At 38.2% G+C, this 124,133-nt stretch overlaps 2 protein-coding genes across 4 annotated transcripts; both read right to left on the bottom strand.

Moving 5' to 3' along the window:
• Window positions 1-19,750: 19,750 nt before the first annotated feature.
• On the bottom strand, window positions 19,751-44,874 carry Poglut3 (protein O-glucosyltransferase 3). Its single transcript, XM_076843798.2, has 8 exons — window positions 44,621-44,874; window positions 35,604-35,801; window positions 31,856-32,142; window positions 29,273-29,489; window positions 26,941-27,137; window positions 24,831-25,025; window positions 22,459-22,563; window positions 19,751-21,692 (listed from the first exon to the last, which is right to left on the bottom strand). The coding sequence occupies exons 1-8, from the start codon at window positions 44,820-44,822 to the stop codon at window positions 21,567-21,569; spliced, it is 1,527 nt and encodes a 508-aa protein (XP_076699913.2). The 5' UTR covers window positions 44,823-44,874; the 3' UTR covers window positions 19,751-21,566.
• A 5,780-nt stretch (window positions 44,875-50,654) lies between these two features.
• Window positions 50,655-123,331, bottom strand: Exph5 (exophilin 5). Of its 3 annotated transcripts, none has more exons than XM_076843796.2 (7): window positions 123,213-123,331; window positions 78,661-78,815; window positions 76,888-77,050; window positions 66,989-67,037; window positions 59,212-59,350; window positions 54,021-55,978; window positions 50,655-53,960 (listed from the first exon to the last, which is right to left on the bottom strand). In XM_076843796.2, exons 1-7 carry the CDS (start codon window positions 123,329-123,331, stop codon window positions 50,655-50,657), a joined length of 5,889 nt encoding a protein of 1,962 aa, XP_076699911.2. The 3 variants fall into 3 exon arrangements, with proteins under 3 accessions (XP_076699911.2, XP_076699912.2, XP_076699910.2); XM_076843797.2 differs by having other exon boundaries at window positions 59,212-59,347; XM_076843795.2 differs by adding an exon at window positions 68,572-68,580 and having other exon boundaries at window positions 50,655-55,978; window positions 59,212-59,347; window positions 76,912-77,050.
• Window positions 123,332-124,133: the final 802 nt, after the last annotated feature.

Below are 124,133 nucleotides of genomic sequence, written 5' to 3'. Positions count from 1 at the left end.
TATGATGACTGAAACACCTGGAAATGACTGGGATGACTCAACTGGGGCCCCAGGTCGGTGACCACAATTCTAGCTGTCAAGTTACTTCTCTTGGTTCTTTGCCAACTTAATTTGCTAAAGATGGAATATCAAAGACTTTTTTCACTTATCTAATAACTGAGCTGAAATAGTTGATACAGCTGGTAATGGCCAATCATTCATCTCTGTAGCCAGCCTTTCTCTGAGAAAGCTTGGGCTCCCCTTCAAGCATGGCAGTTTCTGGTCAGTTGTTTACGTACATTGTCGTCTTTATCCAGATTGAAGATTCAGGACAGAGACATTAACACTGCAATGCTTTTATGAAATAGAGTCAAGAGGTTCACTCAGAAGTCCCAGAACATTGTGTTCTCTTTTATTGGTTTTAGCAATAAAGCAAGTCACTAAAATAATCCAGATTCAGTGGAAAAGATTGTCATTCACCTCTCAATAGGAGAAATAGCAAACAACTGATACACATTTTTAATCAACCAAAACAATTAAAAAGTTGATAGAGAAGAACATAATGGGATATTAAAAATGTTTAATAAAAAGAAAGGCAAAATTAGGAGGGGAACATAGGAAGAACACATCAGACAGGAAAAATAAACAGCAAGGTGGTAGCCAAGTAGTACAGTAATTATAATAAATGTTAATGATCTAAATAAACATACTAGTTGAAAGACAAAATTATTTAGGATTAAACAAAGTTAGTTACAAATATATTTTGTTTAAAATAGTCTTAACATAAGATATAAAAAGCTTGAAAATTAATTGAAAAAGAAACCAGGTAAGCACTAACCAAGAAACCATATAAGTCACTAAGTAAGTGACTACATCAGTACAAAATAAAGTTGTTTTTCTGGCAAGATATGTTGTAAAACATATCTATTGAGATAATCTTTTTTTTTTTTTTGTCCTTCATTCTGTTAATGTGGGCCATTACATTTACTGATTTGAATATATTGAATGACCATTCCACCTGAGGGATAAATTTCATTTGATCATGGTGAATGATTCTTTTCATGTACTGTTGAATATGGTTTGCTAGTATTTTGTTAAGAATTTTTGCATTTATGTTCATCAGTGATATTGGCCTATAGTTTTCTTATAAAACCTTTGTCTGGTTCTGGTATCAGGATAATGCCGGACTTGTAAAGTAAGTGTAGAAGTATTTCTCCCTCCTCAATTTTTTGGAAGAGTTTAACTTGTAGTAGTTTTTTCCTAAATGGGGGGTAGATTTAAGCAGTGAAGCCATGAGATCCTGGGGTTTTCTTAGGTAGGAGATTTTATATTCCTGATTCAACTGTCTTTGACATTATTGGTTTGTTTATAGTTTCTATTTCTTAGTGATTCGGTCTCAGTAGGTTACATGAATCTAGGAATTTCTACTAGTTTATACATTTTGTTGACATAATTTTTCATAGTAGTTTCTTATGATCCTCTGTAATATAAATCATGTTGTCTCCTCTTTCATTTATGAATATATCTTATTTTCTTGATCTAAACATTTGTCACTTTTGTTCATATTTTAAAAAGTCTATTTCATCAATCTTTTCTATTGTCTTATTTGATTTAATTTATTTCTGCTTTGACCTTTACTATTTCCTCCTTCTACTAACTTTAGGATTATTTGTGTTTCTATACCTGGTATCTTACAAATTATAAGAGCTAGAATATTAAGTTGTTTCAGATCTTTTGCCTTTTTTTAGCATAGACATTTATTGCTACAAACTTCCCTCTTTGAACTGATTTTAATGTATCCTGTAAGTTTTAGTGTGTTGTGTTTCCATTTCTGATTGTTGAGATATTTCTTAACTTCATTTATAAATCATATAAATAACCAGCCCACAGCTGGCATTATATTCTACATTGAAAAGGTGAGAGTTTCTCCTCTAAGATCAGAATAAGATAAAGATACTTATTGTCACCACTTGTATTCAATATAGTGCTGAAAGTCTTAGCTAGAGCAATTAGACAAGAGAAATAAAAAATCCAAATTGGATGGGCTGGGGTTGTGGCTCAGCGTCAGAGCACTTGCCTAGCACATGTGAGGCACTGAGTTTGATTCTCAGCACCACAAAAATAAATAAAGGTATTGTGTCCATCCACAACTAAAAATATTTTTTAAAATCCAAATTGGAAATATACAAAGTTAAATTGTCTTAATTTGCAGTTGATATGGTTTTATATGTAGAAAACTCTAAAGATTCCATCAGAAAGCATTAGAATAAATGAATTTATTAATGTTGCAGGATACAAAAAAAATCAACATGCAAAAAATAGTAGTGTCTAAATACTAGCAATAAACTATCAAAAAAAAAAAATTAAGAAACAATACCACTTGTAATAGTTACCAAAAATACTTAGGAATAAATTTAACCAAGGATGTAAAAGACTTGTATGCCAAAAACTATTTTAGAAGAAAGAAATAAATGAAAAGATATCCCAGGTTCACAGGATATCATGTAATATCTATGTTATATGGATATCATGAAAATATCAATATTACTCCAATCCATCATTTAAGTTGCTGATCTAAATTCATATCCTTATTTGGCTTCCATTACAAACCCGTTCCTTCACTGGAACCCCCTTGAAGTGTATCTCGGCAAGTGCTTCTACCCAGCTTCCTCCAACATCATGCTACCTTCTATTTTGGGTTTTTCAGAAGTTAGATAATATTTCTAATCTGCTTATGAAATTCCTTCTGTCTGTTATGAATTAACCTTCTACATACATCATATAAATGGGATTGTGGAAGGATAGAAGGTTAAAAAAAAATGTGTGCACAGAATATCAATCCACACACACTTATTTGTTTTTATACTTGGTTTCTCTGCTGTAGCCCCTTTAAGGCAAGAATGTATTGTGAAATGCCTAGCAGTGACAGGATTACATAATTATTCAAAGTCACATGGCCAGTTGGGTGTGGGAGAAAAAAGTTGCAAACGATAAAGCTTAAGCCTAGATTGTGAGTCTGTTGACAGACACAAAGAAATATTTTAAAAGAAAATTACTGTTTTAGTGTTGGAAGTCAACATAGGTATGCCCCAGTTTAAGTTTTATGGCTTTTTAGAAACAAAAGAGGTAAACAATAGAAGCTATTTTACAACATTTGATTAACTGATACAAAGGTGTTTTTACATGCTAGAACAGAGCCACAAAAAACTTCACATAGAATTGCCAGGAAAGATCAAGTATAGCCGCTATTAGAGAGAAAAAAAGTGAAGTCACTTTAGCTCTTAGCTCTCACCCAATCAGGTAAGCCAACTAGGAATATTCCTCACAACTATGAGACCAACTCTGCCCCAAGGAGGAGTACAATAAGTAACTAACATCTTAATCCAAATGCAATATATTATTAAACTACAGGCTCCTCAAGGGTAAATATGTCACAAATCTAATTCCCTAGTCAAAAAAACAAAAAAACATTTAGAGGTGAAGGTCAAATGAGCCTATTAGTGATACTTTTACTGATAGCAGCCATTATCAAAGTTCCTAGTTCTATTGAGGAACTTAATATTTGTGAAACTAACAAAATAATCGTGTTTTTCTGAAATTTAAAGTCTGCTTTTAAAGTAAAGAGTAAAACACAAAACCTGAAAAACTAAAAAAACTACTGAATTCTACACTTTACACAGGTTAATTTTATGACATATAAATTATAATCTCAATAAAGATGCTAAATAAACTCACAAGAAATTTTTTCCAGGCCCTCTGAATGACTTCTGCAGCCCTTTCTTTCCTTATAGTTTCTATTTCTTTTTTCCCAGGCATTTGAAAGTCCTAAAAGAAAAAAAACAAAGGATTTATTTAAAATCATTTTCTATACTCTACTATGAAACTGACACTAGAATACAGCAGAAATTTAATAGAGTTGTATGAGTGAAAAAATGAAAATGAGATTTGGTATCAAAATATTTATAATAGGGCTGGGGATGTGGCTCAAGTGGTAACACGCTCGCCTGGCATGCTCGGGGCCCTGGGTTCGATCCTCAGCACCACATAAAAAAATAAAGATATTGTGTCCACTGAAAACTGAAAAATAAATACTAAAAAGTTCTCTCTCTCTCTCTCTCTCTCTCTCTCTCTCTCTCTCTCTTTAAAAAATATTTTTAAAAAGTAGTCACTTATTATTGATTATCTAATATGTTCCAATTTATTATTTCTAATCCAAACAAGGACACTAAATAGCAGAGTTTATTAATATGCTTATAGTAGAGATGAGAAGACTGAACTAAAGGCTTAAGATCAAGTAGTAACAAAGCCAGTATTGAAAACTGAACTCCAGTCTGTTGTGGAAGTCCATGGTCTTTACATACTTTGTTTGCTTGAAATAAAGTTCTCTTAATATGCAGAGAAACAGATACATTCCCAAAGTTGGATAGGCTTCTAACCTAGAATTAGAGGTGATAGTAGACTTTTTCAGTATAGCCCTTAACCACATTGACTATTTAATAAATCATACATTATTTTTTAAATGAAGCTTTACTATTAAGGAGCAAAACAAAATCACTATTGCTAATTCACAATTTTTATTCATACCATAAAGAATTAATAATAAAAGTCAGAAAGATATTCTAGTTTTTGACTGTGTTAGTCATATTTTCATCACTGTGACCAAAATACCTGACAAGAACAACTTCAAGGTGTAAAGATTTATTTTAACAAATGGTTTCAGAGGTTTGAGCTTATGATCAGCCACCTCCATTTCTTTGGGCCTGAGGCAAGGTAAAACATCATGGTAGAAGGACATGGTAGAGGAAAGCTCCTTGGCTCATGCCAGTCAGAAAGCAGAGAGGAAGAAGAAAGGAACCTTTCCAAAGTATATCCCCAGTGCCTACTTTCTCCAACTAGATGCCACCTCCCTGTTGTCCATTCAGCCATCAATAGATTAATTCACTGACAAGGATAAAGCACTCATGATCTGATGATCACTTTCCCAAAGCCCCACTTCTGAACACATGAGACCTTAGGGAACATTCTAGATCCAAACTATAACAGACTCCCTTAAGAAATGTCAGTAAGCTAAATTCATATTTGTGCTGTTTAAATATTTATTACCCTAACAAGCACCTCCTTCAAAATTAAATGGTTAGATCGAAAATTAAGACTATTCCAGTATTGCTCCAGTGTAATCAAAAGAGTGAGAGAAAGAAAAGCAAGAATTTTCATTTGTGTAGGTTATATAAATTATGTACAAATTTACTCATTTTTCACTGTATATATTGAGAAGAGGTATGCATAAAATTTACAAGTAACTCATTGCTTTTGGTAGTTTTCTTACACTAAACCATAGAAGGAATGCTGATGAAGTTAGAGACTAAAGATGTGGTTATTTAATGTAACCTTGGACAAACAGCTTAACATCTTTAGGCTTCAGTTTCAACATTTGTAAATGCAATAAATTAATTCCAAAGGCTATTTCAGTTTTACAACTTTATGAATTTACATTATAAAGGGCACAATACTCTAATGGTCAAATATAAAGAAAAAGGGTGCTGCACTGAAGACAGGGAGACATATGAATTTTAAATTCTGCTTAAAATTTTAAAATTTTGAACTGTTGCTTATAAAATGAATAATATGTATTTACAAGTGCCAAAATCCTGATTTAAACATATACACATCTAATATATGCATTGTATTTAGAGGTGCAGAGACCAAACAGTAAAACTATCTAAACATATACCATTTACAGAAAAAAATGAAAGAAAAACCTATTTATATATTTTCTTAGTCTATTATTCTCTCTGATGTTTCAAATTATTTGCGATTTTAAAACTAAAGATATTTTTCTGTGTATATTGTCAATTTTTTATAATTGAATTTTTTTTTAAGAGTAAGAAGAAGGTTCTCCATGAGAAGTAATTTGTCTTTTTTTTCTTTCCGTACAAAGAGTCTTTACAATATAGAAGGCATGAGGAGATAGTTAAGTCTTTGGTCTTTGAAGTAAGTCAGACCAGTGTTTTTTGCTTTTTGAGTTAGGATCTCTCTGTTGCCCACACTGGTCTCAAATTCCTGGGCTTAATCAATTCTCCTGCTTTAGCCTCCTGAAGTGCTGGGATTACAGGCTGTACCACTCCTCCAGGGTTTAAAGTAACAAATTCTACCTCTTACTTAGCTGTGTAATCTTGCACAGTTACTTAATTTATTCAAACTTCAGTTTCCTTATTTATAAAACATGAGGACTCACAGTACTACCGCATTGAATTGTGAAGGTTAAATCAGATAATACAGGTGAAGCATTTAGTACGATTTCTGGCCTACCAAAACCACTCAATAAATCACATCCATTATGACAATACAAATTATTTTCCAAAATAATAACTATTATTTTGTTTATAAAACTAATGTAACTAGAACCAGGTGTGGTGGCACGTGCCTGTAATCCCAGCAACTTGAGAGACTGAGACAGGAAGATTTCAAAGCTTCAAAGCCAGTTCAGCAACTTAAGGAGGGCCTCAGCAATTTAGTGAGGCCCTATTTCAAAATAAAAAATTTAAAAGGGTTGGGGTGTTGCTCAGTGGTTAAGTTCCCCTTGGGGATTCAATCCCTGTATAAAAACACAACCCCAAACCTCACCAATGTAACTAAATATTTCAAGCACACTTACTTTTTTAAATTTACAAATAACTATTAGAACAAATGAGAGTAAAAAATACTATGGGGGTGGTAAAAGATTTGTTAATTTTGATCAAAGAATACTTTTCTGACAAATATACTTTCTAGCCATCAGGTAGAGAAATATAATTTATCTATATATTATATAACACTTCAGGGGGAAAAAAATCAATGTAATTTTTTTTTTTTTTTTGTACCAGGGATTGAACTCAGGGGCACTCAACCACTGAGCCACATCCCAGCCTTATTTTGTATTTTATTTAGAGACAGGGACTCATTGAGTTGCTTTAGCACCTTGCCATTGTTGAGGCTGGCTTTGAACTCACAATTTTCCTGTCAGCCTCCTGAGCTGCTGTGATTACAGGTATGCGCCACCACACCTGGTAGTTTTAATAATTTTTTTAAAATATTTTTTTTTATCTTTGTTTATTCATTTTTATGTGGTGCTGAGGATCAAACCCAGTGCCTCACATGTGCGAGGCAAGCACTCTGCCACTGAGCCACAACACAGCCCCATAATTTTTAAAAATATTGTCACTATATCATTAAAAGAGACAAATACAGAAGACAGCTTTGCCATCTTAGGTTTATCATAAAAAACCCAAAATTTCAAATTTAAAATGTGAGACAAAGAGATAATTATAATGAGTTTTAACACATGGAATTCACCTCATTATTACACCTTAGTTTTCTTGTCCATGTTCTTTTTCAATGGAAAAATGAAAAAATACAGAATACAGTTTATTTATACACAAAAGACCATAGAATAATAACAGTAGCATTCAAGATACTGGTAGATATCTTTCCCTAACATCCCATCAACATTTAAAATACAAAATTATTCATGATACTATATAGATGTTTACTTTAAAAGTTATGATGTAATAATATATAAATTCAAACAATAGAACTATAAAGAAAAAAGCAAAAATCATCCACTCCCTTCTCTTCTTTGAGGAGTACATTCTTCAAAGGTCATATCTGTTGATATGTGATTCTTCCAGACATTTTCTTATATATTTGAAAATACTGGTGTCTCAGTGGTGGAGCGCTTGCCTAGCATGTGTGAGGCACTGGGTTCGATTCTCAGCACCATAAATAAATAAATAAATAAATAAATAAATAAATAAATGTCTATCAACAACTAAAAATTTTTTAAAAATACATGTATGTGCAAACACACTGTGTACACAAGTATGTATTCATATTTTATATATACATCTTATATAGCCACATGTACATGAACACAAACATAGTTTTGTTTGCATTAATGTGATCAAACTATGCATGTTTAAAAAATTATTTTTGTAGTTATAGATGGACAGAATGCCTTTATTTTATTTGTTTATTTTTATGTGGTGCTGAGGATGAAACCCTGTGTCTCATGCATGCTAGGCAGGTACTCTACCACTGAGCTACAGCCCCAGCCCCTAAACTATACATATTTTTTTTAACTTAATCTGTGTTGGAAATTTTTCCATGTTAATGCATATAGATTTTGTAGTTGCATAGTATTCCTGGGTGTGGATATGTTACTCTTTCCTCCATTATTGGACATTTAGGTTTTTTTCTGTTACAATTCCAAAATGAATTATCTATATACGTATACTTGTGTACACATGCAACTATTTTTATTAGCTTTTCAGACTGCTTTGACAAAAGGCATGCACATACATATTTGCACTGACTTTCTTTGGAAGGGAATAAAATAAACTGCTGAGATTGATATTTCGGGGGAGGATCCAGCAGATTATGAAATCTGGGTTCAGGAATAAAACACATTATATTCTGCATACTTTTTGTTTGGTCTTTTCCCACAATGTGCATATAGTTTAGATATATAACTTCATTAAAAAAATAAAAATTTTGACTAAATTTTTGTTAAAAAATCTTGTCCAATTTATACCCAAAAATTTTCTAAAGGATTGCTTAATTCTAGATTTTACAAAAGTAAAAATCTAAACATAAGTAGGGCATTAGGATTACAGTGGGTCTTCTAATAGTCTCTCCAAGAACTAAACTATGTGATTTTTCTCTGTCATTAATGCATAGTGATTGGTTTTGATGCGTAAAGCAACATATGTGCATATATTTGATATCATCTATTAGCATTAGTGCTACTTTAGAAAAAAAAACTTGAGCATTTTCCCAAATATATATATATTTTCCCAAATATATATTCCCAAATTTTGTAGGTAAATTTAACATTCGGTTTAAAAAATTCCTTTTAATTGACTGTGTTACATGTGGGGCACTTTGTTCTAAATAATTTCACCCAGGCTTTCTGCACATACTTCTGTCTTCAGTAATATAGGCTACAGGGTATTTAGAGTTTGCCAAAACAGTAAGTTAATAAGTCCTTTTGGAAGAATTAATGTCCTTATTTACTGAACATGTTTACTATATCAATTTCTAGGTGAAAATTCCCTGAGGAGGAATGAAATTGACTATGCTATGTAATGTATGAATTCCACTTTTGTGTATAATATATCAATTAAAAAAATAGAAGGAAGACCAGTAGAATTGAGGAAGCATATCAGGGGGAGGGAGAGAAAAGAAGTAGCCCTGAGGACTGAAATAGAACAATTATGTTATATGCATTTATAATTATATCAAAATGAATCCCATTATTACATACAACTATAACACATCAATAAAAACAAAAAAGAAATTGAGAGTAGTTACAAACTTTCATAGCAATTTGACAATAAAGTAGTATATAAACACATGATCAGTTGGCTTATAAATTTGCATATCTTTGTGGGTATTTTTTCCCTTTCCTAGTAATTTTCTTTTACAAAAGCAATACTCTAAAAACATAATCTAATTTATTGTTTTAAAGTTTCATTCTGGCCAGGCATGATAGCAACACATGCCTGTATTCCCAGCAACTCAGGAGCTGAGACAGGAGGATCATAAGCCTCATCAATTGAACAAGACCTCCATCTTACGAAATAAATAAAAGAACTGGGATGTAACTCAGTTGTAAAGCACCCCTGGGTTCAATTCTCAGTATCAAAAAAAGAAAAAAAATGTCTCTGAAGGGGTGTAAAAGAAAATGGAAAGAACCAAATTAATTGCCCAGCCATAAATAATGATAATCATAAATTAAACCTATAAAAATTCACCACTTACTAATTTTTTTGCTACAGTTTACTACTACTGTGAACATTTTCCTTGAGGTTATTTATGACTGCTTCAGGGTTTCTTAATGTGTCACTATTGATATTTTGGGGCTGAATTTGCATTTGGTGGGGACTGTTCAGTGTATGGTATCAGTTCACCAGATATACCAGTAGTACAGTTGTGACAACCAAAGATGTCTCCAGACATTGCCACAGTTGAGAACCAGTACTGGATCTACATGGGAGAAATGCTATTTAATGATGCAGTACTGCCCATCTCTTTTCAATTCCTGAGGCCATGTGGTATACTGAAATTGGGCCAGGAGGAGAATATTTATATCATAGAAATTGTTAAATGTCTCAAATCAGTACTTGATTTGTAGTTTTCTTGGTTGCTTAGACTTAAATATGGAGAGCCAGGTGCAGTGGTACACACCTGTGATTCAAGCTATCCAGGATAGCTGAGACAGGATGATTGCAATGTCAAGGTCAGCCTGGGCAACTTACAGAACTCTGTTTCAAAAGAAATTTTCTTTTTTTTTTTTTTTTTAATAAAAGGAAGACCTGGGGATGTAGCTCAGTGGCCCCTGAATTCAATCCAAGCATAAAAAAAAGGGGGGTGGTAGTGGTGGTGGTGGTGGAAAAATGTTAGTAAAGCAGATTAAAAATGTGTTGTATATGTCAACATTATAACAGTATTCAAAATTACTCAGAAATTGTCACATCACTGAGGAAGGATGAAGTTCCACATATTTCAAGAAAGAAAATGCTCATTTGCATCAAATGTTGCTGGGGGGTCAAGTAAATTGAAAATAAACAAGTAATTTGGTCACATAAAGTCACCTGTGGTCATTTTTAGTATGGTTTCAGTGATGTAGCAGGGGAAAAAAGACTGAAGTTGGTTGAGAAAATGGGAAAGTTGAGACAGTAAGTATAATAATGAATGGGCTGGTAGCTGGAAAGGGTAGGAATGGAATCGAGGTTTTTTTTTGTTTTTAATGTAGGTGATATTAAAACAAGTTAAGATGCTGTTATGTGTGATCCAGTAGAGGAGGAGAAATAAAAGGTTCAAGAGTGACAAATTTAAGGTAAAATTCTTTTGAGTAGGTATAAGAGGACACAGTCCAGAACAGAAAGTTGCTGCCCTTAAGTAAAAAATAAGAGCCATTAAAAAAGAAATTTCATACAGTTATTGTGAGGCTCCAAGTAAAGTAACAAGTATGAAAATACTTCACAAATTTTAATATGTTAAAAAAGTAGTGGGGCTGGGGATGTGGGCTGAAGCGGCAACGCGCTCGCCTGGCATGCGTGGGGCGCAACTGCGTTCATCCTCAGCACCACATAAAATAAAGATGTTGTGTCCACCGAAACTGAAAAATATTAAAAAATTATCACTCTCTTAAAAAAAAGTAGTATTAACCCATTACTCAAATAGTGAGTTATTTATTTAAAAATCACTAAAGATTGTAAATGAGGTATTTAAAGATTTTCCAAGTACTTTACCAACTTAGGAGACACTATCCCAAGTCAACAACTTTTATTATAATATATCATGATGCCAATAGATCTGTTTTTAGACTTCGTGAGTAAAAGCCCACAGGATGTTTGGAGTTGCCCTTTATTTTAAAAGCTGTAAAACAATCTTAAAATTTGCTGGGATCAGAATCTATACTTCCTATTTTGTTCTCTCAACTAAATGTTGTTGACTAAACAAATGTTTCATGCTCTTCATCAGTTCTAAAATTTCACTTTTCCTTTTTACCTGTGGTCCTTTATACTAACCTACTCCTTTAAAACGCCTTTCTCCTTTTCCATCTCTAAATATTTCTGTGAAATGGCCTAAAGGTATTTTACGGTTTAAATTAAAAAAAAAAAAAAAAAGTCCAGAAAAAGTGTTTAGCAAATGTTAACAAATATTTCTTCTGCACTCGGCGCCTGGAGCGGGGCTCTGTGGATGCGCAAGGCAGGCAGGGAGGGTTTTTCAACCAGACGACTCAACTTCACCGAGGGCAGGAAAAAGACGCGTCTTGGAAGAGGTTCCCGCAAAGGAGTTGAAGGAAAGAAACCTCCTTAAGGGGATGATATCACAGAGACTCCAAGGGCGCGGGCCTTTTAGGGCCCTGAAACTGGAGAGTCCCAATCCAATTACCTTGGAGAGGGGAAGAGGAGTGGTAATCACGGAGAGGAGGGGACACCATGTCCCTCACGGGCCAATAGCCCCAGTGCGGATTCTCTGCTTCCGTGGCAACCAAGCAGCAGGAAATGATGCAAATCCAGTTCCGTTCTGTCTGGCCCCGCCTACCTCTTTAGTCCCGCCTCCTAGGCCCAACCCCCAGCCTTGGTCATTCCTCCACCCGCCGCCTTTCCAAGTCCCAGGCCAGTTAGGAGCTCTCACCTAGATTGTTGGGGTTTTGAGGCCAGGGATTTGAGAAGGGAAATCAAAAGTGTCTATGAAGTTGGTGTCCATATACTACAAAGCCGGGTCACTCCAACGAAGAATCTTAAAGATGTTGAAGAAATACAGTGGAAACATCTATTTAATTAATTTCTTTGTAAGTAGGAAAATTAATCCTAGCCATTTGACAGGTTTTCTGTGGGGTTAAAAATAAGTCACACACCAGCTGAAGGTATACCTCAATTAGTAGAGAGCTTACCTTGTATGCACACAGCCCTGAGTTCAATCCTCAGTATCACCAAAAAAATGGCAAAGCCTAAAATAGTTTTAAATTGAAAATATGACTTTTTTTAAAAGATGAGTTTTCAAGTAACTTTAAATTATACAAATACTGCATATGTTATGCAAGTTTGATTTGCTTAAATACCTACGAGTTGATACTTTGGTAGTGTTATTAGTGATGAATTACTGTAATGTAAAATAATCTTGTTCAGGACTACCCAGTTCTGCTATTTCCCACCTATGCTTATGCATGTTAATACAACGTGTAAAGAAGATGACCATTTAGGGAGAAAAATTTTCCTATAAAAAACATTTGTACAGAAGAAATAACCTGTAAGCTAACTCAGTAGCTCACTGAGCTTCCAGAATTCTTTAAAAACATTATCATAATCATTATAAGCCAAATGAGCTTTAGTTCCCTTTTATGTAGTTACTTTGCTACAGTCATACAGAGTAATCATAAATAATGTAAAAATATGGTTATGGAAACATTACATGTACTTATAATTTTTTAAAAATAGTGATTTTTTAGCTTTTTTTTTTTTTTTAGGTGGACACAATATCTTTATTTTATTTTTATGTGGTGCTGAGGATCTAACCCAGTGCCTCACGCATGCCAGGTTAGCACACTACCACTTGAGCCACATCCTGAGCCCCTATAATTTTTAATCTAGTAGAAACTGGGTTTAAAATTTAAAAACTGTTAAAACTATACAATAATAAGAATGTACTTAATACCGCTGATCAGTACACTTGAAAGTAGTTAGCATGACAAATTTAGATATGTTTTACAATTTGAAGATTAAACTTTAAAAACTACAAAATTAAAAAAATTGTTCTTTAAAATTACAAAATTAAATTTACTACAAAAGTAAAACATTCAGAACAAGTTTTTCAGTTTAGAGAATGAAATATATGTTTAAGGTTTATCACCTTGTTTATGTATTACTTTAAAATAAGCCTTGCATATTTTAATGAAGTATTTATTGCATTATTTCACATACACATCAGAAACAATAGTTACTGTTGAATACTATGTGTTCTAACATTGCAGAATTCAGTAATTTCTATGTAAAAGGTTCAGATCTTTTTTTTACTGCTCTAATACATGTAAAAATTCTTCAAAAGAAATAGTATCTTTCTTTAAAGTAGACAGATCATTTAAGACACAAAACCTTCAGCTATTCTGTTTATTCATTTATGTGTTCACCAGGAAACAGAGATCAGGAACTTCTGTGTAGTTTCACAGAAATCCTTCCTTCCGTTCCTCTATCCATTCATTCTCTTCCTCTTATTTTTCTTTTCATAAATATGATACTACTTATGGTATACTAATAACATCAATATTCCTGCTTTCTAATTTTGAAGGCAAGGATTCTCTGTATCAGACATGTAAAGACAAAAATAGGAAACAAAATGAATTGGTATGACAGAAGAGAAATATTTGTAATGTAGAGGGAGAGGATAATTAGATGCCATTTCTTTCTGCTCCCACCATGGCACTGGAACAACTCCAACAATGGACAAGACTGCCCCTGAATATGAGCATTTTTATAATTATGGAATATATCTCATGTAGTAGATAAACCACAATGTCACACAGTGACACAAGTTGTGTGGTGTTCCAAGGAAGTCAGAGGAACCTCCAGTCAGGCATCAACTTCCTGTTGAGGTTTAGCAGGTTGAAGGTTGGGGAATGGGAGAAGCACCTTTCACTAATTTTTTATATAGAAATCTATCCTCCTTATCCCCACAACTTTCATTAAAGATTTCCCTTTTGCTTTCTTAAAGGGGGCTTAGCAACCCACAATAATAGTAGCAATGAATGATCTATAAAAATCAAGATCACAGTCCACACCAAGTCTGTTAGAATTTCCCTTATTCCTTTCTCAATATTCTGAACAATATAAGCTTCTCTTTTTTCTGCAGGACAAATTTTTAACAGAGTAACTGTGTAATGTTAGCTGTGATATCCTAGTAAACTGCTCCAAAAAACCCCCAAAAGAATACAATCCCTAATTTGTAGGGTTTGCCAATTACAGATGCTAAAATATCCTCATCACAGGCAATTTTAAGGCACCAATGTGATGTACTGATGTGAAGCTGGAGAGAAAATTCACTGGAGAGTTAGTAGGAGAGGGCTCTAGGACATCACTGAATAAGGCACTTTGTTCTTAGGGGGTTGCTATTTTGCCTACTAGTTCTTTAAAAAAAAATAGTCTTTAATAATGGAAAATGAACCCAGGGGCACTTTACTTTACCACTGAGCTACCTTCCCAGACCTTTTATTAAACTTTTATTTTGAGACAAGTTCTTGCTAAATACTGGGATTACAGGCTGCTGTGTCCAGCTGACAGCTATGCTTGATTGGCTTGTTAAACCATACTACTTATTGAAGGAGTTCGAGAAATATCAAAACATGCCACATTTGTATAGTGATTATTTTAAATTGAAGGCACTTGAAAAACAGGAAAAATGCAAGGCTGACTTCTGCTCCATTTACTTTAAGAAAAATCCTCCAAAATGATTCAGCTGTCATAAATTCTCTGAATATTAATTTTTATCTCAGGCAAAAAGATTTCACCACATTCAAACTCATCTATTCCTTTAAGAATCCATCTTTCTTTCTCCATTTACTCTGAGGTTTCTTTGTAGCCTGTTCTTACTGAGCCCAGTTCAGTTTGTCTGACTATTTATATAGGTGAGACTTTCCTGTATCTGTCAGCACTTGCAAATCCATTCTGGATCAAAAAATTTGCTCCAATAGGCTGTGGTATAGCTCAGTGGTATTTTTTTTTTTTTTTTAAGTATGTGTGAGTCCCTGGGTTTAATCCCCAGCACTGCAACAAACAAACAAAACAATAAACCCAAAAGGTTTGCCCAAAACACAAATCCAAAGAGCTTTAGAACCAGAGAGAAGTAACCTACAATTCCCAGATGCTACAAGAAAACAGTGAACATGACGGGCTCAATGGGAACCTTACCTGAGGCTGCTGGAGGTCACTGGAACTTTGATTTGGATCCCGATGACCAGGCCAAAACTATTAAAAGGAAAATTCCTTAAACTAATATATTTCATGGAGTTTATTTGAGCAAAACAAAGACCATTGGAGAATCAAGCAGTTCCCAGAACCAAAGCAGATTCCAAAAATTTCAATCAACACTGTGGTCCAATGGCATTTATAGGAAAACAGAAATGATGCCTAGACAACAACTTAATTGGCAACCGCCTAGTCAGCCAGTTGGGTATAGTTTACCTAGCTGATTGTTTACAACTCAGTTAGTTGGCTGCAGGGCCTCTAAAACCAGCTGAAACTCAAGTTACTGCTATTGTCTATATGAGTTTGGTGTGTTGGGTGGGGCCTATCGCAGGTCTCTAAATCCAAAGTCTCCCATAAGTTTTATTAACTGAAGGTACAGAAAAACCTTCATTGTGACAACAAGAATAGAACCTTGTTGTAATATTCTTCCCTTTGTAAGTCTCCATGTCAGCCCAAAGAGTTCCAAATAAGGGAGTTACTTGGCCCATTGCCCCAGTGGTGAATGATAAAATCATGGAGCAGAGGACAAACTATTTTCCTTGGAAGATTTATTTTTTTCTCACCTAGGTGGCAGGTGCCTTCCTTTTCTGTTTCATGACTACAGTGCTACTGGTACAAGGAATGCAAGTAGTGGCAACAGTTCTCCTTACTCTTTGGAGATGCTGAAGCAGAGTGGATGGGTGAGCTGTGAAAGAGTTATAGTTTTCATGTTCATTGTCATCTGAAGCTTGGTGCTTCTTGCTGTCCACTAGTAGTGAATAATAACTCTTAGAGTGGGGGTAGATCCTTGGAAACCACGGAAGGAGTCTTATTCTCTGCCTATTTAAAGGATTCCTCTACAAGATCTGAACTACATGAAATGGGATTTGGTTAAAGCATATCTTTACTAAAAGGCTCAGGTATTTGTCCCAAACCTTACAAATTGGGAGTAATATTGCAGCTTCGTACCTGTGGAAGGCTTAGACCCAGAAACAGATTTGGGATGTCAGCAGGTAGAAGATGATGCAAGATGCAGTTGGGATAGTAGATATTGTTTATTCAAAGTTGGCCTATAGCCTCCAGCTTTAGTTTAATTTAGCTCCAACCAGTTCCATTTAGCTCCATTGTGCCATTTGTATGGGTCCTTTCTATATGCAGGCCAAAGAAGGCACATTGCCAACAAGTTACCATAAGTGGATGCACGCTCACAAGCAAATGTTTATGACTTTGAGTACCTACACTGAATCTGGGTGTTGTGTTCATGACCTTGGCTACATACTAAAAACAGCCTGCTGGAAGCCTAACTATAGCCGTTTGGGGCCTGTCCTACAATACCCTTACATGAATCTCACTGGCTTAGGTGGTCCTCAGTTCCCAGGCCCTCAGGGGTGTATGGCATTTAAAGAATATATCTTATCTCTGTTTCTGATTCTCAGCACAGAGCTTCAAAAGCCCTTAGAATTTCCTATGTGATAGAAATATCTTTGTTATAAGTACAAGTGGTAAACCCCTAGATAGCTTCAGAATGAGAGATAGTCAGCAGAAACACCAAGTGCATGATTATAGAGGGTTGGGACTTTGAATAGCCTACACTCCAGAAAGAGGAGAGATGCTAGAGATTAAGTTCAGTCATATGGCCAATGATTTAATCAGTCATGCCTATGTAATGAGAGCCTCCCTCCAACCTGCAAATTGGGATGTCAAAGCTCAGAGGAACTTCCTGGTAACGATATTAATGTACTGGAATTGTAAGAAGTCCTCATTCCCCAAGGAGAGCGTGTGGAGCTCTGTGCTCCAACCAGGCTCCATCCTATATGTTACCTTTATAATAAAAATGTGATTGTTAGGTACAGATGGTCTTCAACTTATGATGGTTTAACTTATACATTTTTTAACTTTAAGATGGTATGAAAACATAATATGCATGCAGTGGAAACTGTTCTTTAAATTTCGATATTTTTCTGGGTCAGCAATATACCCCATAATACTCCCTCCTGATGGGGCAATAGCAGCGAGCCTCAGCCCCCTGTCAGCCACAGGATCATGAGGGGAAACTGATACTCCACAGTGCACTGTGTTGCTAAGCTATGAGGTTCAGTAGGTGAGGTGTATTAAATGCATTTTCATCTTATAATGGGCTTTGTAGGGCACAGTGCCATTGTAAGTTAAGGAGCATTTGTACAGTGCTTTTCTGAGTTTTGAGTTGTTCTAGTGACTCATCAAACCTGAGGGTGGTCATTGGAACCCCTTACCTTTTAGTCAGTTGGTTAGAACTGTAGGTGGTCCGGGGACCTTACTCGCAGCTATAAGGGCAGTCTTGTGGAAGACTGAGTCATTAAACCTATGGTGTTTGATGCTAATGGATGGGTAGCATCAGAATTGTATTAAAGTATATAGGTTGAGCATCCCTAATCCAAAAACCCCAAATCCAAAAGGCTCCAAAATCTGAAACTTTCTGAATGTCAACATAATGCTAAATTTTGAATTTGGGACATTTCAGATCTATTTTCTGATTAGGGATGCCCATCAGGTGAAGCCTATATAAATATCCTCAAATCTGAAATACTTCTTATTCCAAGCATTTTAGATAATGAATACTCAGCTCAGTTTGGGGTGATGAGATGTCTCACAAAAACATTCTTTTTTCTCCTTACTCTTCTTCTCCCCTCACTTCTGGATGTCATGTTTCCTTCTATGTATATCACCTCTGCTACCCCCCTGCCTTCCTGCCCCCTGTCCACTTCCAGGATGTGCTACTTATTCCTATATAATAAAGAAACCCCAGTCTCCTACTTTCCTTGTTTCTAAGAAATATTACAATATAAGGTTGCAGCTTAAAATTAGTGGTTTCCCCACCATTTGACCCAGCTATCCCACTCCTTGGTCTATACCCAAAGGACTTAAAATCAATATACTATAGGGACACAGCCATAGCAATGTTAATGGCAGCACAATTCACAATAGCTAAACTGTGGAGCCAACCTATATGCCCTTCAGTAGATGAATGGATAAAAAAACATGTAGTATATAAAGACAATGGAATATTATCCAGCAATGAAAGAGAATAAAATCATGGCATTTGCAGGTAAATGGACAGTGATGGAGAAGATAATGTTAAGTGAAGTTAGCTAATCCCCAAAAAACAAATGCCGAATGTTTTCTCTGACATAAGAAGGATGATTCATAGTGGGGTAGGGAGAGGAAACATGGGAGGAATAGACAAACTCTAGATAGGGCAGAGGGGTGGGAGGGAAAGGGAGAGGGCATGGGGTTAGAAATGATGGTGTAATATGATGGACATTATTATCCAAAGTACATGTATGAAGACATGAATTGGTGTCAACATACCTTGTATACAACCAGAGATATGAAAAATTATGCTGTATATGTGTAATAAGAATCATAATGCATTCTGCTGTCATTTATTTTTTTAAATCAATAAAAAGAAAAAGAAAAAAATTAGTGGTTCCCTCTTCCACAAAACTCTACAGAGAGGACTTGGCTTGCAGGAGATTTAGCTTTGGTCTCAGTGTCTGGAGTGTTGGAATGCAGTGGGGATGCAGTGGCTGGGAGAGGGGAATCTGTGGCTCTATGCATAAAAGAGGGCCTTTTACTCTTCTGTCTAGCTGATATTCTCTCCAGTTTTTTTGTTTTTGGTTTTTTGGGGGGTCTTTTTTGGTACCAGGGATTGAACTTTGGTGGGGGGGTGTCTATACCACTGACCTGCAACCCCAGCCCCTTGAATTTTCTTTTTCTTTGTTGTTGTTGTTGTTGTTATTTTGAGACAGGGTCTTGCTAAGTTGTTTAGGGCCTTGCTAGGTTGCTGTGGCTGGCCTTGAACTTATGTTCTTCCTGCCTCAGCCCCAGAATCACTGGGATTATAGATGTGTGTCGCTAAGCCTGACATTCCTCAACCCTGTGAAGTTAAACATACCTCATCACAAGGATGATTCCCTTCCTTCCAAACAAGAACTTTTATAGTTCTTCTAACCTTGTTTTTATTATTCAAGGGGACCATTAACTCTCTGCCTATCTTCTTGTATTTTTACTAGCAACTGAAACTAATGTCAAACTCAAATATTTTTTTCTCTGACATTATATTTCTGCCCATTAGGGATGGAATGGTGGTGAAAGAAGTTTGGGTTCATTCATTCACAAAGACATAATTGAATTAAAATTAGACCGATTCAGTTTGAGGTGGTGATAATCTCTTAAAAAACGAAATGTATCTTTTTCAAAATTTTTTATGGAAATTTATTTAAAAAGTATATATAAATATGTCCCATCACATAAAATTCAGACATAGTAGATTTAAAAAATAGCATAATGGAAAATATAAATATGCATTCTATTTTCATATTTAAACCTTATGTGCATTCATTGTCTTTTCCCAGGTTGGCATTTTTAACAATGTGATTCACACTCATAGTAAAAACAACTTAAAGGTATAAAACAAAAATTCCCCTCCCTCTATCCCCTTCTCAGATAGCAAATCTCCCTCAAAACTTTCAGCCATGTTGTCTTTTTTTTTATGGTGCTGGGGATTTAACCCAGGGCCTTGTGCATGCGAGACAAGCACTCTACCAACTGAGCATATTCCCAATCCAACCGTGTTCTCTTTTACATAAATGTCTTCACATTATATACGTTCTATAACTTGCTTTCACTCAGTACTGTTGTGGAAACCTTTTGTGATGATATAAAGCTGCTTCATTCTTTTTTAATAGTTGTACTTGATTCTTTGATATATCAGGCAATTTACTAACGAAGGCTACTTAGGGTGTTTCTGCATTAATGCAGCAATGAATATGTTGATAGCCTATTTAGACAAATTCAGCTATTATATCTGCCAATACATTCTTTCAGTCCTTTGAAAAATCAGATATTTTAAGTGAAAATTGAAATATTAAAAATGACTAATGGATTATGTGGGCAATGTATGAACTGAAAGGGAAAGAATCAGGGATATTAGTAGTCTTGTCTTTACTGAATTATATTCAATTCAACAAGTCAAAAAGCCTGTAAAACTAACTTTTTTAAAGGCTGCGGTCAAATTGATGAGATGGAGGATTATTTAGATTAAGGGTACTCTCTTCCCATAGAATTTCTTGAGGGGCTCCTCTTTATTTCTCAAGCGCATTCTTCCTGTTCCATTCCCTGAAGCTGCCTGATTTGTCTCTACTTTATTTTAACTACCTGGACTGTTTGGCGGTAGGAAAAGTCAATTTTAAAAATTTAAGATGTGTCTAATAATATGCCATTAGCCATTAGGACCTGGGGTTTGGATGGCAGAGAGTTATGAAGGAGGGAGGTAACTTTTCTTTCTAAAATCCCAGTTTGGACAACCCCCAACCCTTGGTACAATATATGTAAGACAAAGATTCATCTTGCTAAGTTGCTTAGGTACTTGCTTATTTGCTAAGGCTGGCTTTGAACTTCCAATCCTCCTTCCTCAGACTCCCAAGCTGCTGGGATTACAGGCATGCACAACAATACCCAGCTACAATTTCTCCTTAGTTTTGTCTCAGGCCTAAAATTTAGCTAAAAAGATAGAGCAGTGCATTAAAAAAATTCCCTCTATACTCTGCATGATACCTTTACTGTCAGAGTCATCTTCCTGTTTTTTAATTATTCTCATCAGACCTTCCAAGGTTGGAAGCAGAAACTGCTAAATGCCAAAAGCACCTTGCAAAAGGAGAAATTATGCAGTGAGGAGGAAACAAAAAACAAAACCCTGCGCAAATATTTTCTCTTCACAAATGGAAGAAGAAGACAGAAAGTGAACAAGAGATATAAATAAGCCACGGGCATGGTGTCAACAGATTCACAGAGGTGATTTGTATTTTGGCAAGCCTCTCAATCTGCTATGATCTGCAAATGTTCTTTTTGGAGAAAACTGTGATGCTGATAACAGCAGTTTTAACCCAAAACAAATTAACATCCAAAGATATTTGGTAATAGTTGCTCAAATACTGCTATATCCATCCACATTACATAAAGCAACCAAGAGAAATGTCTTCTGTACTTTTCTTCACAGCTTGGCATCTAAAGTCTTTCCTAAAGATGTAGCTGGCATACACAGGAGGGTGAATCTGGGCCACCTTAAAGCTCTTCCCTTGAAAGCCTTTTCCTGTGGCACTGACAGATGGATGTGTTATCATCTGGCTGAGGAACAAGTTCCATTCCATCACGGATCTCAGGCTTGCTGGACTGGCGCTCAGCATATTTCTGAAATGTGTTTAAAGGCAACTGAAAGATTAGTCCATACTTCATTCTACTGATACCTGTATCCCTACCCATTATATTTCAGACCAAAACCAAAGATCTGGTTTATTCTGGTCCTAAAGTTACATTTTAACTTAGTTAATCTACCCAAGAACCCTAATTCACAATTTTATGTGTAAGGAGAAATTGCTACAAGAGAGATGCCAAGCCAAATGTCCCTTCTTGAAGTGAACAGCAGTTCTCAGCACTAACCTTCTACTTGTTAATGAAGAATAAACTTGTTGAATATTCAAATCAGCAAACAAAGATGATAAACATCTCAAGAAAAAGTAGGTAGTACATATCCTTTCTGTTAGGTCTGTAATCACATCCATTTTTTAAATGACAACTGTCCTATAAAATGTTCCTCTACTATGGCTACTGACTGAAATATTTCTATAAATTGGATATTTCACTTCAGTGGTTCTTTGTCCATGTAGCTGTATACTCCTGGTACTGAGCCAAACCCAACAAAATGGTGATATAAGTGGGTAAGCCTAATTAAATTTTTAGGGGAAGAAATTCTTACTATTAAAATTAAGCTAGACCAGCAGAGGGGAGAGAACTCACTTAAGGAAGGTATCTACTGCTACTCTTCCTGCAGAAAAATAAATTTATGTTAAAAATAAAAACATAATATCTTATATCTTTTCTTTCTGTCTAGATTTGTGTAGGAAGAAACACATGAGGTCTGAGGAGGGCTGACCCAGCAGGATGACTCTGAACTGACCTGTAGAACGCTGTAATAGTAGCAGTAAAGCCTGTGTGGCTGTAGCAGGTCCCGAGCGGTCAGCTGCCCTTCTTTTGCAATCTTCTTGGCTTCTTCATCATTTTCCTGAAGGTTTTTAAAAAGAATGAAAATTATTCCTATAGCCCACAAAGAAAGCTAGGGACAAGTGTGAGCTGGGAAAGATGTGGGGTTGAATGTGAACAGAATGGGAGAAATGGATGAGGCCATGGAAACAGCGCTTTCCTGACCATCTCTGTTATAGGGAAATGATCAGACAGACACATATGGCCCTGATTCCACAGTCGCCACAGTGCAACACCCACATGTGGCTTCTATCAGGACTACCTTGGCACTTGCTTTCCTAGCTACCCAGGAAGAAAGCTTGGCTTTGGTCAATTGTCCTCCTAGACTCAGCTTCGCTGCTTAAGAGTAATGCAAATGTATTCTCGTGTTATAAGATCTTTTAAAAGCTCCATTTACATATGCAGCCACAGCCATCAAAAAGCTATAGTGGTATAATAAAAATTCAGTTATTATTACCCACAGGCTATTCCTCTAGTACCAGGAATAGTCAGTGTTCCTAATTACACTTTTGAAAATAGTTAATCTTCTACCATACTGCCAACAGGAAAAGCCATTTGCTGGCAACTGTGGCTTTCATAAAGGGTCACAAAAATGATTCTACACAAAAATGATTCTTTCCTTAAGCAAATATTGCTTCTCAGAAACTCAGAATAGACTCATAAAGCAAGGGTGAATTTTTATAATGAAACACAGCAGATTTTCAATATTGTTCCTTTTAAAAAGGGAATTCCTATTTTGTAGGAAATTTGTGATTCTTGGAATGTTATATATAGCATGCATTGGTTAAGAACTTGTGCCTTTTCAGTTTTATTTTTCATTTCTATGTCATAAAATATTTTATCGAATATGTTTTGTAGTGTAGGCATTCTAATTGTGAATTCTTTATAAACTTTTGTTTATTGTGGAAGGTTTTTTTAAAAATTTTTATTGTTGGTTGTTCAAAACATTACATAGTTCTTGACATCATATTTCACACTTTGATTCAAGTGGGTTATGAACTCCCATTTTTACCCTGTATACAGATTGCAGAATCACATCGGTTACACAACCACTGATTTACATATTGCCAAACTAGTGTCTGTTGTATTCTGCTGCCTTTCCTATCCTCTACTATCCCCCCTCCCCTCCCCTCCCCTCCCATCTTCTCTCTCTACCCCATCTACTGTAATTAATTTCTCCCCCTTGTTTTTTTCCCTTTCCCCTCACTTCCTCTTGTATGTAATTTTGTATAACCATTAGGGTCTCCTTCCATTTCCATGCAATAGGTTTTTATTTTATCATCAAACCTGAAGCTTAATTTTGCTGGGTATAGTATTCTCAGCATCCATTTTCTTCCAGAGCTTGTTATATATTATTCATCAATGTTTATAGCAATTCAATTCAGAATAGCTAAGCTATCGAAGTAACCTAGGTGCCCTTCAACAGATGAATGGATAAAGACAATGTTGTACATATACACAATGGAATATTACTCAGCCATAAAAAAGAATGACTTTATGACATTTGCCAGCAAATGGATGGAGCTGGAGACTATCATATAAGTGAAATAAGCCAATCCCCCCCAAAAAAGGTCGAATGTTTTTACATGTGAATGCTAACACACAATAGGTGGGTGGGTGGAATAGATGTTCAGGGATTAGACAAAGGGGAATGGAGGGAGGGGAGTGGGGGAAAGGAATAGGAAAGACAGTGGAATTAATTTGAAATAACTTTCCTATGTACATATATAAATACACCACAGTGAATCTCCCATGTACATGTATGAATAGACATCATGTATAACCATAAGACTGGGATCCTAATTAGAATAAGATATATTTCATGTTTGTATATATATGTCAAAATATACTCTACTGTCATGTATAACTAAAAAGAACAAATAAAAAATAAATCCATTAAGGGGGAAAAAAAACTTGTGCCTTTTTGTCTACATGAAAAAAAGAAGAGTGTCACAATTGCCTTAAATATTTTCTTGTATGTAAAGTCCTTTAACTTTGTTCTTTCAGTCTATAATTTGCATTTTATTTGTTCTTTGGGGGTGTGTGTGTAAGCACAACCAGTGATTCCTTCAAAAAAAATCTGTACTTTAAATCTCAGATACATTGATAGAGAGTACATAAATGATTCTGATGTTGACTTTAGATATTTCAAGAGAACAAAAATTCCAAAGAAATCATATTTCTTTCAATGTCATTATATCAAATTAAACTGCATTGTGATGGAACTCAGGCAACCTATACTGCTGAATGTGTTACTGCCTAAAGAAATAAAAATTGTAGGGAACGTACCTTGGCCCATTTAATTTTCTCTAGTAAATCACTAAGATTTCTTTTGATTGGAACATAATGTTTCCATGGCCTAAGTGCCACATAGAAATGTTCATAATATGGCGAGTCCTGCTTCAGAACCAGGCTGTCTCCCAGCATGAGATATGGATACCTATACGCAGCCACGGTCCCATCAACATTCACCTGATACTTGTACTGAAAGATAAAAATGAAAAACGTAAGCAAAAACTTTTCACAATGATTTGCTTCATTTTTGCCTCTCAATACTGTAATACTAAATACAGGTAGATTATTTTCCATTTTTCAACACTTTTGTTTAGAAATTTTATTTTGTAACTTACATATTCTCTTGATGTTCAAATCATAAGCAGCCTTTAACAGATTTTTTTTGGGGGGGGAAGGAGTACCAGGGATTGAACTCAGGGGCACTCACCAATGAACCACACCCCCAGCCCTATTTTTTGTATTTTATTTGGAGACAGGGTCTCTCTGATTTGCTTATTACCTCACTGAGGCTGGCTTTGAACTTGTGATCTTCTGCCTCAGCCTCCCAAGCTGCTGGGATTAGAGGCATGTGCCACCGCGCCTGGCTAACAGATCAATTTTAAGAAATACAAAACATTTAAGGATAGGTGATAAACAATTTTAGGAAATAGGAATAAATACCTATTTTGATTGTCTATGCAACAGGGGAATTCAGATTTCTATAACTAGGTATTAAAACTATTTTCAAAAAGTTTGTATTTGTTGAAGTTGAATACTAATAAGAATTTATACTCTAATGTTTACATGATTTCACTTGTTTCTATATTCAATCCCTAAAGGAAGAAGGTGTTACCTCTATTTTACAGTTTTTGTGTCAAGGATACAGAAACATGGAGAAGTAGGTGCTCTGGTTGCCTATGTTGGATTAGTAAGTTTTGATTTCCACTTCAAAAGCACTTTTTCAGGGCTGGGGTTGTGACTCAGTGGTGGAGAGCTCGCCTAGCACACGCAAGGCACTGGTTTCGATCCTCAGCGCCACATAAAAATACATAAATAAAATAAAGGTTTTGTTTCCAACTACAACTAAAACGTAAATACTTTTTAAAAATCACTTTTCATAGGCATTAAATCTTATTCAGTTATTATACTATGAAATAGGTACTTTTTTTTTAAGTGAGAAAACTGGTCTTCGGGGAAATATATAAACTTCTATTCTGAGTCCAAATCCCCCATCCTTTTCATGATAGCACCCTGCAGTAAACAGAATACACTCCCTGACCTGGTAATTATTTACTTATTCTTTTGTGGTGCTGAGGCTCAAACCTAAGGTCTTGAGCATTTGAGGCAAGCACTCTACCAATGAGCTACACCCCAACCCCTTAATGGTTTCTTGAAAAACTAGTTCCAAAGAGTTTCCTAGTCAGTCAGATTTTGTCACATAGTTCACACCTGTCTCCTCTGGGCCTCATGATAATGCTCTGAAGGAGCAAGGGAGGCATCACAGGTGTTTGGAGACCAGAAGCAGGAAGAGATGAAGGTCTCACAGTCAGAAGCAAAGGCAGGACGAGAGGTAGAACTGGACCTTTAACTCCAGTTCCATTTAATATACATTAAATGTATGCTCTTTTTATTTATAAAAGATATCAGAAGGCTGGGGTTGTAGCTCAGTGGTAGAGCACTTGCCTCACATGCATGAGGCACTAGGATCCATCCTCAGCACCACATAAAAGTAAAGATATTGGGTCCATCTACAACTAAAAAAAGAAAGAAAGAAAAAAGAAATAAATTAGACATTACTTTGTATAAAAGACATATCCTCAGCTTATTAAGACAAATATAAAAAAGAGTGAGAAATATACCAAAACTCATGTTAACCCTACAATTTGAGCATTACACATAGCTCTGAGCTATTCCATAGACAAGTTAACAGCAACAACAATGACAAAAAGAACTATAATGAACTTTTTAATTCCCCAGGTCTGATAAGAATGAAAGTGAACATCAGTTCACAGAAGAAATTTGCCTAAGCCCACCTATTTGATAGACTTTTAACCCAAGTTTATCATTTCATATCCATACAGGAAGATTCTGTACTTGGAGATCAGAGGTACTAGGTGATACATACCTTAAAGAAATCAAAGAAACCCATCAACTTGGCTTTTCCAAGCTCCTTTTCCTTCTCCTGGAAAAAGAAATATCCTGTAATTCCTGCATCTAGCAGTTGTGGATTTTCTTTGGATAGCTGTACCAACTGCAGCCTCTCCTCACGACTATCTCTACCTCTGAAGAAAGCTTTCTCTGTTTTATTGATCCAGGAAGGCCCTAGAAGTTTGAGGCCATAAAAATAAATTACAATTAAGAATTTGACATTTTTATATGGCAAGCATAATCCTCTTTAAATCCACCATTGTCATTTAAGATGTTAATGCTCTTTTATCAGACTCATAAAGTAGACGCTATTTCCAAAACTTATGGGATCAAGTCTCAATTTTCCAGAGATAATTTTCAAACTTAGACTTTCAAAAACACTCCTTTTATTTGCTGAGTTAAAGAATACTCCAATTCTACCTGCCTTTTAATGAGAATTGATACAAGTACTGGTGTTTTCTGTTGTACAAGACTAGGAAATATCCAAAATCATACTGGATCAAGTTTAAAGAGACAAAGAGATTCAATGACTTGACTCACTTACCAAGCAATAGCTTCTTCCATCTTTTATGTTTCACAGTCAAACATGAGCTAAGCTTTTGTTCACAGGAAGATCATAAAAAACTGCATAACTAAGACAAATCTTTAATCCCCAGGCTATTCAGAATTTGGGGAAGACTTTTTTCTAATAAACCATTAAATGGAAATACATAGCTATATATATGTACATATATGTGTGTGTGTGTGTTTATATATATATATATATATATATATATATATATATATATATATATATATATTTTCTCTTTTTTCAGGGGGGATATTCTGGGAGAATTAATTTAAATTATTATTATTTTTTTTTTGGTACAAGGGATTGAACTCAGGGGTACTTGACTACTGAGTCACATCCCACCCTATTTTGTATTTTATTTAGAGAGAGTCTCACTGAGTTGCTTAGTGCCTCAAAATTGCTGAGGTTGGCTTTGAAATCATGATTCTCCTGTCTCAGCCTCCCAAGCTGCTGGGATTACAGGTGTGTGCCACTGCATCTGGCTAAATTATTATTATTCTAAAGAGAGAAAGCCATTGGTTAACACCTGTCATTGTCTTGAGGGATAAGTCATAAAACACAGAAATAGGCAAGGGTCAATCTTTTTACTATTTTAGCACACCTTTCAGGAATTCATTATCATCAAATTAAAAGTAGGCCAGGGGCTGTAGCTGTAGCTCAGTGGTAGAGTACTTGCCTAGCATGTGTGAGGCACTAAGTTGAATCCTTAGCACCACAAAAATAAATAAATAAAATAAAGGTATTGTGTTCATCTACAACTAAAAAAATTTTTTTTAAATACGCCAGTTTTCACATACTGTTATCTTTACATAGTTTACAACACTCTGATCTTGTGTAAATAATAAGTTCATCGAACTATAATAATCAGAAATACAGGTTATAAAGACAGAGCAAGGGGGCTGGGGATGTGGCTCAAGTGGTAGTGCGCTCGCCTGGCATGTGTGCGGCCCGGGGTTCGATCCTCAGCACCACATGCAAACAAAGATGTTGTGTCTGCCGAAAACTAAAAAATAAATATTAAAAAATTCTCTCTCTCTTTCTCATCTCTCTCTCTCTCTCTTTAAAAAAAATCAGTCCTAATATGGGCTGAGAAAAAAACTATTAAAAAAAAAAAAAAGACAGAGCAAGTTTTTTTTCTCATTTTGGTGAATTTGGTTTAAAAAAAAGTTATGTTGCATAATAAATCCAAGCCCACTAAATAGGAGAAAAGGAATTCAGATGTTAAAGGATGAAGAGGCAGAAAAAGGAGAGGAAAGAATTCCTTACCAAGTGTTGGTAACTATACTATTATCACGGTTCTCTTATATTTGTGTAACAAATATTTCAAAATTATCTCTCATTTCATCCAGAAATATAAAGGCCTTGGACTCAGAATTAAGTGATGACTTTCCCAAATGTATATATACAAAAGATTAAACTCGAAGGAGACTTAGTGAAGGTAGATTTGGGCATTACTAGCCCAAACAATATTTCTTTAATTTTAGGATTAGAAGAATCCTAAACAAATCACTTCAGTGCTTAGAATGCCTTTTTGTGGTTGGTGGTGTTTTTCTGTGGCATTGGGGATAGAAACCAGAGTCTCATACCTGCTAGGCAAGTATTCTACATCCTAGCCCCAAAGGTGCTGTTCTTTTTTCTTGGTAAGAAACTAAGAATGATTATTTAAAGATATAATTTACTTCCTCTGACTAAACATTACCTTCACTATTTTCACTCTTTAGAATCAGCCTTAGTTTACCTGTATTTCCCTGAATAGAGAGGAGATCATTGGTAACACCCCTCATTGCTTCAAGCGTGGAGTGTGTAATGTCGTAGGTTGGAAGGATAACATCTCTTGAATCCAGAGAGCCACACCAGGAAATGATAGGTATAGGGCCAGGGATGTCACTGGCTTTTCGATGCTCCAGGGGCCAATCTCCAAGATTAATGTAAAATTCTAAATCTGGGAGAAGGACCTAAGTAAACAAAAATACAAACATTAGTGCTTGCAAGACTCCAGTCTTTGATACTAACTACTGTATAGTTCCTTGGCTTTCTTAAAAATTTCTGATAGAGATTGACCATTCAAAAATAGTAGGAGAAGAGAAAAGAATGCTTCTTGGTTGTAAGTTGTATCATTAAATCTTGGGTGAGGACAGTACATAGCAAATTCTCTTAGCCAGAAGTCAGCTACCACTATCCAGAGGTGGATTTTATATTTTAGTATTATTCTATATTTTAGTATATTTTATATTTTAGTATAGAAAAGTATGAAATCCTTGAGATCCTTCTCTGCCAGCTGCCCCAGCAAGAACCCATGATGTTAGACCTGAACCCTTGTTTTCCTCCACTATCACACTCTTTACCACACCTACTATGTCTCTGGAGTCGGCTGCCCCATTTCCGTCTCCATAGTCAATGCCTTAGTTGAGGCCCTTGTCACCACCTGCTTAGAATGCTGCAATATCTTCCTTGTTAGGTGTTCTCACTCTTATCTAGTCTCCACTTGGCCAGAATCAAGGTCAATGAAATCTTTAAAACACAAATTAATGTAACTACCAAGATTAAAGAATCTTAAGCCTACAGGATGAGGTCTAATCTGCCTGACTTGCATTCAACATATCACCTACCTTGTTCCAGATTAGCTTTAAGCCTTGTCTTCCATCCCCATGTACTGGTAAACTCTGGGCTACTTTCTGAAAATGCCATCCACTTTAATATGTAATTCATTTCACTTGGAATATTCTCCCACTTTTTCAACTTGGTAGTCTCCTTTCTTGTCCCTCAAACCCAGATCTAACATTTCCTCTTCTATGACTCACCCTCCTTGGGCACTGGAATCCTCAGTATCTATCATGTTGTGGTATATTTATCTGTTTGTATTCATATCGCACTCCTATTTCCAAAGAATACAAACAAGTCCCACAAGAGTGTGCAACTTGAAGACTAGCACTGTCTCGCTTTTTTTTTTTTTTCAGATTTCTTCCCAGCCAGTAGGCAACAATCAGGAATAAAAGGAAAGATAAGGAATGCAAATGTACATGCTCTTGCTTCTCTGTTATTAATTAAAAATTCATCAATAATATTCACATCAGAAATTCTTATTATGGAGCGAGGTTTCTCAATCTTGCACTATTGATATTTTGTGCTGGATAATTCTTTATTGTGGGGGGCTGTCCTGTTCATTGTAGGATATTTACCTATTAGATACGACTAGCAAACCCCACTCTATCCTCTGGATGCTAGTAGCAACCCCAAGGTAAGATCACCAAATATGTCTCCACTTATTGCCCAATGTCCCCATGGGGAGCAGAATCATTCCCAGTTGAAAATTATTGCTGCAGAGACAGCAACACCAGTATAAGATACAGGAAATCAGGCAGGTTGGACAGGCAGAGAGTACTTACTACCCTAGGGTCAGATGCTCATAATGTGCTCATATGCTCACAGGTGGGCTGAGAGAAGGGAGAAAGTCACTGCTGTTTAAAATAAGAACTGATTGCTTTCACACATTCAGCATGCTTGGAAAACTGTACATATCGAGATGGTTGGCTTTTGGTTTACAAAACTACCTAGGTAATTTCTCTGGGCCAGAAAGATAAAAATTTCCCACCTCCATCCTCAAAAAAACTCTGCATGATCAGGCACAAGAACAAAAGTGGTCTGAACTGTTCTGTTTAAAAGGAAGTTAGGGTCCTGAAAATGTGGAAAGAGAGGTCAAATAAGTAAGTAGGATAAGAGATGGTTGTTGGTGGATGTGGACAGGGGGCCCAACCACATTTAGAAAGAGACCAAAATCAAGGATGGTCAGTGAAAAGTTCCCAGAGGCAAGGATGACTGAATTTGATTGGTGTCAGGTTTTTGTCTGTTTTTTAATATGCATGGTGTAAAACAGCCTCTGTTCCCCCCAGCCTTCAACAAAACGAGCCATGTGCATGATCTTTTAAAGGTACTTAGGGTAAAAAAAAAAGGAAAATATGTTCTAAGTTCAAATTCATCTGGAGGGGACAAAAATAGCTGCAGATGGTGAAATCTGAGTGGGAAAAGAATTTGGCAGAAGAGAGAACTTAGTCAGTCACCCAGAGGCTGTAAACATCTGGGAGTTCACAAAAACCTTGGAGTGCCTTTTTTGGCCTACCTACTTAGGATGGGGGCTCAAGCTACCTAATTTAAATCTTATAGGAAAGAGAGATCTTCTCAGGTGACTTATGAACACTTGGATGACACATTTCTGAGCTTGCTATTATAATTCTAAGCATTTAAATGTTGCAAAAAAAATCATTAAACTACACTACTTTTTAAAGTAAATTCATTTGATAAAAGAAAAAGAGCAATGATATACCTTTCTTGCCAGTGACAGCAAAATTTCATCAGAGAACATTTTGAAGTCTGTGTATTTCCCTAAAGATCTCCGGTAAATACGATTATTGAGAATCGTGTAATGTACCACAGCACCCCTCTCATCCCCAAATCTTTTGGGAACTTCCTTTAGCATCTGCTGGAGATTGATGCTGGGGAAGGAAGCAAAATCTTCTTCAATCTGTGGTTCCTGGGTTGGACAAGAAAGAGTTCTCTGCCAGGCCTGAGGATCCTGTTCTGGACACTCACAGTATTCATGGTACACTGGTCCTAGGGAGAGCAAAACACGTACAACGCCATGTTCTATTAGCACGTGCCATGATGCAGGGAGTTGTTGATGACTTTTCGGTGAATTCTAAGATGATCCAGATACAGAAAAACTGCTCTAGACACATCAGTGGTGCAAGTTGCTGTGTCAGTCTCACACCCCTACTTTCTGTCTCCTTTTTGAATCACCTGAACATAGCAAAGCATAGAATATGCTTTCTCCCAGTCTAACCTACTCTCAGTCAACTAGATGATAAATTCATTTGTAGTGAGGGGGAAGGGGCTGATGAACATAAACCAACTTACCTTTTAACAAGGAAGAAAGCATATTAATTTTCAGGCATTAAAATGTAGTAGGGATAGTGAATTTTTTTTTTTTTTTTTTTAAAGACAAAGCTGAGAATCTAGTTCTCTGAGTCCCTAAATCGTCTCCATTCGCTCATCTCAAAGAGGAAATGTGTAACCCAGAGGGGTCTGGCAAGTGTATTTTTAAGTGGTCAGCTATAAGCATAGAACTTCTCTGAAGACTTGTTTTTAAAATAATTTATATAAATATATTAAGATATATCTATATTTATTTTAATATAAAAATTATTAAATTTTCTTTAGGATTTCTACTTCGGACCAAGATAAATAACAGGAATTTACTCTTCCACCTGAAATCACTGAAAAAGACTCCGATAAAATATCTAAAACAAGTTTCTAAGAAACTAGACATCAGGCAATGAAGGACAGTGAGTCTGAGAGGTGGGAAACACATAAGGTGAGTCTCACAAGTCCCTATGTTTACTACTTAAGAAAGTTTCCAGGTGGCAGCACAGGGATAGGGAGGTGGAGAAAGAGAAAGCCCAGCAGTGTCACTGCATTGAGGAGACAAGGCTGAGAGTCCAGGAAACCAGCCAGGATTGGAAGGACAGAGTTATCTGAAAGGAGAAAACTGCACAGAGAACTCGAGAAAGTGAAGTCGTTCCCCTCTTGAGTATTTAGCAGAGCATGTGTGAGGCAGAGGAAGAACCATCCAACACTAGAACACAGGCTTGGCAATAGGGCCTGTTCATATCAGCCAGGCTGGAAAGCATCCTAATTCCTGGGGTTTGGGAAGAATATGTCAAAGATATGCCTCAGTAGTGAGGAATAATTAGTCCTGGATTAAATTGGCTCTAATTTGATCTAACAAATTGTAAAAATATAACTTGAAAGGATTAAACTAATTTCTAAGTAACTCAGCTGCATCCCCCCCACCAAAAAAAAAAAAATCAAGAAGATTAAAAAACAAGAATCAAGAGATGAAAAATCTACTTTATGGGATTAATGACAAAAAGGCATTATAGGAAAAAAAGATTAGTGGATTTAAAGACAGAGAAATGGAAACTAAATAAAATGAAATGGTGAGAAAAAGAGAATTTTTAAAATGCTGAAAATACAGGTAATTAGAATCCCTTGAAGGAATGGAAAAAATGTTTGATGAAATAATGGTCAAAATTTTTCTTAATTTGTTGAAAATTATAAACCAAAGATATTAGAGGCTCTATAAATTGCAAGTGTGTGTACCCCCGATCTCCACCACATGCATTTCTTTCTTTGGAAAGAAAACTACACCAAAAAATATATAACAACCAACTACTCAAAACAACTGATAAAGAGAGGCTAGGGATGTGGCCCAGTGGTACAGCACTTGGCTGGCTTGCGTGAGGTCTTGGGTTTGATCCTCAGCACTAAAAACAAAAACAAATAACAAAAACTGGTAAAGAAAAAAGCCTCAAAAAGCAATCCAGAGAGATAAAGATAATGGTGAGGAAACAGTGGAGAAGCAAATTTAGAGTACTAAAAAGGGAAAAATATCCATTAATTTGCACTTCTATAGCTAAGCAAAAACTTTTTTTTTTTTAATGAAGGTAATGGCAGTGAGAAGCTGAGAAAATTTTCCTTTGTTGTCTACCATATATGCTTTATTCAAATCCTGCAAAGATATAGAACACTCCTTTGGAACTTTCATTTAATCACCACAGTCTACAGGCATATAATATTCATATATTTTATTGAAAAGATAAAAAATATTTCTTAGTCTATACTTTTAAATTGTCCATTAAGAGAGGAGGGAAAGGATAAAAACTGGGGAATGATACTGGCCAAATGATATTGTTAGGTTGTGTTCATGTATGAAGAAATAACAAAAAAAAATTCCACCATTATATATAATAATAATGCACCAATAACAAAAATATGGCAGCAGGGAGAAACACCTAAGTACACTGCCCCATAAGGAATGCTAATTCTCCTAAGGACCCACCACTACCAGTATTTATTTTCTGTAGACTCATAAGAAGAAATTGATTACTACTTGAAATATAAGACTTCCTCCAGGGCATGAAAATATTTATCAGCTCTGTTCTGACAGGAGTCTGAGGAGGATTAATGAATGGATTATAGGAGTGAAGGGACTTTAGACCAAAAATGGGGGAGCTATGACTTTATTAAAAGTTTTTATAAAAACTTATAGCATCTTTATATACAATTTATTGACACAAAAAGAGTTAACTAGGACTGGGGCTGAAGCTTAGTGGTAGAGTGCTTGCCTAGCATGTATGAGGCACTGGGCTTGATCCTTAACACCACATAAAAATAAACAACTAAAATAAAGGCATCCTGTCCATCTACAACTACCAAAAAAAAAAAAAAAAAAGAGTCAACTAGGATTCCTGACTTAAACTTTTGAGAGTTTCATTAATAGATACCTAAGTTAACCAATTTAAGCCTGAACTTCAAGGTGGATGAGATGTCCTCACGGAGAAGAGAAGAAGTTCAGGTGATAAGGACCTTTGAGTACAATTACTTTGGACCTGCTCAGTCACCCACTAACTTTTCCCTCAAGAAAGACTCAGAAGATTCTGTTCTCACCAAGGGCATAAGAAAAAGAAAAAAAGAAAAAGAAATGGAATCTTTGGAAAATTTTATAACTATTCAACTGAATATTCTTAGAATTTATTTCTTTTACAACCTCCCCCCCACCAAAAAAAAAAGAAGTCAAAATAAAAGACTTTTTCAGTAATGTAAAAGCTGGAAGAATTTATCACCAGTATTTTCATTCTAACAAAAATCTTAATGGAAGTTGTTTAAACAGAAGGCAAGTGGTACCAGATAGAATGTGGTACCAAATAGAAATGTGGATTTACAAAAAGGAATAAAGAGTATGATAACTACATGGGTAAATACACAACTTTTTTTTTCTTATAGTTTAAATCTAAATTACTTAATTTACATTCCCTTAAAATTTCAAGTTAAATAGAGCTCTAGGGAGTGTGTGTGAATGTGTGTGTACACACATTTATATATGTAAAAATATTGATTTTAAATATATATAAAATATTGATTTTGTTGAACATGACTTTAAGGTCATTATAACTCATTTGGAAAAGCATGGAACGCATACTAAGGCTAGCTCTGGATTATTAATAACCACTTACCTTTTAAAATATAGGGAGACTGAGCCACGTGTTCATTACCATAAAGGATCTCTATCTTCAACCCTTCATTGACAGTTTCATACATCCTATATCTCACCAAAAATGTTCCATCATTCCTGTCCAAAGGTTTAGGGACATGGATTCGAACTAACTCTTTAGGTGAAAGAGATTTGACTACTACTTTGAATAGTGTTTGACCTGAAAGAAAAAGAAATACGAATAACTTTACCACTTTATGATTATCAAGCCTTAATTATTGGACAAATGTCTCTAGATGTTACTTTGCCTGTAGCATCAATGATAAACATACATCATTTGAGTCTGGAATATTCTAAAGGCCAAGAATTGAGTCTGGCTGATGTTATCAAACCAAAGATCTAAATTATCATTTGATTCATTAGTCATTTAATAAAGATTTACTGAATAAATGAAATCATTAATGTAAAAGCAAGAAATAAGCTATTTTTTTGCCTAAGCCTTAAAGCTTAGGTATTTAAAAAAAAAAATCCATGAACTTTAAGAATGACAGACCTCTACAGTAATTCAGTTTTCTCCGTGTAAAACATACACATTCTTTGTATATCATTTTAACATCTAAAAATGTTCACTTCTGAGAAAACTTTCCCCTTTTTTAAAACCCAAATTGCAAGACTTCTGAGCCACTTTCTTATGTAGAGAGAGATCACAGGTGGTTGCCAGACCACGTGCTTGCACGTGCACGCATGCACACACACACATACAGAGACACACACACAGAGACACACACACACACAGACACACACACACACAGAGACACACACAGAGACACACACACAGACACACACAGAGACACACACATGTTCACCTTTGTAAACGCTAGCATTTACTTCTCTGTTTCCTCAGCTTAAAGTGAAATAGTCGTAATATAATCACCCCTTCCAACTCCAAAATTCTGTGGGATTTCTGTTCTAGGTAAGTACACCTACTAACAAACTCCCTTTTCTATTAGCTTACTTATTTAGACTTTGAAACAACACTGTTGTGACTAATGTTACTGTGGCCTAGGATTAAACATTGGAACCTTCTTCTTCAGGGTATAATTATGTACCATTGAGATTACCTTATCAAAGGAAAAATGTTTTTAAAAAGTGGTATAATCCTCTGAAATCCACAGCCCTTGCTAACAGCAAGTTGTAACCAAAGTTGTTTTTTATCCCATGTCTATCACATTATGAGGTTAAGCATACTTAACATATATAATTTTTAAATTACTGAAAAGGTTTTTTCTCTAAATCTATTGAGTATAAGATTCTACTTTAGGGGATTTGGGCAGAGAGTGGATTTTGGAGAGAGTGGATTTGGGCAGAGAACGTGGATTCCCCCAGAACGTGTTTGTAGACGGCCGGTGTGAGTTCGGGAATAAAGAATTGCTGTTTGAATCTACAAGCTGTGTGGAGACTCGTGATTTGTGCCCAGCCAGAGACTGCGGCATTTGGTGGCTCGTACGCGGAACGCCTAAAGCTTGGGGATGATGCCAACTTCTGTGAATGTATTCGGAGAGGAGAGTCACCTGCTACTTGGATGTCTGCGTGTTGTTCTTGACACTAACATCATACTTGGGAGACAGTGCCCTCAAACAGTTCTGTGCAGCTGGGAATGCAGGCTTCTGCTTCACCTTGAAGGAAGCATTAATGATTCCTTTCCAGAAGACATGAGAAGAGTGAAGTGAGCCTCTGGTATCATGCAGGTTCCTTGCATTGCCCATGGGCTAGAAGAGAGAAGAGTTGCTTCATGAGATTTGATCCCCTTTTTCCTGAAAAGTTCCACACAGAGTAGTCAAGTCCTTGGATCCCCTGCAAGAAAGTCTTCTGGCCTGAAGGTCAGATGTGTCCAGATGTTGACTTGAAGGATATCAGCTCCTAGAAGCCCTCATCCTGGCTGCAGTGTTTCCTCCCCTCAATGCAAAGCAAGAAAGTGCAGTTGGCCCTGAACCCATTCTTTTACATCCATGGTCCCCACCAGCTGGAAATCCAAACTATCAGGAAAGGAGTTGTGTCTCTCTGGACAGATACTTCTCTCCTCCTTGTTTCCTGGATCTTACAGTGTTACAGAGAATGACACCGCCATTTCATTGTATTAGGTGTCAGAAGTCATCTAGAGATAATGGAAGTGCTACAGGAAGAAGATATACAACGTTTAGATGCAAATACTCTGGCATTTCTGTAAGAGACTTGAGCCTGTGTGGATGGTGTTTTTGGAGGAGTTTGAACAAATCTCTCTTGGATTTCCTGTGACATTTCTGGTTTCTGGGCTTGGGAGTGTTCAGGACTTGAGTGTGAGTCACCCCCATGGGGATGAGGTAGGAGGGCAGTCGGAGCTGTTGTGCAGAACCTCAGTGATGGCTTGTAAGGTCACATGCAACACTGCAAGCAGCAGATGAGAAGGGAGCCCTCTCCCCATGTGTTTAGCTTAACTCTTGTCTTATCCAAAATCATGACTTGTGAAATGTTGCAGAAATGGACTCATGCCAAGAAGTTGGGATGTTCTGGGGAGCATGGGCTGTCATTCTATTATTTCTCTGCATTATGATGTGTTAGCGGGTGGGAATTTGAAGATGTGCTTTGGCCCTGGATTCTTCTTTTCTGGGAAGGGGCTTCTCAAAGCAGCCCTTATCCCTGTTTCACCCGCTTCCCCAGGAGGACACAACAAGAACGTTCTTACAAGTTGGACCCCGGTCTTGGTCTTCCAGCCTCCCAAATTTGAGAAATAAAATCTGAGCTATGAATTAAAAAAAAAAAAAGATTCTACTTTATTTTAATCTTCAAGGGTTTTATATTTTTATCAAGAGTCAGGAGAAATGTTTCTCAGTCTCTTCAATTTGGTCTTAGTAATGTATTTGTTTTAGTCAGCTTTTTCACCAATGTGACTAAAAGGTCTGACCACAACAATTTTAGGGGAAGAAAAGTTTATTTGAAGGTTCAAGGTTTCGGAGGTTTCTGTCTTTCAGTCCACAGACAGCTGGCTCCATTCCTGGGGGCTCAAGGTTAGGCTGAACATCATGGCAGAAGGGTGTGGCAGAGGGAAGGGGCTCACATGACAGTCAGGAAGCCGAAGAGACTCCACTTACCAGATACAAAATATATATCCAAAGCCACACCCTCAATGCCCACCTGCTCCAGCCACACCCTATCTACCTTCAGTTACCACTCAGTTAATCTCTACGGGGACTAATTCACTGAATGGGTTAAGACGCTCACAACTCAATCATTTCTCCTCTGAACTTTCTTGCATTATCTCATACGTGAGCTTTTGGGGGACACCTCTCATCCAAACTATAACAGTATCTGACATAATTAGTTAAGTGCAGAACCCATAGGTTATAGGACCCTTGAAACAAGTGTGATAAAATTATGAAAGAAGCCTACTAAGATAAATGGACTCTTGTAAGTAAACAGAGATGTTACAAAAAGGTAATCATTTAATATGCAATTATTAGAAATGTTGGCCAATTACCTGAAACATATAAATGAAACACACAGATTATTGCCTTGTGTTCCTTCCCACTTGGCTTCAGGAAGACAACAAAGTCCAGCAGATTGAAAATTAGGGGAGCAGATACTGGGAATTAGAAAGCTATTTCCATTGATCCCTCCTCCCTTTCCAGATGTAAACATACAAACATTGTCTTCTGATCAAATATTCCTACTTGCCACAGTTCATTATTTCAAACACACAAAACAGAAAAGGAGAAGCATATCATTGATTGTGTGATTTCTTTTTTTTTTTGAAAGTGACTGGTAGAAGAAAATTAACACCAAAACACTTTATTATTTGTAAATAGAGAATATCAACTTGGATCACTATGATCTCTTCCAGTTATATTTAAATAGTACTTAGAAGTGATATTTAAAAATGTACTTATAATGGGAGGGGAGGGGAGGGGGGATAGTAGAGGATAGGAAAGGTAGCAGAATACGACAGTTACTATTATAGTATTATGTAAAAATGTGGATGTGTAACCGATGTAATTCTGCAATATTTGTAATGTTTTGAATAACCAATAAAAAAATGTACTTATAAAACTGTAACACACAGCCATTGGAAATACGTGTTCTAAGTGTTCAGTTCTTTTTATAGTAATCCTCCATTCCCGTTTCATTGATGGCATAAAAATTAATATGAGAATCAATGAAAAATAATATTTATCAGGACTAAAATAGAAATAAATAACTCTAATTTCATAAAGAGAAAATGAGAAGAATGAAATTCCAAATTACTTCAAAAGGGAAGACTGTGAATTTTCATTTGTCCTGGCAGCTTTTCTCATTCATAAATTCAAATGTCTTTAAGACAAACAGCTAATTGGATGAGAATACAGAGACTTTGGAAGGAGATTGGTAGTATCAAAGTCTTACATCATTAGAATCAGAAAGTTTGAACAGTTGATTTAGAAAGAAACCAAAAGCATTTTTAAAAATTTACTTAATCCCTACTGTATTTCAGTCTTTGACCTCATATGTATTTTCTATCCCATTTATTTCCTAGAAGACCTTGTTAAGTAGGTATTTGTGGCCCCTTTTTTATAGAACAAGAAACTGAAGTTCCAAGAAATTAAGTAGCTTGCCCAAAGTCACATACATAATGAATTCCAGTGCCAGTGTTTGAACATAGCTTTTAAACGTTCAAAGTTGGAAGAATAGCTTGGGTATACTTTCAGTACAATGAATTGTCTTCTCTCCTGATGTTTAGGAAGTTTTAGAAAACTCTCTGTAGCTAGAACAAGTGTTGATCCTACGTGGACAAAAAAAAAAGAGTCCCAAAAGACCAAGGTGTTGTGTGCCCTGAGAGTGAAAAACCTGCAAAAATGTGTGACTGCCTGCTAACTATGAACGCTCTTGAGGATCTTACTGAAAACTGATGCATGGCATTCATATTAAGGGCAGTTTGGTAAAATGAAAAGAGCAATGATATATAGCTGTTCTAAGGGCTGAGTATCTGGTCTTGGCTCTGACGCTTACTGGCTGTGGGTTATGGACAAGATATTTTAGCTTCACTGAGCCTCAGTTTATGTGTAAAATGAAGACAATAATATCTCTTCTTCCTACCACATAAGACTACTATGGAGAACAATTAAAATAGGGCAGTTTAAAACACTATATAATTAGTAAGATTATTTTATGAAAATATCATGATTGATGAAGGTAGAGGACTGAAGAGAAAACAAGCATATGCATACTCATCTCGACCTATTCCAACCATCTCTCCTTCTACTTCCTTTCTTTTATTCTATAACACTTACTCATCATCTCTGCAAGGCATTGTGCTCAATTCTGAGAATATAACAGTAGCAACAAATTTTATGTTTATAACTGAAGGAAATGCTCAACTTAAGTCATAGGCTAGTGAAGGTAAAGATAGGCTTTTCCCCCAACCAAAGACTCAGAACTCCCTAAGTTCTGCCCATGTACCCCAGGTTAAGATCCCTGCGTTATATCACTGAAGTTCACATATGTTTGTTATAATCACTTTGTATATATGCAGCATAATAATGGTATTCAGGTAAATGATACACTATTAAATGGAAGTGATAATAATATCTTTGTATCATTTATAATGGGCTACAATTTGAGAAAATTATTCCTCTTTTTCAATTAGATCTTAGAGAAAGATTTCAGGAATTTCAAGTCAATGAAAGTGGCAGATAACATGAGAAGCTGGCTAGGTAAGCTTTCAGAAGAACTGTAGAACAGCTTTTTAACTAAGAAATTTAAGTGACCTGAAAGGAAACAAAGAGAATTCAAGGAATGAAAGTAAGATTGTCTCAAAAGTCTTTGATGACGTGAGCAAAGTCTATATTTTTTTCTTATGATTTTTTTTCTGACTATAAGGATAATATAATCTTTTGGGGAGAATTTTTTGGGAAAATGAAGAGTATAAAAAAGAAAAATCCTTACCCTCTTGTTACAACCACTGATAATACTAATGAGCATAGACACAGGTTCATTTACTTATCACAAAATTGGAATTATATTAAATAACTTTTCTTGTTTATTCCACCCTTACTTAGTCTAATATAAGCATAATTTAGTAATTTTCAAAAATATTTCTTCAAAAATTTTAAACATTTAAAATTGTTGTTAAAAATACAATAAATCTTACCATCCTAATTGGTTTATTTGTTTATGTGTTTATTTATTTTTGCTGTGCTGGGGATCAACCCAGGGCCTTGTGTGTGCTGGCAAGCACCCTACCACTGAGTTACAACCCCAGCCCTATGTAATTTTTAAATGTACAGCTCAGTGTGTTAAGTCTATTCACATTATTGTGCTATTGTGCAATAAATCTACATTTTTTTTTTTAAGTAGTGGGGATTAGACCCAGGGTACTTAACCACTGAGTCACATCCCTAACCCTTTTTATATTTTATTTTGAGAAGACAGGGCGTCACTAAATTGCTTAGGGCCTCACTAAGTTGCTGAGGCTGGCTTTGAATCCTCCCTGAAGGGCTGGGATTTCAGGCTGGATTATAGGTGTGTGCCATCCTGTCCCTAACCCTTTTTTTTTTTTTTTTTTTTTTTAATCTTGCTTTACCCCTTCTTGTGATGATCACTATTCTACTTCTATTTCTGCAAGTCTATGCTGCATATCTCACATAAGTGGAATCTCAAATGTTACTTTTAATGGCTGCCAAACATTTTATTACATGAATGTATCATACTTTAAACAATTATCTTATAGTTTGTTATTTACACTTCTGTAACAAATAATCATAGTACTGCAGGAGTATTCTTTCTCATGATCTTTAACCATATTTGGATTATTTTCCCTGGACAGATACCTGGAAAGTCAGATACCATATAATAGGGCAAGGACTTTCTTTGCAAATGATGTCCTGTTTACTTTTTGGCACTGGGGATTGAACCCAGGGGCTCTTTGCCACTAAGCTACATTCCCAGTCCTTTTTATTTTTTATTTTGAGACTGGGTCTTGCTAAGTTGCTTAGGGACTTGCTAAGTTGCTGAGGCTTGCCTCAAATTTGCCACTCTCCTGTCCTAGCCTCACAAACTCCTGGGATTACAGGTGTGTACCACCACACACAGCAATGATATTCTTTTGTAAAATAACCTTTTCTAACTATTGAAACTTGAATGGCTTTTACATTTTACAAATGGAAAAAATTTAAAAGAAAACCATTTTGTAATGTGAAAAATTATATGAAATTCAAATTTCAGTGTCTGTAGTTTTATTAGAATGCAGACAGACCCTTTTGTTTACATATTGTCTGTGGCTCAAAACAGAGTTGAGTAAATGTAACAAAAACGGTTACATTTACTGACCTACAAAATCTAAATTATTTACTATCAGATTTTTGAAGAAAAAAGTCAGCTGAACCCTGATATACCCTTATTATTCTCTATCAATGGAGTTGAAATTATTCTATCCCAATTCCTATAAAGCATAGAAAACCAGTTGTCTGAAGATTTAGGATCTAACTGATAGATATGTTATCAAAGTGATTATCAAGGATGACTTTAGGAGTGTTCTGAATTAAACATATAGCAACACCCACTGAAGTGGTTAAGGAAGAACAGGTTCTCAGCTCCAAATTCTTCAGTGGCTTTCCTTTATTTCTAAAAATCTCTTGCTTGGCATTCAAAGCCCTTGAAGATTTCAAATTACAACCTGACTTTCTTTTTCTGCTTAGCATCAGGAAATTATTTATTTTCCTGAACTCCACACTGTTAGCCTTTGTGCTTTTGCACATCACAGAGCATCTTTCGGCAGACCTGGCCAGCCACATGCTCATCCTTCAAATCTCTGCTCCTGGAATCTTTCTAGATTTCCCTAGGAAACTGGTAGTGCTTCAGTGTTTTTACTGCACTCTGGATATACCTCCATTGTAATGATTATGTTGTACAGTCATAGGCGATTTGCTTATCTGTTTGCCCAATAGATTGTAAATTCTTTGATAGGCAGGCATTACCTTTTCATCCTTATATCCTCAGCAGGATTACCAATACATACTGGACAGCAAATGAGTATTTGTTTAATGAGTGAAATTAAATATATTCATATGTCTGTCTGTCTATCTATCTCTCTTTATATATGAATTGTTTGGCTCTTAAATTCTTTGCTTAATCAACAGTGCCCCCCATCGCCACCCTGTGCTCCACATCCCACAGTTAAGTTTCCAGCAGAACTGGCAGGGTAAGAGGCACCAATGCATTCCTTGTCTTTGTTGATAAAATAGGGTGCCAGTTGGCTAGAACCCTGATTTAGATATAAATTAGCAAATCCTGACTGGCAACAACTTAAAACCAGCCCGACAAGTTGTAAGAAGTTGCAAAGGTAAGATGTGAAGGAGAACGTGGGAGGTGGGTGGAGCAGGAAAAGATTTTCAGGACAAGATCCACCCACCCTCCGTAGGAATAACCGAATTTCTACTGACTTTCATTAATTTCTGTGAAATATGCTCTCAAGAAGTCAAAACTGCGAAGAAAACGAAAACCTAGGCTGCAGAACTGCCTTCTTTCGGCCTACTGCTCTGATATTCTCCGCTGGGAGCTTTTTCACGGTTTCAAGTCCATCAGGCCTAAACCAAATAATCCAAGACAAAGCAGCCTATCCCTCACGAGGTGCCTCAGCTGGCCTAGGAGGTCTAGGCGTGGTGAGTCCTCCCAGGAAGGCCCTCCCCGCAGGCCGCACAGTTCAGCCCTCCACACCGGGGGCGGAAGGACGGTGCAACAGCGTGCGACTCACAGCGCATCAGTAAACCCCGGCGCTCTCCACTCGGGTCATCGTCCCTGCACATTAAATGTGGGAGGGCTCTTCTTCCGAAAGACTTTTAGGGCTTCTCCCTCCCTCTTTGGTGTCGGGGAGGAAGACGGAAGGGAAAGTGACCAGACTTAAGAAAAGGCGACGCACGCTGGGAGGAGGGGCCGAGTGGATTCCTGGGCGGCGCGGTGGCGGCGGGGCAGCGCAGGGGGTCAGGAGCGGGGCGCGCAGGGAGGCAAGGGAGGCCGGCGGCCTGACGCTACCTGGGGGCGAGCGTGTGAGGTTCTGGCCCTCGGAGTTCACCGCCTGCAGATAGAAATAGCGGACGGGCAGAACGACGGCCGCCTGCAGCCCGGGACCCCACACCAGGCTCCACGGCGCGCTGACTGGGGCCTCAGGGGACCCTGTGGCCAGGAGCAGGGTGAGCTGCAGCGGCAGCAGCGGGACCCGCGCGAGGCGGCGCATGGTCGGCGGGGCAGCTGCGGTCCAGCTCCGCCGAGGCAGGAAGGGGCCCGGCGCGCCGGCAGCCGGGGCAGAGGCCCACCCTGGGGCGGGCCTCTGCGTGGCCGCCCGCCGTCCCGCCCCCGGCCTTCTCAGTGTTGGAATGCGATCCAGAGCGAGATCACCGACCAGTCACAGCGCAGAGGCAATGGGCACCCCCTGACCTCCAGTCTCCAGAGCCCGACGGAGGACAGAGGTGGAAGGACCCACGCAGAGAGACCGAGGGCACGAGTGGGCACTCTACGTTGTCCAGGCCCCTGCATGCCCGGCTCCACCTCTGGCAGCTTGAGTTTGTCACTATTTAGAGAAAACCAGGACGAAGACCCGGTGGTGACTGCTGAAGGATGCTGAGACAAATCGCACAGTCCGCCGCTAAGAAATTTCCTTTCGCCTGAGAATTTCACCGAGTTACCCTGATGCAGCATCCCTGTCAGGCGTCCCTCGCTCCCTCCTTACGCACGGCTTCTCAAGGCCCTCTGTTCGCCCCAGCACTCACCATTGTTCTCCTGTCTTCTGTGGTTTCTTTTCTTCCCAGAAGTCTCCCTCATTAGAGTGTGATTCCCTCTACTCCTCCCCTCTCCCCTTTCCCACCACATTCCCACCTTCATTCCTCTTTTCTGAGCATTCACTGCGTTGGGTTCAAGCCTGGTGGCTGAGCCTCATCTCAAAGCTGGAATCTCTTCTCCCTGGCAATTAATGGAAAATGGCCTTGTTCACCTCCACCACTTCTCAGAAGCTGGAAACTGGGTCCAGGAAGAGACTGGTAGAGGCACCAAGAGTCTAAATCACTCTCCGTCTTCTTTTTTGGCCATTTAATCTACATTTGTTGTTTTTCTTTGTCTTTATCTGTTTATGGCTTCAATCTATTCAAAGGAAATAAAGATTCTGTGAGAGAACTCACACCCGAGAATGAACACAGGGTTCCTGCACCCTCTAGGCAGACCTCAACCCTAACAAGTCAGAACCAGATCCTGGGCAGCCCTCTGTCTTCTCAAGACTTTAACTGGGCTACTTAGCATTTTTGCTATGGCCAGTTGTTTTTTTTTTTTTTTTTTTTTTTTTTTTAGTTGTGTATGGACAGCAAGACTTTATTTTATTTGTTTATTTTTATGTGGTGCTGAAGATCGAACCCAGTGCCTCACACATGCTAGGCAAGTGCTCTGCCACTGAGCTACAGCCCCAGCTCTATGGCCCAGGTTTTATCAAGGAAAAAACTATCCCATATTTTCAACAGTTCTTTTGACTGATTTTAGAAAGCTAAACAGAGATAGATGGTATTCTTTGTACTTTGGAAAGATTATTGAGAGCTGGTAGTAAATCACTAGTAGATTGTAGGGCTAAACTATAGCATTACTTGGTATTACTTTCACTTGTAAGTTTTATTTTCTTGAGTTGTCTGTATGTTTTAAATGGATTCTGCTTTGCTCTGTTCATCAATAAAAATTGTATAGAACACATTTTCTTCACACTCTTCTAAATGCAGACTTAAAAACCCTCCCCCCCCAGAGCAATGATCTAAGGATTAGCTGGTCCTGAGTGATTGTGAACTATAGCATGAATTTTATAACACTTGGGGTAACACCCAGTCTTTTCATTTTTGTGAGAGCCCATCAAGAAAGCCATATAATTGTATCCAAACACCCTCTTGTTTAGCAATACTGAGTCTGTACCAACCTGTTTTCTTTCTTATCTTAATCCCTCTCCAAAGAGTTTATCTCTTTAGATCAATCGATGCCTTGACTAGATTCTTTTTTGAGGGGAGAGAGGTACCAGAGATTAAACTCAGGGGCACTCAACCACTGAGCCACATTCCCAGCCCTATTTTGTATTTTATTTAGAGACAGGGTCTCACTGAGTTGCTTAGCGTCTCACTTGCTGAGGCTAACTTTGAATTTGCCATCCTCCTGACTCAGCCTCTGGAGCTGCTGGGATTACAGACATGTGCCATTGCACCCAGCTTGATCTGATTCTTTATTATAAAAATTTCATTCATTAAGTGAACTTTCTCTCTATCTTTCTGGAACTGGGAATTAAACCCAGGCCCTCAAACCCGCTAAGCAAAACTCTACCATTAAGCTATACCCCTAGCATTCAACAAACATTCGTAGCATTCATTTAGTAGCATTCACTGTCTACTATATTTTAGATACTGTTCTTTGACTTCAAAGCGCCTGTAGTTTTGTGGAGAAGAAAGACAAGAGTCACTGTGAAAGCAGTAGTCAGAACTTCATGCTGGTTTCTTTTGCCCTCCAAATCCTGTGGGGGCAATGCAAGGGGTCTTTCATGGATGCCTAAAGTGAATTGCATTACAATTGGGCAGCACTGAGCTTAGGGAATTTACCACTTAAAATAAACAGGATGAAGTCTACAACTTGTAGGTGGGGAGATATTATCTATTAAGTTTGCTTGCTTCAAACAGTACCCTGAGAAATGACCTGAGTGAAGAGCAGTTAAAGACTTACATACTCCCGCAAACCTAGAAAGAATGTTCAGGAAAGTTCAAGGTCACCACAGATTGCCTCTTCCAATATAAATACAGTGTTTCCTATACACTGCATGTGAAGACCAACTAACCTAATATTTGGGGACGCAAGAGAGTTCTGAAAGACGGTATCTATGCCAAAATATGAAGGTCAAATAGGAATCAGCTGCATAAAAGGAGGCAGACAGCATTTCAGATAGGAAAAATGTTGTGTATAAAACTTGAAGAAAATAATATCATCCAACACTTTTCTCATTTCCTTTCATATTCATCTCCATATTTAGTTCCACTCTTAAATAAAGACTTGTAGTCAGTGTAACTCTGGAAAGCCTAAGATTCAATATACTTCTATAAATTACATGGCCCCTGGAATCTCTTAGGAGTGATTTCTGGGACAAATTTTATGATTCAATGTGTTGGCCCATCTAATGTTCTGATTCTGCATCTTATTGATCTTTAAAGAGACAAATCTAATTTTGTGGCATGGTTTTAGGTACTGGAATTTCAGCCTAAAATCTATCTCCTCTAAAATCTAAATCCTACTAATGAGTTTTGTGAGCAAAATGTACATTTAGTATGTATTTTTTTTCTTTGAATTAGCTACAGATGATTCTATTGCCTACCACTAAAAACACCAGCTGATCCAATGTATTTTAAATTTTACCAAAGGACAGTAAAAATATTTTGATAAAATGTTACCTGTTTCTAAGATAATGACACAATCTTGTCATTGGTGGAGAAAGGGCTTTGGGTTGCTTTTCCAGAAAAGTTCCGTACTAGATAGGTTGATGGTCTAGATAGATTAGTATAATTCCTATTAATTTATTTGCTTAGCAGGAATCAACTTGGCATGTCTTATATTTATCTAGAACAAACTGTTTATCTTACATCAGTGCTACCCCCAATTCCAGTTAGCTCCCTTTTCCTTCATAAATGTGAGAACCCCAGAAAGAAACACCAGACCCTGGGATTACCACGCCTGACCAATCCTATATTTTTGATAATGTTATCTGTAAGGCAATATCACTCAAGTCATCAGAAAGATTGGTTTAAATACTTTTGCCCCACTCCTTTGCATTTTTCCTGGAACTTTCATGCCTAAAAATAATAATTCAAGGATGGGAATAAAAGCCAAGTCCGTGCATCTATTTGAATCATTTATTTCAACATAACCATTATTTTAAATTTACATCTGTTAACATTTAATACCTAGAGAAGAGGTCTGAGAACAACCTCATAAAAGGATTACTTGACAGTTTTAACAAAAGTGCTATGGCTTGTTTGTTTCAAAAACAGAATTGCCAGTCACACAGAGACACTTATTGTCTCTGGAAATTGACTTGGAAAATAAAATGTTTACATATTTACACTGTACATTCAAGCAGGATTTTTTAAACAGGCTATTCTGAAGCTTTATTAATAACAATAAACTTACTAACTTCTTTAACCCTCTGGCATTCAATGGATGGTATTAATTTTACATAAATGTGACTCTTCATGTGATTCTCCTCTTTATCATAACCTAAGTGGACTTTCTTTCATCAGCTCCAGGTCACATATTTACCTTCCATATGAAGTAGGTTTTTTTTTTTTTTTTTTTAGCCAAACCCTTTCTTATTGCAGTTGGGGTTTACTAACATCTATGTATTTACGATATAAAGGCAAATTATTTAGAGGGATGTCCCTAAAAACTAAAATAATCTCATTAAGTCCTTCTTAAATACATTTAACAGTATAAAATTTATGATTATAATAGGCTAATATCTAAATAAGTAAATAATTTTCTAGGTACTTATTAGTATTGATTCCCTAGTGGTTTATTCCATCTACATGAGAATTTATTTTAATAATGATATATATATTTAAAAAAACATTATGAGTATAAAATGACTAATATAAATTACCATAGCTATGACCAAAAGTAAACATTAAAAAAGCAGTTTGTATGTTAAAATACATAGAAATTTACTATACTTCTTTATTGAAGTGCTATTTATAAAAGTAGAAAACTTTACAAAGTGCTATTTTCATGAATTTTCCGTTTTCTCAATTCTTGAGCCAGAGCAAAAGGCAAACATTACAAACAGTGCAAGGCAGCACTGGCCATCCATCACCTTGAGTTCAGACATTAAACTCCAGTGCAGAGTCTGGGCCTCAAAGCAGTTGTTCATTCTTACCTCACTCACCTAATTGGTGATAGAGCCTCATTCACTGAGAAACAAACTAACTTCATTTCATCTTTTGAAGCAAACATGTAGATTCAAAAGTATGTATTGAAATGGAATTTTCAAACTGATCATTTCAAAAATCAAGAATCATAATGCTAAAATATTTACTCTGAATATCTTAAAAATCACATGGAGAATATAGGTCATGGTATATGAAATTTTAACTTAAATAATAAGATAAATAGAAAAAAGGGGAAAGGTAGACATTACAGTGAATAAAATGTTATTCTCTGATTTTGTGTGTGTGTGCAAGGGATCAGACTCAGAGTCTCCTGTAGGCAAGCATTCTACCCCTGAACTGCTACACTCCAGCCCATTATTTATTCTTTATCACACAAATTTAAATTCAAAAGTTCAGAACAAATGATTTAAAATTCTCCATATCTTTGAGCTCAAAATTGGTGAAAGTTTGAAATTTAAAAGAGTTGACGGATTTAAGGAAGAGCTTTCATGTTAGTTACCTCATCTTCATTTGTTTTGAGTTTCATGGGAACAATGTGAACTAACCCTGGCATTTTGCTTCTAGACAAGACAATGATTAGGAGGATAATAATAACATAGTTCTTACATTTGTACACTTCACCAACACCTGTCATTATCCTTAGTTTATATGGACGAAACCGAGTAAGTTAGAAAAATGGAAAATAAAATCAAATGGAAGCAAACAACAAATCAAGCATGACAAAAATGCACTCATGGGGCTGGGGTTGTGGCTCAGTGGCAGAGTGCTTGCCTAGCATGTTCGAGACACTGGGTTCAATTCTCAGCATCGAGTATAAACGAATAAAACAAAGATCTATCGACAACTAAAAAAATCCACTCATGATGACTGTCACAATATTGAGTTCCAGGATTATATGTTCTCTGTAGGTCTAACAAATTATTTTCACCACTATCCTTTGGTCTTTACCCTGAAATAGGAGCGAAATTTCCAGATGGTCAGCATGGCCGGCAACTAAAGAGTTAGGATCATTAATATTGTGTTCCCATGGACATAAAAATGTATATTATTTGTATTATAAGCTTTTGGCGAAAAGAAAAATGCAAAAATGCAATGCATTATGCATTTTTTTTTTTAAAAAAGCCTCAGAGTTCTGACTCTTTGTCATTTTCATCCAGGTAGTATTCATCATCTGTGGTAGTGTCTGTGTCACAATCTGAGTCCACTGGGTCCTCCTCATATATATTAAGTGGTTCATTGGCAAATAAGCCATCTTTTGGCACCTGACTGCTAGGAGAATTTGAACTTAATGACTCTGATGTGTTGGAAGGGTTGATTACGTCATCTTTCAGGAAGCCTGGGTTCTTAAGAAAACTTGGTTTCCATAATCTTCCTTGTGTGAGTGACCTCTTTACATTCTCCAAGAAAGCCAACTGTTGTTCTTTCCCAAAAATCCCATAGTCAATAGGTCTGGATATAGATGATGCAGACTTGGGAACTGTTTTTGTCCTGCTGCTATACAAAGCCCAACTTTCATCACAGGAAGGAAGTTCAGAAAAAGATTTGAATCTTCTGCCATATCCAGCGTTGGTAGAGAATTCATTCTCAAGGCTCAGTTGACTCAGGGCATTGTCAATAGAAGTGCTTTCAGAAAAATGGCGCTCCCTGACTTTGGGAGGTCCACTTACATATAGCTGATCACCTAGCACATTGATGTTCTTTAAGCTCTTTGAACGATAGAGATGTGGCTCAGATTCCCTGTTCGGAGATGAAGCACTCCTTTGTTGCTGCTGACAGCTGGCCAGTGAGAGGTTGACTGTAGAATTTTGTGCAGGCTCCAGTGGAAAAGGAGGGCTCAGCCTCTTCTGATGGTCAGAGAAGTCAACTTCTCTGAGGCTGGTGAATGTGAGCTGGGTTGGGGCTCCTGATTCTTTTTCCAAAATCTGAGCTACTGTCACATCTTCAGAATTCTCATGCTTTGGGGGTGATTCTGAGACATTTTGAAACTCATTCGGATGTAGTTGTGAAATGTTGTCAGACTTCTGATCACAGGAGTGGCTAGAAGTTTCTCTGCCGGATGTCATCATATCCTGGAGAGGGTTCTCCATATTCATCCCATTATTACTCAAGCAGCTATCATCTGTGGAGCCTGTGGAATTTGGAGTAGGCTCAGGGGACAGTGGGTCACATTCCAGATTGCCAAGTGATAAATGGCCAAAGCCAGATTTGCTCCCGCTTTGGGGGAAGATAGTAGCTACATGTCTTCTAGGACTTAAGTCCTTAGTGGGGAATTTTCTGTTTGCTTTAGACATGGCTGCCAATCTATGTTTAACTGTAGATTTGTTTTCTGCTTTTTCTGGGTTATCCAAGTTGGTTTTATTTTCATTACTCCCTCCAGGAAGTAAAGTTTGATCCCAAGCTAATTTCTGCATTTCATCTTTAACCTTCCTGCTTCCTGTTATATTTATATCCTGACTTGCTTGAGATGATTCTCTGGGTTCAGACTCTAAATTCTCTAAATCTTGTTCACCTGAATGAGTCTCTTCAACTACTTGCAGTTTCTGGAATGCCGGAATTAAAGCAAAGACTCGGTTTTCTGAATCAGAAAGCATTCTATCAGTTCTTTTATGGCAATCTGTTTCAATTTTCCCTCTGATCTCTCTCGGCTGTGATCCACTGGAGCAATGATCTACAAATATCACTGTGTGATCTTTTTGAGGACACTCTCCACTTGCAGTAGCTATAAAGTCTATACAACTACCTGCACACTCCCTGGAACTTCTGGTTTGAGAATTTTCAACAGTATCTTCTAACTGGGCTGGGAGACCATTTCTTGCATTAATGGAAGTTTCAGAGTTTTTGTCGGTACCATTTCTTTCCTGAAGCATTACTGATGTATGCAGGGTTCCACTTTGACATTTCCCCCCTTTCTCTTTTCTGCTTTGTAAATCACCTAAAGGTGTTTTAGCTAAGTTGTCTGGGGAAATATTTCTAGTCTTAGATTCTCCTTTATGAAGACAAACATCTGTCCCAACAGAAGCCATTTCTGAGAGCCCATTGTTTGGTAATTTGAAAACAGCCATGTTTTCAGTGGTCTGAGAAAGATAACTTTGAGCAGAGTTGACTGGTACCTTTAGATTTTCAGATGAAAGTGTTTCTGATTGGTCTGGTGGAGAATAAGTTGGTTCATCTCTTTCTAAATCATTAGGAAATGTTTCAGTTTCCACTTGAGGTGATTCTGTAAGTGGACTGGCATTTTGTGTATACCGTTGAAGGAGATCACAGAATTTTTTGCTGGGTTTCCTTGGTAGAGTATAATATATTGAAACCACCTCAAGACATTTTACATTTTCTTCATCACCAGAAACAGAAAACGTGCTAGTTGTCTTAAATTTATGCAATGTTTTCCTGCATTCTTTTCCTGACAATTCTGCACATTGATCTTCATTTGAAAGGGAAAATACACTTGTCCTGGAGGCAATAGTTTCACCATCCTTTTCCGTGCATTCTGGAGAGAATCCCTTTAGATGATGTCTTTTGGTTAAAGAACAATCTCTAACAGATGAATCATTTTCCAGAGAGTTAACCATTCTCTCCCAAGGGCTTGGTGTTACAGCATAAGTATCTGTGTCTGAAACTGATGTCTGTTTTCTTCCATCTTTTCTAGTTGAGGCACATGGCTCCCCTGAAGGACAGGACATAGCCCTCTTGATGAGGAATGGAAGTGGTCCTTTTCTGACAGAAGTATTTTGAATGCCTTTCATATATGTCTTCCTCTCTGTGTCTTCAGGTGCTTCAGGGACTGAGTCTGAAACAACTTTGGAACTTTCACTTGTCAACTCAGGAGAACTGCTTGATTGATACTTCCCAACTGGATCTTCCACATTGTTTTTTATTTGGAATGGAAGTGGTCCATTCCTAATGGAAGCAGCCATTATCTTACTTTCAGGCTGTCTGCTGTTTATGAGAAAACTGGCTGATTTTCTTGGCAAGGTACAATAAATTGTGTTAAGCTCATTGTTTTGGTTCTCCTCAATGAGGCTACTATCTTCACTGATGGGTATTGACCTATTTTCTATTTTGCTTAATTTTTCAATACAGGATATGCGACGTCTTATTTTTCCCTTTCCCCTTCCATTTCTGAATGGAGAGCATGAATGGCATTTGACAACATCAACCACTTCATCACTTATAGGCATGTGACTATCCATACTCTTCTGATTTCCTGAGGGGCTTACAGCAAACTGATCATTTTGTTTCTTGCTAGCATTGTCTTTTCCTTCCCTTTCTCTCAGAAGTAGATCTTTGTCTGAAGTACTTTTCCTGGAGAACACTGTAATAGAAGGAATCATAAGTGCATCAGGGAAAGAATTATTTGATGGTGAGGAATCTGCTGGTGCACCTGATAATAGACCTGAAGAACTGCTTAAGCTATTGTTCCCAGCAGCCAGCTTGCTACAGTTAGTAGAGTGAGTTGTGGGGCATTGTTCTCCTGCAGTATCTGAAATAACAGCTTCCTCTGGAGACTGTGTGTTTTGAGTATCAATAGGTTCAGAGTGCCCGTGGTAATTTTTAATAATGCTTGAAATATCTTCACTACCTACTGTTAATTCCTGATGACACTCTTGATTTGGGCCAAGGAAAGATGGTGGTGTTATGCTTTCCTGGGTGAAAGAAAGGGAAGTTGTTGAACCAAGTTTTTTGTCCCCATGAAAACTCTTCTCTTTTTTAAGTTCATTGGCCTTCTCTCTGTGTGATGCATACATTTGGGAAGTATTGTTCCTGGAAAAGACTCTGGGTGACCTTTTGAAATTTATTTTGGGAGGTTCATTAAAATTCAACCTATTGCTCTTGGCTGAGTCCTGGGAGAGAGAATTCTGAGAATCCGTTAAAGGGCTAGAGATCACTGTCTGTGAAACAGGTTGGGGTATTTCACCTGTTATGTTCACCTGGTCCATCTTGTTTAGTTGTTTGTTTTCTTCTAAAATAGATTCAGTCAAGTTCTTCTCATTATTCATTTCTGTGACCGAGATATTGAGCTGGCTTTCAGTCAGTGACAGAGAATCAGTTGAATTGCTATCTGTCACAATATCTTCCACATGGCTTCTTATTGGAAGAGTATCTGGATTATTTGGAATAATTTTCTGCAAAGTCACTGTAGACTGCTGAAAGTTGGGACTCTGAGAATTCCCTTGTTCATCAGGAATCCCGGAAAAGGAATTTTTGAATGAGGACACTAGAGTCTGAGCAATTCCAAATGAGTAAGGTTCTTTGTTTATAAGTACTTCTCTAGGAGAACTGTCCTGATGACATTCCAACCCACTAGATTTGATGTGATAACCTGAACCAGTCCTGGAGTAAACATTAGGTGTGCCAAAATGAGTAGATTGGCTCTCATTACCAGGTGATATCTCCATGCTCTCTGGTGGGGAAGTTTGAAAATCAGGTTGCCACAGATGTGGCTCTTCTTGGCCTCTGAAAATATTTGTTCCATAATGAGAAGAAAATGGTTCCCAGTGTCGAGAAGGGATACTATGACCATGAATAGCTGATGCACTATTTGCTTCAATGGAAATCATTTCAAAGTCTCTGTCAGAAGAAGTGAATGGTTTCCTACCTGGATGAAAGTCAGAATAGGGAAAATATTCTTTCTGTTGGTTCCAAAAAGAACTTGGTCCAAATCTCTGTTCTCTGCTTTGTCGAAAGGTATGGCTAAAGAAAGACCTAGCAAATGGGTTGTCTTGATAGTAAAATGGCATATTCTCTGAGTTCTCAAATGCATCAGGACTCATTGCATTATCCATGGGGGCATTTAAACTAGCACTCTGGAAAACATTCCGTGAATGGTAAAATTCATATCTCCTATTCTCCTGAAAACACCTTGGGTACATATACTGGTCAGCAGGGTCCATTTCCATGGGTGATGGTGCCCTCAGAAATTCTTCCTGGTTCTGTCTATCTCCAGAAGAATCTGATCTATTCCATATGATGGATGACAAAGGAGTTCTCTTTGGGGTCCGCTGGTGGCTTGGTGGTACAAGCCTACTCTTGTTCTGAGTTGTGGCTGGAAAATGTATGCTTCTTGCTGTGAAATGCCTTGTGGCTGGTGAGGCTGTTCGTTGCCGGCTGTCAAAACATAGAGACGTACTACCAAGAGTAATCTTTTGTGCATAATCGTCTTTTAAGATTCTGGGCTCCCTTGACCTGTACATATCACAAATTGTCCTTGTCCTGGGAGAAAAGGTTTTAAAACCTTCTCTAGGAGTTCCTGGTCGCAGGATGTCATAAATTGACATATTGGAAGTTTCATTGTAACGATGTTTGTGTGTTCCTGTAATATTGCCACGTCTGTTCCCACTGGAGTAAGAACGACTGAAGGGTGTTCTTGATCCGTAGTTTAGGGACATGTTGGTATTCACTGAACTTGCAGACTGCTCCTGAGCCAGTGTGCTATCCAAATCATCTAAAACTAAAGGAGAATATGAGTCAATTTTTTGTTTATTATTTTATAGTTTAATAATAATTTGAGTTGTGGAATGCCCCTCTTCAAGAAACATAATCATTTATAATTTTATTTTTACCATGCTATCATAATTATGATGACGTTAATTTTGATTATGTTTTTAAGATAGTCTGTTTTTACAAAACTGTAATAGAGGAAATCAAACTTTTCAACGTAAATGAGTTAAGAACAAAGTGCTATATTCTTCCTAACAATAAGTTTTATTCATGGTTTCTTTTACTGCATTTGAAGTTTACTGAGTTTTTGTAAGACATGGGCTAGTAACAAAAGAGAATTAATAATGTAGGTTGCAGTATTGGTTCTATCATTGAATAAATAGACAACCTGAGTATTATTAAACCATGTCTATTTCTTTCATGTCTCCAAGTGGCTATAATATTTCAACTATGTTTGCCTCATAAGATTGTAATAACATGTGATTTCTTGGTTGTATTGTTCAGAAAACAGCATCGCTGCCAAAAGCTTAGCATTACCACCTAATTTATAAATGAATTAGTTGGATACATTTAAACCATATATATAATTTAAAATTCTATGCAATATTATGAAGTGATATACAAATATTATATTTTTGCTAGAAAAATTGAAATCCATTAGCACTACCATACTATAGCACTTTCTCTGGGTCAGGCACAGTTTTAAGCACTTGATATATTAGCTCATTAAATCCTCACATAACCTTACAAGCTTATACTATTACTATTCTTATTCTATACTGAGGAAACTGAGGCAGAAAGAGATTAAGTAGGTCACCAAGGTCACATAGTGCAGGGATTTGACTCCAGGGAGCCTCTCTCTTGAGTCTATCTATGTACATAATCACCTTGCAACACATCCTCTGGGCTATAAAAGCTTCCTTTTCACTTTTTGCTCTATATAACTTATAAACGCCATTTCAGTAGGAGCTGAGCTATCATTCTACCAGGATGTAAAACTGCTGTTGTCAAATAATGATTCTGCTTCTCTCAGTAGCAAGGTCATAAAAAGAGGGTGGTTCCCAGGTCAAGGCTCAGTTACCTCCTTATCACACTGAAGACCTAGGTCAAGCCACGACCCAGACTCAGGCTTATAGGACCACAGTTTCTGTGATCTCACACAAATCATGCTATATTTTCAGTGATATGATTGGTATTTCTTTGAATTGTGCTTATTTAATCATATTTGCCATATTTTCCTCAATAAAACCCATTAGAATTTGAATAGAACCATAATCTTTAAGGTTATGTCATACCTATATGTTCACCACCTTCATCTTACAATAAATACAAATAGGTTATGTGTTTATTGAAAAAACTCATTAATAGAAATAAAATCTGACACAAGAAATAAGTAACAGTATTATTTAAACTGCTGAGGGAGTTTGGGGCATATAAAAATCTTTCCTTCTGAATTACATAAAAAGTTGTATTTTAAAATTTTTATCATTTATAATTTTTAACTGTAAAATGACAGGAAAAGTGAGGCATATCTGTGTCTGAGCACATATAATTGGGATACACATGTGACATGACAGTTATATTAGGGCAGGTGCTAACAGGATTTTTGATGTCTGTTTTGGATTTTCCCCTCCCCTATTTTATTTGTGAATTGGTGCTATTAAGTTTGCACAGCACAAACAACTAGTCTCAAGCATTAAGGATCTCTAAGGAATTCTTTTTTTTTTTTTTTCAACCAATTTAAACTGGCATTTATAGAACATTCCACAGAGTAAAGCAAACACATGTTCAAATACACACATAACAAATGCACAAATGCCAAAATAGGCTACATTCTGAACTATAAAATAAGATCTTTTTTTTAAAATACTTTTTTTTTTATAGTTTGACACAATACCTTTATTTTATTTATTCATTTCTATGTGGTGCTGAGGATGGAACCCAGGGCCTCACACATGCTAGGTGAGCTCTCCACCACTAAGCCATAACCCCAGCTCCTCTAAGGAATTCTTTAAAGAATCATCTGTCAGTATTTTAAAGAAAAACTATTTACTTATTCTTAGTTCCTGAAAAAATGTATTCCCTTTACCCACAACAAAATAATCAATATCAAAGTGTAAGATGGTGAATGAAACTATATAAGAAAAAAAAAATCTGGTTTTTAAAACAAATTACAATAAAATCTCTTTGATTTTCATTCTCCCTTTCAAGTTGTTTTATGTTGGCTTCCCGCACCCCCCCCCCAAAGACTTTCTAACTAGAAAAGCAGAATATACTTAGACTAGAAAATCAGATATGTTTAACAAAAGAGGAAAAAGTCACCAGGCATCCTATCTGGAGGTGACCACTTTTAATTTCCCCCATAATAGGAATTTAAACTATTCAGTAATTGAGAACCCAAATTAACAATGCTGTCTTGCTCAGTACTCTTGAAGTCAGAAAAATTCTTGTTCTTCTTGTCTTTATTTTCAGAAAGACCAGGAAATCCTTTGCACAACATCCCCCCAGCCTCCCCCCCACCCCCCACCTCCTCCTGATTCTGTGAACAGCTTTCCTTTGAGCAAAACCTTCATTTTGGAGCAGAGATTTTCCTCTGGGTCTCTGCCAGGGACAACCTTACTGAAGGGCATCCCCAGTTGCCTGTCCTGCTGCATGTCTCTCACTGACTACCACGCCTGTTCCATACCACAGGGTTGGGATGATGTCCCTATCTTTGCAGACCGAACTTAGCTCTTCCAGGTATGCTGGTGAATGACTTGGAGAGTTAACTTTTTGAATGGTCAGCTTTATTTTGACATGGGATAACCTATTTATAATAATAAGATACATGTACATGTGGAACTTGTGGAATCTGTTTCAGTTTTTATCATCTGCTACAGAAGGTTAATTGTTTAATGAAAATTAGATTTTATCACAGTGCATTTATGTCCTAATCAGGAACAATAAAAGTCTATTTAGAACAGTAAACTTTATAGATGTATTTTCTTTTTACCTGAGGTTAAATATTAAACATTATTACTCTTCCATATATTTATCAGCTCTTGAGTCTAGAGTATTTTCTTAGATTACATTTAACCATTAAGTTCTTCAATATTTATGTTAATAGCATGTATCAGTATCTACTTCAGGTATGGTAAACAAGAGGACTTCAAAAACACAGAGTTTGATATGTTTCTTAAAACATAAGCACTTTAACTCAAACTAATTATTTGCTTCCCTTTAGCATAAGGAGTTCCAACTTACCTTGGAAAAACTCATTGTCCAGAACTGAAGCATCCCATGGAGGAGGCATTCCACTCCCCAACCTCATGATTGCTGGTGTGGGGACAAACGTGCTGTTAACTGGTTGATTTTCCAGAGGTGAACTATATATTTTTGCCTGCTGATTTTAAAGTAAAACAAAAAACAAACATAATATTATTTCTGAACCTTCTGCGACCAAACTGCTCATCTATTCCTACAAAAATGTCACAAGCTTTAAAGTCCTAGTCCCAGCACTGCCAATCAATTTTCCTAACTTTTATTTCTCAACTTACAATGTTTTTTTTTTGTTTGTTTCTGTCTTTTGCAACTGATCATAAATTTCTTCATATCTGTATTAATTATTTTAATTAACTACAGTATTAATGTTCAGGCAAGATATTGAGCTTTGCTTCTAAGACTTCCTATAGGCTTATATAGAATTACACAAATGTTATAAAGTAAGGGTGGTTCCTGGAAATCAGGAAAGAAATTAATCTCTCTCAAGTTAGGAGTGTTGTCTCCAGGGTTCCAGTGGCTGCAATTTTGGATTTTCTAACACTGTGCATATATTATATCAAGAACACATTAGTTAAAACACGTAGTATACTTTAAGATGTGTGAACTTGATGAATTTAAGGAAAAACAGTATTTCTATCCAGAGGTCATCTAGAATGTAGAAACCCTACTCCTACCCCAGAACCATATGGAAATATTTACTAGTTCTAAAACAAAAGCACCAAGAAACATGATGATATTATTATTTTATTATTATTATTATTATTACTATTTATTAACTATTGCTAGTTTTAAAGGATTTTTAGGATTTAATTAATACAGATATGAATTAAAGTTGTTATCCTTTTTTCCCCTTAACTAGCAAATATTTACCTTGATTTCATCAAATCTAATCACTGATTTGCTTTTAAGCTTTATTTGTTTTCATAACCTTGGAGGAATTTTCCACACCCACATTTTTACTGTATTGTGCCAAAACTCCATTTGCATTTGCTCTGTCGTTAAACTGGCTCCATTGCTTATGTCTCCACTGATCTTTGACACTGATCTCAGACATTGCTTATGTCTGCACTGATCCCTGAACAAGGTTGGCAGCCCTCTTTTCTTTCTCATCTCTTCATTTTCAGCTCAGTCTGCTACCTACTCTGCCTCTTGAATCCCTCTCCTTCCCAAGTGTCCCCTTTCTATTTTATGTTCACCATTACACTTCATCTCATCTTTATTGCCTAACACCAAATGTCTAAGCTTTCCAAAGTTTTTAATGTCTTCGTCACAGATCTAAGGTCCTCATAACCTCTACATTCCTCACATTCTAGTAAATTCACTCTTGCCTGGTGTTTTTTCACTCTTGCCTGGTGTTATTATTATTATTTTTTCCTTCAAGGTCTAGGCCAACTATTTCTTATAGATAGCTGCCCAAATTTTATTGACATGCAGTTTTCAGCTCCATGGACAAGCCACAACTGGCTACTCACAAAGGAGATTTCTTTAGTAAGGAAGAAATTCTCTTATAACTTATTAGTCATTGGATATAGTTTAACACACTAATATAAAATTAAGAAATAGATTTTAGAATCAAAACATAATTACAGTGAGATATTGATTGGAGATAATAAAACTTAATCGTTTGAGAAATCAGATCTAAGTTAATTTTTTTCACCCTAAAGTATATTGAGGTGATCTATTTTGTTCCCTGCAACAAAATGTTTCTGCAACTCTTTATTTGTAACAATAACAATTAGTCATGGATCTTATAATTCATTCTTTCCAAATCTGCAGTTTAAGTAGTTGGTGGAGAATAGATAATATCTGATAACAGTCTACCAAGCTTCATTGCCTCTCAACCATTTAACATTTGAATGAACTTCAGATTTCCCCTCTGTAGACCACAGCACATTCCTTGTGGCCTCCTGGATCATGTCTTACAATAGTGAAAATTTACAGTGAAATGGAATGTGCATGTGAGGGTTCAGGTGAAGAGACGAATCTTCCTAGGCTGGGAAGGATCACTCCCATCTACAGACCCTGACACACCTGCTTGATTATGTTTCTGTCTGGATCCTCTTCAAAACTAGCCCTACTCATCTGCATGTTCAGGATGCTTCTGACACATAGAAATGTAAATTAGGCTGTTAAGAGAAAATATCAAGGTTTTATTTACATTCAACTTTAAGTCTACAAGGGTTTTGTGGTGTGTGTATGGGTGTGTGTGTGTGTGTGTGTGTGTGTGTGTGTGTGTATGAAAACTTAAAAAGAAAAAGTAACTGCTTGTCAATGGCTGGTATCTGACATAAAGAAGATTGAACTGCTTTATAGATCTGAACTTTAATTTGAGCAATGTATGAGATATTATTAATAGTTTTCTGAGCAGCAGCATATTGTAGACAATATGTTAAGGGCTTTGTAGGGGTAACTTTATTTCATTATTTTAATAACCCTATGAAGTTGGTACTCCTATTGTCCTTCTTTCCAGAGGTTTCAAGAGTCTGGTCTGAGAAGATGCATTCCAGGGTGTCAGATTCCTGAGCCCTTGCTGACTCCTCCCTGCTCCTGGAAAAGTTCTGCAGCTCTGGGTTTATCAGCACACTGCATCCTAGTGGGAGGCATCTGTAGCCTAACACAGGTCTTACAGCTGGGAAGCATCCTAGTTCTTTGGGACCCAGAGAGGAGACAATCCCTCCAGGTCCCTGAACAGACACTGATTGTCAGTGTCAGCCTTAGCCTCAACCTCAGACTCTTCTTCAAAATAAAGCTCAATGCTGTGGAGTTGTCATAAAAAAAGGAAGCCTATTTTCCATGCCTGTCCTGGAGGATGAAGTCTGACTACCTCTTTGCAGCAAAAATGTGTCTGAAACCCTTTCCAACTTTTTTTAAAAAAATTTAATTTTAAGATAGGGTCTTTTTCTTTTAATATTTTATTTTTAGTTGTGGTTGGACACAAAGCCTTTATTTATTTATTTATTTATTTATTTATTTATTTATTTATTTATTTTTATGTGGTGCTGAGGATCAAGTCCAGGGCCTCGCATGTGCTAGGCAAGCGCTCTACCGCTGAGCCATAACCCCAGCCCAATGTATATTAAACCTTTTCCAACTTTTGATGTAAACCTTTCCTCCTCTTTCTCTCCAGATGTCCTGAGCTGCAAGCTTACTGCACGCAGTTCCCCCAAATGCCATGCTTTTCTAGATCTCTGTGCCTTTGCTCCTGATTTTTGTTCTTTCTGCACTTCTGGAAAATTGCAACTCATCTTTCAGAGTCCAGGTCCTACATCACCATCTCTCTGAATCCCTCTCCAACTCTCCTTGGGCAGAATTAATCTCCACAATATTTTTTATTTTTTATGCACTTCTGATATTATGCCCAAAATGCCCTGTTCAAAGTTGTTGTCATTCTTTCCACTTTTACTTCACTAGTCTCTCTCCTTCCTACTACAAATTTCAGTCCCTTTTCTGATCCATGAAACCAAAGATTCAAAGACAAGAAAGATAAGAAACAGGACCTTGGAAATGAATCAAAGTGACCAAGAAAACATATTTTCCTCCATATCCTGAGTACCAAGGATGGCACCTACCGCACAAGTGATGGATTAGTACCAAATCCAAGCTACTCTGCTCACAATAATACTCGTCTTTTCTAGACTCCTCCAATGCATTTTTAAAAATTCATTTGCCACAAATGTTTCCCACATTTGAACAGAATTACTCATTTATTCAATTTTTAATACTGTGCTTTTTATGTCCTCTCTCTCTGGACTCTTAGAACAAGTGTGTGAATTAGGTAGGCATTATCATTCCCATTTTTCAGATGAGAAAACAATTTCAAGCAAGTGCTTTACTTATCATGTAATTATATATGGTAGTATTGGCTATTCTCATTTATCTGATCTGATCTCTAATCCTGTTCTTTCTACTATGTTGGTTCTTATTGTTATTTTACTAATGACATTGTCTTTGGTTAGTCATCTTTCTGAAAAGAGGAATCTTGTCTTAAACGTTCCCTGCCCTCCTCTGCATGAGACATATTTTGCATTGAGCTATGAAATAGTTAAATAAAAGCAGCAACCAGGAATTACCCTCTAACAAATAATTATTTCTATGTTGAATTAATAAATTAATTTATGATTTGCCAAAGTAGAAAACTATACATGTAGTTGTTGGTAAAGATTATAACAAAAATTAAGACATTAAACATTTATAATTTTTAACATTTACTAGCACTCAGGAAAGCATGATGGAGGTAGGACAGCATAGTGGTTAAACATATCAGCTCCACATAGTTCAAATCCTGGCTCTGTCCACTAAAGCCATATGATTTGGGGCAAGTTACTTAACTTCTTTGTACCTTAGTTTCTTTCTTGGTAAAATGAAAATAACAGCAACAATGAGAATCACAACAATTTCCTTAGAGGGTTGCCAGGTGATTAAATCTACTAATAGTTGTTAAAATAGTTAGAATGGTATCTAGCACTTAGTAATTCCTTATTGTCGGCTATTACTATTCTTTTGGGGTTATAGAGAATTTCCTGGAGGACTCTTGCTGGTATTTGAAACTCAGTAAGCTAGAAATATGTCCCCCAGGACTAGAGGCCTGGTCTCAAAATGCTGGCTTTCAGGATCATGGTACAGAAAAAGTCTGAGTAATATGAGGCCCTTTACACAGTTGCACTCTACGATATTGTCTCAATTCTGACATGATTAGTTAGACAAACAAACCTTCAGTCAGAGAGTAACCTTAGAATATTTGAGATCATCCTAGGGCAGCCAAACCTGCAGAGCAGCTGTTGGAGCTGAAACCTAAGTAGCTGATTTTATCAAATGCCTCAGTAAAGTCAACAAATTAGCTTTTCAAGGGATTCCTGAATTTATTGTGTCTGTCTTCCCACCAAGGTCATATCCACCAATGTACCTTGTGACTTTGACCCACTTATTCATTTCCTCTTCCAGTTACTGAGTGGTCAGGTTGTGCCAGGCAGGGGGGATGCACAGGTGGGCGTGATGCAGTCCTTGGGTGTGGGAGCTCACACGGCCCAGTGTGATAAGTGCCACACTGGAGGTGGGTTCCCAGGGGCACAAAGCTAGCAGTATCACCTAAGAGTGAGCACAGCCAGAATTGTTCAGAAATGAAGAGCGGCCCAGGCCATATGTTTTGACTCTATTATTGAAGATAGATTTTAACTCTGGACTTCTGTAAAGAGATAGTTCTCACCTGGAGACCACTTGTTCCACTGGGAAAATTTGGCAGTATCTGGAGACACCTTTGATTGTCACATTTGGGTGAAGGAGAGCTTCTGGCATTCAGTAGATGGAGGCCAGGGATGCTGCTGAATATGCCATGATACACAAGACAGCCCTTCAGCAGAGAATTATTCAGCTTTACATGCCCTCAGTGCTAAGTTTGAGAGAAACTCTGGGCTTCATCTCTAAGTTTCTATCTAGCTCTAAAAGTTCTGTTTCTGAGAATTTTTGCTTCTTTCAAGCTTGTGCAAATGTTTTAATAGCAACTTCTTTTCCCTTCTTTTTGGGAGGTCATCCAATAATGTATTACAACCACCCATAAAATACTGAAATCCCTTTGTACCATTCCTACCCAGCTGCCAACTAAGTGGTAGGAAGTTCCTCATCTCAAATCTTGGCAAGAATCCCCATGGCATCAGTGGCCAACTTCTAGTTCTCTGCAGGCTGAGGGGACAGGACTTTTATGAATAAATAAGGGAACTCTACAAGTCATACAGAACATACAGCACTTGTATTATTTTCTCTCTCCTACTCCTTATAATAGCTGTTTAATTGCAAGCCACAACCACTGACCTGACTCATAATTTCCCAACTCTTCCTATTTATTTATTTACTTTTTGTTTTGATACTGGGGATCGAACCCCAGCATGCTCTACCTCTGAGCTACCTCCCAGCCCTTTTTATTTTTGAGATAGGTCTCACTAAGTTGTGAGGGTCTCATTTAGTTGTCAAGGCTGTCCTTGAACTTGTGATCCTCCTGCCTCAGTCTCCCAAGTCACTGGATCATAGGTATGTATTGCCATGCTGGGCTCCAGCTCCTCTTCCCTTTTAGACTGACATTCTCTGAGCTACAAAATAGTTAAATAAAAGCAGCAACCAGGAGATACCCTCTACAAGAGAATTATTTCTATGTTGATATTTACTGATCCTCACACAGGATTTTTAAATTTTAAGAATGCCTAAATTAGTTCTATCAATCAGTAAGTTTTAGGCATTCATGTTTTTTATGTAGATTCTCCATCTGCTTCAGATCTCATGGCTCTTAAATGGCAGAGGATGGTCAGTTGAGCCCTTCTTTCAGGAAAACTAAGAGCGCAGAAGCATTCTGAACCAGGGCTGTCTCTTCTTAGAAAGCAAAACTGAATGCAGAGAACAAGCTACTTGAGTCCACTGCTCAGTTATAGAAGTTTCTGCAAGTAACTACTAACTGAGGTCAATATGCAGACAGGGCTTTGAGACTGACTCCTATAGGCATCACTGACTCCTGACTGTGAAGTTATAGAGACCTGGGTTTTCTAATCCTGACTCTACCTTTTGCCAGTGTGACCTTCAGCGGGATCTTTAATTTCTCTAAGCCTTGGTTTCTTCATCTTTCATATGGGGCCAACAATAGTATGTACTTCAAATATTTTTCTCAATTAAATTAAATGAGAAGGGCTGGGGTTGTAGCTCAGTGGCAGAGCGCTTGCCTAGCACATGTGAAGCACTGGGTTCGATCCTCAGCACCACATAAAAATCTATAAATAAAATAAAGGTAATGTGTCCATCTACAACTAAAAAATATAAAAAGATTAAATGAGCAGTGTTAAGTACCTCTATAATAATAATACATTCTCTGCAAGAGTGTCGCAGTTCCTGGTGCTGGAGTCATGACTGGGACTGAAGCATACGGAGGAGTCAACATAGGGTATTACTCTTATCCAGAAAGAAGCAGCATTACTCTGAAGGGGAAAGGCGATTTGCTTTTGTTTTTAGTGTCAAGAATCTCTTTGTAGGCATACTACTCATTAGAATTCTACTCATGCTTCTTGTAAAAGTTGGGGGAGTCCTAGTTCTAAGGCCATGATAAGTTGAAAAATGCCTCTGCCCTTCTCCTGATGTAGATCCTTTCCAAAAGTCTGCCCTTCTTTCATTTCCAGACCACATAAGTTACACAGAGAGACACAGGCAGAAAAACACATACATAGAATTTTGGTATACTTTTTTTTTTGTCTTCAGAAAAAGCAGAAACAGAAAACTTAGAGCTTCAGTCTCATAAGCATGTGATCATAGCGGTACATTTAAATTTAAGCCTTTGGTGTACAGAGGGTCATACTGGTCCCATCTCTTCATGTGAACCTGCTCCAGACAAGGGCACCTCACATCTCTTTGCATGTAAATGATGATCACACTCAGAAAGTCCAGACCACACCGGTTTACAAAGCTGCCTATAGCTGCCTCTTGCTCCTTTCCCTGTCCAGCTCATTAGGGCTATGCAGGAGTGACACATAGTAAAATATCAGAGATCTGCCAGTGGAGGGATAGAAACACCATGGCCCACTTCTTCCAGGCAGAGCCTTATATTTGAGCCTTCCAGTTCCAGAGCCAACTGGAAATCAACCACAATTGGGGAATTTGAACTCTGGAGGAGAAATCTAAGTTTCTGAAGTAAAGTTGAAGCTGAGCCAACGAAAATCAAACTTAAGTAGGCTTCCAACCTGGGATTACTGGGTTTCTTAGTGTAACCTATAGTTCTCCTGTCACTTACCACAGTCGTTCCCCTTGCAGGCTCAGGAGGTCCTACATGGCCATCACATCTGTGGAAGGAATTTAAAATAATTTCTTAGAAGAGCCACCAAGAGGAGATTAACAACATATTTACCATTATATGTTGAAATCTCAAGTTTTTAAAAAATCTTTTAGTTGTAATTGGACACAATATCTTTATTTTATTTATTTTTATGTACAGGTAAGGATCGAGCCCACGGCATGTGCTAGGCCAGCGCTCTGCCGCTGAGCCATAACCCCAGCCCTCAAGCTGTTTTTTTTGTGCTCTGTAGACAGACATTTCTTGGTTAATGCGTTATTGAACAAAATTTCAGAAATCTTTTCCTGTGATTGCTTAGTCAATGTTTTACAATGTTGCCACTTAGGTGATTAAGAAAACAGCATAAAAACATAATAACAAAACAGTTACATCTGTTGAGTGTTTATTTACACCTGTTGAATGTTTACTGTGTGACAGGCTCTGTTCTCATGCTCCATTCACATAGTAACTTCTTCATATACTTCACTTCCATAGGTGGATATTATGGCTGTTCCCATTTGACAGATGAGAAGATGGAAACACAGGAAGTTAGACAACACTGCTCAAGGAACACTGTCAGTGGTTGGGCTTGGAGTTGGGCTCAGGTTGTCTGAATCCAGAGCCCTCTTTAACAGTGTGGCACATTGACTCTTCCTACAAACACTTTGTTTCTGTGCATTTTTCTTCCAAAAAGAAATTAAGTCAGGACCAGACTTAATCCATAAGAGAATTGTTGAAAAAGCAAACTCTAAGCTGGGTGTGGTGGCCACACCTGTGATCCCAGCTGCTTGGGAGGCTGAGGCAGGAGGATTGCAAATTTGAGGCAGCCTGTGCAATTTAGCAAAACCATGTTTCAAAACAAAAAATAAAAAGGGCTGGGGTTGTGCCAGGTGCAGTGGCACATGCCTGTGATCCCAGTGGCTTGGGAGGTGGAGGCAGGAGGATCATGAGTTCAAAGCCAGCCTCAGCAATTTAGTGAGGTGCTAAGCAACTCAATGAGACCCTGACTCTAATAAAATACAAAATAGGGCTGGGGATGTGGCTCAGTGGTCGAGTGCCCCTGAGTTCATTCCCTGGTACCAAAAAAAAAAAAAAAAGAAAAGGCTGGCGTTGCTGGGGTTGTAACTAAATGGTAAAGTGCCCCTGGGTTGTTCAATCCCCAGTGTCTGTCTGTCTTCATGTCTCCATCTCTCTCTCTCTCTCTCTCTCTCTCTCTCTCTCACACACACACACACACACACACACATACACACACTATAAATATTGCTTTAGGATTATTTATTTTTAAAGATGCCTGACATTATACAATCATTTTGGAGGAAAAAATATACTTTTACTATTTGTGTTGCTCCTTTCGAATTTAATGAGAAGGTAAAAAATTTACAAGATTTTTTACATTTATAATCTTATTCCAAAGTACAGTCAGCCTGAATTCTTATTCAATATTTAATAGACTGTTCTGACTTAGAACTCCTTATGAAATCAGGCCATCTCTCCGCACCCCCCCCCAAAAAAAAACCAGCAAGAAGAATACTAAGTTAAACAAACTGGGACTCTTAAGTTGGAATAGTCCAAAGTGGCCAGGCACAGCTGTCTTTCATTCGGACTCCTTGCTGCTTTGTGGTTCATGAAAGTTGAGCAAGAAACCTGGGAGGCCAAATCATTTGATATCTTAAAAATATCCACATGTCATGTATTTTATAGTTTAACTCAAAATTTAAACAGAAATTGAAATCAACATTATGGGTATTTTTCATATTACTCTGAATTTTTCTCTCTACTAGTAATATCTGGAGGTTAAATCCAGGTTGAGTATTCCTTTTCCAAAATGTTTGGGACCTGAAGTGTTTTGGATTTCAAGGTTTGGGTTGTGTGTGTACACATGCGAATGTGTCCTATATTTAAATCTAACTAATGAGATATGTTGGGACACAAATCTAAACATGAAATTTATTTATGTTTCCTGTACTACATACATACACACACACACACACACACACACACACACACACAGCCAGAAGGTAATTTTACACAGTATTTCTAGTGCATCTGAAGTTTGACTGCAACCTATTACGTGAAGTAAGGTGTGGAATGTTCTACTTGTGGTGTCATGTCTAGTACTCCAAAAGTTTTATATTTTGGAACACTTTGGATTTTGAATTTTTGAATTAGGGATGCTTTCATTTTTATCTTTCCTCTCTGTAAATATCGAGGCCGCATTCCTCTTACATGCTATATACTATTTTGAGCTCTTTAGTAAAAACAAATATGACTGAGATAGGGACCTGTTCTCTGAGAGTTTTCAACAACAGCACAGACTAAAAAGTCAAAATACCAAAAGGCAAGGCTTGATAAGGACAATAAAGAGATATAAATAAAATACACTGAAAATACAGAGGGGCCCATAAGCATTTCCTAGGGATAAACAGGGTAAGTGATAGGGAGAAGCTGGTGGGGAACAGGCACAGAGGCGAAAGAACTGCAAGAGCAAAGGCTTGGAGGAGACAGTGCTGCAAGGGAGGTTGGGGACCAGCAAGTAACTCGGTTTGCCTAGAGCCAACAGTACCTGCTGATGGTGCCTCCCAGATACCTGCCAGGCTGCAGCCCTCAGAGTACATCCTCATAGCCCAACTCTTTTTTTTTTTTTTTTTTTTTTAAAGAGAGAGTGAGAGAGGAGAGAGAGATTGATTTAATATTTATTTTTTAGTTATCGGCGGACACAACATCTTTGTCTGTATGTGGTGCTGAGAATCGAACCCGGGCCGCACGCATGCAAGGCGAGCGCGCTACCACTTGAGCCACATCCCCAGCCCCCCAACTCTTACCAGCTCTCCAGGGCCCTTATCTGACTTGGAGCAAGGGCAGCAGGGGCAAGTTGCTGAGAATGGCAGGTGAATGGAAGAAGCAGTTAACAGACCAGAGGATGTCTGGCTCATAATTAGACAGAGTATCACCAAATGCAAGTGTGTGCAGCCAGTGTAAAGATGCACCCTCACCTGAGAGTGTGCATGGCTATGTGTGCCAATATGGACTTTGGTAGGAGGGGGTAGGACTCTGCTGACATGGGGCTCCAGAGTCTCTGCACCCACTCCAGACCCTCCACAAGCAAACTCATGTTTCTGATAAGAAAAAACTCCCACTTGTAGAGTGAATAGAAGCAATAGCAATGCCATATAGTCTATGTTGGCATGAGCCTGCCAGACTTTGCCATGTCAAAGGATACAAAAATACCTCATCTCCTATGTTGTATTGATGCCACGTCTTAGAGACTCCTTACAAATACCCCCACTTCTCCATCCCCACTCATTCTGCCTGATAGTTACCTTTCACATTTTCTCTTCTGGACTTTCCACAATCCTTCACACCACCATTGGAAAGATCTGTCTAAAATGCAAATTAGATCGTTTCAATCCCCTGCCTAAAATTCTAAATTTTAAAAGGCCTTACACAAGACCTTTCTTTTATCTGCTGAACCCTCCAGACAACCCTTCATCTGTAGAACTTCATCTCCCCACATTCCACTTATCATAGGTATCTGAACCCCAGGCTTGTCAAATTAATTCCACCTCTATAATTCTCTCTTCTTTTCATACCTTTGCAAATACCAAAAATTCTCATTCAATAAAGTAGAGTAGTATTTGCAAGGTGTGATGGCAGCTACTTGGGAGGCTGAGATAGAAGGAATGCAAGTTTGAGGCCAGCCTTGGCAACTTAGTGAGACCCTGCCTCAAAATAAAAAATAAAAGGGGTTGAGGATATGGCTTGGTTGCAAAGCATCCCTGAGTTCAATCCCTAGTACTGAGAGAGAGAGAGAGAGAGAGAGAGAGAGAGAGAGGTGGGGTTCAACAATATTCTTTTCTAATCAGAGCCATGGGTGATTTTCCTTCAAGTGTTGTGGAGCACACTTTAACCACTGAGAAGCTCCACTGGGATGGTCACAGGCACTCCACATTCTCCTTCTAGCTCTCCTTCCTATCTAATTAATCAACAAATCCTGTGGATCCACACTAATAAATAATCCTCTTTTCAGCATCTCCCTGCTCTTACTGTAGCTAAGACTTTGGTCATCTCTTGCCTTTATTATTTCAACAACCCCTTAGCTCTCTTTCTGTCTCCAGGTTTGTACCAATCAAATCTATTCTCTGTACTTTAGCCAGAGCGATCAGTACATATTAACACATGCCAGTCCCTGCAGACTTCCATTTGCTCTCTTGAAAGTTGAGGCCCCAAGCAACTTAGTGAGATTCTGCCCCCTCCCACCCGAGGGGGCGCTGGGGATGTGGCTCAGTGGTTAAGTGCCCCTGGGTTCAATCCCAGAACCAAAATCATCATCATCATCATCATCATCATCATCATCATCCCAGTACCAAAATAATAATAATTATTATTAGTGCAATCAATGGAAAAAATACACATATATTCACTCATGCATGTGGAGTATGTGCAGGGGAGAGAAAGAGGAATATATCAAAAATGTTAGTATTAGTCCAGATCAGTGGATGCGGATGATTTTATCTTTACACATATATAATAAGGACAAAATAGTATTATTTTAAAAGGGATTAATGGCTGCCCACTGATACAGGATCACGTCTAAGCTTCTTAGTATTGCATATATAAGGTCCCTGTGCTCTGGCCTCTGCCAGACTCTTCCATTCCTGTCACCTCTCACTGAATCTTGGTGACCTGGTTGAATTCCTGTTTTCTCTACTTTCCGCAACTTGGCTGGTGTTATTTCTTTTACTTGGTATAGCCTGTGGATCTTAGTTGCCTAGCAAATATTGACTCCCCTCTTCCAGAAAGCCTTCTGGGTCCTTGAGTCTGAGTTAAGCACTTCTCCTATAATGTTTCCTGGCAAGAATATCATACATCATCACAGCACTCACCACATTACACCACAGTCATCAGAGGACTTGGGTGTTGCTCAGGCTATAGCCAGGCCACCAGGTGTTCCTGTGTGAATTCTAAAAGGCATCCCTTCCTTAGGACCCCTTAGTATCATTTGCTGGAAATTGCCACAATAAATATGCAAATCCTTGATGATCATGATGCACTTCTCAGAGTACTGTGGTGTACCCCCTGCCCAACCACACACAGTAATCGGATGTTCCTTACTAGATTCTAAAGTCTATAGGCATGGACTTTGGGTTTTTTTTCACTATTTTATCTTCAGTATTAAACATAGTGTCTGATCTTGGGTAGGACTTTGATAAAAGCTTGATAAATATATATGAAAGGGAAACTATGGCCTTGTTATACCCATGCCAGGAACTTTGTCAGCCCTTATCACAGTGGGAATAACCAAACTGCAGTGGTTCCCAGCCCTGAATGAGAATCATTATATCCTGGAGAATTAAAAACTAAAAAATAAATCTTCCTGTGCCCCATTTCAGACCTCTGATTTAGAATCTCAAGATAGGGGTCTGATTATCTGTCTTATTCTATTTATTTACTTTTATTTAAAAATTGGGGGAGAGGATTGAACACAAGGGCATTCTAACACTGAGCTACATCCTCAGTATTTTGTTTTGTTTTGTTTGCAATGCTGGAGATTGAACCCAGGATATCAAACATACTAGTTAAGTGCTCTACCATTGAGTTATATCCCCTTCCCCAGTCACTTTTATTTTATATTTGTGAGACGGGGTCTCATTAAGTTGCTGAGGGTCTTACTAAGTTGCCCAGGCTGGTCTTGAACTTGCAATCCTTCTGCTTCAGCTTCCCTGAGCTGGGATTACAGGTGTGTACCATTATGCCTGTCTGTCATTAGTTTTAAATTGTTGATGAGATTATAATAATGACCAACCAGATCAACTGGGAACCATTGGCCACCCAGAATGAAACTTCAAACCACTCCTCTTGTCTGGCCTCTCCCTCCTGTCACCACAAGCCTACTGTTCATCTGTGGACACCACGCCTGGAATCTACAAGGAACCAGAAGGAACATTGCCAAGGTAGAATCTTGCTTACTCTGATGTCTCCTTCAGTTTAAGTGTCCTGGATTCCTGTATCTTCCCACTTGAACACAGGCACTCAGGTAGGAAAGAGGAAGCAGGTGGGGAGGGAGAGAGAGAAATATCCAGGGGGGAAAAAAATCTGCTTTTTAACTTTCCAAAACAGTATTTGATCTTTTTGCTTTACATAAGGGAGGTTGCAGTTGAACAGTCTGAGCTGTGTACGCCCTATGGATCAGACAAATTTGGACAAGTCTGAAGTAGCAGCTAGGAGGATCCACCAAAGCTCTTTGCATATGAAGGGAAGAAAATCATCTGAAAGGAGCAGGGCAGTGGGCACGCACACTCTTGTTCCAAGATCACAGTTATCACTCCAATCACAACTCTGTAGTGAGCAGTCACCATATGCTAAGCTCTATGATCATTCTCAAAGAAATGAGGGCTCTTTGTGAACTTCATGAAGTAGTTTGCTTGTACTTCCACCTCTTCCTAGAAGTTGGGACTGCCACAAGGGAAAGAGTAAGGAGAAAAATATGCACATGCCTAAAATCACCATAACCAACTGGTAGTAGGTAGTTGTGCAGCTTGAGGGTAAACAGCTCCCTTGAGTCAGTGGAACCTGACTTCTTGGTGGAGATGGAACAGAGTGGCAAAGTACCCTACCTAGTAGGTAGGGCATCGCTGGAATGGTTTGTGAGGAGGACTGCATTTACAAGCTCACACCATATACTACTGGATATTTACTGAACTATGTGGAGGGACTCTGTGAGGACAGAGTTACTAAAATTCTGTGTGTGGGGAAGGGGGGAAAGGGGGGGAGGTGGAGAAGAGAGGGGAGGTGGGGAATGGGGGAAAAGAGGGGAAGGGGGGTGCTGAGCACCATATGTCACAAACACCAAATACCCTGTAACAAGATAAAATCTAAGGGAAAATGTAGGGGAAAGCTACAAGCAAGATATTATGTAGGTTCTTGAATTTGTTGGCTAGCAATTAATAAAATATAAACAGAAAATATTTTTCTTTTTCCCTGGATTTGAGTCAGGTCAATCATTTACTAATAGTATTAAAATCATGATGGGAAAACTGAGGAGTACCATTTGGGAAGAGGAAGAAATCATTTTTTAAATAGCAATGGTTAATCTTTTTTTTTTTATAAATTCATAAAGTCACTGTGTTCTCATGGTTTTTTTAATCCATTGATAATAAGAAACCAAAGTTTAAGATGCCATATACAGTAGGCCCCTCTATCCTGGGGAGGGGATATGTTCTAAGACCCCCTGTGGATGCCTTAAACCATTTATAGGATAAAAAACCTGAGAATATTATTTTTTCCTCATATTTACATATGATAAAGTTTAATTTAAAAATTAAGCATAGTAAGAGTAACAACAACCAATAATAAAATAGAACAATTATAATAATATATTGTAATAAAAGTTATGTAAATATGTTCTCTTTCTCTTTCAAGGTATTTTATTGTATTCTACTGTATTTTTGGACCATGGCTAATTGTGGGTAGCTAAAATGATGGATTTGGGGGGTGGTGGGGGGTGGGACTGGGCCGGATATTGTAATTCTATTGGCTGGCCCTTAAAGTAAACAAGTATAACTGTTAAGGTGATGAAGCCCACTTTTTTTCTGAAGAAGGTTACCTGCTATCCAGTATTATTTTTTCAGTTAAAACCAAAGCTTAGAAGAGGAAAAGAAATGTCTCTGATAATCAAGTATTGAGTTGTACAGAAGGCTGCCTTTTTCATGTAAGGGTTGGTTCTTTTTCTCTGATTGGCAAAAGATCCTCTAACCTACTTTGCTAACTTGTTCTCCAGAGTACCAAATGCGACAATGCAAGCCATCGATGGCTTCAGCAAGTAGAAACCTGACAGCTGCTTCACACAAAATGACTGGGCTTCCTGGGCTCTCTGTCAAGTCCTTCCAATATGCTTGCAGCAAGGAGGATTCGGGAGTCTGTTTTCTGAAGGTTGATTTTGTATTTTGGAAGATCAAAACTTTCAAAGAAAGTTAAACCCTATCTGGGATTTAAAAAGCCCTCACGATGTATGATACACAATTTATATAAACTGCCACACTTAAAAATACCCGCACCCTTACAATTAGGATTAGTATCCAAATATTTAGGTCATATTCATATTCAAATTCAAAAATAAAAAGGACATGATTTTGCATTTTATCTTCTAAAACCGCTTCAGAGCAACCACCAGTGTCTTCATTATACATTTTACACTAGCAGAAATTAATAAAGATGTATCATATTAATGATCATTAAGATAATGTTAAATTCATCCACTTACATTTTGAAAGTAAATTTTATTTAAAGATAAAAGATTCTGAAAACGGATGAACATACACATATACTTAAAAATTTTGTTTCATTTCTGCAAATTATATTTTGGTTTGTTTAAAAGAGCTATAAGTTATTTTGGTGTCTAAGACAGACATTTGCTAAATAGAATCTTGAAAGTTTTAACCTTTTCTTTTTCAATTTGATCTGTAGCCAAAGCACATGACACCATGAGTGAAGATTACAGACCTTTTATCTTCTTTGATTCACTTTTACAGTATCTTGAAATTTGAACTTGGAAATAACTTGTCCAGAGAGTTAACAGGTTTCTCAACTTTTCAGACTTTATTAATATTAGACTGTTCAGCCATATAAAATTTGCTTTAGAGAAAATCACTGAAAATACAAATTCTATCACAAATCCTAGCTACCACACACTGGGAGTATTTCTTTTCTCTTTAAAACAAATACTTTCTTCGTAGGAAATGCTCCTTGGTTTTAAATTCCCCACATGAGAAAGAATTACTAGTGTCTCAAGTATTTTAAAAAAGAAAGTAACTCACCTACTTGAAGTCTTTTTCCTCTCAAGTGATTCTGGTAGGGACAGTCACATAAATCTACATTTTGCTCAGCTCTTCCTTATTTCATCAGACAAAAAGAGCCTCAGGTGAGAGCTGAAAGTAAAAATCCTGCTATCCACCCAAGAGGGGAGGCCAGTGCTCTGCCAAGCCTGGGAGTCTCATCACACGCCCCACCAGCTGCTTGCTGCCTCTTGTTTTTCAGCAACAGTGACCTCCAACACCTTTTATTTAGCTGTGTAACGCAATCTGAATGGTTTGACGGCACAGGGAACACATCACGTGCCAAGCCAACACCTTAAGAGGGTGGGAAGCTTTGCAACCAGGAAGACATGCCGAAATATTTAGCAGTCAGCTCAAATACACATCAGCATAGCCTTGCTTGTTTTTCATGAAACAATCCAACAAAGTAATGAGTCAAGATAAACTGATTTCTGCAGTTCTAAACCAGGAACCATCTGGAACTATGCTACCACCTCTCCAAAAGCTTCCTCTCCCTCACCTTATATTTAAATCCTGGGTAACCACACGGGGATGGCTTGCTGTCAGTATTTCTGATAACCATCATGGTTGCTTTCTCTTCTCTCTGTTTTGGAAATTCTGTTTTCCTGTATTCTTTTGCTTATCGCATATTTACTCTTTTCTTGTCTTTATGCACCAACTCCCCTTATGAGACCAGGGACATACATCCTCCTAAAAAGAGCAGTTTTGATTTAAATATATCTTCCTAGATAAAGCATAAGAACATACTATTGGAGCAGTGGAACAACTGCCAATAACTATTTCCCAACATTTAACCCATCATTCACCAAGTGCACCACCAAGCACGGTTGCAGTTAAGTAGAAGTTGAATTTCAGGTGAGTCAAGTCTCATGGTTTCCTAAGAACTTTGTCACTGTTTGAGCTAAGACCTGTTTCTTTTGTTACTGTATGAATTGAAATTCCAAGAACAAACATTAAACTAAATGGGCAACTGGCCTCTGACATCAAATAACTAAGGAGCTGTCACATGATCTGATTTTAACTCACCCTTTCTGTCCCAGAGATTGAAGCTTTAAAGTCTCCTTCCCAGGTTTTCTGAATGAGAAGAAGGAAGCAAGTGATGATCTGAAGCTCGGTCGGGAAGGCACAGATGTGGGTTTTTTTTGATTAGTTAGAATTTTAGATCTTGATGTTTGTAACTCCATAGGATCTAAAAAGAATCATAAGATTTTTTGCATTGTTAAAATCTTTCCAGAAAAATATACATGAAAGAATGAACCTTTCACTCTTGCTTCCCTCTCTCCCTCTATGCAGTCTAGAAACAGGTCAGGATTCCTCACAGGAAGACCTTGGGAATGAAGGGGAACCAGAACAGCCTCTCAGAGTCCTAGGCCCCTGCTGGTTCTGCCCAATAGAGAATATCCTCACAAGCTACAGGGCGACTTTCAGTATGTACATGGGTCACAATTCTGTAGGTGATCTCTTGCCTTATGCCAGCTGTGAGTCTTTCTCATCATGTCTTCCCCATGGATGTCCAGCACTCATGGTAGTAAATTGGGAGCTCAGCCAATACTCAGGTTGTTGTGTCTTTTAGAAATTTTCATTTTTAATACTTTAAAATCATGACTTTTTAATCTATTTTTTAGATGTACACAACCATATTTATTTATTTGTTTGTTTATTTATATGTGGTGCTGAGGATCTAACCCAGTGCCTCACATGTGCTAGGTAAGCACTCTACAACTGAGCCACAATCCCAGCCCTCATAACTTTTTTATACCAAAGAAAGTAAAGGAAAGGAAATTAAACCATTTAGTGTCTCTTACCAAAAGTCTCTCAGCATACATGTATTTGCAACATAAACGGTTTATGTAAGAGCATGCATGTATAGGTGATAGTTTTACATATAATTATTAAAATTTGAAGACAATAATACCATAATACCATACAGACCATAACACCATAATACTTTAGGGCATACTGACTTTATAATTATTATAGTAATTTAAGGGAACAGCAAAGTCACCACAGTATATATGGGATTAATCTGAAAATTGGAACTGCGAGTCTTTTTAGGTACAGTGGTTTATTAAGAGAGTTACAAGATATTGACAGTATATAAATTTAGAAATATTGTTTCATGTTTCATTATGTTACTAATGTTGATAACATATGCAATAATTGTCAATATGACTATCAGTAAAAAGTCACTTTATTCTGTTTTCATAGTTTATAATTTCTAGCGCACTTTGTTATTCTCACAATAGTCCTGAGAGAGAAAGTCTTTACTATCCTCAAGTATAGATTAAAAATTAATCGACTGGTAAAGTTAAATGACATGCTGGGAATCACATGGTTAGAATGTCCATAGAATACACTTAAACCCTCCCCTGTTTCTTCCTTCTCCATCATAACCCCATTTATTTAAGTGCATGTTGTGTTCCAGATTGATTATTTGTAGATATAATTGTATTTAATTCTCATAACCACCCTATGAGGTAGGCAATAAACCTATTTAAAGAAGAGAAAATTTAGGTTTATAGAGAACAAATACTTGAACAGACTCACATGGATAGGTTGGAAGTTTGAATCCAGGTCTTTTTTGACATCCATGTTTGTATTTCCAAACACTATGCTATCAAGACAGTATTACAGTAAAATTTCAGTTCACTCTTTTTAGTGTATGTTATATGATGAAACTTTTGTACTTTATAATAGTTCTAAGCTATAGATTAGTTTAATGGGGGATCCACTGATCTATTTTCTATAATACTGTACCACAAGGAAAAGAAGAGATGATTTAAATCTATGTTTTCTCACCATTTTTTGCCATCCTTAGCCTGTGTGTGAGTGGTTGTTTTATCATTTGGCTAACATCTGTTTCAGTGCAAAACTTTTTTCTTTGAATTTCTTCAAACCATTCTCCAGTCACTCCTTGAAGCCATCTGATATCCCTCTTTGTCTTCTGAAGCTTGCTGAAATAAAACAGAAAACAGAATGTGATGGACATCAATGCATTCTTCAAATTCATTCTTATCCAATGCAAACTCACATGATGAGCTATGTTCTGCCTAAGGCAAGAGCAGTGTAAACTATGTGTCTAGGGAAAAAATGGCACTAGTCAGATATTTCTTTTGACCAAAGCATATATATTTCAGATGTGTTCTTCTGTATACCATGACAACCTAAAATTTTTGCCAGTAGTTGAGTTAATGATGACAAACTGGGTTGAGCAATATGCTAAAATCTGATCTAATAATGCAAATAAATGATAGATGTTCTAATAACATGTAGAAACTAGCATATCCTAGTTCTGATTACTCATTCACTCATTCATTAATCCATTAAATGTTTATTGGGCAATGTTAATCAATTAAATGTTTATTGAGGCCCCATGTAGGCAATGGGGGTTCACAGTGAATATAACAGGTAGGTTGCTTACTCATCCATTCCATGGCCAAAGATAAAAGCTATTATGCAGAAAATAAATTGTTGAATAGAATGGTCTTAGATAATGGAATTCTTCAAACATGAAGACCTGAAAACCCATGAATGAGCACAGGGCTAATGCTAGAGTTGTAGGGAAAAGTGGAATTTGAGATAGACAGGAAAGTTTATTGAAAGCTTAAATATATCCTCTGCACCTTGAAAACACCAGCCTGAAATCCTACCTACTTCTTTTGCTTTCCTGCTTTTCCTGTTTAGTCTTCTTTCAAATGAAAATGCTGCTTTACAGTATGGAGATTCCTTGGAAAACTGGGAATGGAACCACCATTTGACCCAGCTATCCCTCTCCTTGGACTATACCCAATGGACTTAAAAACAACATACTACAGGGACACAGCCACATCAATGTTTATAGCAGCACAATTCACAATAGCTAAACTGTGGAGTCAACCTCGATGCCCTTCAGTGGATGAATGGATAAAAAAATGTGGCATATATACACAATGGAATTTTACTCAGTAATAAAAGAGAATAAAATCATGGTATTTGCAAGTAAATGGATGAAGTTAGAAAAGATAGTGCTAAGTGAAGTTAGCCAATCCCCAAAAAACAAATGCGGAATGTTTTCTCTGATATAAGGAGGCTGACTCATAGTAGGGTAGGAAGGGGGAATATGGGAGGAATAGATGAATTCTAGATAGGGAAGAGAGGAGGAAGGGAGAGGGAGGAGGCAGGGGATTAGCAAGGATGGTAGAATATGATGGATATCATTATCCAAAGTACACGTATGAAGACTCAAATTGGGTGTCAACCTACTTTATATTCAAACAGATATGAAAAATTGTGGTACATATGTGTAATAAGACTTGTAATGCAAAAAACCCCAAAGTACATGTATAAAAACATGAATTGGGGTGAACATACTTTATACACAAAGATATGAAAAATTGTGCTCTATATGTGTAATAAAAATTGTCATTCTGCTGTCGTGTATTTAAAAAAATAAAATCAATTAAAAAAAATGCCGCTTTAAGTCCTTACTTAAATCCCCAGTTGTGATTTTTTTTTTCAAAGTTGATTATTTTGCTCAATTTCAGAAGGACCCTAGAACTGTTTGGAGATCTAACAGGAAATCTCCCTGGGCAGAGCAAAAAGAGCAGAAAGGTGAGTTTGAAGAACACGGTGACAATATAGGGCTCAGTGTGTAACTTATAAAGTAGTTGCTTTTGTATAATGCTAATGAAAGGTTAGGCTTCTTGTTGGGTTCCAAGCAGCTGTCATCTTTTATCCTGGGCCTGATGTAAATAACCAATGTTAAGGTCTTTGTATTGCTAAGAAGATGGTGAGCAAGATGTCTCCAGAATGGCCAATTTGGGGTTAAAGGCAATGAACTGAGATGGCTGTAACTCATGCTTCTGCTTGGGGCTATGATACTGCTGTTTTATAAAAATATTCAAGAAGGAAGCCAGAGGTCATCCTGCCCAGACTTGCATTTTGAAAAGCATTAGGCAGCAATCATTATGTTCAGTCCACAGAATTTGCACTAGTGCCTCCTCTTTTGCCATGGCCACTCTCTGATACCTGGTAGCTCCTGTCTATTAAGACTTCCCGTACTATCAGAATAGACTAAGAGACCCCCAGGTATCTGCTTCTAACCAATGCTGAATGATGGGGCATCAGAGCTGCCCTCAGAGTCCTGTGCCTCTGCTGGGTCTACTGAGTAGAAGAAATCCACACAAAGCTGCAGGGCATCCTTCAATATGCATGAGGTCACAATTCTATAGGTGATCCCTTGCTTAGGTAGCAGTAGGGGACAGGAGACCAGTCAAGGGGCTGGTAGAAAGAGGTGTTTACTTGACCAGGGTGATAGTGGTGATGCTGAAGAAAAGCATAAGCACTCAGAGCAACGTAAGGGGTAAAATTGACTCTCAGATGTTCACTGGGATTGAGTGTTTTGGGGGGGCTAAGGACTGAGACATGTCAAGGAAGACTCCTAGATTTTGATTTACATAAGTGTATAAAATATGCCACTCATAGAGCTGCTAATAAGTTCAAGCTGTCTCTAACACCTTACTAATGTCCCACATTGGGACATGACCTCTACTTCCTGGAAACCCTCCCTAATTGTTGGTTTCCCAAAGTCAGCACCACCCTCTTCCACTTCTCCACATACCAATCTAATTTCAGAAGGAGGTCAAGCTACCTGACTTAGGAATGCCCAATATAAATATAACCTTTTATTTTTCCCCTTATAGGCTTGGTGTAACTTGGACTGTCTTTTAAAAATAATCAGAGTTCACTTACTGCCATCTCTAGCACCTTGCACACATACCCATAGCTGCCTGGTTTTTATCCATCTCATTGTCAATAGATTCAGACATCAATATTTTCTTGTGAATACTCATGCATTTTGAATTCCATTTCAGGAAATATATCTTAAAGCAATAGCTACTCCCAAGCACACAAATTTAATGAACATCCGTGTAGTTGCTAACCATAATTATGCAGGCAATAGAGAATCCTAAGAAAATTCACATGAATTAACGTGAAATGGCAAAAACAAAATACAGCATTTTGCCAATGAGCATGACTATGTAAAAATGATGCAATCATCTGGACACATTAGGGAACAAAGGAAAACATCTGATCTTTTAGAGTAGAATAATTATAGGTATCATTTCTATGTTTAGCTTTTTTGTTATGTTGATTCTATAAGTACAACACGTGGAGCTGTTTCTTTTTTTCAGCAGTACTGGGGATTAAACTCAGGGCCTCTCACATGCTAGGCAATTCCTCACTATTGAGATATATCCCCAGAACAAGATGTTTCTTTTTGTTTGTGAATTTTTATTTTAACATTTTTGCATTACATATTTGTGGAAGATAGAGAAAATGTCATATTTCTACAATCCTAATGTATCCATTATTGCCTTTTTAATGTGTTTTATCCTCTGTGTTTTTCATATGGTTGTGATAGAATTTATTTCATATATATCTGCAGAAAGCCTCGAATGATGCGCTTGCTGGCCTACAACAGTGAGCAAAACAGATCTGCCTCCACTCTAGGTAGCTGACAGTCTAATGGGAGAAATGAACATGAGTCCAGTAACAATAGAGATGTAATAATAGTGGTAAGTGTGACTTATTCATTCAACGTATGTTTGAACCCTGGGTAAAGAGTGCTTGCCCTACAGAATTTAAATTCTGCTGGGGTGGGAGGATTTATATTTGTGTGTGTTCGGGGATGGAGGGGACAATAAACAACAAAATGTAAACAGGTACAAGAGCATGTAACTAGAGGACCTGCCTGAGGTCGCAGTGAAGATTCCCTAGAAGAATGAAGGATGAGGCGAAGGGTAGTGGGCTGGGGGATCCTAGGTGGAGAAGTAGTAACTGGAGAACAATAGCCTGTGGCTGGAGGGTGGCCATGGAGAGGAAGCCTAACCAAAGGGGAGAGGAGAGAGACAGACACTAGATCATGCAGTGCTAGGGGTCAGATTAAGTGCTTTGGTGTTTGATCCTGAAGCAATGAGAAAGCATTAGAGGTGTGACACATGGGATTTGCATTTTTAAAAGCTCATTCTAGCTACAGGTGGAAAGCAGATTCCAGTGGGGGAGAGGAGACCATTCAAGGTTACCTGTAGGAAACAGAGGTATCTGCTTGGATCAGGATGATGGTGGTGAGGCTGAAGTGAAGTAGAAAGTGTTCAGAGTGACATAGTGGATAAAACTGACTCCAGGTGTCCATAAGGATGACGTGATTTGGTGGGGGTGGAGTTTAAGGGCAGAGACAAGTCAAGGAAGACTCCTAGATGTCAGATTTACCTAAGTAAATGCCATTCATAGAGATCATGCCTATATAATCTTAAAAAAAAAAAAAACTCTTAACACTTCGTCAAAAATACTTTTAACATTACTCATTTTCAGGGCAAATACTAAATATTTACATAATATTCAAGTCAGTATGTTTTCCATAATTTATTTACTCTTCCCCTGGTGAAGATTTTCCCTTGTAAATATTGCAATAAAAGACGTCATTGTGCAGTTTCTATTTTTATAGCGTCTCTGAAAGAATAATTGAGTCAAGGAGTCAAAAAATATTTTTGTGTTTCTTTATACGAACTACCAAAATACTTATCAAAAGGGATATAAGCAATATTACTCCTCCTAGTAATGTACAAGAACTACTCATCCTTGGAAGGCTGGGTATTATTATTTTAAGTATTTTTATTTTCCTAATTTAATATTTTAATGGTACTGTGCCTATAATTATTTTTCTTTTTGAGAAGTTTTATTTACTTTGTTTCATAAAATATGCTACATTTCTTTGATAAGTAGTGAGGTTTGAACACTTTCTCATATGAGTGAAATTACATTTTGTGTTTTGGCACGGCGGGGGGCGGTTGTTAATTTATGAATCAGTGCCTCAAATTTTTCATTGGAATGAGAAATATTTAATAAAAAGTAACTCCTTTTTCTTATTTCATCCAGGTTTTTGACTTTTATTTTCATTAGACTTTGAATGTTGGGCCACAGAAACCTCATTCTAGCTAGGGATAGAGTACATAAAACACAATTAATCTGTAGATATGTTTATGGTAATATTTGTTTCCTGAAGGCAATGAGAAATGACATTAAGGCAGTAGTGGCATGTATATACATGAATGGGGCAAGATTTTGAAGAAATTCAGAAGTTTTCAAACCACAAATCTTTCAAGGCTGATCCTGGGGATGGTTGTCAGGAGAGTGGATGAACATGTTCAATCATGAGCCAGAAAACCCAAAGTTCAGGCTGTCAAAAGCTGTGATTATTATTACTAAAGAAGCAAAATGAAAATAGTTATGACTTTTGAAGTAAGAAGTGACTCTTCTTACTCTGTGGGAACCTGAACATGCCTTCTTAAATTTATATACTCAAGAGTCTGTGTCCAATAAAATATTATTTGAATGTTTATGGTGGTTGCCTTAGTTTCTTGTACTAAAAACATAACAATTATAAAATTAGTGCGGTTTTGGCTCACCAATTTACTTAAGACATAAAATATCAAGTAAGTTCAACATCAGCAAGTAAGAGAAATTTCTGATTATAAAAGCAAGGGCGGGGAGAGGGGTGCTGGGGTTGTGGCTCAGTGGTAGAGCACTTGACTAGCATCCATGAGGCACTGGGTTCAATGCTCAGCACCACATACAAATAAATAAAAAAAATAAAGGTCCATCAACAACTAAAAAAATATTTAAAAAAAAAAGCAAGGGCACAGTAATATGTGAAACTCGAGGGCAGTGTTTTATATCTCAGCCTAATGGGGATAACACGTGCTTGTAAACAGAATTCAACCAAGTTCCAACAGGTCTGAGTGGCACGAGACTCTTCCTCATCTGTGTTGATTTGTTACACACATGGCCATCCATTTGGTGTGTACAGCCCACTCAGGCCAATGACAGGAACTCAGGGTTATAAATCACACACACACACACACACACACACACACACACACACATATGTATATGTATATATAAATTACCAGTACACAGCTTGCCTGCTTAATTAGTCCAGACTGACTCAACATATCACAAGGGACTGTTGTCTACACTTCTAATTTGCTTTACCCTCGGGCTGATCAACTTGACTAAATTAAATCAGGTCCTTTCTTGCTGGGTCCAGCCCTCAGTTCCAAGTCCAAATGCCGTTCTTCATTTATATGAATCCTACCCTGCTGGGTCTGCTGAGGATTTCGTCCTGGCACCTCCTGGACATGCCACTCCTTTCAGGTTCCTTTTCCCAAGTTAAATTTATTTTTTTCTTGATTTTCCAGCCTTGAGCTAAGAATCCCAAACCCCTTCCTCTTTCTCTTCCCCATTTGTTCCTTTGCTGACCTTCACTAGTCATCTTTGTTTGTCTTTATTCTGAGCAAGTCTTTGTCTTCACCTTTATTTCCATGACTAATAATTATGTACCAATCATTGAGAATGTGCTCAGTAAATGATAGTTGTCTCCTTATCTCCCATTTCATGTCTGCCCTTTCCTGTTCCTTCTCAAACTCTGGCCATTCTTGAGTTATCATCAGATAATAGAAAGAGCACAGAGTTAGGTTCTAGCTGAATGAAGTTGGTTACATACTTAACTTTCTTGGCTTAACTTTTCTTTACTTAACTTTTCCTCATTTGTAAAAGAGGGCTGGCTAGATGATATGGTAGGTTGTTTGCAAAGAAAACCTCAAAATTCCTCTTCTCCCTGAAGGTACACTCCCTTGCAATGTGACTTTGCCATTCCTCCCATCAAGAAGTAGGATCTCTTTCACTGCACCCTGGAATCTGGACTGGCCTTGTGCTTTCTTAGGCCAACAGAATGTGGTGGAAGTGAAACGGTGAGACGTCTAAGTCCGGGCTCTAAGAGATCTTACTGCTTCTGCCTTCTCCCTTTGGGAATCTTGAGACCTTTGTAATATAAAGCCCCAGGCTAGTGTCCCTGAGGGTGAGATCATTCACAGAGACCCAGCTGGAAGCCATCACCAATTGCCAGACATGTAAGCAAAGCCATCTTAGTCCATCCAGATCCAGGTGACCACAACCCCCCCCACCCCCCCACCCTCCCCAGCTGCCTGAAACGATTGAGTGATCCCAGGTGGCCAGCCCAGCTGGGTCCAGCCCAAATGGCTGTCTCACAGAATCATAAGCTAACAAACAGAAACTGTCTTTTAAGTTTTGAGGTGATTTGTTGTGTATAATTTTTAGAAATTGGAGATAAATGAGATTACCTTGAAGATCTCTTCTGTTCTAAAATCTGTGGTCAAAACCCTCAGCATTGATAAATCACATTTAATTGAGACATCTTAGGCTGACAAGAGCCTTAAGACATAATTGGTTCTATATCCTTCTCTGCAGGTAAAATAATAATAAAAAAAATCATGGCAGATGATATGTATTGAGCTCTTCCTATCTCCAGGATCTTGCAGTCATTATTGTTAATCCTCATGATAATGCTGCAGGAGGACACTGAAGCCTGGCAAACCAGGCATGCTGGAGTCGTTGAACTGCCCTGTGAACTCATGCTTCTGATTCTCAAACCCATGTTCTCTCTCTCTTTTTTTTTTTTTTTAAAGAGAGAGTGAGAGAGGGGGAGAGAGAGAGAGAGAGAATATTTATTTTTTAGTTATCGGCGGACACAACATCTTTGTTTGTATGTGGTGTTGAGGATCGAACCCGGGCCGCACGCATGCCAGGCAAGAGCACTACCGCTTGAGCCACATCCCCAGTCCCAAACCCATGTTCTCTTAACCACATATCTTATGGTCTCTGTGTATTATTAACCCCACTAGTGAACAATACAACTGTATGAGCATACAGTGACATTTGTTAATTACACAAGTGGTGATGATAATCCAAATATGCTGGAAAGATAGCAGTTATACAAAATTTAAAAGTAAACAAGTCCCCTAAGCCAGAAAATAGGAATTATAGTTTTCATGACCTTCTTAGCAAATTTTCAAACAGTTCTCAAAATAGCTCCCTTTATCAGGCCCTCTGGCCAAGGGTATCGATTCCTCTTTTTGCTGTTCTTACCTCTCTTTTTATCTCCTACTTGTATCCTTCCCCCTGTCCCCCACTTTTCTTACTTCCTTGGCTTCTGTATGTATATTGTTTTTCTTTCACAGATGACTTTCCCGTGAGTGACTATCCCATTACATCTTGTTCTGTCTTCCAGGCAGCCAGGAATTCTGATCACTATCAACCCTCTACTCTAGGCTTTAAGGACTTCTTGCCAAATTCTTGAGGAATCTTAAAACTCTCCACCCATTCATGTCTCACAGGTTCAGTCATAGGTGAGCCCCAGAATGAATTTTTCAAGTACACTAAATCCTGTGAAAGCACATTTGCCTTTTTATTCACAGGTGATCAAAGTAGTGTAAAAGTTTTCCTTCCACACAGGAATTCAAACATATTTTGTTTCATATTGACACAACACCCAGGAAAGCACAAATGTAAGGCATGGGGCAGGAACTAGTTCCCAAGTCATAGTTTAGATTAGGGTTAATGTCACAATGAAGAATAGATCAGTATACCCAAGAAGAAATTTTTCAAAATGCTGAATCCCCAAAGCAGACTCACCATCTTTGGAAAATGTTGCTTTTGTTTTCCTGCTTCAGAAAGGCGATATTTCCAGGTAAAGATTTCTTATTGTGCGCACTGACTAAAGAATGCTTAAGGACAAATGTGAGTTCTTAGCCACTTCTCCCCCTGTTGCTCCTCTGAAAAGATTTGTTATTTGAGAGCCTTTGCCTTGACATCAGAGCTGGTCTTTGGCTCAGCCCACAGGGAGGGGCAGGGACTAGGAAAACCAAACAGGTATATTGAAAATGTGTTTGTTTTTTTTTTGATAATGGCAAAGTTAAACCACAAGAGGGAAGTCTGCAGGAAGGAAAGCTCAGATAAGAAAAAAGGGTAAAGTGAGCAACAACAACAAATCTTTAGAACTCAAAGGGCAGCAACACAACAATGGCACCAGCATTCAAACCAAGCTTGATGATAAAATCCATTTAAACTCCTTGAATGGTTGTGATCTAGACTGCGCACCATGGATAAAAGAAAATCACTTTATATTTTAACAATTGATCATTGTTCCCTTCTGAATGTTTGTTTTAATATAACACAAAGTCACAACAGAAGGAAAATAGAAATGATGTAAGTAAAAATAAAGGCATGTAATTGCCATACGGGTTCAGCTCACAGTGAGTGATCCCTTACCAAAAGTCACCTGAAAGAAGGTTCTGTAGAAAATACTTGCTGGAGTTGAACTATTAACTCCCCTCGTAGCCACCAGGGCTCTTCTGTCCTCCTAGATTTACCTGATCTCTTTTTGTTTGTGCCTTTTACCTAAACCATACCAGAAAGCACCCAGGATCACTTCCATATTTACCAGATTATATTGAATTACTTGTCATGTACCTGTTTGGCTGTCTCACTAGGCTGTCAGCTCCTTGAGGGCAGGGACTGTGACTCATTCACTTGGCTTCCTCAGGGCTCAGTGTGGTTCCTGACTTTAGGGCAATCAGGTAAAGATTTGCACCACTTTTGGAGTAATGAATGAATTCTACAAAAATTTCATGCCATCATTGTAAAGAAACTCAGTCAATATTTACTGTGAGAGATGTGACTCTGTATACAGATTGAAATCATGTCTATAAGAAGTAAATTTTGCATAGGATTAGTATCAGAAAGTTAATTATAGCTAACATTTACACAGTGCTTTTACTGGACCAGGCATGGTGATACATATTAACTAATTTAATCTTCACAAGCACCCTTGTAAAGGTAGATAGTCATCATTTCCCATTTTATCAATGAGGATGTTAAAATACTGACAGGCTAAATTAAATTCAGACTTATTGATCTGAATGCTGTCCTTGACCTTTATTACTTGTATGATTTTAATCTCTCTGTGCCTCAGTTTTCTCATATATCAAGTGGGTATAAGAGGGATGATTTCTCATGGTGCTTTTGTGAGGATTGCGTTAAGGCACAAAAGGTCTGTGTTTGGCACAGATGAGGTGCTGAGCAGGTTGGGAGGCAGAGTTTATGGAGAAGAGTGCTGGGGTGGACAATTTGTATCACCATCCCAAACATAACAGAGGGTGACATCAGGAAGAGAATGGCCCTTAGGGCTTTTCCTTCCTGTAAGGAAAGTCAAAAGCATCAACTATTTGGCTTAGACATAATAGATCCCCTCCTGGATCTCCACATTGTACTTAAATCAAAAGCATACTTCCACCAAAACCACAGCTTTCAGGGCAGATGTCGACAAATAGGCTGAGATGTCACACTCAAGATGAGGAACTGGCTGGGAAGGCCCACTGCTGGCCACTGCACTGAATGGCCATCACTCACACTGTGCTGAAACACAATGGCTGAGGCCAAGATTTGGGCTGCAGAATTGCTTAAGAGTGTTGCATCAATTTTATCAAAAGATCTAAAAACACATACTATTCTAAACACAAAAAGGCAAAATGTACATAAACTGGGAAGAGCTTATTATACTTGTATTTATCATAAACCTGGATTCCTGTCAAATTTTTGAAATTAACCATTCTTTGATTCAATTGATAGTTATTGAGCAGTAATTATGCACCAGATGCTGTTCTAGGAGCCTGGATCACACAGTGTACAAGAGACAAAGGTCCTTACCTTCCTGGGGCTTGCAGTCTATCAAGTATTTCCATAGCCACATTCCTTGTCCAAACTACCACCATTTCTTTTTCTTTTCTTTTTTTAAAAATATTTATTTATTTTTTTAGTTGGACCAATATCTTTATTTATTTATTTTTATGTGGTGCTGAGGATGGAACCCAGGTGCTAGGCGAGTGCTCTACCACTGAGCCACAACCCCAGCCCAAACTACCACCATTTCTTATCTGGAAGGCTGCAGGAACCTTCCAGATAAGAAGGAAGGTCCTTCTAATCTGGATCTCTTTCTATCCAGACTCCACATAGCAGCCAAAGCAAATTCCAGAAACAGTATTTTGACAAATTGAATTTTAAAGATTAAATTATCTTTTATTAGCAATTCATGAATTGGAAAGCATCCCATCTACAAAATAGCTCTGTTGGGCATGGCAGAACAGTTGATTTTTATAAAGTAGCTTGAGCAGGATCAAGGAAACAACAGAATATATAAAGGATATTGGCTAATGTAAGGTTATTTCAGGTTACTTTCATTGTAAGAACTAAAGTAGAGGGGGAATTTCTTATCATGTTGGCTCAGGTTGACTGATGGTTTTGATTATTTGTTGTGATTTTTTTTTGAAAACCTTATCTTTTGGGATATTTTCTTATTTTGTTTGATTTCTTTTAAGTTTTGGTCTGATTATGTGACATTTAACACAAATGACTCCATTTTGGTATGGCTATTGGGGACTAGCGTAGGAGCTCAATCTAAAACAATAGCCTACTGATACCGGTCTTATTGATGATTGGACAGAGTTTGTGTTTCATGGAGTTAAAGAATGAACACAGGGAGCAGCTGAGGTAATTTAAGCCTAGCAGGATTTATTTTAAAAAGTGATAGAGGGGCTGGGTTTGTGGTCAGTGGTGGAGCACTTGTCTGTGTGTGAGGCACTGGGTTCGATCTTTAGCACCACATAAAAATAAATAAATAAGTTAAAAAAAAAAAAAAGTGATAGAGGACAGACTTCCCTGGAGAGAAAGGGACTTTCAGAACCCAAAAGCATGTGGGAGGGATGCGACTTGCCTTTTTTATAGCCCTCAGAACTTCTGTCTTTCATTGATCGTCATCTTTCCTTTCTTTCCCAATATGTGACTAGGAACACAAACATGAAAGTTTTTTAAAAATTTTTTTGAAAAATAACCACCAGCAATTCTTTTGTTCTTTCTTTGGAAAACTATTCGTCATCTTCTGAACTCTTGTGGTTTTTACCCATGTCAACTGCCTGATTTGAAAAACAGTTGTTAGCCCATTTTCTCATTACTAGACCCTCTTATTCTTACCTACACTGACTACCTAACCTTTTCCCCTGGGTCAATATATAAATTTTATTTTACAGAATCTTTTATAAATGTAAGCCATTTTGTGTCACTTCTCTATTTAATTCTTTCCATGCTTAGAATACCATTAAACTTCATGGTCTTCATATAGTATCTGACCTCTGCCTTTTCTGCCACTGTCAACCATACCACCTTTCTGTTCCTCTCACAAGTCAAGCTAGTTCCTACTGGGATTCACACTTGCTGTAGCCTCCACCTGAAATGCTCCTCACTGTTTTGACACACAGCAATTCCTTTGTCTCATTTAGGCCTTAGTTAAAATGTCATGTCCTTGCAGAGGTGTTCCCTGACTTTTCAAAATAAATTATCCCTTCTTGGGCTGGAGTTGTAGCTCAGTGGTAGAGTGTTTGCCTAGCATATGAGAGGTACTGGGGTCCATCCTCAACACTACCTAAAAAATAAAGGTTAAATTCTTAAAAAAAAAAAAAAAATCCCTTCTCCCATCTATAGTCACTTTTTGTCATTACTTGGTATACTTTTCTTAATCCCATTAATCTTCTTTTGAAATCATCATTTTCATTTATTTTCTTTTTATTGTTTCCCTGTTCCCCACTAAAATATAATCCATAATAGCGAGGACCTTGCTTGTCTTGTTTTCTGGAATGACATCAGATGTAGGCCAGGGACTTATAAGCCCTTGGTGAATGAATGAATACCTATTTGGGAAACTTTTCTCTCTGAACATGGATTTCTTCACTTATAAAATGAGGGGGCTGACCTGGAGCCTCTGTGGTGCCATCCCACTTGCTGTGAGTCTAAGCAGACTTCTACAAAGGTCTCAAAGGAAATGGCCTCATGTTCCAGGATGTGGATGACAAATCCCCATTTAACTTGGTCTGAGATCTCAGAGATCCCAACTCCATTTCCCTCAGACCTCTATGTTCCAGCCCACGCCATCCCAGCCTTTCAGGTTGTCCTCTTGTGTCTACTGTCCATTCATGTCCTCGACCTTTCTTTTTGCTACTTTTCTCTGGGTCCATTACATGATTAAAATGAAACATTTTTCTTTTTGCTACTTTTCTCTGGGTCCATTACATGATTAAAATGAAACAGCAAGAAGAGGACAACATGATTCCAGATTCAAACTGACAATAACTTAAATGAAGACACTATTTTTGTATCATTTCTAGTTGTCTTCATGATGTTACTGAACTTGAACAAAACCTGCCCACTGCACCAGCACCTTGTCTCCTTCAGGGTAAAGTAGTCCTAGAATTAAATGTTAGGTATAAGATACATGACAGCTGCTTCCCTGGGCACTTCCACAAAAACTGTCAAATTAAATCACCACAGGATCCCCATGAAGTAGGTCCTTCATAGTCCCAGATTCCCAACACAGACTCAACAAACTGCAAATAAATATATTAGGAAAAAATGGCTGTATTGAACATGCACAGATCTTTTCTTGCCATTATTTCCAGAACAATACAGTAAAACAACTATTTACATAGCATTTACATTGTATTAGTTATCATAAGCAATTTAGAGATGCTTTAAAGTATGTAGAGTCAGGTACGGTGGTATGGATTTGTAGTCCCCATGCTCAGAGGCTGAGTAAGAGGATTGCTTGAGCCCAGGAGTTTTGACACCAGTCTGGGCAACATAGCAAGACCCAGTCTAAAAGAAAGAGAAAGAAAGAGAGAGAGAGAGAGAGAGAGAGAGAGAGAGAGAGAGAGAGGTGAATGAAGGAAGGAAGAATATGCGACAGTGTGCACAGGTTATATGCAAGTATTATACCATTCTTTATATGAAACTTGAGCATCCATAGACTTTGGTATCCATTGAGGGATCCTAAAACCAACCGCTGCAGATACCGAAAGACAACAACATTCATTTACAGTAAAAAACCCTGAAACTATGAAAGATGAAAAAACTTGTAGAGGTTGTAAGTGGAGAATAAAAAAGTTAGATTTCCACCTAGCTTAAGACCCCATCCATTGAGTGAGTACAATAATTTCCAGTTTATTTTACTCAGTGCTTGAACTATTCAATGCTTGCCTGGAATAAACTTTCTCTGTAGTGTGTCTAAACTTTTTGCAGGCTGGTTGCCTTGTCACTAGATGTCAGCTCCCTAAGTCAGGTGCCAGAATTCCTGTACACACCAAAGCAGTGAATAATTATTTGTTGAATAATCCAACAAATGAATACAAAAGAATTTCAAACTAGAGTTTTTAAAAATATTTTTTAGTTGTCAATGGATATTTATTTATTTACTTACATGTGGTGCTGAGAATCAAATCCAGTGCCTCACGCATGCTAGGCATGCGTTCTTCCACTGAGCTACAACCCCGGCTTGAAGTTTTTAGCTTTTGCATCCCTGTTATTCCCCTTTACACAGATGCTCAGACATTTTACACTGAGACTCGCAAGGTGATGTTAGGATTCTACAAGTGCAGGGAAGCTGTGCAGAGCTGCAGAATCAGAGGTAAGTGACTCCTGTCAGGCTGTTACTAGCACTACAGCAAGACAGGTTAGAGCTAATAAAGTTCTGATCCATAGATAAAGTGTATGATCTCAACACCTTGGATTTGTTTATTATATTATTCATGGCTTCTTTCCAAAGACAACTACATCCTAAATTCTGACCACATCCTCTGTACTGCTAGTTCTGTAGAGTTAGGTAACAAAACACAACTGTACTCCTGAGGCTCTGGTGCATCCCTCCTTTGTTTTTCATTAATAAGAATGAAGTTGAATGCTTATTTTTACAATGTGTCCTGCCAGGAAAAGAAGACAGAAGGAGAAGCCTAGGCAATTTTACAAGGTTAGAGAAAAGTGATGCTCCCACAGTTTATTCTGGGTCCAGGCAGGCAGGTTGTAAGATTACCTTACATTCACTTTTCATTCTCTAATTAAAACCCACAATGATATTCAACTTAATTCACCCTCCATATCATGACATCTTAAAGATGTTAGAAAACCAACTCAAATCTAATCTAACTTTCCAGAATGAGTTTCAACTTTAAGGAATTTAATGTTGCAATGTGAAGTTTCCCTCCTCTCCCACTACATCCTCACATACTGATCAAATATAGAAGCCAGGAGGCAAGAAAGATAGATCTCAAATAGGTATTCAGTCTTTAATTTAGGCCACAAACTGCTCAGAGAGTGGCCTGGGGTTTCCTGAATGTCATCACCATGAATGTATTGTTCCTGGGTTCCCAGGAATGATGGAGTTGAGGAAAGTCTCTTGAGTTATAAATTGCAGGATTCACTCACTGGGTCAAGAAAGCTTGATGTGGGCTCATTTGCAATATATTTTTAAAAAGACTTAATCCTTGAACTAATCCTTACTCAAATGGTTCCTGCCTTTTCCAAGTCTTCTTTGACAAAACTGCCTGTCAAAGATCAGTGCTATGTTTACACTGCTTTTTTCATCAACTGACAAAATGATGCCAGTATGCTGCTGTATTTTGATCAACATTCCTGTTCCCAAGAACTGGCTTTGCCTGGCTGAGGCACTCCACTTCTTTAGAAATTATTGAAGAACCACATTCCAAAGAGATTTACTTAGAACATTTTCCCCTTAGATCTTTCTACAAAAGGTGATCATTAGAATTATTACTCTGCTGATGAGATGTTCCACACATACACACACATGAGTAAGATCTCATTCAGAAGAACTTACTAAGTTTGGTCTTAAATGTAATTACATTTATTTACCAAGACATATTCCTGTGAAGCACTACTAGAGTGATTCTATCAGAAAATCTGTACCTGGGGAGAAATGAAGTAATACTGGCAGTACAAATGCATGCATCTACTGCAAATTACATAACTTATTTATAGAAACCTGACTTAGTATATAAGAAATTTTTTTTCAGAAATTTTTCTGGTAATGTCATTGTTCTATGTTATTATTTGACATCATTATTCAGATTCTAGTAGCTAAATTCTTCTTTCTTAATCTCAAAAACAAACACAATTTGTGATCACTCTTTGCAATGTATTAAACACTTTATCATGAAATCTCAATGGATTTTGGAGAAAAGGCCTAAATGAAGCTTTGTCACATAATACAAATGATAATATACCATTGGAGGATATTATGTACTTTGAATATGTCTCTGTGCATCATGAATTGGTTCAAAATAATTGTATTCAGTGTAAACAACCAACCAATCTCTCGAAAATGAATAGAAATGTTAATGCAGTGATGCCAGGTGCATTTTATAGAAGAAAAGTAGAAATGAATAGAACTATTTACTTGGTATATGTATCTGGGTGTGTCCTATTCTTTATTAACAATGACCTTACATTTTAAAAGTCAATATTCTTTCAGCTTTGAGTCATTTTGCTCCTGTTAGCAAAAATACTTGTTTTCTTTGGGTTGGACAAAGAAATATCTGGCATAGGAAAAGAAATCTTGATATCTGATTCACACTGTTTTGTTTTATTTAAAATCATCCTGGTACCTCTATTCTCTTTACCATCATTCAAAAACAGGATTAAAGTCACAGAAGCAATGAATTAAGCATGGCAGTCTGAGAGGATGGACGACTTTTTAGCATACTGGCAATCCAGGATGTGGTGGGAGCCTGTCCTGCTCATAGTAAAATAGTCGTGGATAATTGCTATGCTTTGGGTCATGGGATCCACCCTGCCCCTGCCTTTTTTCTTTCTTTTTTTTTTGCACTCCTAGCCCTAATCAAATGACCTGAGGATTCTTGCTTGACCCAAAAGCTAAACATAAGCAAGAATGCTGCCCAGCTGATGAGCTCTATTTTGAAGTGTGACTGACAATTAATTCACATCTTTCCTGTTGGTGTGTCTTGAAATCACAATGACAAGTAAGACAAACTACAGTGACACAGAGGCTGTGAAACACAGTGAAAGGCACTGAGCAGTTCCATGAGATGACTGGTGCCAGAATGCTGCTGTATTTTGATCAGCATTCCTGTTCCCAAGAACTGGCTTTGCCGGGCTCAGGCTGTTTCCTTTCTCTCTCCTGTACCCTCATCATAAAGTGCCATCTACATTTGTGGTAAAGTAATGTATGATCCTCATCACCTAAAAGAGCATAACTAAAATGCCCAGCCATAAGTAACAATTTAGGAATTCTTACACAGGGAATTCCTAACATGGGGACAAGAAATTTCAAGTATCAACAAAATTGAGGTGTTTTTTTTTTTTTTGCCACTTAAAAGTTTTTTGAAGTTAATTTTTTAAAATTATGAACATATAATTATACAAGATGCAGAAGACTTGGAAATTACATAAAAGTTTGAAGGAAAAAAATTATTCATAATCCCTGGAAGACCAGAGATACTGCTTTCATGTTCTTTCTCACTGTGTGTGTGTGTAATGTGTGTGTCCAACTGTTTTAAAACAGGGGTAACAGGACTAGGAATCTGCCCATCTCTGATTTTAGCTGAGGTATGAAAGCAAGAGATTCCAGATATTCAAGTGAGTTGTGAAAAGACCAGTAAGAAGAACTTCCTTGCTTGAATTTACAAAAACAATCAAAGCCAAAGCAGTCCTGTTAAGAGTTAAGAATTGTAATGCATTCCACTGTCACATATAAATTTTTTTAAAAAATTAATTAAAAAAAAAAGAGTTACAAGTCAACTTCCCCAGAGTGGGTCAGGAGAGTGGAGACAGAGGGAGGATTTGTAAGGAGATTTTCTTTAGAGAGAGAGTCTTCAACATTACTACTGAAAGAGCATAATTGTGTCCCTTATGCTGTGGGGGGGAAGGCAGACTGGTTTCAGACTCCTGCCTGAGAAGTCTGAGTTTGAAAACTGGGGCTGGTCAGCTGCTCAGCTTGCACAGTGGAGTGCACAACTCACTGGTGGGCAGTCTTCATTTCCAGGGTTTCTCAGGCAAAAAGGGCATGTTTCCCATGTACAAGACATGGGGGCCACAGGATTGGCTGAGGAGACATGGGATTCTCACAGTTCATGTCCTTTAAAGCCAGTTTCAGGGGTAAAAGAAAGAGGTTGTGGGTAAATCACTGGGTTCCTAGCAGAAAGCAGAAGAAAGCTTATCATCTGCATCAAAAGATCTTCACTACAGGGCCTGGCCAAGGGCCATCTCTGAGAAAACCACACAAATACACACAAGACAAGAGGCACATTTAAACATCAGCCCAACCATTCCAGCCAGGAGAGGGCTTTTCAGTATATACCTCCCCTCCAAACTAGTACTTCTCTTCCCGCTGACCACCATCCACTTCAGCCTTGGAGTGGTTAAAACCAGTCACTGAAGGGAAGAGAGGAAGAGGCTTACAGGGAAAAGGAGAAGGATGGATCCCTCCTCACTGTTATAGGCAACTCAAGCAAGTGGTGGCTGTGGGAGAGGAATACGGAATCCTCTGAATAAGGCTGGAAGTAACCGGGGACTGGACATTCTAATTATCCCATTGAAGTGGGCTGTGATTTTTGTGTTAAAGTGACCAGAGGACTTTTATTATATAAGAGTGGGAAGAAAGGTCATGGGAACACTGTTGTTCTTACTCAGTGGCATTTAAAGGAAAAGTAGGACACAAAACTAAAGATGCTTTCTGATTATATTCCACGAGTCCCATTTGAACAACATGTCAGTTACATATATATGGGTTTTTTAATGTAATTTTTTTTAGATGAAATCTTCCTATGTTCCCAGGCTGGCTAAATCTTCCTGCCTCAGCCTCCCAAGTTGCCAGGGTATAGGTACATACCACCCTTGTATGCATTTTTTTTTTTTTTTTTGGTACTGGTGATTGAACTGAGGGGGCACTTTACCACTGAGCTATATCCCCAGCCCTTTCTATTTTGTATTTTAAGACAGGGTCTCACAAAGTTGCTGAGTCTGGTCTTGAACTTGTGATCCTCCTGCCTCCCGTGCTGCTGGAATTACAGGCATGCACCACTATGCTTGGCATCCTTGTATACATTTTTTAAAAAACGCTTACACTGTAGACTGTTGTGTAGCCTACAGTTCTCATTTAACATTATAGCTAAGAATGCTGTGCTACAATATTCTACCATTGTATCTCTGTTCATAGATATACCTACTCAAGTACCATGGTGATCAGATGTTATTATTGTTGGTATAAAGCTATTTCCAATTTGCAGTCATAATGTTGAAATGAACTCAGTTCAAAACTGGCATTTGTGTACATCTGTGATTAATTATGTAGAACAAATTTCTTTGAAGTGGACTTGCCAGGACAAGGGATGAACATGTTTTAATAACTTATAAAATACAGTACCAAATTATTCTGGAGAAAAGTTGTACCTTTTTTGCCTCATAAGAAAGCCCATTCCTGGGCTGGGGTTGTGGCTCAGTGGTAGAGTGCTAACCTTGCAGGTGTAAGACTCTGGGTTCGATCCTCAGCACCACATAAAAATAAATAAGTGAAATAAAAAAAAGAAAGAAAACCCATTCTTCCATGCCTTTGGCCACATTAGTTATTAGTATTCTTTTTAATCTTTGCAAATTTGATTGACCAAAAAAAAAAAAAAAAAAAGTCTCTCTCTCTCTCTCTCTCTCTCTTTTTTTTTTTTTTTGATTTCTTTGATTATTAGAGAGTTGAACATTATTATATGTGTTCTCTGGATATGAGCAGTTTTGTAACCTTTGCCTACTCCTTTAACCTAGGTGTCATTGAACATATTGGTTCTGTGATGTTCAAGGTGAAGCACCAAAAGCATAGCAGGGTTGGAAACGCTACACACATGCCTCAGCCTATAGCTCACAGCCTGGTCTACATGTCGTTAAGCAGGGCTCAACTTGGTCATGATGGCATACTAGAGACCAGTGCTAGATGCTGCCTTTGGTACGCTCTATTTCTTGGTTGTTGGCCTCTTCTTGCTCTTGCCTCCATTCAGGCTGCCGTGATAAATTCAAAGAGAGGTATAATGCAGCCTAACTACACAGACAAGAGTGCTAGAGACACTATCACCGTCCTCATCTTTTCTAGCTAATTGCCCCAGACTGGCGTGGGAACACAAAATCACTGTCTGAGCCGATGTGAGGTGCTGGGCCTGGTTGGTAGGTCTGATCAAGTGATGGATTCTAGTCCTTTGTTACCTGGGCTGGTCAAATAACATCTATGTCTCATTTTCCTCATTTGTGAAACTCAATTCTTCATGACGAATCCTCTGCTTTCCTATTTGGACTGTTGCCCATTGCTCCCTCATTTAAACCCTAAGTGCCAACCATTCCAAACTCTTTGCCATGCCTCCAGGCAATTTTCTTAATTTCTTTTTTGATTGCAATGTCCCTTCTACACATCCTTTGTTCCATGACCCAACTCAGTGCTTTAGCACCTAGCAAAAGGGTTGAAAAATGTCTTTTTGAGTGAAACAAAACAAAACAATTCAACCACGATGAGCTTTCAAATTTATAAGGATGATATAAAGACGTGTTAGGAAATTTAGGATCTACTGGTAGAAAAAAGATATATTCAAGTTAGCTGGGATGTAACACAGGACATGATAGACCATGTATAGTAGAAAACCCAGACTTTTGATTTACAATCAAGATAAATTCTAGGGGCTGGGGATGTGGCTCAAGTGGTAGAGCACTTGCCTAGCATGCATGAGGCACTGGGTTCGATTCTCAGCACCACATAAAAATAAAATAAAGATATTGTGTCCACCTAAAACTAAAAAATAAATATTTTAAAAAAAGATAAATTCTAGTTAAGGGCTGGAAAAGCATTTGTGGAAATGTGTCTTAAAAGACAGAACTAGACTTTAGAGGAGTCTAAAGTCCATTAGGGTAGATCTGAGATCATCATTGTTCATCCATAATGATGCTCATTCCCCAGTGAACAAGTGAATGATCTGGAAGATAACTTTGATGTGTATATGAAGGGTGAGTGAAGGTCATCATGGGCATATAGAATAATCTTGAGTAAAGGAAGGAAATAGGAGAGAAAATTACTTAGCTTTGTTTCATTTGTGGTAAGCAGCCCACAGAGTTTTCATTTGTTAGTCTTACATCTGAAAAACTGTCCAAATTTACTCATAGAATACAATCTAGTAATATTTTAATTGCCACGCTGGGTTATTAGGTTATGAACAAGAGTCCCCAAAATTGAAATTCTCTAAATTCCTTGATAAATACAGAAGAGAAATTTCAATACTCAGATCACATAAGCTTTCTGGAGGCTTCCTGCACACTCACGTAAAGGACAAAGCCTGAAGGGGAAACTAAAGGTTTCTTTTTGTGGCCTCTGCCCATCACTCATTCAGAGCACCAGCGCACTGCACAGTTGCTCCCCTAGGCAACAGGTTCAAATGAAAGCCAGAAATATAGAGAAATGAAGCCACAAGCCCTTAAACCATATTTCTTTTTCAATCCGAAATTATTTTGTGCCTCTATTCTATTTTAAATTTACAAGATTTAAAAATAAAATGAAAGCAGTTAAACTAAGCTCATTCTCTGTGTGTTGGGTTGTTAAAAATTAGTGAGCATTCAGTAAAAGTTACTGAAGGGGAACAGATTGCTGAGGAGAGGGAATGCAGGCCAGCAGGCTCCAGGGCCAGCCAGCAGTTACCACAACGAGCAAACACCAGTCTTTCCTTCAGGACTTTAGTTTCCAATATTGACATGAATGGTTTTCTGAATTGAAGATGCACATATTCCAACTATGAATTGGAATTCAAATAAATTATGACTTCATATATATTCAAGAGTTTGTTATGTAGAATTGATTCAATGGAAGTGTTAACAATCCATAACTGCAAGTCATCCCACTTTGCCACATCATTCCACTCTTCAAGGTGAGTCTCTTCATGAAAGGCTTTCCTAGCAAGTACAGGTCCTATCCATTTTTCACTCCCAAACCCCACTTTGCTACTGTCTGTGCCACCCATTAGGTCCTTAGTCATGTGCAGGCTCATAATATTGTTAAAATTCTCATATCCTGTCTTCCCAATAGGTTATACATTTCTAGAACCCTATGCTTTGCATTTATCATAGCAGATTGCATATCTCCCACAAATAGTAGGTCCTCCAAATATTTGTCAGGTGTCGCTTATTTTGATATGAATGAAAACATCACTCATACTGATCCCGCAAAATTTGGGATTTATTTAAGATGTTCAATTCATGATAACCTTGGAAAGGACATCGCTTTCCTTTATCATTATGCCTTGCTGAAGAGACCATTTTTAGCCTTATTGCTTTGACCCCAAAAGTGTTAGGGGTCAAAGAAGTCTAAGAGCATGTTCAATATATTTAAGCAAATTCTGGAATAATGGCCAAATGATCTTCCAGGGGGCTTCATGCTGGTGCATAGCAGCTTACCTGGTGTGTGTTGGGTAGAATGACGGCTGTGCCTCAGTGGCTCTGGACAAGCTTCAAAACCAAGATCCACAGTGCCCTAAGCTGGCAGGAAGAGCACATTGAAGTGAGGGGACCCTCCTACTCACTGAAGGTGAAGTACACTTCTGCTGATCCTCTATTAAAGGGGAGGGCGCTGCTAAAAAGCTGGCTTGTTGCTGACTGGGAAGGAGAAATAGCCACTTGAAATGAAGTGTCCTGTTTTTTTTATTTTTTTGTTTTTGAGTGGGGAGTCTTAATGATCAGTTGGCCTTAATTATTTTTGCTTGGAAGTGGAGAAAGATAAAGCTCCTGACCAAAGTACAAAGCTGACAGGGAGGAAATGAGAGCACCTGTATTTTCCTCTGGCTCACTGGGCGCCTGCTGCCTAGCAGGCTGTTCTCCATGGCTCACCTATGTGGTGGCTTCTGTGGGCCAATTAGTCCCCTCCTCTATGGTCAGGTGGCTGCTTTCAGTTTCTCCCCCAGAAGTCCTTCACCAGGCCATCTGGAGCTGAGGAACAGTTCCAAGAAGCTTGCCAGAGTTCTACTTTGAAATCTGCCCACTTTTCCCCTCACCCCCTAATCTTGGTCACAGGCCTAAAACCTGACTTCAGTTGCCAAGAAATAATCCACATTAAGAAATAATGTCTCTAAATACATTAAAGATGATAGAGGAATTAGAATCCTTTAATATTCAGATATTATACCTCACACTGGACTCAGGAGTAATCCATTTAGATTCACCAGCTTCTGAAGCCAGAAACCTGAGTTCCTACAAAGTATCCTTTCTCCCTCTTCCTACAGCTATCAGTCACTAAATCCTGCTAATCTGACTTTCCAAATATTTCTTGAATCTCTCACCGACTTCTTTATTCCTAGTCAAGATCCCCATTTTAGTCCATTTTGTCTTGCTATAACAGAACATCACAGATTGGGTAATTTATAAAGAAAAAATCTGTTTTTTCTCATGGCTTTGGAAGCTGGGAAGTCTAAGAGCATCGTGTCGGCATCTGGTAAGGGCTTCATGCTGTGCCATCCATGGCAAAAGCAGAAGGGCAGGAGAACACCAGAAAGCAAGTAGCAAGCAAGGGTTGGGGATGCAGACTTGCTCATACCAAGTCCACTGTCATGATAACTAACCTACCCCTGGAGTAACGACATTCAGACATGCATGGGGGCAGAGCCTTCATGGCCTAAATATCTTACTAGACTCTACCTTCCAACACTATTGCACTGGGGGATATTTCCCATATATGACCTTTGGGGGACACATTAAGCCCCTATCCACAACTCTCCTCTAACCCAGACTTCACTCAGAGACACCTGCCTAAGAAGAAAAATTGACTCTGTTTCTCTGTTGCTCTAAATATTTCAATGGCTCCTTCTCACTCCCAGCTTTGTCAAGCCCTGGGTCCTGGGCACGGTTCACAGGCCTCCATCGCCTACCTTTTCTCCCCCTTGCTCATGCCATTGCCTCTCATTGCCTATCCATGTGACCCTAGTGCTAGCCACTGTGAACAGAGCCTGCCTGTAACCACATTTTTCATGACTTTCTGCCTTACCTAGTGCTGCTCAGTGTACAAGGTGAGGTGTGCCCTTCTCACCTTCATTCACACCTTGTCTCCCCTGAGACTCAGTTCAGGCATCATCTCCCCCAGCATGGGGTTAAATGACATGGAAAAACTGTAGAGAACATTTTTGTGTCTCTGCTACTACGTACATAGTAAGAGCTCAAAAATATCTGTTAAATGAGTGCTGATGAACAGAGGTGTTACTGAATCATGATCCAGAAAAAGTCTATCCCTTGGTGTTCTTATTATAGAGAGGAACACAGAGGTACCCGACCTCTGTCCCCTGATGTTGTGAGGTACTGAGAAGAAGGATCTGAAGCAGTAACAGGTTCCAATGCTCCAGATGGAGGACTGGCTCATATCTGGCAACTCCAAGAGAAGGAGGTAAAATTGCAATGTTACTCCCAACACTTAATTTTGATGGCTGGCTGACCTACAGTCAAAAACTCCTGATGACTACCTGCCTCCCAGGAAGAAAGTCATACCCAAGCTGAAGAAGGAGCCTGGACCTGGCTTCCCTCCTGGAATGACCCTAAGCCAGGAGATGTAAGATCTGCCATCTTTAGGGAGCTGCCCCTGTGAGTGCCTGCATTGCCTCACAGATGGAGCTCAGGTAAGCTGTGAACAGAAAAGCGTTCGTCTGTACCACTCAAACCACAAACCATCACTGTTGTGTTAGAACATGGTTTGGAAATTGTGGCATTTACATAATTGTGAGCTAATTTTTAGACACACACCAAAAAAAATGTTACACTTAGGTGTTGTTTTGTTCCTGTGAACACTCCTCAAGGCTCTGAGAGGCCCAGAACAGAGTTAAAAGTTGACAGGTTGGGGAAGTGGAATGGTAGCTGGGGAGGAAGCTGGAATCAGAGCTCAGTGGAACTGGATGAGGGTGGGGTCTGGTGTGGCTTTGAAGGTGGAGACAGCTACCCTGGAGCAAATATGTTACTCATAAACCCTTTAAAGACTTTTGCCTGGATGGCAGTGGCAAAGCAATTAAACAGCTGTGGATAGACATGACCTAATTTATTGGCCTTTTCTGTTGCCTTCTCTGGAGCCAGAGCTATACTGTGACCTATAAGTAAGAATGAGTTTTGGAGGCTGAGAAGGGGGATTACTGAGGATAGGAGGAACTGATGTCATTAAGGAGGAAGAGGTACCTGGAAGCAGACCAGAGAATGGAGGAGAGACCCTCCTGTGAGACCGAGAAGCCATTGCCAGAATCCTCTCTACTAGTTTTTTCTACATTGAGGAATAAACTACATATAACCACTATTACAGGACAACTTTCAGCAAGCAGAGCTCCTACTTAGCCTCTGGTGATCCCAAAGGGAGCTTCAAAGGACAAGCTCAAGGGCAAATGCTATAACTCGGTCAGCACGTTAGAACTACCCTCAGACATGCACAATCCCCAAAGTTATTTTTATACGCCTTAATGGCATCTCGGAGAAAAGAAGAGAATGAACACAAAATACGTGATAGCAATTTTAAAAACACGCATTGAACAAACCCACTCAACAGCCAATGTGAAGAAATTCTGACTATAGTGGGATCAAGGAAGACAGTTCATAAGACCAGGTTCTAATCAGCTTGTGGCCATTACAGCATTTGTGTTGATAGTAACCCACACTCAGTGGGCAGAAAAATAAAACAAAACCAACAAAAGTAAAAAGTGATTCTTCCAGTTGCCAGACTAAACAGCTCCAGGGACAGGAGGTTCTTTGATCCTGCCAAGTAGTTTTAAAATGGGAAAGTACTGGAAACAAGGTTCATTACATTTGTCAAACATAATCCTCTTGATTGTGCTTTGCTAGGACCCAAGGTTTTTCCCTCTCAAATCGCAAGCTTTCTTGAAAGATCAGCTGTGCCTCAACTCATTCAAAGGAGTGGATCGTAGAAAAAAATGGAACAAGTGGGGTCCACAACTCAAGTGCCCAGGCAGCCAGGGTGGGATCCTTAGTGCACATGACATCATCTGTGGAGCTTTAAAAATCAATACCATACCACTCTGGTCACAGAGCAATTAAGCTAAAATGGCTTGGGGTATCTTGGAGCAGGGAGACTGGCATTGGTAATTTTATTTAAATAAATACTTTTTGGTACTAGGGATTGAACTCCGGGGGTGCTTACCACTGAGCTACATCCCCAGTGCTTTTTTTAACTTCTAATTTTGGTCTTGTTAAGTTGCTGAGGGTCTCACTAAGTTATCCAGGCTGACCCCAAACTTGGGATCCTCCTGCGTCAATCTCTTCAATTGCTGGAATTACAGGCGTGTACCACTACACCAGCTTGGCACTGGCTGTTTTGAGAGTTCCCCAGATGGTTGTAATTTCAGTCACGGTTGGGAATATCTGTCTAAGCACAGCCTGTGGCCTGAGATCTTTCATCAGAGATGCTGGGTAGATGCATCAGATGTGCATTAGCTTTTGTGCACAGGTGGGTACGCGGAGAGGAAAAGCAAAGCAAGTACAGAGAAAGCAACTGCACAACTCCCACTGGTAGAGGTATCTTGGCAATATGCCACACCAGCATTACATCACTGTAGTGAAACTGAACAGACTGTAGTCCCTGCACAGAAAGCACTAAGCTTTCTCTAGGAGATGTTACAGATTGGATATTTGGTCCTAGGGCAGCCCATCCCCAGGCTGGCCAGAGATGCAACAGAATGGCCATCACCATCAGGATCTGGACCAGGTAAAGAATGTAGCATGTAAAGGAATCAAAGGCATGCTGGGAGGAGGACAGTGTGGGCTGGGAGAGATGAGCAAGTGAGTAGCTGGTCCTTAGAGGTGTCTTGGTTCCCCAATTTTTTCATATTCCAGTTTCAGTCTAGGCATAACTTTTCCACAAGGCCCCCTCAACACTAAATGAGACTTTCTTCTTCTCCACCCAAAGACCTTGACTCCCACATGCATGAGAAAGCCTGATCACATCCCTTTATGTTAAGAAAACTGAGAAAGGTGCAAGGCAGAGAGAAGCAGCAACAGAGAGACACAAGGGAGAATAGGGCAACTCCCAAAGTGCAGAAGCAAGAGAAAGAAAGTGTAAAGGAGCAAAGGGGTCAGAGCACTAATATAGGACAATAGAGAGAGAAATTCCTGAGAATTTTCAGGCAAAGAAGCAATACATAAATGGGCAGTGAGAAAATGCAGAGTCTAAAGGATGATAGAAGAAGCTGGACAAGGTGGTGCACGCTTGTAATCCCAGTGCTTGGGAGGCTGAGGCAGGAGGATTGCCAGTTCAAAGCTGGCCTCAGCAACTTCTTGAGACCCTGTCTCAAAATAAAAAATAAAAGTGTGTGTGTAGGGGGGTGGCTGGGGATATGGCTCAGTTGTTAAGCACCCTTGGGTTAAGCACCCTTCAACACCCTGATACCTAAGTAAATAAATAAATATAAAGGTTGACTGAAGAGAACAAGAGATGGAAGAGGAAAGAGGAGGACAAGTGACTGTCCTTCCCCTACTTTGCTCTGTCTGCCAGAAGATGACCCCTGTAAGCTGCATTTCCCAGGGTCTCACAACCTGTCCATCTACTTTCAACTGGGTTCTGCCAGAACTGGCAGGAGATTAGAGAACAAGAAGAGGAAGGTGGGTATTTTTTTCTCCTCCCTAAAGCTCTTGCAGAACTTCTGGAAATGACTGTCTCTCCTAGATCTCCAAATCTCTAGTCACACCTGCCATGCTTCTGGTTTCTCTTGGGGGACAGTAGCCGGAGGGCTTAGATAACACCACCTGCTCCCATTGTTCCTCCAAGGAGAGTTGTGCTAGAGCTGGCTTGCACTGGCTTAGGAGGACAGATCTTTAAATATTCAGGAATTTGGCAAGCTGATTGTTAAACTCCATAGTTTGAAACTGGTCAACAACAAATCAAGACTTCCTTACCTCTGCCTCCTGCCTTCCTGCAATCTCTTGTTTGCCTCAGTGTGCCCTGATTGTTTTCTCTGCTCCTTTTTGTCACCTTGTAGCCAATTCACCCCCCTACATTCTGTTTTCAGCACAGAGCAGTTTGTTTTCCTGGTTGGTAGGACCTGGGCTGGTAGCAGAGAATGAGCTCCTGGAGAGCTTTCCCAGCTTCCCTGTGAGCGGGAAACATTAAACTTACAACATGTGTAGTTTTCAATGTTTGCTGGCTGTCTAGTCGTCCTAATAATGGTTTACCTTATGTTTTAGTAGTTTTAAAAAGTAAATTGATTTTGGTGGCTCAGTGGTAGAGCACTTGCTTAGCACACGTGAGGCACTGGGTTTGATCCTCAGCACCACATAAAAATAAATAAATAAAATAAAAATACTGTGTCCGTCTACAACTAAATGTATATGTGTGTGTGTATGCATATGTGCATATATATATGTAAATTAATTTTGTTATAACTTAGGAACTTATACTATCTGTGTTGGAAAGACAAAATGCTTTTACTGTGCTCTTATATTACAGCAATCCACACCGAACACTTCTGTGATCACGAATTGTGTGGGCACCTCTCCCCACCAGTGAGCAGGAAGGCAGTTCTGCAGTGGACACTAGCCCATGTTTTCTACTTTGTTTCAGTTCTGCCCTATCTACCTGGAGAGAGCTTCAGATCCACAGACTGAGGGTTCAGTCCCCAATACTACCGGCCCCAGCTTTTAGATGCCAGTTGTAAGCACCAGGTTATTTTTTTTACCTGTGCTCCTGACCAGCTGGCTATAAGCCAGGGTTCCCACAACCCCTCCTCAGGTTTGATTATTGACTTGGGTGGCTCACAGAACTCTGAGAAACATTTACTTACGTTTGCTGGTTTATTATAAAGGACAAAGGATGCAGATGAAGAGAGGCACAGGTCGAGGCAAGTGGGAAAGGGCACAGCACTTTTATAGCCTCTCCAGGTGCACCATCCTCCAGGAGCTTCCATTTGTTCAGAGATCCAAGGCTTTCTGAGCCCTGTCTTTTTTTTTTTTTTTTTTATCAAAGCATGGACAGACGTGCTGAAATGTGATTGGACAAAACGAGTATGATCTAATGCTAGTGGGCTGGGTGGGAAAACACAGCAAGGCCTGTCTGTTTAGATTCTTTTGCATTTTTTCCTTGTGGGTGTGGGTCAGGACCCTTCTGAAGTTGAAGGTACATCATCAGAATTTCTTTTATAGTCAACAGTTTGAAGGAAGGGAGTAGGGAGGGGAGCTGGATTGGAGTTTCCATGACCTGCTTCAAGGAGGGAGAGAATCTACTTTTTTATATATCATATCACACCACTCTGCCAGAGCATTGCTTTGCTTAGCCAAAGAACCAACTCTAAAAGACAATCAGGTCACTTGATGCAGACTTCATGAATGGTCTACCCTTAGTTGGGTTTGCCACCTGGCACAGGAAAGGGGAAGAGGAAGGAAACTGAAACATAATCCATTACCTATGTGCACTAATACAGAGATGGCAATCACACTTCTTTTTACCAACGTCTCTTCCCTGCAATCTCCTGATTCCATGAAAGCTGATGCTGTGGTGAAGCATAATAGCACACACCTGTGATCCCAGCTATCTGAGAGGTTGAGGCAGGAGGCCCACTTGAGTCCAGGAGTTGCCAGCCTCAGCAACTTAGAGAAACACTGTCTCAAATTAAGAAATAGAGCTGGGGATAGGTCCAGTGTAGAGTACCCCTGGGCTCAACCCCCAGTAAAGCAAACAAATAAATAAGAAAAAAAAGCTGATGCCGTAAGCTTTTTGCCTCATTGATCCTTTGTTGTTGTTAATACTTGTTTGTTCCATAGTCTTTTCCCTAAAAGGAATACATCAGTGTCGGAGTCCATGGAGGACACTGACAGTACTGAACCACAGACAGTACTGAACCCTATCCACGCTATGTTTTTCCTATTCATACACACCTATCATAAAGCTTAACTTACAAATTAGGCACAGCAAGAGATTAACAAAGCTAAGAATGAAATAAAACAATTATGACAATATAGTGTTATAAAAGTTATGTGAATGCGCTCACTTTCCCAAAACACCTTGTCCTCTCCTCACCCTTCTTCTGGTGATAATGTGATACAATGCCTATGTGATGAGAAAAGTTAAATTAAAGTGAGGTGATGCGGTGTGGAACCACTGTGTAAGGGTTCCCTGAACACAAACACTGTAGTCCACACAGCCCATCTGCAGGCTGAGCCGGCTACTGAGACTAGTGGAGGGAGGTACAGGGGATGGGCCACATCCCAGGGGAGATGGACAGTGGGAGACTTCATCCTGGTGCTCAGAACAGAGCACAATTTCAAACTTATGAATTGTTTATTTCTGGAGTTTTCCACTGAACTGTTTCAGACTGTGGTTGATCATAGGTAACTGAAACCCCATAAAGCAAAACTACAGAAAAATGGGGACTTATTATACATCATGGGTCCTAGAAGCCAACAGAAATCAATGGTACCAGGACAATTTGCTAGCTGTTTGGGAAAAATCAATTTATATAATTATCCTACTTTAAAGACAAAACATACATGAAATGGATTAAAAAGTTAAATTTTTAAAAAGACTTTAAAAATGAGAATTTTTTTTCTTATTTTATTTTTGGAGACATAGATCTTATCATGTTGCCCAGCCTGGCCTCAAACTCCTGGGATCAAGTAATCCTCCTGCCTCAGTCTCCTGAGTAGCTGGGAATACAGGGACATACCACTGGTATAGAACCGAATGTTGATCTAGGCTGTAGGTAGGGAGAACCTACGATCTTAAAAGGAAAAATATTTTAAATATTGTATATTTTACTACAGAAAAATGAAGAAAAACTCCTATATTCAGATAGACATCAAGTATAAGCCAGAGACTGGGAAATAAATTTAAAGATAAGTATCTTCCTTAGTATATAGAGAAATATATAAATCAATAAGAGAGAACACACACACACACACACACACACACACACACACACACCCCAAGGCTTAGACAATGTTGGTTGCTTTCTAGAATGCAGTTCCCCTACTTTCCATTTCTTCGTGCATGAACAGCAAACTGTTTGGTACTGGGAATGGATCATGATTGGGCTAAGCCTAATCCAGCACTTCATTCTCATTCCTTGATTTCTCAATTTCTTTGTAGCTAATGGTGGCCATATGATCCAGTATTGGTCAATGAGACATAAAAAGGAAAATCTGCTGGGAGATGATCTGGAAAAGCTTTTACTTCCATGTTAAAATGAACATTTCCACTTCTGGGTCTATTCCCAGAATATGCAGTTGGTTCACCTTATCCTCCTTGCTTGAAGATGCATGTGACATCCTGAGCAGCTGCAACCATCTTAGTCTGCAAAGACATCATCCTGACATCCTCAAACCACTAAACCAGTTTAACAGCTGCCTAATTCCAGATGTCTTACTATGTCAGGAAAAAATTCACCCCCAATTTGTCAAAACTATAGTTAGATGTTCTGTTAATTGTGACTAGAAGCATTCTGGATGCAGACCTGGATATATAAATAGGCAAATATATGAATAATAATAAGTCAAGAAATATGAATGACTTATAAAAATATGAAAAATGTTTAAAAGTTAACTACATCCACAACATTAGAGTTTAAATCAAGCACAAGAAAAGTTTCCTACAAAATTAGCAAAGATATTTCTGGGCATGGTGGCACATGCCTATAATCCCAGTGACTTGGGAACTGAGGCAGGAGGAATGGAAGTTTGAGGCCAGCCTGGGCAACTTAGTGAGGCTCTGTCTCAAAATAAAATTAAAAATGAATTTTTAAAAAGGGCTAGGGAAGGGCTGGAGTTGTAGCTCAGTGGTAAAGCGCTTGTCTCACATGTGTGAGGCACTGGGTTCAATCCTCAACACCACATAAAAATAAATAAATAAATAAATAAATAAATAAATAAATAAAGGTATTGTATCCATCTACAATCCCCCAAAATATTTTTTTAAAAAAGGTTAAGGATGTGCAACGTACTGATCTATGCTATAAGATGGAGAAACCTTACAGAATGCTAATAGAAACCAGATACAATTTATATAAAACATTCACAACAGGTAAATCCATAGAGTCAGAAAGCAGATTAGTGATTGCCAGCAGTTGGGGGAAGGTGGCAAAGGGTAGTAACTATTCACTGGGTTGTATTTTGGGGTAATGAAAATGATCTGGTACCATATAGAGGTGATTGCACAACATTGTAAGTGTACTAAATGCCAGTGAGTTGCTCACTTTAAAGTGGATAATTTTATGTTATAAGAATTTCATCTCAATAAAAAAAAATTTTTTTTAAACTTAAATGCGGAGAGAGTTCCGGTTCCAGGTGAGGTGTTCTAAGTTCTTTCCACCCGGTGTTTCCTAGCAAATGGAGCCATAGACTTGAACAGAATGCAGTAAGCAGTTAAAAAAGGGCTTGAAGTAGATAGCAATATGCAAATTTCAAAAGAATACAAACTACCCCTGGGCCACTGAGAATTTCCCATTTTTGTTTTTCCTCTTCAACTGTATCCTGTTCTGGACTGAGGGCAGAAGAGGGCATTGGTGTGAATGGAGCAGAGCAAGCTCCTCATTCAGGCTTGGGGAGCAAGAAAGGGGTCTCCTGACAGCAGGCACTGGCAGCAGGGGCTCATGCGTTGGAAACTCTGAGGGAAGGGAGGCGGGCCTTCTGATGAGGGGAGCTGTGTCTGGTCCCAAGAGGATGTGGCTAACATGCTTTGCTTTTTTCTTTCTGTCCTCCCGCTGGAGGACTGCCATAAAGGAACTGCTAAAGGAAGTTCTTCAAGTGGAAGGGAAGTTTTATCAGAAGGAAACTTAGAACATCTGCAATGGAGAAAGAGCCATATAAATATCAAACCTAAATACAGTGTCCCTTGGGATTGGTGGGGGATTGGTTCCAGGACTCCTGCGAATACTAAAATCCGTTGGAAGCACAAGTCTTTATATAAAATGGCATAATAGGTCTGGGGCTGTAACTCAGTGGTAGAGCGCTTGCCTAGCACGTGTAAGGCAGTGGGTTCCATCCTCAGCACCACATAAGAATAAACAAACAAAATAAAATGGTATAGTAATTGCATATAGCCTACATATTCTCCCATTTACTTTAAATCGTCTCTAGATTATTTATAATACTTAATAACACAATATAAATGCTAAGTAAATGGTTGTTACAACATATTATTTAGGGAATAGTGACAAGAAAAAAGTTTGTACATGTTCAGTACAAATATAAGCTTTTTCTCAAACATTTTTGTTATATGAGTTGGGAGTGTATGTAGCTCAGTGGTAGAACACTTACTAAGCATGAAACCCTGGGTTCAATCCCTACCACTTCAAAAATATTAAATATTTACATTTAATTAAATTTATTTTATTTAATTTATATATATATATTGACTAGGTTGGTTGACTCCCCAGGTGAGAAACCCATAGATAGAGAATTGTATAATAGTCTGTCTTGCTTTTGAGTTCTTTATTTGAAGGTTAAAAGTAAAAATTGTAATATCATTTCTTGGATTTCCAATGTATCTAGTTCTAATATATAAAATAATTACAACATAAATTAGGAAGTGAAAACACATATGTAGTGTTAAGTTCCTAAATTTTACTAGAAAACATTAAACAGTGATTTTGTGAAAAGTTATGTAATATATCCCTAGAGCAACCACCAAAATATTGCACAAAGATATATTATAAAAATTACAATAAATAAATTTTAAAAGAACACTTTAAAATGATTAAAGTAACCGAAAACAAGGCAGGAGAGGAAGAACAGAGGAATGAAAAAGGGAACAAATAAAAAACCAAATAAAATGGTAGACTTGAACCCAAATGTACTAATAATTTCATTAAATGTAAATGATCTAAATAAACACCAAGATAAAGATAGAAATTGTCAGAATGACTAAAAAGGGACTCAACTATACACAATGTAGCAGAAACTCACTATAACAACATATATTTAACAATTTAGATAAGATAGATGCATTTCTCAGAAACCAAAAATTATCAAACTCATCCTAGGATGAAATAGCCTGACTAGCCCTATGTGTATCAAATAAGTTGAATGTATCATTGAGAACCTTTCAAAAAGGAAACTTCCAGTTCTAAATGGTTTCTGTGTCAATTTTACCAAATGTCTGAGGAAGAAAAATACACAGTTTTCCTCAGAAAAGACCAGAGTACACTTTCTAACTCACTTAACTAGGTTAGAATTAATCTGACACCAAAACCAGACAAAAGTATTATGAACAAAATAAATTAGCTGGGTGTGGTGGTGCACACCTATAATCCCCACAACTCAGGAGGCTGAGGCAGGAGGATTCCAAGTTCCAAATCAGCCTCAGCAACTTAGGGAGGCCCTGTCTCAAAATAACAAGGGGTGGGGATATAGTTCTGTGGCAAAGCACCCTCGATTAAATCCCCAGTAAGTATGTATAGCATTTCTCATGAACCCAGATGCAAAAATCCTAAACAAAATATTAGCAAATTGAGTAAAAAGTCAGCCAGTACACCATGGCTGAGTGGGATTTATCCTGAGAATGTAAGTGTATTTGTTTGCTAGAGCTGTAAAGTGCCATAATAAAGCAAAGTAACTGAGTGAACAGAAATCTGTGGTCCCAAATTCTGGAGCCTAGAGATGAAACTGTGGGTTGGAGGGCTCTGCTCACTCTGAAGATGCTAGGGAATATCTCTTCAGGGCTTTTCTCTAGCTCCTGGAAGTTCCTAGGCTGATTGTAGTGTAACTCCAGTCTCTCAGTCTGCACATGACATTCTTCCTAGGCTGGTGGCAGTGTAACTCCAGTCTCCCAGTCTGCACATGACATTCTCCATTGTGCCTGTCTGTCTCTGTTTCTGATGTCCTTAGTATAAGAACATGGGTTATATTAGAATAGAGCCCACCCTAAAAATCTCATGTTTTTTCTTTTTTTTTTTTTTTTGGTACCAGGGACCAAACCCAGGCACATTTAACTACTGAACCATATTCTCAGACATTTTTATTTTTTATTTTGAGACAGGTTTCTCAAGTTGTTTAGGGCCTTGCTAAGTTGCTTAGTCTGGCTTTGAACTTGCATTCCTCTTGCGTTAGCCTCCCAAGTTGCTGGGATTATAGACATGCACCACATGCACTACCATGCCTAACAATCTCATTTTAACTTAACTACCATTGTAAACACCTTTTCCTCAAATAAGGTCACATTCTGAAGTACTGGAACTTAGGACCCCAGCATGCCTATGTGTGTGTGTGTGTGTGTGTGTGTAAGTATATATGTATATAAATATATATGTGTGTAGAATATAAATATATATGTGTAAGTATATATATATTTACATATATACACATATAGCCATATATACATATTTGAGATAATACAGTACAATTCATAACAGTAAGGCTGGTTTGCTATTTTAAAATTGTTTACCATAAACCACTGTATCAACTCTCTAAAGGAGAAAAGTCACATGACCATGTTAATTGATGCTGAAAAAGTATTTGATAATAACTCTCAGAAACAAGAAACAGAATCTGATACAAAGCAGCTACAAAAAAACTTATTGCTAATATCAAACTTAATAATGAAAGACTCAGGAACAAGGATTAGTCCTAGCCAGAATTAGGCAAGGAAAAGAAATTTTAAAAGACATACCTATTAGAAAGGCAGAAATAATCATGCAGATGACATGATTGGCTACATAGAAAATCATTCAAAAACTCTACAAAAAAAAAAAAAAGAAAAGGAAGAAATAAGAGGACATCCTAGAATTGATAAGTTCAGTTAAGTGGTAGGATACACAAGAACAATACATGAATCCACTGTGCTTCTAGGTACTAGCAAGGAACAATCATAAAATTAAATTTAAAAATTTTATAAAGATACAAAGACAATTCAATGAAAGGCAGTCTTTTCAGCAAATGGTGTTGGAATAATTGTGCATCCATAGGCAAAAATAAAACAAATCACAGTCAACCTCAAACTTTACATAAAAATTATTACATTAAACTATATATTTTTTTTAAATCATAGGAGAAAATCTTTGTAATCTGGGCTTAAGCATGATTCATAACAGGAAAAAATTCATTTATTGAATTTCATCAAAATGAAAATCTTTTGTTCTGCAACAATACTGCAAGACAAGAAAATGTTTGAACATTCCACAAAGGAATTAGAGCAGAATATATAAAGAACTCTTGAAATTCAACAGTAAGAAAATAACCAAGCTAAAAAAATGTGTAAACAATTTGAACAGACACTTCAAAAAAAAATTATGAAAGCAAATAAGCACATGAAAATACATTTACCATCATTAGTTATCAGGGAAATGTAAATTAAAACTTGATAACACTACAGACTTATTAGAATGTATAAAATAAAAATATTGACAATAACAAACACTGCCAGGATTGAAGAATCACTATATGTGTCCTCTCCAAATTCATATGCTGAAACCTAACCCTTAAGGTGACAGTAACAAGAGAATGACCTTTGGAAAGTGATTAGGGCAAGAGGGATCTACCCTCATGAATGGGATTAATTTCCTTGTAAAAGAGGCTTGAGAGATGGTCTTTTATCCCCCTCTACCATGTGAAGATACATACAAGACACCATCTGTGAGGAAGGGTCCCTTACTCGACACCAAATATGCCAGTACCTTGATGTTGGACTTCCCAGGCTCCAGAATTATGAACAATAAATTTCTGTTATCTATAAATCATCCATTCTGAGGCATTTTATTTCAGCAGCATAAACAACTAAGACAAAATTGGAACTCTTGTATACTGCTGGTAGAAATGCAACCATTGGGAAAAACTGCTGGTAGAATTACAACCATTGGGAAAAACATTTCGGCAGTTTCTTATAAATTTAAGAATATGGCCAAATATGGTGATACACACCTGTAACCCCAACTACTTGGGAAACTGAGATAGAAGGATCACAGGTTTGAGACCAACCTGGGCAACTTAGCGAGACCCTGTCTTTTTTTTTTTTTTTTTAAGAGAGAGAGAGAGAGGATTTTTTAATATTTATTTTTCAGTTTTTGGCAGACACAACATCTTTATTTTATTTTTATGTGGTGCTGAGGATCGAACCCAGCGCCTCACGCATGCCAGGCGAGCGCATTACCGCTTGAGCCACATTCCCAGCCCAAGACCCTGTCTTAAAACAAAACAAAACAAATTAAAAGGGGAAGGGGATGTAGCTCAATGGTAGAGCACTTGCCTACTATATGCAAGGTATTGGGTTCAATCTCCAGTACTGGGGTAAAAACAAAACAAAATCTGACAATTCCACTCTAATAAAAACTTATGTTTGCACAGGAACCTGAACACAGGCCTGGGATGTAGGTCAGTGTTACACTGCTTGTCTATCATTTATGAGGCCCTGGGTTTGATCCCCAGCACTGAAAAACAAAACAAAACAAAAAAACACTGCAAAAAGCAAAACTAAAACAAATAAACAAACAAAAACATCTGTACACAGATGTCTGTGTCAGCCCTATTCAATATCCAAAACAGGAAACAATACAAAGTCCTCCATTGGATGAATGGACATCCATACAATGGAATGATAAACTATACAAAGGAATGAAATAGGGGCTGTGGTTGTACTTATTGATACATACAACAACTGGTGTGAATCCCAAAGGCATTTTGCTGAGTTAAAGAGGTCAGTCTCAAAAGGTCATATACTCAATGTTTGAACCTATAATAATATCTTTAAAACATCAAACCATAGTGATTCAGAACAAAAGAGTGTTTGCCAGAGTAGGTTACTCACTCCCCTTTACTATCTCCCCTACATCTCTTCTACCTTTAACTGCTGTTAAATGTTTTGTTTTTAAAAGCTGAAACCAAGGCAAACTTGATAGCAATATAAAACCTCACAATGTGTTGTGGGAGACGGGGGCTTTGGTCATTGTAGCCCTTCATTTCTCTTTTTATTATTAGAAAGCTAACACACGGTGGTATGAGGAAGCTGGCTGCTATGGTGTGCCAAATTAATGTTTCAAGTACAGCCTTTTAATAGGGCCATTCACAATGTCAATAAGGAAACATTCCTGAGAGGGAGAGAGAGGTGAGTCTATGCTCTTGAACTTCACAGCCTGTGAAATAACTATCAGCAGAACAGACCTGCATAAAGACGGAGAAAACAATTCACCCACATGTGTGCAAGTACTTTAGTGAGGCTCTTGGCCTCCTGCTTGATTTTAAGACCATGACCGCTAATAGGGAAGAAGAACATTTTCTTTCTAACCTTAACCTGACCTTCCTTTGACCTTCACATGGTTCTCTGTTTTAAGACCATGTGTGCTGATGAAGAAGGAAAATATTTTCTAACCTCAGGATGACCTTCTTTGTCCTTTGCAAGGTTTCCCCAGATCTTTCTTTCCCTTACTTTGCATTCCCTGCACAGCAATAAGTCAGTGCCCTCTCACTAGGTCCTGAGAACCTACTAAGTGTGTGAGGCTCTCCTCCTGAGATAGTCCTTGACCACAAGAAATCAAGCAACAATTTACTCATCTATACATTAACATTATAAAGAAAAGGACAGGGGGGGAACATTTAAACATTTTAAAATCAATTATTTAAAGGGACATTTATGGAGGCAAAAAATAACCAAACATTCTGCATTTTCTTATTATAAAAAGAAACAAGTAGGAGCTGTGGTTGTAGTTCAGTGGTAGAGCACTTGTCTAGCACGTGTGAGGCACTGGATTCTTTGATTCTCAGCACCACAAAAAATAAATTAATTAAATAAAGGTATAAAAAATACAATAACAACAACAAAAAAAGATTCAATCTGATTTTCAATATAAATGGTTATGTTTTCTGCAAATAAAGTTAATTTAAAAAAATACAAGTTATCATTACTTTTTAAATAACACATGATAACTGTAAGAAATAAAAGTGTTTGAGTGTCATGAAATATTCCCAGGTGATAACCATTTTGACAGTTTGGAGTATATCCTTAAACAATGCATATATGCTTTTCAAAAGGTAAATTTTCCCTGTATAGGCAGACACTATAAATTGTCCCTTAATATCTATATTGTGCCATTTTTCTTAGTAATAACATTTCTGACTTTAGGTTGTGCATATGAGTGCCTAGAATTGTGTGTTCTCTATTTTCATGGTCAGTGGGAACAGCAAGAGTTTTAAAGTGAAAAGATTCCAGTTATGGTTTTATTATAAGCTAGTTGGGCATTGCAAGGAAAGTCACTTCAACTTTTTTGTATCATAGGAGGCGGTCCTACACAGCGGTCACATCCAGGTGTGTTCCCAAATCAGACACTTCCTAGATCCTGGTGTTATCTCAAACAAGATACTGAACTGTCTTTGCATCCTCTATAGAATGGAGATTAGAATACACCTTAATTCATTCAGTTGTTGTGAGAATTAAATTAGATAATGCACACGAAGAACTTAGCATAGAGTAAGAGCTCAACAAATGTTAGTCTTTAATATAGTTACTGTCAGCTTTTGAAAAAGAATATAAAAATTCCTGTTTTAGAAGGCTTAAGATGAGGATAAACAGACGCAAAAGACTTTAGTAGTTAATGGAGTAATAAAGTCTAAAAAGGACTCTACTCCCCAACCTTGAGGTATGGGCTATCTTTTTTGGAAGAGGGATACTGGGGATTGAACTCAGGGGCACTCAACCACTGAGCCACATCCCCAGCCCTATTTTGTATTTTATTTACAAACAGGGTCTCACTGAGTTCTGAGGCTGGCTTTGAACTTGCAATCCTTCTGTCTCACCCTCCGGAGCTGCTGGGATTATAGGCATGCACCACTGTGCCTAGCCTGGTATCTTATTATAGGAGTTCCATGTGTATGGCCCACAGAGAACAATCCACAGGAGTAACTAGGCAAGAGAATACATATGCAAGAAAACTCTCCACTCAGTTTAAATGAATTAATTAATTGGATGTTGTTGGAAACATACATGATATTAATCAGATACCTTGTTTCAGAATACTCAAGTCTTTCAGGCACACCTATGATTTCTAGGCATTGTCCTCATGGTTACTCTTCCTGGCCACATAGGGCTGATTAATGGTAAGTTATATGTATAGGGACACTTCATCTCACATGTCCTACTACCAAAGAAAAACTTTCATAGACTGAGGCCAGTTAGGGCAGAATCTGGCTCTATTCTCTGCTGTACTCTCAGGCCAACACAGTGTATGGCAAATAGAAGATGCCCAATAAATTGGTGTCTAATGTCTCTTGAAACTTTCTTAGAGGCACATTTCACTGGCTGGGAGAGAAGCCTAGAAGAGACAGGAAACGTACATATCTAGTGTTTAATCTCTGCAGGATACTTCAGCTTTCATTAGCTACTAACCACTTTACAACATGGGTAAATACAGTCCCCTTCAGAACTGTTCCACAGCTCAAAGACATTAGTGTAAATCAATCAGAAGCAAATAAATTCTGGAAAACCATCCTGGACTGTAATCTTACCTTTGAGGAAAGACAGTCTAAATCTAGGCATGCTGTTTTTCAACTTGATTATACCAAGCACTGTACCAACTGATACTTTACAATTTTTCTGCAATGGGAAAAGTAACCAGTCTTGATTTACTTGTATCTATTTTGTGAGCTGATGAGGTGATAATTTTTTGGTACTTTCTGTTGCAGAGTTCAATTCATGAGGCCCAAAGATAAAGGTGTGTGGGAAAAATGCACAGTAGTAGTTTTCAATGATTTGTAAAAAGTAAGATGCTTTTCAGGGCTGGGGATGTGGCTCAAGCGGTAACGCGCTCGCCTGGCATGCGTGCGGCCCGGGTTCGATCCTCAGCACCACATACAAACAAAGATGTTGTGTCCGCCGAAAACTAAGAAATAAATATTTTTTTTAAAAAAAGATGCTTTTCAGATTATACAGAACATATATTATACACACACATATATGTATGTGTATGTGTTTATATATAGACATTTATGTATATATACACTTCTATATGCATGCTTGGGCATGCACACACACACAGAGTAAAAACAATGCAAATTTTAGAGCCATACAGATTTCAGTTCAAATTTTAGCTTTGCCATTTGTGAACTGTGGCCCTGGATAAGTTCCTTAACCTTGCTAAATATGTTTCCCTTCTGTAAAAACTCATTAATAATACTTACCCCAAGGAATGCTTATGAGCATTACTCAATGCTGATAGATAAAATAATTTTGAGATAGACCTGAAATGAATTCTTGACCCATTGCTTAATTTAGACAAGATATATAACCTTTGCAGGTTGTTTCCTTCTCTGCAAAGTGGAATTTATAAAGAGGGTACCTAAAAAGATTATTGGGAGGATAAATTAAATCTGTATAACATGTTTAGTACAATGATCAATATACAGTATAGGCCCAATACGTGTGAGCTATTACTAGTGGCACAATAATTACTATTTTTACACAAAAAGCAGCACTTAATAAGTGTTGATGCATCTATCTTCTCTACTTCTGTTTCCCACTGAGAACTATTCAAAAATTGGACAACTGAGTTAAGGGCAAGACATATCTTCATAAATTTTGTCATATTGCTCACTATAAAGCCTGTAGTGAAATTAGGTCTCTAATAACATGCAGAGTCTATCAATTTTACTACAACCCTCACCAATAGTTTTTTCTGTCATTTTAATAGTGGAAATATAGTATCTCAAGATTACTTTTATTTATTACCATGAGAGTGAACATTTCCCCATCTGTTTTGTTTACCCTTTGGTTATCTTATAGTGTGAATGATTTATTTCTATTTTTGCCTATTTATCAACTCAAATCTTGGTGGTTTTCTTAAAAATTTGAATCAACTTTTTATGTTACTATCATATTTAATGCAGATACTTTCCCAGGAAGCTGGACCCGGAACCATATGGCACAGATGAGAGACCAGGGGAAAGTTCTGTGTATTCAGGTGAATTTCTATGGGGGTGGACAGGGGTTGCTGTCTCCTGCAGGGGAACTCAACTACTCTCATGGCTTTAGTATCAATCTCTGAATATCTCTAGACCTCCATGACTTTCCAGTTCTATATTCTAATTATGAAGTGTTTCTTCTTTTGTCTTGTAGATACCTCAAGTCTATCACAGGTACAATTAAGTTCATCAGATGTCCCCCATCTTGCTAACTTTCCAAACTTCCCCATTTGTTTCCTTATTGTCCTAGCCAAGAGATCTTGAAGCTGTTTCACAATAGAGTAAAAAGGCCCCCAGGGTCTCTCAGATAGGCCTGTTGAACTGTCTCTGAAATTTTAAGTCATGTGTCCTAATTTTTTATTTGGAAAATATGATGATCATACATATCAAGAGAATGAGAAGAGCAGCCAAGTTGACTTGTTACCTCAGGCCCTTTCTGCATGTCAGTATCTGCTACCATGCATGTGATCCTGAAGCAGGTGAGCAGAACAATCCCACGGAGACTGGCATCCTGACATGGGTATTTGATAGGAGAGCCAGAATTAAACAGAGAAAAAGAAAGTACTAGAAATCGTTGTTTTGGGCACTTGGCCCAACCATCTGCTTTCCTTAAATTATTTTTGTATTTTAATGATGACATCTATCAAATTGTTTGGGTAACTACTAATAGTTCAATAGTTACAATGTTGATTTTTGTCTTAGCATGTGGCTTTTTCTGTCAATGCTTCATTTAGGATGTGAGTATCATGAAATCAGAAAATGTGTTCCAGCCTTTCAATACCTAGCCCAGTGGCCTTTGCTATCTATGTGCAAATTCAGTTCCCTCAAAAGTCAACTGAAGTGGGCACCCAGAGCTGCTACAGAGAAAACACAACAAGGAAAGCATTGGGTTAAATATAAATGGTCAAAATTCCCTTGAATGAAAATTAAAAATGAATTATATCACTATTTCTAAGAATATAGAAGCCGAGTTGATAGCATCCTGAAAGGAAGCTTCCTTCCTCTTATTTTCTCAATTTCTGCAAATATACAATGCATCAATGAAGAAGCTCCACCTCTTCTGAAACAAGAGCACTTTCAATAACACATATTAAAATAAACACAGTTTCTTAGTGCCTCAGGAATGCCTTTCTGAAGTTCCTCAGACTTCCAAGTGTGGTTGTGTGCAGTGTATGAACATATGTGTGGATAGAGGTACATGAGTGTGGACACACTGTTCTCAGGAAGACACACTTTTTATACTGTTTTGGGAAATAATGAAGCCTATTTTTCTAAAGGCAGAGTATGACAGTCAGGCTGGTGGTGCTCACCTGGAATCCCAGCCACTCAGGAGGCTGAGGCAGGAGGATTTTGAGTTCAGGCAATCTAGCAAGACTACATCTCAAAATCAAAAATAAAACGGGTTGGAGATGTGATTCTGTGATAGAGCACACTTGGGTTCCGTCACCAGCACCAAAATCAATCAATAAAATAATAATCCTAAAGGCAGAGTATGGGGTATGAAATTCATAACCTCAAACCTCAAATTTCACTCCTCCTCCAGAGTCATGTCTAGGGAAAAAGAATAATGACAGAGATTTGGGCCCAGGATACTCCAATTCGTTCTACAAACATTAGGGATTCCCAATTTGAAGGGTGTCCTGGAAGGACTTTTGGAGGTGTGTCCTTTGAAGGACTTTTGCAAGTAGGAGAGGATATCTGGAAAGAATGGAGAATCCAGAACTCACATCACCAGTTGGTTGATTACAAACAAAACCACTTTCTAAATTCCACCCGACACCACACATTGTGTGGCCTGAGAGTGATGACCTGAATTCCCTCCCACAATTACCTAGAGAAGGCCTTGGATGTGTCTAATCCAAGTCTGGTGAGAGAAGTACTTTCAATTCATCCCAGGATTTATCCTGTTCTTCCCCAGCAGAAAAAAAACTGGTTAATTTGCAACCTAGGTAATTACCCACTTCTTTTGCTAGTAACAAATCCCTCATCTACATTTTATTGTAAGGTCAACAGTGAAATTCCGTAGAAACTTCCTCCTTACAACATCGCGCACAAGGAGACCCACCCACCGCAGCCAACCCAGCGCGTGGAAGTCCCGTTCACCCTCACAAATCTCTTTGGCAAGTTCCTTGAGCTCCCTGGGGTTTGGTGCAAATGGGCATCAGAGGAAGCAGCTGCCAGGATTCCGCTCTTGATAGCACCCCCGCCCTATTATTTCACCTGCCTGAAAAGGCCCGGTGCCCAGACCACCAAAGAGACACCTGAGTACCCGCGCAGCGAGGCCACGCAGCCCACATAGCGCCCGGACCCCGCGCGCCAGAGCACGGCCCACGTGTCCCGAGCCCGGGCAGGACAGCCGCGAGGGACCCACTGGGGACACACGGCAGAATGCGCCACCATCCTGCGGGATCCCAGACTCGCGTCCGAGTCCGTCTGCGATACCGGGTCTGCAGAGCACCAACCAGGCATTCCAAGAGTCCTTCAGCGAGAAACGCCGCGCAGACTTCCTTTGCCCGACCCGCAGCCTCCGGAGCATCTGCCCGGAGCTCGCCGATCCGCGTCGCGCAGCCCTGGACCGGTGCCCCCACGCAAGCTCCTACCTACCCCGCGCACGCCAGGCGCTAGGAGAGCCGCGGACCCCGGGCTGCTGCTGGACCCACGCCCAGGAAGAGAGGAAGGGAGTTCTGTACCTGATCCTCTCCTTCTCTGCTCTTTGTAGTTCCTCATTTCTTTCCAGCACCTGAAGGATCTTCCTGGCTTCTTCCTCGCTTAAAAAACTGAAATCGAACCCCTGAGGAACTTTCGTCATTTTCTCTACCGTGTGCGGCTTAGGCTTAAGCTCCCTGGCGCCTCCTCTTACGATGGCATTTTTCAAGATCTGCAGAAGACTGGCTTCACGAACTTGATCCGATAGTCAGTGAGTCCGCCCCTTGGAAACTCTAAAGCCACAAACCTAGGGAACGGCCCACGTAAACAGGGATCATTTTGACAACACCTTAATGACAGGTTTCTCTCCACCTGTCCAACCAAGATGCAAAGTGAACGACTCCAGGCAGAGAAGGAGCCAATCCCATTTCGAGGGAGGCGGGCCCGGCTTCGTCTCCTCCCCCCACCCCAACCTGCTCTCTGACTTGGTAGGCAAACAAGCCTACATGATTCTGCCTAAGTGAGGCCTAGGCTGAAGTGTTGGCCCCAGAGCATTTGCTTTGGTGGTTGCTCTTTGCTCTAAAAACTTGAGCTTGATTCGTAGAAGGAGTAGAAGGAAACAGATCCATAACTAAATCTCCCTTCCAATAATGAAGAGCTCATAGAAAATAGAATTGCAGGTAGAAGCTTTAGAACTGGTAGAAGGGTTTCTCTATTTGAGAGACCAGGAAGAGATAACCTAACATTAACAGCCATTTGTGGACAGACCTGGCAGAAGGACTGAAATTTAGGGTATCCTTGGAAACGAATATATGCCAAACTTGTCATCTCTCATAACCCACCACCGCCACTTCATTGCCCCCACGGAAGTCATCCTCAGATTTTGGAAATTCAGCAAACAAAAACCCCGTTTATGTTATTTTGGAAGACTGCGCTGGCTGGGGAAAGAGATGGTGAAAAGCTCC

Source organism: Callospermophilus lateralis, chromosome 2, assembly GCF_048772815.1.
Source record: "Callospermophilus lateralis isolate mCalLat2 chromosome 2, mCalLat2.hap1, whole genome shotgun sequence".
Lineage (NCBI taxonomy): Eukaryota > Metazoa > Chordata > Mammalia > Rodentia > Sciuridae > Callospermophilus > Callospermophilus lateralis.
Note: the sequence above shows the minus strand (reverse complement) of the source record. Positions and strands in the feature narration are given on the sequence as shown.

What these genes read in the sequence shown, in the direction of transcription:
- Poglut3 (XM_076843798.2), bottom strand. Translation starts at nt 44,822, where the DNA reads ATGCGCCGCCTCGCGCGGGTCCCGCTGCTGCCGCTGCAGCTCACCCTG. An exon ending in GTTTCTTTGATTTCTTTAAG is followed by an intron (nt 25,026 to 26,940) that starts GTATGTATCACC and finishes TTTATCTTTCAG; the next exon opens with TACAAGTATCAGGTGAATGT. An exon ending in ACTATTACAGCGTTCTACAG is followed by an intron (nt 21,693 to 22,458) that starts GTCAGTTCAGAG and finishes AACACATTTCAG; the next exon opens with AAATATGCTGAGCGCCAGTC.
- Exph5 (XM_076843795.2), bottom strand. Translation starts at nt 123,331, where the DNA reads ATGACGAAAGTTCCTCAGGGGTTCGATTTCAGTTTTTTAAGCGAGGAA. An exon ending in CTGCAAGGGGAACGACTGTG is followed by an intron (nt 59,348 to 66,988) that starts GTAAGTGACAGG and finishes TAAAATCAGCAG; the next exon opens with GCAAAAATATATAGTTCACC. An exon ending in GGACAATGAGTTTTTCCAAG is followed by an intron (nt 55,979 to 59,211) that starts GTAAGTTGGAAC and finishes ATTCTCCTTTAG; the next exon opens with TTTTAGATGATTTGGATAGC.